This window comes from Barbus barbus, assembly GCF_936440315.1.
Source record: "Barbus barbus genome assembly, chromosome: 17".
Classification (NCBI taxonomy): Eukaryota; Metazoa; Chordata; class Actinopteri; order Cypriniformes; family Cyprinidae; genus Barbus; species Barbus barbus.
In genome coordinates, this window is record NC_136745.1 from 24,000,140 (window position 1) to 24,122,035 (window position 121,896).

Below are 121,896 nucleotides of genomic sequence, written 5' to 3' on the forward strand. Positions count from 1 at the left end.
TTCGAGCCCCATTCTAAAAGATAAATTCTTGCAAACTTGCAAGCGCTAAACTACAGTAAGTACAGCACAACAGCTGGCCCTGTCATTTCCATAAGAATACAAACCACCGCAGCTGCTCTCACCAGCATCTGCTGAGCTGTTTATGAAAATAAACAGTGCCAATCCCCATAAACATCCTCGTAAAGTCATCAACTATCTCCGAATTTACAGCACTGAAAAATGCATTAGGCCCTGCCTTGATTTGATAGTACTAAATTTCTCGGCTCATAAATATATTTATATAGCCTATTCACAGAGCGCACCAATTACAAGGGAAATTGTCAAACAATGTTTCGACATGTTTAATAACATTGGGGTATGATTTGTCAAGCCAGTGCACCAAACATAGCCTCTAATGAGTAGCAATGGAACTCAGAGGCTGCCTGGCCGAATCACGGGGCCTTGGAGGACTATTCAACCATTGTCAACAATTTCACTCTCAGTCTGCACGCAAAGCGACAGAGACGACCGTTAGTGGATAGCACTTAGCTAATGGCTCCCTTTTGGCAGCCGTAATTACACAATGATTAGCTTTACCCACTTCACCTTGTGTTCCTATAGTCTGCAGTGAGCAGGTCTGGGAACAGCTATGCAGACCGGCCAGAGCCAGACTTGTTCAAAACGGCACCTTCACGTTGTGGATTCTACGTGTGGAGATATATTTAGTTAGTGCTAATCCAATTGAATCCAATGCTTCCTGTCAGGCAAGGTGCTGGCAGACCACATAAACATATTAGTGGACAATGAAACCTCCACTACTGTAATCTAGACTTTATTGAGGTCCAGACAAAGTGAAAGGTTAACATGCTCTATTGGAGTGATATTGAGGTTTGTCATACACACAAATGCTTGGAGGTAAGCAATATTTTTAGACTACTGAACTGAAAAATAAATTGGTAAATTTCAAATACAGTCAAAACAAGTCTAAGAAACAACGAAGTCTGAGCATCGAAACATACGCAACTAAGATTATTCAATAAACTCTGCTCCTTTAATATCATTATCAACAATCATAAAACATTTGCATGTATTCAACATATCTTGAAGGAAGTTCAACAGCAATTAATTAATACATTAATTTTTGTCTATATAAATTTAATAAAAATATTTTAAAATGATTAATTTTTAAACACTATTTAAATAAATAAATTACATAAATGATACTTGATATGATACATGATACTTTACATACACTTACAGTACATAAAAAGAATATTTAAATGCATATAAATATGTATTTATACACAAAAATAGTTACAAATGTGGACGTCGTGGGAATCACATGTCAGATCTGCCTAAGTCAGAGTGCTGTTTATATCTTAAATCACTACTCTCCTACTCTCTCACATCAATGGAGGGAAATTGGTGTCGATTTGAATGCCTGATGAGATGCCGCTGGTGGTCTGCCACTGGAAGTTAAACATATGGGAGGGGAGGGCTTACCGGGTGAAGAGGCTCAGACATCTTACTACTTTATAGATAGCCATGCATATGTTGGCAATAACCACAGGGAACGGGTTGTAAAGCATCCTTCCAGTTACAATCAAAATATGATACTCCACCTTTGGGTGCTATAAGCCAAACTAGCTGATACTTGATTCATTGGAAATAATACCTTTTTAAATGCAGGTTCATTTCTTTCTTTTCAAATAAAAAATAGGATGCATGATTTCAAATCACTATGAAAAATTCTGGTTAACATTCTGAACAACTGAAGCACAGCGAGCAATGCAATGCTTTTGTTCCTGGTACAGAGACAAAAATGTAAATGCGAAACATGCTAACAAATGGGAACCCTGATGTCACAGCAAATGAACAGTTTTAGTAACAGCTGATAAAAAAATAATAAAATCAGTAATGGCAAAACAAACATAAGAATTAAACAAAGCTTCTCTATCACTGCATTTGGGTGTTATTTTGCCCGTAACTTCCCAAGCCAAATCAATAAATATCCTCGTGTTGGTTTCCACCAACAATCCTCAGCAGAGCTAAAAGAGGGAAGCACACCTTCCTCTGATCAATATTACAACAGAGAGGCGAAGGGCAGGCACCTGAGACTCCTGCTTTGTAGCCAGATAGGTCTTTATATGTTCTCTAGAGGACTTATTTACCCCAGCCTTCAGCCTAGATGCTCAAGCCCCAGCATTTCTGGCCTATCCACCTTGACGCCCCTCTCTTCGCGCATGAAGCGGCATAAGAATCTGATTCAAGCGATTTCTCTTTTTTCCAGTCAAGTTAAATGGTGCACCGTGTGTTCTACTGGATGGCAGGAATTGAAACATTTAAAAAGCCAACAGCGATAAGCCAAGCACAGACACCCCGCAGACAGACCACCTCGCCTTGGAGACACTTAAGCGTCTGTGGCTTTGACAGCATTTTCATCACACCCCCTACCCCCCTTCACCATCTGTGAATGTGCCCGGCAACATCAAACCGAGTCTGAGAATCGAAAGCCAGGAGACAAACCCATCCAGGGTACTATCTTCAGTGAAAAAAAAAAAAAAACACCATCACTCATAGCAGAAAAAGAGTTGCGAGTTGCTTGGCGTCTGTTAACGTGCATTGTGCAGGTAATGTTTTTATTCTTTTCTCTCATGAGGAGAGGCTAGTGTCGCTGCCATGTGTGCAGTAAGAGGCCGCCCTGGCAGCAAGCGCTGCTTGCACTTGCATCAATTACAGTGGATGGGCCTGACAGCTGTAATTACATACCTCAACACTGATTATGTGCGGTCTGTCATGGAGACCAGCAAGGCACCTATTTTCATGCACTCGTTTAAGCAGTCAGTTGTCAGGGCAAAGTGGCAAAGCAGGAACGGCCCTCTTCGAGAAGGAGGAAGGGAGGGAAAGTGGCAGGGAAGCTTGCGTGGAGTCAAGTAAACCCCCTCCGCATGCTCTCATCCCCGCCGCCTCAGTCTTGGCAAGATCTCCTGCTGCTCAGGGCAGTAATAGCTACTGCATAAAGAGCCCATGTTATTATTGTCACAATAGTGAAGGACTCATAGGAAATTGGGGTAGACCTGCTCATTGATGCTGTTGTCTTCTCTTCGGCACAAAGCAAAGACCTGTGCACAACCAATTTAACAGGAAGTTGTCAATAGGACTAAACCTAGTATTTTAGACAATATTGAGTGTTAAGTGGCCCAATGATACAGATATGGCTACATTAGAGGAGGAAATTAAGGAAAGTAAACCTGGCAGTAAGGGGAAAAAATAACATTGAGCTCACATGCACAGCTGATGCACTGAGCTCACTGAATCTATTCCAAGGGACATGAAATAAGCCATTCATATTTAATTCACTGTCTATGCAAGTTAAATGCACTGGCGATCACATGGTAAAATAGTGAGCATTTTTTGCTCACTAGCTCGATGTAAAATTAAGACTTCCAAAAAATGGAAGCGGCAGCACTCCAACATATATCACAGTTCTGTTTCAGGCAAACTGAGTTTGAGTTTTGGCTCGGGGTCCTTCCTGATCCCATCCCCCCACCTCTCTCTCCTACTTCCTGTCTGCCTTCAGTACTGTATAAATAAAGGGAAAACACCAAAAATAAATGTAAAAAACACGGTCATATATTGGATGCAATTCAGTCACTCTCGTGCACCAGTCTTTTAAGAGAAAAAAAATCTCCCTGTGCCCTAGCCATGCCACCCTCGCCCTTTTCAAACCCCCATCCCAGACACCCATATTCCAACCCCCAATGCTCGCATTAAAAGCCTGGCCAATCCAGCTGTGAGTTCAGGCAAACTGCCAAACTGTCTGGCAAACGAAATTGAAATCTCTGAAACAAATACAGTAGCTATGATTTCACCAAGCATTTGGACTACACAGAGAAATGGTTTCATCTACAGCTGTGATGCTTATGACTCAGTTTTGAATATTGACATCATTTACATAGCTGTCATTGAGTGCGTTTACATCTCTCAGCCATTATGGTTACATGTAAACATCTTAAACAGTGTTCTTTTATGGGCAAAAAGTCATAAACGGTTTAAACAAAACCCAGATTTTTGCCCACAACCCCAATTTCATTATGCAAGTAAACGCCTTTAGCAGCTAACTCAGCATGCACATAATTAGCGTTTTAACATCAAAACTTAACGGCAATTTATAACTAGCTGATTTTTGCCTGCATTTTAAATGCATTCAAATAATTTCATTTTAAAATGAAAAATTACTACATTTTACAATGTAGTAATCATGAAATCAATCAAAACAACCATTCCCAAATGTTTTCACCACGTCATAAGTACAAAAACACACTACCAAAACTTTCCTGCAGAAGAACATTAAGATTGGTTAGGCCTACCTGTCCTCCGATATTAACTTGTTAACTCCCTGGTTACACGACTTCAAAGAGACAACTGGCCCACTAAAAGACAAATAAGAAGAAAACATGTTAGAACAGTGAAGCCAAAGCCAACTGCATAAGTTTGTCATGTCTGAACATTAAAACCAAATCATTTCAGGAGGTCTGGGTGTTTACATGACTTGATTTCAGTGAGGAGATCTTTAGGTAACATTTTGCTCACTAAAGGACAAGTATTTTTGAGTGCTGGTATTTCCTAACAACTGGTTAATATGCATTTTCAATATACTCTATTATGCCATTGCTGAATTTCTGCAAACCATAATAAGCAAATATCTGCGCTTATAAAGCTCTCACTCTTCAGTCAATTCAACAGTGTGAGGTGCGAGTGCTCCCTTTTCAGTGACCTTCAATAACTTATTGATTTCTGTGAATACATAAGTGGCCACTCATACCCCAAACTCTCATGTTCGCAAGTTTCATTGAACTGCAGCCGCTTTCTCCCGTAAAACCTCCAAAGCTGTAATCACGAAAGTAATAAAAAAAAAAGCAGACTGTTTTGCTCCAACAAACAACAAACATAAAAACACCTAAGTGAGAGCGTGCATCGCTATTTGTCCAAACACACTGTGAGGATAATGGCATTTAATCCTCACATCAACCCCCACCCAGACTCGTTCCACACACCCGGCCTTACAAAGACCATCCTCCAATAATAAGCTGCCTAGTCCTTGGCTTCCAGGCCTTTGTCATATTGCCTATCGACATGTTAGATTAAACAAAATTTCACATGTCAATTAAATGAGTGTTGCCCGGGTGATTAGCAGATCCCACTAATTGTCTCTCCCCTCCTCCGCCATAATTTTCCACATGGACGAACAGGAAAGAGGGCTTTGTCCGACAGGGCCCCCATCAAACATGTCGAAGTTGGGTCTTTACGTCCTCCTCCACTTCTTCCCATTCTCCCGGGGAGAAGCCGATGAAGAGAGTGATGAGGTGGGGAGGAGTGGAGATGAGATTGGAAAAGGGAGGGATTGGATTCACTTTTCAGGGCACCCCGTTCAGTTCGGGGCATCCCGCTGACGGGATGCAGTGAGAATGCAAACAGTGGATCCTGGACGCCTGACGCACGGCCCCATTCGCACACTCCCACACGTGCACCCTCACTGATAATTACCCAGCCGGCCCCCAGAGACAAGACGTCCACAAAAACTGGGCCACTAACAGTTTTAGACAAGGGCTAAGGCACTCCCAAGGACTTCCTCTTCCACATACTTCAATTTCTTTCTTCTCTGGCATATGTTTGTTTTCCTTGCCTTAATGAACATGTTTTCTGGATCTACCTCACATTTGGTCCATCACATCAAAGGGGTGATGTTAGAGTGTCTGGTTGGCTTCGGTGGATCTAAGATGATGGAAAGCAGTTTGTTCTTTCTCTAAAATAGTAGCAAATATATAGGATAAGCTATGCACTTCTGCTGCCCAGTTTCACTCCAGCATAAGCTTGTTAATCACAAACAACAAGCACGAACAAGATTGCCGCCTTTAATTCTGATGCTAATATTTTTTCTGCCATCCCATTTATCCCAAGGGATTGTTTAGACAAAAAGTGTGATTATGATCAAGATTTACTCACATCCGTGCTGTTCAAAATCTGTATGTGTCTTCTGCAGAACACAAAAGAAGATCATTTGAAGACTGCTGTGGTCCGAACAACAATTCACAGTAAGGAATAAATGTTTTCAAAATATCTTCTTTTGTTTTCCACAGAATAAAGTCATACAAGTTTGGAACAAAATGAGGGTGATCTACCCTTTTTAATGTGCCTGTGCAACACTGACCCAAAACCAATGCCATCAGTTCGTGGCAGACAGTGGGAGTGCTGTGAATGAAAACCTGTCTGATTATTATATATGGATATGCAAATGCAAAAAAAAAAAACTGCACCTTTAAACAAGTATATTATTTATTTTTTAAGCAGAATTTTGCCCTCTCTAGCACCTTCTGTGTATAAAACATGAAACTGCAAGTTAACGTTTTAATTATTTAGTTTAGTATTATTTAGTCAGTTGTACTTGGTACTACAAAGCATATATCATACAAATATGTTGTCTGAACAAGTGTGCAGTATAGTAAAATGAATTAAACCTGAAATATCATGTCAAATCCTTCACTATTTATGTACAAATATTATCTTCTGTAGTGCAGCTGTCCTTCAGTCATAAAATACAGTTTTAATAACAGTGTTGGGGAAAGTTACTTTTTAAAGTAATGCATTACAATATTGTGTTACTCAAAAAAGGTAACTAATTATGTTACTTTTTATGGAAGGTAATGCATTGTGTTACTTTTTAAATATGGGCATGGCTGGCCCAAAGGTTTGTTTTTTATATAAAAAGTTCTATTTTTGGCAAATTCACACCAAAAGTTAAATAAATAAGCTTCAGGCTGAAGAAAAAGTTAATTCTGTACAGTAGAACATAGGAGAAGAATGTTTAACACACTTCATCAATAAAAAAAAATGGAACACAAATGTTAGTTTATCTCAAGTAATTTTTGCTTATTAGTATGGTTTAATTGGATCATCGAAAGGTCAGCAGCAAAGACACTGGTTAATAAAATGCTATTAAATAGACAAAGGATATTTGTGTTATTTAACATATTTAATTATTGCAGGTTTGCATCCTTCTGAGTTTGCGTTTCCCTGTTTTTATCCATTTCGAGGAATACTAAATCTGCGTTTTTTGTGAGTGATATGAGTAAATGCATGCTCACATTTAGTCTAGAACTACAGTAACATCATGTTTGCACGGCACACACAACACCTCTGCACTTACTCCAGATTTCGCTCAAGACAAGGACAGGAGACTGGGCAGTCAATACATGGGAAAATAAAGTAACTTGCATTACTTATTTGAAAAAGTAACTGATACTTTCTTGTAAATAAAAAATGTGTTACTTTACTAGTTACTTCAAAAAAGTAATCTGATTACGTGACTCACATTACTAGTAATGCGTTACTCCCAACACCTGACTCAAGTTTTCCCAACTTCACTCAAGTGATCACACTCTCTTTGCCTCATTCTCTCCTCAGATTGAATAAGGAGTCTGGTCAAAGAGGACATAGCCCTGTTTGCACTGCACTTTCTCAAGTGTACACAATGGAAATTGTGTCCCATTGAGTCCAAATTTGCTGGAAGTTTAATTTAAAAGGAGTACAAAGAATTGGCTGCATGGTCTACTTTTTGTGCTGAGGCAGCAGACCATAGGACTAATAATAGATGAGGGGAATCTCACATCTGAGTCTACCTCACACACTGAACGTCGGCAGGAGAAACATGACATGCATGAGTGTGGCATTCATCCGTACTCTAAATTCATTCACTCAGAAATCACGCTCACTCGCCCTCCTTCCTTTACACACTGCATTTTCCCAGAGGCCTGTATTATGTATGTGTAAGTGTGTGTGAGTGAGTGAGTGTGTGTGTGTGTGTGTGTGTGTGTGTGTAGGCAGTGAGTGCCAGGCTGTGTCACATGTAAGTGCTCGTGCATGAATGTGTGTGTGTGTATGAGTACAAGAGAAGCAGTCGACACAAACAGTATCTTGAACAAATCTCAGTGGAGAGTTAAAAGACCGTCTCTGAATCTGATTATACCAATGAATTCTCTTCTCCACACATTACTTTCCACATGAACACATAAAATGAAAACGTGACACCCACTACTACATGTCCTAAAAATGCCATAGTAAAGTGTTATTGGTGTTATTAGTGTTATTGTCCTCAAATTATTCAGAACACTGCTTAAAGTATGAAGTGAATTTAATTTATTCTATTAAATGTTTAGTCTGCAATTTTTACTATTCCAACCTGTACAATTTGAAGCATTTTAGTTATTAATCTTTAGTGATTAGTCCTTTGACTTCTTGTAGATGTGATCATCCTGTGATACAAATCAGATCAAATAAAATAAAACTGTCCATTTTATTTTTGATAAACTACTAAAACAAACAAATCAAACAGTCTTAGCCGTTATTTTTAAAGAACTTATTTATTAATTTAGTTAATTAGTCAACACATCTGGTAGAGCTATTATTTGATTATACGTATAATTTCTTGAGAAACTGCTTAAAAACTCAAAAATAAAAGACTAAAATTATGTTAAACTGTTATAAATGACTTATAAATCTACCAATGCCTTGACAAATTGCTAAAATAAATATATGGAATAAAAATTGTCCATGTAATTTTTGATAAACTGATAAAGTAAACAAGCCAAACATTAATTTATAGCAGTTTGAAAGACTTTTACTTCATCTATTTAAAAGGTTTGTCAAGAAATAAGACATATCATTGGTAAAATTAATAAATAGGTTTACCAACTGTCTCGGCTAACAAATAAATAAATAAATAAATAAATTATATATACACACATACATACATATACATACTTGCATATAAATATATATATATTATATATATATATATATATATATATATATATATATCTTAAAAATAAATAATTATATATATATATATGTATATTTATTAATATATTTTATTTTACTTTGTTAGTCAAGACTTCTCAAAGCAGTAAAAACTGAAACTAGAGTCATTAAAGTCTGCAAAGGGCTGTGAACAAGAGGGGGAAGGCGGTAGGCGGGGATTTGAGGGGCGGGTTTGGTTTCTATGGCAACACTGAAGTTCAAGTCCCACCGTGTACTGGAGAACGTAGCAGAGCTCTATAGGGTTCTATCCATACAGCACGGATAGGCCCTTTATTGGGGTAGACTGCATGAGACATGTTTTGCTGGCTCAGGACTGGCCCCGTAATATTAAATAAATCATGGACACAGGTTCCTGAGGGACAGGGCTGTAAAGTGCTCAGGACAGGACCCCTAAGGTCTAGAAGTGGTTGCCCTTAGACTGGCACTAATTTGACACATCGAGTTAATCTGACAAAACTGTGGGGCTTCTCCGTTTTGTCACAATGTGTAAGGGCCCTTGTATTTAAGGATGGCTGCTTTTCACAGTGGAGTTAATTAAGGTACAGTTTAACACAAATTGCTGAGGACAGAACCTAATTGATGGCCTTGAAGGTCAAAGAGCCACCTTAAGCCTTGCAATCTGGGGCCGGTTGCATAAACTGTTAAGACTTTCTTCAAGACTGGTCATAACTTTTTAAATTCAGTTAATTAAAGGTAGATATGTCTTATTTGTATTGGAAAAAGTAAGACTGATTAACCCTTGGCAACTGCTATTTGGTCAAACAAGTTCTTAAGACACAGTCTTAACATGGTGGCTAAATTTATGCAACTGGCCCCTGAACGGCGAGTCTATAAGATGGGCAGACATGGGAAAACTAACTTAAGAGAAGCCATTCAGTCTTCTGCACGATATAAATAACAACAAACTCAGAGAATAGAGAGAAATATCTGTTATGACTAAGAGACTTGAGAATAGATTCCATCAATACAGCAGATCTTACCTCTCTCACAACTCTGACACACTTGATATGTCTTGTGCGGGCAAGTGCAGTGAGTCACACTCAAAAGGTAACATAAAAAGAAAGTCAGCTTTCAACATCTGGCAATGATTGTAAATGATGCGCCTCTTCAACAATAGGAAAAGGCTACTCCCCTTAGAATACCACTCATGAATGGAACAGAATCAAATTCAAAGACAAATACCCCATGCCACCCGTGACAAAGACTATAACAAGGTCAATATTTAATTTTTTTTTTTTTATTATGTTTATCCTTCCAAAGGCAAATATTCTTAAGGCAAACATCAGAGGACTTCCTGAATCAATGGCTTCTCGCCTATATTCAAAGAATAAGGAGCGTGTCCAGGGGCTAAATTAATATTTTGGAGACCCATATAGTATATACATTATAACAAAACATACAGAGTGGACTTAGTTAATATTTTTATACAGTTTTACAATTACATTTTATTTTTGATTGTTAATTATATGTTTGATAATTTTTCTTTTAAAATAAAACAAAATAATATTATATTATATTATAGCAAGGACTTACATAATATTATTATACAGTTTTTACATTTTATTTTATTTGTTTAAATTGATAATTCATATATATTTTCCTTTTTAAAATTAAGCAATTTAAACATATATAATATAAAATATAATATAATATAATATTACATTATATTATATAATACCAAGACATATTTCGTGAGCTTAAGTAATATTTTTTAAAATACAATTATATTATTTAAAAAAAAAAAAAAAAAAAATAATAATAATAATAATAATAATAATAATAATAATAATAATAATAATATATATATATATATATATATATATATATATATATATAAGAATATAATAATATAATATAAGAATAATAAGTATAATATAATATAATACCAAGACATATTTCGTGAGCTTAAGTAATATTTTATATAATTTTTACAGCTGTTATGTATGTAGCCTATGTATGTATTTATTTATTGATTTATTTATTTATTTATTCATTCTTTTTTAATCTATATAATTTACATTTGACCTTTTTTCATAAAATAAAGTAAAAAATATTTTAAAGTATTAAAACGTTTTTAAAATAAATATTGTAAATTGAATATTTAATTAGCGCCATATCCAAATGTTTTGGCCCAATTTAACCCTTGAATGTACCATTAAATAAATATGCTATGCCAAAAGAACCATAAAGGCTACTAAATACATTCATTTCAGAAAACAACATATGTTGGTACAACAGGAATTATAATTTCATTAACATTCATATAAGGAAGGACTTATTAGAAACTCTAAGAAGAGGAAGGTCTTATAAGTGACTGGGCCCCAGTCTAAAATGGTTAGGGGCCCAGTCTTTGCCCTTGTCTTGTCTCTGGGGGCTGATTAGGTAATCAGCACTGAGAGATGTCTTATTAGGAGCTCTCATCACTATTAAACAACCACTGCTTTGTTTGTTTCAACATGAACACAGGTCAGGAGATATCAGGTGTGAATTGTGAGAGGCTAAAAGTTCAGATTGAAAATGAAAGCTGTATTACAGCTGTCAAGGGTCTGCAGCTGGCCTTGTCACTACAGCTCTAAACGACCATACATAATCAGTTTTGGGTCACATGATGACGTACACACAAATAACACTCAAAGCCCATCCAGTCAGAGTCAGCATCCAATGCTGTTAGTCCTCATGATGTGGTGTGCATTACTTGTTAAGCTGTGATTTATAAATGCAATCATAACGCTGCCTGACACAAACAGACATCATAGGCTCCAGTTACACCTGGTATTAACATCAGTTTCGGTTGATCTGGTCACACCAGACAACTGAGAGATATTACTGTTTATGCCAGGTATTTACACTCCCAGGACAAAAAGGTACAAAAACTGTCACTGAGGCGGTCAAAGGATACTAATACCTGTATGTGCTATTTAGATACTAATAATATGTACAATTTAGAGGGATGATTCACCCAAAAATGAAAATTCTGTCATCATTTACTCACCCTCAAGTTATTCCAAATCTGTATGAATTTCTTTATGTTGAACACAAAAGAAGATATTTGAAGTGTGTTGGTAATCAAAGTTTCCGGTAGCCACTGATGTCCATATGGGAAAAAAAATACTATAGAAGTCATTGGCTACCAGCAACTGTTACCAAAATTACCAAGTAGAATCAGAAGAAAGAAATTCATATAGGTTTGGAACAACATAAGGGTGAGCAAATGTTGATGACAGAATTTGCATTTTTGGGTGAACTATCCTTTTAAGTACTATAGGGAACCGGCACAGTGACAGCTTTTTTCCAAGAGTGTACATGTGTCTCATATGTGACCTCTTGCTGGATCATATTTCAAAGGGAGGGTCTCTGAATTTAAAACTACATTAAAGACTTACTACATCACTGTATCATCACGTGAAATTGTATTAAAAAGGATAGTTCATTCCAAAATGAAAATTAAATCAATATTTTCTCACCCACATGTTTTATCAAACAGAAAAAAAGAGGATATTTTAAAAAGAAATGTCTCAGTGCTTCTTTTTCCATGAATGAAAATCAGTATGATTTAATGCTGTTTTGGACATTTAGACTTTTATTACATGAACATAACATTTAAACCATTCCTTAAATTATCTTTGGATTGGTTTGGAATGACATGAAGGTGAGAAATTACAGAATTTTTGGGTGAATTATTCCTATAACGGTACCCTTTATCTAAGGGTTAATTTTCAGTAAGGAGCAGTCTAGAAAGTGAGAAGATTGACTTTGACTGCTGTGATTTAAATAATATGTACAATTTAGAGGGATGATTCACCCAAAAATGAAAATTCTGTCATCATTTACTCACCCTCAAGTTATTCCAAATCTGTATGAATTTCTTTATGTTGAACACAAAAGAAGATATTTGAAGTGTGTTGGTAATCAAAGTTTCCGGTAGCCACTGATGTCCATATGGGAAAAAAAATACTATAGAAGTCATTGGCTACCAGCAACTGTTACCAAAATTACCAAGTAGAATCAGAAGAAAGAAATTCATATAGGTTTGGAACAACATAAGGGTGAGCAAATGTTGATGACAGAATTTGCATTTTTGGGTGAACTATCCTTTTAAGTACTATAGGGAACCGGCACAGTGACAGCTTTTTTCCAAGAGTGTACATGTGTCTCATATGTGACCTCTTGCTGGATCATATTTCAAAGGGAGGGTCTCTGAATTTAAAACTACATTAAAGACTTACTACATCACTGTATCATCACGTGAAATTGTATTAAAAAGGATAGTTCATTCCAAAATGAAAATTAAATCAATATTTTCTCACCCACATGTTTTATCAAACAGAAAAAAAGAGGATATTTTAAAAAGAAATGTCTCAGTGCTTCTTTTTCCATGAATGAAAATCAGTATGATTTAATGCTGTTTTGGACATTTAGACTTTTATTACATGAACATAACATTTAAACCATTCCTTAAATTATCTTTGGATTGGTTTGGAATGACATGAAGGTGAGAAATTACAGAATTTTTGGGTGAATTATTCCTATAACGGTACCCTTTATCTAAGGGTTAATTTTCAGTAAGGAGCAGTCTAGAAAGTGAGAAGATTGACTTTGACTGCTGTGATTTAAAGAGCGTCACAGAAGAGCTTTGTCTTCAGGTGTTTAAGAACACAAGTTTCCAAGTTCATCCTGGTGGATGCGCTAACCTGACTGCCTGTCCTCAAAGTATGAAGCTAGTCCTGATGCAATCAAACTAAGACAGCAAAGCAGCCATTTACATTGCAAATGCACCATAAAAATCCTATTTGAGGATTGGAGAAGAAGAACCAACCGACTTTGTTGGCTTGCAGCTGTAAAGCAATGTCAGACTCAAGTTTCCCTGACCATGAGAAACAGCCCCAAATGCACCCATCCATGGCGTCCCCCCACCACCCCTCACTGCTTGCCACTCCCTGGGGGGGATCACCACCTCCTGACCTCCTCTACTAAAGGGTCAAAGGGAATTTAACACAAGGCTCCCACATTCCTCCAAGGTGATAATTGCTGTTGCTCTCTACAGGGGGCCATCAGGCAGTGGGTAAACAGGAGGAGCTTAAAAAACTCACCTACTCCCCTCCCCTCACACATCAACCCGTGGATGACACACATGAATTATGGCATCAGCCGACAGTGTGTCGACAGCGACACCAGCGTAGCGTATGTTTTTTACAGCCCACGCAAGTGTGCAGCTGTTAGCCTCAATGCAAACAGCAGACCCACTTCACACCTTCAGTCAGATGTCTCCAAGCACCTCCTATGCTAATAAGATTTATTGAAAATTTCAAACTGAGCCCATAATAAAACAAAACATCATGGCGGCTTAATTAGTCCTCTTCATCATCTATACCCCCCACTCTGTTGTCCCTAAAGGAGAAGGCCTTGGAGGGAACTGATGGATGGACCGTGTCAGGGATGAGACCTCCCTCATTAATCCAGGACAGAAGCACTGCTCCTCTCTTGTGGACGTGAGCCGTGATAATGTGCAGCGAAGATCCAAAATTAACTTTCTGCCACACCTGCCAATGGCAGGTGAATTAAGAAACTTTATCCACTGCAGATATTTCTGACTGGCCGTGAAAGTATGTATGGATGCATGTATAGTTATTATTATTAAAATGCACTGTCATCCCTATAAAAATGGGATTAAATAAAGACTTGTAAATTTGTGACAAACAGTGCACAAGATCAAGAGTTACTCAAGATGAGCTCTAAGTAACATTTCAAGGAATATTATAAATATGTTTCCACGACTTCACATTACTCTAAGCACCAAAAAACTGAAAATACGAAAGAAGTGATATTAAAATTCTAGCTGACCATTAAGCAATAACTATTTTAATGACAATTCCTGATATTAAAATTCTTTATTATTTTGTGTAAACTAAAATTAAAACACCAAAATAAAACTTCTAAAATGTTACAAGTGAATTTAGGCAACATCACAATGTTATATTATAGAGTTTGAAATGATAAAATACAGTATAAAAATTGGATGTTCGTTGCAGAAGATTACACTGAACAGTGTCATTTAATTATTGACGTTTTAAACTTTCAGTGAGAGTTAGAGGAGAGCAAATGTAATCTAAATGTAAAAATAATCAAACAAATTAAACATATAATACTGATGATTTTTTTTAAATATCTGTTGTCAGCCAATATCAAACATAGTGACGCTTAACTTGAAAAATTCAACATGTTTCTAACAATGCAACATGATTCCCCATTAAGAAGAAATAACTGTTGCCGCCTGCTGCAATGATTATGATGAACATCCATAGCCAAATACTTCTCTATCCTTGATTAAAAGCCCATTACTCAGACAAGATTCTTTGTTAATTTTATATTTAATTCATTTTACTAATTAAAACACCTGATTCAACTCATCTGCTTGTTAGTGTGTTAAATAGGGAGATATCTAAAACATCCTCAGAAGTGGGTCCCAAGGACAGGAGTTGGGAAGTACTGACTTCAGCATGCATGGAAGATCAGCTTTCAACAAAACCTCAAGTGACACATGAAAACTATATGACATCTAAACTTCCTAGAACCGTTTTAACTGCAAAACTATTATAAATCTTCAACAAAACTTTCTGAAAACCAGTATCCAACAATTCCTCCAGTACAGCATCCAATATCCCATAAACATTATAGACAGCAAAATCTGGTTAAGAACAGCCTGCCTTTGGTGTTTGGTTAAGGCTATTACTTTTAAGGGGAAAGGAAGACATTTTCTTGTCTGCTCGACATTTCCTGGCCTGTGCCCACATGTGGTTTCCCCGAGCCACACAGTGAGGCTTTGGGGGTAATAAAAGCAGAGGTGGTGATTAAGGAGCAGGAATAATGGCCTCCACAAAACCTGGAATGTGTTTAACTGCCACGCCAACCCAGGAATCATTCTGGGCCCAGCTCCATTAATATCTGGGATTATTCAGCTTTTCCAGGGCAGATGCATTTTTGACTTACTAGGTTCTGCAAAAATACGGTCATTAGTTTAGCGGTTGTACAAAACCCTAACAGGGCATAAAAACAAAGAGAAGTGCATAATCTCTGGAACCATGTAGGACGTATCAATGTACTCAACCTAATTGGTTGCAAATTAATATGACTTTAATTTAAAAAAGTAAGCATGAAAGTCCACATCTAACCCTACCAAACCAACCCAACCTTCAATGAAGTGTAAGCAGATCATACAAAAATGTACAAACGAGATTGTATGAATTCATACAAATTCATCAACTCGCCAAACCGTGAAACAGTTATGAATACGAATAAGAGTTTCACTTGATGAACATGTAATATTGTCCATCAAGGCAAGACAAGCCATTCACAGGTTGTCTAGTGCCTACTAATTTTTGTCAGGCTGTGCTTCCGTTATGCTTTGCTAACCTGCCTACTGATTTAACCTTGTTAAATTTTGTGAGTCCTCTATAAATCCTGGATTAGGGAGGACAAATGTCACAGAGAATCTCACTCAAAGACATCCTCCATGTGACTGTGTGCTCAGCACACCCAAACCCCATCACTTTCCTCATTACATGCACTTCATGGCTCCTTAAGACTCCGGGTTTTATCTGGGATTTCACATTTCTCCTCTCGCACTTGATATTCCCGGCCCAGTAACTTGCAATCAGGACCTGGCGCAGGACTCTAGAGCTGCAGAGCAGCACCTTGATTTTTGCAAAGTACCAATGGTAGAGTTAAGCCCTGATAATTACAGGTCAAAAATACACTTCTGGCCTCCACCTACAGAACACACTGACCTGAGCTAATGGTTAGAGTGTGGGAGCAACGAGAGGGGTTTGCATTTTATCTGCTTGTTCAGTTGTTCTACAATGTGCCAGGTTAAGGGGGTCCATGTGTGCTGTGGATGTCTGTAGAGTATGTGTCTAATTGAGAGGTAAGCAAAAAAAGTTTTGTGCCTTCAGAAAGTTTCCAATAAATATCCTGCTCTTAATTTTAAACACCTGCCCATAAACCTCTGAGGAATGCTAAATAAAACTAAAACTTTCAGAGAAAGCCTTCTGTCTGGCTCTCACACCAAGACAGCAGGATTTGTAATGGCTGTAACTAAGATTAAGCAGTTCAGGCTGGACCGACTGTGTAAAAAAATGGTAAATGCACTGGTACACACTTCACAGCAGGGATGTGCACAAGCAATCAACTATTTGACTACTTGTCTGCACTAACGAGTCAACTGGTAAGGCCCTGTCCCAAAATGACACTCTAAGACACTGTGTCCACACTTCGGTGATGCACAAAAATGTTGGCGTAGGGCAGCTTGTGAACACAAAACGCAGGTGCTCAGGAAGGGACACTACGTGGACATATACACATCAGCCATTGCAAGTACATAAGTGTGCACTTTGAAACAATGCCTAAAAGCAATCTTCAAAATGTTTTATGTAAATTAATTTTTTCAGGGCTTTGCCTGTCTTGGACAACCTGTTTGAATCCTGGCTTCCTGTCATCTCTATACTGTTCTGTCTAAGAAAGGGAAAATGCCAAAAATATTTAACTTATTAAATATTAATATGTATGTATGTATGTATATATATATATATATATATATATATATGCATAAACAGTCATGGCCAAAAATATCGGCACCCTTGGTAAATATGATCAAAGGCGGTTGAGAAAATTTATCTGCATTGTTAATCCTTTTGATCTTTTATTTTAAAAATTCACAAAAATCTAACCTTTCATTGGATAATAAGAATTTAAAATGGGGGGAAATATCATTCTGAAATAAATGTTTTTTCAAATACACGTTGGACAAAATTATTGGAACCCCTAGAAATTCTTATGAGTAAAATATCTCTGAAGTATATTCCCATTCATATTCACAATTTTGTGAATATACAAAATTGTATATTTTGTATAAAACAATCTCCAGGGTGATTATGAACATGAAATTATCCAGCCACGGCTTCCTGTTTCCTCCTCGCTCATTCAAAAACAATCTTCAGCATATTCAGACACGACTGGAACTTCAAATGGGACTGGCTTCTATGGTCAGATGAAACTAAAAAATTAGCTTTTTAGCAGCAAACACTCAAGATGGGTTTGGTGAACACAGGGATAAAAAGTACCCCATGTGTACAATAACATATACTGCTGTATTTTTGATGTTGTGGGCCTATATTTCTGCTGGAGGTCCTGGACATCTTGTTTAGACACATGGCATCATGGATTCTATCAAATACCAGATAAAAAAATCAACAAGTGACTGACTCTGTTAGAAATCTTATAATGGGCCATGTTTGGATCTTCCAACCAGACAATAATCCAAACACAAACCTCAAAAACAACATAAAAATGGGCCACTGGGCACAAAACCAAGCTTCTGCTATGGCCATTCTGACCTGAACCTTGTAGAAAATGAGTGAGGTGAACTGAAGAGAAGAAGCACCAACATGGAGCTGTGAATCTGAAGGATCTGGAGTGATTCTGAATGAAGGAATGGTCTCTGATCTCTTGTCAGGTGTTCTGTAACCTCATCAGGCATTACAGGAGAAAATTTAGAGCAGTTAAACTGGCAAATGGAGGTTTCAAAAAGTATTGAATAAAAGGCAGCGGCTATTTGCATTAAGTGTAAATAGCGATAGACGCTATTTACACTAAGTGCAAATAGCGATGGATTCTATTTACACCAAGTGCAAATAGCATATTTTTTTGGCAGCGGCTATTTACACTAAGTGCAAATATCATATTTTTTTAGTGACAGATGCTATTTACACTGTTAAAATAGCAAGATTTTCTGCTATTTATACTACTTATTGCAAATAGTGGCAATTACCTGCACCTCAGTATTGTAGTACATTATAAAACAGTACGCAATAATAACGTACTGAGTGTAAATTATAATTTTAATTAAAATGTATTAAATGGATGCCACCTTATTGGGACAATAAAGCCCTCCCTACACTTACCCTAACCCTACCAGATACTTTATTTTCAACTTTTTGATTATTTCCTTCATTTTTATTGAAAATAAATGCCTTTCTGATGCGATATGAGATTTTAAAAAGGAGAAAAAAATGTTTGGCAAAAGGTGGGCTCGAACTTGCGTCGATCGCATCAAAAAGCATGGGCCTTACCATCTACGCCACTGAAACTGATGTTGAACCAACTTCTTTTTTTATTGTTGACTAACCCAATCACACGTTAGTGGGCGGAGTTAGTGTAAATAGCCTTTGCCAACAAGATGGGCTATTTGCACTTAGTGTAAATAGACACTCCGTTGAATAAAAGGGTGCAGTTAATTGTGGCCAATGTGTATTAGAGAAAAACATTTATTTCATAATGATATTTCCCCCCCCATTTAAAATTCTTATTATCCAATGAAAGCTTAGATTTTTGGGATTTTTTAAAATAAAAGATGCAGATTAATTTTCACAGCCTTCTTTGATCATAATTACCAAGGGTGCCAATATTTTTGGCTATGACTGTATATAAATAAATGGATATGCATTATAAACAAGTTAATATATGCACATGATGGCGCAGTGGATAAGACACATGCCTTTGGTGTGAGAGACCCGGGTTCGAATCCACTGTGAGACACCAATGTGTCCCTGAGCAAGACACTTAACCCCTAGTTGCTCCAGAGGCGTGCGACCTCTGACATATATAGCAATTGTAAGTCGCTTTGGATAAAAGCGTCAGCTAAATGAATAAATGTAAATGTACATTATATATTGCATTCGTGATTAGTATATAAAGTAAAGTCGTGACGTATTGTCAAGTATGGTGACCCATACTCGAAATTGGTGCTCTGCGTTTAACCCATCCAAGTGCACACACACAGCAGTGAGTAGTGAACAAATGCACACACACACACACACACACACACACACACACACACCGTGAACACACACCCGGAGCAGTGGGCAGCCATTTATGCTCCGGCGCCCGGGGAGCAATTGGGGGTTCGGTTGCTCAAGGGCACCTCAGTCGTGGTATTGAGGGTGGAGAGAGCGCTGGACATTCACTCCCCCCACCTACAATCCCTGCCGGCCCGAGACTCGAACCCGCAACCTTTGGATTACGAGTCCGACTCTCTAACCATTAGGCCACGACTCCACGACTTTAACATAACACATAAATAAAAAAACTTAAGTAATAAACTTAATTATTTTTAAATTAATAATTTTAAAAATAATTAAATAAGATGTATTTAACGTATGTATGGTGTTGTTTTTTCACAAGAAAAATCTATAAAAAAATAATAGTAAATAAATAAAAAAATGTAAATTGCAAGTATATATATATATATATATATATATATATATATATATATATATATATGTATGTATGTATGTATGTATGTATGTATGTATGTATGTATGTATGTATGTATGTATGTATGTATGTATGTATATATATATATATATATATATATATATATATATATATATATACACATACATACACACATACATACATATACACACACACATATTGTAAAGCATCTAAATGTGTAAACAACACATATGCATACACACACAAAAATAAAAAAGACAAAAAAAACAATTCATGTACACATGTTGTTAGGACCTAAACAAGAGCAAAAAATAAGATAACAGCATCAATCATGCTTCCTTTGTGTCCACCCTCCACATTCAATCACAAAACACACAGCAGACCTTGTGCACAGCAAAATAGGGCAGGAAAAGGGTCCTGAACTTGCTTTCAATTTTGACCCCCAGGAGGGGGGTGAGGGGTAACCTAGGGGCTGGAGACAGTTCTACTAGACTGCAGCTCTGGTTTCGATTGCCCAAACTCCTGACGCCTTCCGCTGCTGCACCTGTCAGCCGTCAATAGACCCCCTGCCCGCACCCTTTCAGCATGGTGAATATATGGCCATGCTGAATGCCCCCACCCAGCTCATTACTGAGACCTCAAAGGCCTGGATCTGCTGCACGCACCACTACGACACCAAACCAGCCTGCTCTGACCTATGCATCTTATATACACCCTCTCACACACACACACATGCGCGCGCGTGAATGCACTTACACATGTGGGTCGCTCGTGAGGAGCACGGCTGATGGAAGCACTATTGCGTGGCAAGAGATTAACAGAGCTGTCTACACGCAAGCATGAATAATACAGTTATCACTCAAGACAGACAGGTAACACAGACGGCAGGTTTAAACTGCAGCTCTGCGCTGTAGCCCTGGCAGGACACTGCATCTAAATACACACTCTCTGCAAGAGATGATGTGCATGAAGCATCTGTAAAAAATAAATCAAGATTAGGGGAGACTGGGGCTAGTTGTCACATGCCTATGTCTCAGTGAATATGGTGTACCGAGTCAAAAGTCTCATTACACAAATGTGTTTTCTTTAGCAGTAGTTTTAGATGTTGGATTCAATACCCAATTCTTTTTTCCTTTTCTTTCTTTTTTTTTGGTGAATTGGATTCTCCAATCAAAAATTTCAATATCATATTTTTGCAATTCTTCTTGTGTGAAACCATTAAGCACAACATAATCACACTAAGACACTTTAAGGCTAGAGTCAAATCTTTAATAATAAAGTCATGTTGAAACAGAACAAATTCTTCTGTATTTTGACATACAGCATAATGTAATGGCTTAATGAAAAATAAATGTAGGGTGGGGACTTGGTTCTATCCATCGGTTGTTTGGATTTTGAGATGTGGGCTTCACATTCAAAAGTGGAGGTTGACGAATCAGAGCTTGCAGGCACAAGGTTTAAGCCGACTAAATGATTAGTCCAGCACACGTCACCAGAAAGAAGTCTGTCATTTTCACTATAAGATCAAGTTTTGATCACATTCTGATTTGCAATTATGAAGGCAAATATGAAACAAAATAAAAGAGATTAACTGATCACAATATATCTATAACATGAATTTGGAAAACAGACATGGCGATTTTTTTTTAAACGTTTAAATAACTGGGTCATGTTGTCACGATTGTGTAAATTAAAAATATATAGTTTATTATTCTAGTATGTAACCTTTATGTTTTTTTATTATTATTTTGCAAACAGGTTTGCGTTTCACAATTGTTTCACTGTTTATATTTTTTGGAAAACACTGTATTAGATTTTAATGTCAGATTGTTATTTTTTACGCAAACTTACCTCATATATTGTGACAACGTGCCTCTCTACAGGGACAAAAGGTGTGCAAATTATGGGAATTATATACAAGTATGTGCTTGTACAAAAAATTATCCTGAGTAAAATTTACTCCATAGCCCCAGGCTCCTCTATATTGATCCTAATACCTGCCATTAAAGTCTTAACTATTATATTAACTGAAATTAAGTTTACATAAAGAAACGTGGTGCCAATGCGCGCGTAATGCAAAATATGTAGCGCAAAATTTAGCCAATAATCCCCAAAAACGCAATCATGCATGAAGCATGATTTAGAAATGTGTACACCAGCGGGACAAAATTGTCAAAGGCACGTTCCAAACCGACGTGTAATCCCAACAACAACAAAAAACACATGACCACATACGCCTTGGCACCTGATTCGCTGTCGTCACAGTGATGCAAGGAGCTCAAACATGGATGCGCCTAATTAACACTTCACAGCGCGAATCGTTGCAGGTGTATCCTCGCATTATCTCGCTACATAAAGTGGGCTCACAATAAAATGTGCTGTACACAATCATACCCACATCAACTGTCAACTCCAGCATTCACTGTCTGTGGTGTTTGTCTCCTCTCTCTACCCGACAGCAGATGCACCTGCGACAGCCCACCGGCTCTGTTCTAAAGCAAATCCCCAACATGAACGCATATATTTAGTTGAAGACAATGTTACAAGTCTACATATGCCCAGACTACAGAGTGCGACATGTTATCTGTGCAAACTGGCATTGCTGCGTACCGGCGTCACAGAGAAAGTGTGTCGTCTGCGCTGAACTTGCAGAGGATGAAAGTGATGGTTGAGAAGCGCTCACTCAGCTCAGGTCCTCAGCATCCACCTCCCAAAACTATAGAAACCTGTCTCGAAGCCTCCAGTACAGAGCAGGTTCAGGGCGTCCCACAATCACCGTCCGCCCTGCGACATATTTTTAGTTTTGACCCGTTGATGTCATTTCCTGTATGAGTGCCACATACCTTGAGTCGATTCAAAACAATCGCTTGACCGCGCTTGTCTATCGGGTCAAGCGAGCGGTTATTACAAAGAAATTCATAAACAAATCTGTCGGGTTTAGTGTTTTGAGAAATTTTAAGTGATATTCAACATCCTGCTTCGCGCGTCCGCCGACTGTGGCGCATTTACTTTTATATAATCGCAGAATGATTCAGTCGCACTTTATCGAGTCAAATGCATTTACAGGAAATGTTTTATGTTAGTGACCTTTATCAAACTGCCTTAAGGCCTTTCTCAAATGTTCTTCTAGAAAGTTTGTTGACAAAAAACATGGTGGATGTTGGAAACATGATGGAAACAAGTGCAAATAGCATGTTTTTTTTTTAGCGATAGATGCTATTTACACCAAGTGCAAATAGCATGTTTTTTTAAGATATGCTATTTACACGAAGTGCAAATAGCTATGGATTCTATTTACACTGTTAAAATAGCAAGATTTTCTGCTACAACATATTGCAAATACTGGCAATTATCTGCACCTCAGTATTGTAGTACATCATAAAACAGTACGCAATAATAACGTATTGAGTGTAAATTATAGTTTTAATTCAAATTATTAAATAGATGCCACCTCATTGGGACAATAAAGCCCTCCCTACACTTACCCTAACCCTACCAGATACTTTATTGTCAACTTTTTGATTATTTCCTTCAGTTTTATATAAAATAAATGCCTTTCTGATGCAATATGAGATTTGAAAAGGGAGAAAAAAAGTTCGGCAAAAGGCGGGATCGAACTCGGGTCGATCGCATCAAAAGCGATTAAAAAAATGTATACTGTCAACTTCTACTGTACAGTTAGGTGGCAGGTGGTATGATTTTGTTAAAATGATGGAGGGAGTTGCAAATTCCTGATCTCCTTTACATACATTTAGTGTTGATCCATTGCCATTATAGCCATAGTATTTGATCAGACTACAGTGTTTATTACGGTCATGTGTTGATCAGGCATTTTGATTTTGTAGGAGTGTTTGTAGCTGACATTGGTGTTGCCTATGTTTGTAGTTGGCCTATAGTCGTCTTGCCTACACAGTACCTCTTCTGAGTTAAGAAAAGAAATACTAAAGATTTTCTATCCCTGACCAATGCCCCCTCCACTGCTGGATGAGTGAAAGAGGGGCCCAGTTTTTTTTTTTTTTTTCTTTAAGGTGAAAGGACTCTAGGAGTTTAAAACTGGACCCCTCCAAGGCGCTCTATTCTTGCCTTTTTACCTCTTAACCTGTAGACTCGGCAGCCTATCTCTGATCTATGGAGTTGCACTCCTTGAGCCAACATGTCATGATAGATGGTCATTGGCCTGCACATACAGCCCAATATTTCAATTTTCTGCCTAGGCAGAGGCATTTCAGAGTTTGAATAGAGTTCATAGGCACAGTGTGGTTCCTGCCGATGCCCCTGACACCCGCAGCGAAGACCCCCAGACCCAAACATAGCACCGAGCACATTCCAAAGGCTCAGTAAAAGCAACCTGGCTCTCAATGGTAATGGAGTGGGTTGCTGCTACACCTAATACTGTTCAAAGAAACCTGCACTGCTAGTCAAAAGTGTTGGAAATATACTTATGTATTTTTTATTATTGCTATTTTCCACGATTTTGAATAGTAGTAAAGTTTTTAAAACTACGGTGAAAGGATTGTATGCGTTTAAAACTGGACCCCCAAATGATTTTATCTCTTATTTTAATTCTAATTTAATTCACCTCACATTTTACATTGTCTCAGCTTACGCTTAAATAAATAAATGTATTTATTCATTCATTCATTCATTCACTTTAATTTATAACTTATATGGTTCTCATGCATAAACTTGTGGGCTCCTTTTCTGGTTAAACTCTTAATTTAAAAAAAAGAAAAGAAAATAATAAATGATTTATTTATTTTAGTTTTATAAAGAAATGTATGCACAATTTATATTTGTCTAACAAAGTAATTTTAATCTTAAGATTAAAAGGTTTTCAAGATCATGAGGGAAAAAAATGTCATATGTGTCCAAAGTTTGTTCCGAACATTAGTATATGTGGTAAAACTTTACAATAAGGTGTCATTTGTTAACATTAGTTAATGCATTAACTAACCTGAACTAACAATGAACAATACATTAATTACACTATTTATTAATCTTTATTAATGTTAGTTAATAAAAATTCAGCCTTTCATTGTTTGTTCATGTTAGTTCACAGTGCATTAACTAATGTTAACAAACACAACTTGTGATTTTAATAATGCATTAGTAAATGCTGAAATTAAAATTAACTAAGATTAATAAATGCTGTAGAAGTATTGTTCATTCTTAGTTCATGTTTACTAATGTTAACTAAAGAACCTTATTGTAAAGTGTTACCGTATATGTTTACTGTGTAAAAAAAGCAGAGATACCTGCCATTTTATTCTATTTGGGATGTTATTATTTTGCATACAAGATTTTGCCTCAAAATATGCCACCTAATATTATCTAAATCAGTTTATATTCTTTTTAGCTGCATTCACTCGGTATAAAGATGGATTAGGAATTTTAAAAGCTGTTTATAGTTTAAAATCAGTCACTCAGTATATTCGATAATACACCAATTCTAATACATATGTTACATGCCATTTTTTTAATGCTTATAAAACAATTTTATGCTCATATAAAGCGTATTTAGCAGAATATCTATGTTTGATATTTTAAGTCACCGTTTATGATGATGCACCTTTCTATTTTGTCATTAATCTATAGGATTAGGTTACAGAGTATTTGATCACACAATTTTGATTAAAGTGATAATGCAGTAAGCAGTCTGGCAGTAGAACAAACATGCTAACTCAACAAAAACTGCAAAAGATCAAAGGACGTTTTTACACGTGAGTGAGAGAGTGACACATTAGGCAACAAAGTTGAAAGAGAATCCCCTGCACAAAAGAAAGATACGCAGCGTTGCTTTTCAAGGAAGCAATGCTTCACTTTGGAATCTTTTCCCTTCAGCATAGCGCTCTCTCCCAAATCACATATGGCAAACATTCAGAGAGAGAGAGAAAGAGCAAAGAGAAAGACAAAAATACATGCAAGAATGAAGGCATAGCTCACACTGTGATATGCATCTCATTTTGACATTGCTATCTGGGTCTGTTATATTTATGAGTATCATGGTGTTTTAGGGAAACGTGATTATGTATATGTTCATTTTAGGTGACAAAGGAAAGCTGATATCCGTTTTCTGCGTGCATGGGGTGGGGGTGCATGTTTGCATGAAGAGAAATTCTGTACATCCTAGAAAGTGACTGGATGTGTATGACTGCACATGTTCTATCCCTCTAACTATGGATTTGTAATGGAGCGCTCTGATTGGACGTGGCTCATAGCAAGCAGTGCACTCTAGTGGCATGAGAGGACAGGAACCCACAAACACAGCAGCTTATTCAGTATACAGTATCACTGTAAAGCATCAATAAATGTTGTAAAATAAAAGTTGTAGACCTAAGATTGTGCATGTACAATTGAGGTACAATGTCTTAATCCTTATGATTACAATCGCTCTACACATTCACACAATGACTTGCTGCAGGCTAGTGCACATTCATTTCATTATTCCAGCACCGATATGGTGTATAATTGTGCTGTAATCTCATGTCTAAAAATATCATGTATCCTCATGTGCCCCCCATATATGGGGCATAATGCCTCTGTGATCAAAACAGAGGGTTTGTGAGCCCTCTAACCTTCAGATAACCCCGCCCCCATCCCCTCATCCAAACCAAATGGCACTAACAGCGACTTCAAAGTCAATAGGCTCCCGGCTATCAGTTCAGCTTCAACAATAACAAAAAAATGGGTAGAAAGCTGTATGGGTAGATGCTGGTTCTTTATTGGCATTGGTGGTTCCATAAAGAACCTTTAACATCCATGGAAACTTTGCATTCCACAAAAGGTACTATATAGAAGAAAATGGTAATTAAAAATGTACTTCAGCCTTAGAAAAAATATATATATTTTAAGAACTGTTCAGTGATAGATTCTTTGGGGAACCAAAAATGGTTCTTCAATAGCATCACTGCAAAAAAAAACCTTTCGGAACCTTTACTTTCTGGAAAAAGGTTTTTCAGATTATTACAATGTGCTTCACACACTCTTAAAATATAGAATATAGAAATAGAAGAACAATTTTGGGTTCCCTAAATAACCTTTCAAAGAGCAGTTCCTAAAAGAGCCATTTTTCTTAGTGTGAAAAACATTTAATAATCTAATCAACCTTTTTTTCACTGTAAAGAACCTTTTAGGCACTGAAAAGTTTCCATGAATGTTAAAGGTTCTTTATGGAACCATAGATAATAAAGAGCCTTTATTTTAAAGAGCGCACTAAGAAAAAAGTGGTTCTTTTGAGAACTGTTCACTGAAAGGTTTTTGGGCAACCCAAAATTGTTCTTATACGGCATTGCAGTAAAAACCCTCTTTTGAAATCTTTTATTTTTAAGACCGTCACCCCCTCCTCGGCCAGATCAGCCAGCTGTCTCCCAAACAACCATTACCTGTGCCCATCAAAAGCTACTTAAATATTACTAGATGAGCAACAGATTGAAGAACAAGAGAAAGACGGGTGGAATGAGTGCGATGGGATGAGGATGGGGTTTAGCTGGACGATGAGGGTAGTGAAAAGAGGGGGGGTTGTTTGGACTGCAGCGCGCCAGACCCCCTAAAGCAGGGTTTAGCCGAGGCCTACAGGCCCAGGCAGACTCCTCTTAGCTCGCAAAGTAGATTAATAATGAATTAAGGCATAAACCCTCCCCCCACCCCAACATACGCATGCTAATGCATTCATTATTTATAATGTGTGTGCACGACTGGGGCAGGATGGCCACATCTGAGCCTGTGAGTGACAGAGAGTGCGAGAGAGAGATGAAGGGAGCACGATCACCCCCGGATGAGACTCCGAGGCTGGCGAGGAGACATCCGCCCATTGTGCAGCATCTCTGGGCTTCCCTGGGTTGGGTTTGGGGGGGGGTGGGGATAAAGTGGGCAGCCGAGTTATCGGGGGGAGGGGGGATTAAACAAATAAATACATGATAAGAAATGATCATGCTGGGGTAGGAGAGCTAAATGGAGACAAAGAGGCTAAAGGAACAAGCAGGGGGTCAGAGAGGGTTAGACTGACCCAGATTTACTGTCGGGACTACAGACCTAGTCATGGCATGTTGGTTTTTTATATAATTGAAGATCACGTTTGCTAACTGCTACATTTTATTCAAGTGTACATGTTAGAAAAACCCATTCGTGTGATATATAAAGTTTGTTGATAGCTGTAGAGAGAACATAAAGGAGACTGGCTCTTATAGCAGCTATGCTCCCATGCAGAGTATGATAAGGTGATAAGATAAAAGCAGTGCCCAGACTTCCCAGAAGCCTTTTGCCATCAATATTTGCATAGATATGGAGAGATCAGGCCTGCAGACTGCCATCATCTCCATAGATACCTGTGGGTCAGCCGGAGACAGCCGGTTTAATCTGACAAAGTGACTTGAAAAATCAGGAGAATCTCCTAGAAGATAAGCGTTAAAAAGATGGGTGTTTGGAAAAATAATGACTGGTGACTTGTCTTCCTGTCAAATAGATTAATTTGACACCATCTAATTACTTTTTGCAATTAATATTTTGACATTAGTCGCTTATTGGATTGTAATGCACATAATATTTTGTTACATGATACATATCCTAAAGTTATGTTATAAATTAACTGTTTAAAGTGTTTGCTCATTAACTGAATCAGTATTTCAGAATGATTAAACAGCAAAGTGGCTTGGAAAGAAAGCATTTATGACAGGTACAAGAAAAACCACAGTCAGCTTTTAAGTTACAGTATCTTAATAATGCACTTCTCCGAAGTTACCACCTGAGGCCAGACCTCACAAGAGGACACCGGCGTTGTGCAAACATTGCAACATTTGTTTCACACAAGGTGTGCCACTAAAATCTTTTATAACCAATTTTACCTCACAGGAAAATCCATAAAATTTGGAAGTGTGTCAAAATAACACAAGAGATTGGATTTTCCACTGTTCGAAGACAAACCTGGTCCTCACTTTTTTTTTTACAAATACAACAACATCCTTATTATGTGTGTGACTACCACAGTCTGCACCATCTTGTTAGCTTATAAACGCTAAGCCTATCTGAAAGTGTGAGAGAGGTGTTTTGTAATCTTCCCTCTCTGCTTAGACTGCTGGACCTCTAATCAAGACCAGAACACGCTGCTCCTCTTTCACACATGTAGCAACAGTGTTTACAAAAGTGCCAGAAACTCTGTGAAAAATGATACTCAGTATGTTTTTAGTTTTTCTTGCTTCTTTTTTTCGTTCTTGTATCTTTTTATTTTTCAATGGATTAATAAACTGTAGAAGCCATTTTCCACCTTTCAGTAAAAAATAAAAAAAATTGTGTGATGAATATTTACAGTGGCATTTTAAGATATAAAGTCACATTGTGAGTCTCATCTACAAACCTCAAAGCCACATTTGCAGGATATAAAGTAACACTGTGAGATATAAAAAGTCATAATTGAAATTGAATACATAATGAAACTTAAAGTTGCAATTATGAGAAATAAAGTCAGACCTGTGAGATATAAAGCATTTATGAGGAACAGGATATAAGTCACACTGTGACAAATAAACTCATAATTGTAAGATATAAAATTGCAATTATGAGAAACAAAGTTAGAATTGTGAGCTATAAAGTCGCATTCAGGTGAAAGAAAGTCACATTTGCAGGATATAGTCATTCTTTGAGGTATAAAGTCAAAATTGTGATATAAAACGCAATTGTGAGAATTAAAGTCAGAATCGTCAGTTATAAAGTAGCACTTATGAGAAACAAAGCAAAGTTTGAAGGTTACAAAGTCAGTTATGAGATTAAAAACCACGATTATGAGAAATATAGTTAGAATTGTGAATAATAAAGTTACATTTAGGAGAAACAAAGTCACGTTTGCAGGACATAATGTCATAATTGTGAGGGGGAAAATACATTTATAAAGAAATACAGTCAGAATTGTGAGTTATAAAGTCACATTTGCAGGATATGAAGTCTGAGATATAAAGGTGCAGTAGTGAGAAATAAAGTCAGTATTGTGAGTTACGAAGTCGCCATTGCTGTTGTTTTACTCTGAGGCTTCCATAATAAAACTCAACACAACAGTGATAATTTATGATGTGTACAGACATGACAGATCGATCAGTCTTGCAGATTTGGTTAGGGTGAGCGTTAAGCACTGGTCTCGTGGCCTGCTCACATGAAGACCAGTACGGACCCCACAGCTGCAGAAGGTCCAAGCGGCCATGTCTGTGACCTACCACAGGGAGTCTGAACAAAACAGTCCGAGTGTCCTAGTGACGCAGGACCGCCAACCTCCTTCTCCAGAGGCTTTCATTAGGTTTCAAAGGCTTCCCGGTTTTAGATTACTGCGAAAACACGCGACCGCGCTGACCACACACTACAGGGCACCGTGAAGCCGGGCCGGCTGAAGACACAAGCGCACAACCCCGCTGTGAGTCAGGAGGATCCCATTTACGCCGCTATTTGAACAGAAACGCCACACAAAGACAGGTGTGATTTTCATTACGCAACCTCTGCTTGGAGCGAAACCTTCATGTTCAGGAGACCAAAGGGGAAGCTATCGAATGCTACGGTGCCACACAACGTCAGTCGCCAACTTGCCCGACCTGTCCACCTTTTCAGTGGCACCTTGTCAGTCAAATAACCCACAGCATCAAACAAGATGGTAGTTGAGTAGGCCCAAAATTGACCCTTCTATCCAATTACACCAAAACACCATTGTCCTGACAGAAGTGTCTTCTAAGACATGTTAAGAGAAAAAGGCCTGCTGCTTCTCTCTGAAATGAGATGTCCATTCTCGGCGGCCTTTAGCATGAGAAAGGCGCCTCACTGCATGCATAGTTCTGCTGAGTCATTGTAATGGCCTTTCTACTGGCCGCTGACAAAAAGCACCAGCACGGGGGCTATTGTCATGGACGCATTCATCTGCATCCAGGCCATTAGAGGATATTTGCACTTCCTCAGAGCTGCAGGCCCAGTGGGGTTTTGACATGCGACAGAAGGAACCGGGCTTTGCCCACCAGCTCTTCAGGTGCAGATTGGAGTAGAGTGAGGGGCAGCGCTCCTGTCAACCTCTTTGACGGACGCATGAGGAGAAGCAGGAGTGTGGGGGTGATTGATGTGTGAGGGATCCCGAACGCTCAGTGTGGGATCTGCTCTCCTGTCTTTGTGTTTCTGAATGTTGGAGGGAGTTTCTACTTGTTGAAGTCTGTGTATGCGGTGAAATGAATTGGCGAGTCGAAAGAGCACAAGAAAGGCAAAGCATCCCACACACAACAGACATACATGCAGCCAGACTGACAGATGGGAGAAGTGTGTTCTCACCAGAGACCGACCACATGAGTCTCCAATTCATACAGTACTTGCATATGAATATAGAGTATTGATGAATATAAGATGGAAGACCGGTGTAGAATTAGCCAACATCCAAAGACTGAGTAAAAACCTATAGTGAATGGGTCAGTGATGTACTATAAGGAAATGGGAAAATCTAGTTTAAAACATGATTCAATTCTTAGAAATGTTGGTTTTATAAGGTTTAAAATAGACTTTTAAACAATAAAAAAAAATCATATGGTGTAACTATAATTTATGTATTATATAATATATACAACATATCAATATATATCAAATTATCTTTATTTTACAGTTTTACCATTTTATTTTACATTTTACATTTTAGAGTTAAAATTACAATATTTTTACATTTACATTCAGTCATTTAGCAGATGCTTTTATCCAAAGCGACTTGATTTTTCTTTACAGTGTTGTCATAAAAAGGTCGAAACATCTATTTTTAGAGGCCTATTGACTTCAAAACAAAGCTACGAGTGCCTGCAAGGGTCCTCTCAATTTGTTTTTAAGAAATAATGATAAAACAATTATACCAAATGTCTTACATTTAAATTCTAAATTCTAAAATTGAAGAATTTCATTATTTTAATAAAAAAAAAAAATATCCGTTTTATTAAGAAAAGTATCACTCTTACATGAATACTTTATGCTCCAGGAAAAAAAAATCATACCTGATATCATACAGCCATTTGAATTCAGAAATCAAAAAGATGCAAAAGATGTGTATTCTAGTCATTATATGCATAAATTGCATTTATATTGCATAATGTATTTTTAAATAAATTAATACATAGGACAAAAAAGTGGCACGTCATTGACTCAAATGCAGCTTTGAGATGCAAGCACATATGAAAATGTGATAGCCCCACTCATGAGTCCCATGAAATTTTTTGCTTGCACACTCGTTAAATTGTGATCCCATGTGCAAATACTGTCTGTCAATCCACAACTCGCTGCATGTAACTTATATCCCTATTGTTGTTTTTTCCACTTTTGGAATGCTGGCAGCTGGAGATAAGAATCTTGATTGAATTAAGCGCTGCTCGAGAAGCTCGGTGCTGCATTGTGCCAGTACGTGTGCGAGTGTGTGTGTGTGTGTGTGTGTGTGGTGATGCCAGCGGGCAGGGGGTACCTGTGGGCCGGCTCCTACTGGGACTCATTTGGAGCAGACAGCTCTCAATGTGTTTATTAGGACTGTGATTGGGCCTCACTCCTGTGGGGAGGACCAGCCTACCCAACGCTGAATAGTCCTGATTGTGCTCAGCATAAATTGCCATCTGTTTCAGCAGAGAAGAGGGAGAGAGAGAGAAAAGACAGGCAAAAAGAAGGAGAGGGGAGAATAGAAGTAGAGGGAGTAAGGGTACATTTCTTATTTGATTGAATTTTTAGCAGTTTGTTCAATTTAGGAAATCATGTTGTTGAAAATTGCATTTAATAATTAAAAAAAAAATATATATATATATATATATCATTCTCACTCTGTTGAACCAAACATGTACGCTGTTTTTCAGCTTTTAAGAAAACAAATACATTCTTATTTACAAGTTGGTAACACTTTATTTTAAGGTGTCCTTGTTACACGTCACGTGTACTTACTTTTATAATAACGATTAATTATACATAATTACATGCAACTAACCCTAAGCCAAACCCTAATATCCTAACCCTAAGCATATAGTAAGTACATGTAGTTAATTAATATTACTCAGAACTTAAATGTATAAGTACACTGTAACAAGGACACCTTAAAATAAAGTGTAACCCAAAAGCTTTGAGTTGATGATCTTACTCGCCGCCAAAAAGTAATTCCAAATAATGATTCAAAATGACAGACTGCGAAATTTAGAATTCAAGAATTGCTTCCCTTTCAGTATTCAGAATTCAACTGGCTAAGCCCTACAGTTAAACTAGAATTCTGAATTGGAATGACAGGAAGAGAAATTAGGCTAGATTTGTTTTATACAGATAGCTATCACATGACTTCATGGAATAAAGCACACAAGTCATACTTGTTTTGAAGCTTGAAAGCCATGGTCACTATGAAGCGTCTTGGAAAACTGTATGAATATTCTTCGAAAAGTCTCCTTTTGTGCTCCATGAAAAATGCAGCAATGTGATGGTGAATAAAAAAATACATGCAACAGAATTGAACTCTTACTTTAATATGAAAATCGTGAGTCCATCTTATTTTCCTTTCTCTTTCCTGACAGTCTGAAATGTATAGATAATTTACTGTTTGAACATATGCTTACAAAATACTGACAACAATAAACTGCATGTCTGTGTGCCGAACAAAAGCAGTCCACTCCCCTAAGCATGTATGCATAAGTACACCAGCACATTCACAAAGACAAAATGTGCTTTCCAAAGTAGACTATAATTAATCACATGGTGCCTGTGATAGCACGCAATGTCACTCTGTCTTTGGATGAGACCCCCTGAGAGAGGGTATGACAGGCCAGGGCAGATTGATTGGGTAGAAAGTTACTGTAAAATAGAGGTTTGCTCTCTGTCCCACCAATCGATCCTGCTAGAGCAGTGTAGCGTAGGGTTCACTGACTCTATGAGCCCAGAATACAGGTTAGCCAAAGGGCAGCCCATTAACCATTCACCCTGCTTTAGAGGCTGCCATGTTTTCCCATTTCCCTACTTTTCAATTAAAAACACACACATTTGTTTTTTCTATCATGGTGGTGACTTTCCAGTGGCTTATCGTCAATCCTTTAACCCTAAACCAGATCCTCACTTTTATATTTTAGGACATTAGTATGAATATTAAATAAAAGGAATATTAAATAAATAAATATTAATTTTATTAAAATAATATTCCAGGTTTAACCTCAATTAAGCTCAATTCCCTGTAATAATGTTGAAAGAAATCGACTCATCCCTATATTTCTTATTTAAATAAAAAAATCACACTGTGGTAAGCCACGTACAAACACAGTTAAAAAAGCAGAAATGTGAAGTTTATGATTTTATGGCAGTCCTTGCATTAATTCTTTATTTAAAACCTGTGTATAATTTGAGCTGTACAGCTGTTTAAATAATTGTTACATTTGTTTTAAGGTTCATGGTCATTTTACGTCATTACGTTAATGTTGAGATGTACAACTTGCGATATACATCAAAGTTTAACAGATTATCATAAAATAATAAATTAGCGCAGACATTTGGTTCTATCCATCAGTAGCTGATAGATTTTGAGATGTGGGCGTTGCTTGCAGTCGATTGGGGGCGGAGTTTAAGATGACTAAAGTCTAGCAGTCATCACAAGAGAGAAGTCTGTCATTTCACTGGAAGATCAAGTAAAAATGAGTTAAGAAATTAAACATGCACAGATCAATTGTTCGCAATAAGATCAATAAGATGCATTTAGAAAATAGATACAGAGTTTTTATTTCACACAGACTTTAAATTTAAAGTAAAACTCAAAATCAGAGAGTTTTTCACATTTACTGCCACTGTAAGTGCCTCAATGCTTTTATTTAAAGAAAAGGAAGGATTAAATTAATTGTATTCTGAACAACACATGCCACAAGTGTTGTCAGTTGATCTTGAGTCGTATTGGAGCCGAAATATTCCTGGTTTTCCTCATGAGGACCACCAACTGGCCAATATAGGTGATTTCAGGAAATTTGATCCCTGTTAACACACACACACATCTGCTCTCATGAATACACACATGTGCATCAGAATTCCCATGCTATCCCATTTTACTACAATTCAGCTCCATTTGCATTCAGATACATGGTCAATATATGAAGGCCAAAATTTTAATCCATCTCTTTCTTTCTTTCTTTCTTTCTTTCTTTCTTTCTTTTTCTCTCTGGCACTGCAGGGTCTTGGGAAGAAAGAAAGAGAGGGAGAAAAAGAGGGCCATGGCTCCTCACGGCTCGACTTTTTGAAGCGTCTTTATCGGGCCTAGCAGCGGCGTCCTGCGTGTCCAAGCCTTGCCTCGCTTTTTATCCTTTGTGCCGGCCAAGGTGTGTCAAATGCACTGAGCTTTTGTGCGGCGGGCAAAGACGACACATCGCATTCTGTCTTCTGTCTCCAATGGGTGGGAAGGGGGGAGGTTGAAAGGGGGATACGAGGGAGACAAAAAGCCAACTTACAGAGGGCCCAGGCGCTTCAAAGCATGGTCGCACAAAGGCTTATGAAGCGTTACTTCATGCAGAGTTGTGCCAGATGTAATTGCGGGGTTCCCAAAGATAGAGAATCACACCCAACACCGTGCCCCACCCCTCAATATCTTAAAAGAGCCGCTGCTAAAAGGCGGCGATTCCAGAGAGCGTGAAAGTTTGCTGCACTTTGATTAACCATAAACAACTGAGTAAATAAGCTATCCTCTGGGGCTCCGTTACAAATTTGCCCACTTGCTGACTCCAAAAGGTGATTTCACGCATTGAGCTTGATAGACGCAGAGTGAATGGAGGCCTCCGCCGGATTTCATAAAGGGGCGAAGCTCCGCAAAGTGTCAAACTATTTCATAACTGCTTCACACGTTTATAGTATCAGCAGGATCGGAGTCTCTGGCAGCCTCTTTCAAGTTTAAATTGAACTTTTGACAGGCAATGATGTTGATTCATCGTTGATAAGCAGGCTCTTTGCTCGCTGACTGTGTGTGTCGTGCGGGGACATGTAGGCTCCACTGTTCGAGATAAGCCTTACTCGTCTTGATGTGTTTCACGGTGGCCTCCCGCTGAGACGTAAGCGCATGTAGCGTGCATGTCTAAATATGTTTCTGGGCACAAACAACCAAGAGGGGGCAGGTAACTTGGAGGCACTGCACCTTGTTGTGCCTGAATGCCGCGTAATTGGAGATGACCTAATGATTGGCTGAGGAGACGGGGAGGGTCTAAAAGCTTCCAGATGAAGCTCTCCAGGGAACGAGGTGTTCCTGTGCTAGTGGCAGCAGAGCTTCCAGGTCCTAGAATATGGTGATTTCTCTGAATGCCTCCATCCGGCTCACCGTAGGGGGGCTCACAAACACTTAGGGCATGTCAGGTTGTTGGCACCAGGTGTGCTGTGGCTCCATTATGCCAAAAGAATAGATATGAATGAGAAGTGAAGAAAGGTAAAATGAAGAACTTTTGAAGTGCCGACTTTTTGACTTTTCGCAGAGTGGACCACTTTGAATTGTGAATCGAATAATCAAATCCCATTTCACTTTGAGAATGCATTATGCATCGTATTAGCGGTCCTTTGGGACGCCAACCAGTCTGCATATCGCTAATAAATTGAGTAATTCTTCTTGTGTTTAAAAGTGGTTCATTAGATTTGTTAATATACAATGCAATTCCCCCGCAATCACTGAAGCTGTTTGGCGAAACATGCCCTAAACGTGTTGCAAGTGAGCAGCTTAATTACTTTTTGTCTGTGCGGGAGAGAAATCTTCCCGATTTAAGTGGTTATGAAGAAGTCCTTGTACATCCAAGCATACCTGGCAGAGTGGGGAAGGCCTAGCTCTCCTTTGCATATTAATGACGAGGCTGCTATGAAAGAGAATAATTCATTCTCCTCTATGGCGGCACATACGTAATAGAGCGAGAGCACAATAAGTGTACTGCTGCATCTCGAGTCTATGCTCACAAAATGGCATACACAACAAAGGGCAACACTGTACGAAGGGGACGAAACCAACTTTTTGGAGCTTTGACAAAGTCCTGACATTAAAGTCAAAGTGTGCAATGCATTCACAGAAAGTGTAGAGTAGACAAAGCATATGTGACTGATTAATTGTTTTGTTGGCATTCTTCTGCTGCCAGTAACAGCTGGACATAGTGTGCCATGAACAGTGGGGGGGGGGGGGGGGGGGGGGTTGCTTACCACGCTAAAAATGAATTTATTGATGAGCAGCTCAACCAGTTTTGCAGAGTGAGCATATTTTAAATGCATTTTCCTCTTTTGGGAAGGTGTGATGACCAGAATGTTTTGAAGGGCATTTTATCCAGGGAAATCGTTCAGAAAGTGAGCTCTGAAAGAAGTTCATGCCTACTAGGGATGCTCAAAATTCAGAATTGAAGAATCGGCTCCCTTTCAGTTAATAAGTTGATTTGGACAAAGAAATATCACATAATGCATGTCTGTCTGTCTGTTTATCTATCTATCCATTGATCTGTCTCCATCGTTCTGTCGTTCAGTCTATCTATAGTCTGTAATGGATACAAACCTTCAAGGCTTTAAACTTATTTGTAAAGTCAAAATTCACTTTGACTTAAAAAACATTTCTTAAAAATTCCAAGTTCAATTCAGTTTATATTTTCATACATTCAAATTTAAATTGCAAATCTGTATCAAAGATCAGCTACTTAATTCAAATTCAGGAATTCACTTGGAATTTAAATGGCATTCACAATTCAGTACTGAATAGTGCACAACACAGATTCCTACAAACCAGAGTGCTCGGAAAACTACACCAAGCACTATGGTGCTCGAGTGACCTGTCTGATCTAGGACAAGAACCATGCTTTAAAGCTACCTTATCCCAGAAGGTCAGGTCTTTTTCTGAGACAACCCCTAACAGACAGCCTGCTGATGAGAGACTATAAATAATAGAAACATATTGGAAATAATAAGACCCAGCTGCTTATCTCAGACAGAGTTCTCCACCAGAATTCATAAAGAGAGAAGCTCCACAATCTGTCAAACTATTTCGAACTACACTTCAAGTTTCAGAGGGATTGGAGTCTCTGGCAGCCTCTTTCAAGTTTAAATTGAACTTTTGACGGGTAATGATGCCACAACTCAGCAAACACTGAAAACAACCAAGGTTTAGGCCTTGATATGACAACAAAAAGCAGTTTAGTCTAGTAAATCATCTTCTGTTTGATATAGCCTACTCGGTTCTCCCTGCACATTACGATGCTCTGAGCTTCATCGGGCCTTCATAAATGGCACTCTTTCACAAATTTATGACATAACCACGAATGGATAAATGTTCACGTCCTCAACCCCCGCAGTTCGAAGGTTAAAATAACAAAACCTTAATATTACATGGATTATTGAGACTGGCAATCGAGAACTCGAGTCCAACCCGAACACATTAACAGCAGAAAATTAAAATGTCTTCAGTGTGGAACATATGCATACATAACATGTTGGGGCTGCAGCCTCCTGCTGGGAGCAGGCACGACAAAGCCTCTCTAAAAGGAATACCTCTGGGATCGCTAATGATTAATTAGCTTGTGTCATTAAGTGAAGCAAATGTCACCCAAACTTCCTAGGGAAGCTGTCACACCACGTGCGCTCGCTAAAACTCCCCAAGGGGCTGCGAGCTGACGCGCCTCTGCGGCGAGCGAACCCTGACATCCAGTGGTCACATGTAGAACTGCAGAGTTATTGACAGGCGTCGTTGTCGATCAAATACGTTGATGTTTAATTGATTTGACGTTTAGTAGATGACCAAAAGAGTAGCTTTAACTCTTCTTTTTCTAACTGCTAAAATGTTAATTTTGTGTGCCAATGCCTCAAACACAGATTTAATCATAGAGTATCATTGGATCAATGTCTGAAAACCGCAAGAGGAGCTTTGGTGTAACTCAGAAACCTATATGTTTAATTTGTACATGACAGGACAGTGAAACAGTGAAGCAAACAGACACTTACCCACTTCTTCATCCAGCTTACATCCAACAAGGTCGAGGCCTGAGGCCTAAACTCCTTTAGTGCTTACTATAGTGTGGTCACTATTCACCCTTTCCTGCTTTCTGTCACGTTAGGCTCTCGTTCTTGCTCTCACTCCATTTTTTCCTCCTTCTCTGCTCATTCTCTGACCTGTCTGTGTGGCTGAATGGTGACTAGTGCTGCCTGTCTGACTCATTAGAAGAGGTCTAGCCAACTGTGCAAGAGAGCCTTTCTCTTTTCAACCAGATCCTGAGGGGATGGCGGAAGTAGACAGGAGGAGGAGAGGCAACAAAAAAATCATTGGCGATAAACACGTTACCAGCAGACACAGGACTCCCCTGGAACGTTTTTAACGCTCACACACCCTTACTCGTACAATGGCACACCTGTCAGAGCATTTCCACTCAGTAAGCACGAGCAAAGCGCCCAGGCCCTCCCTCTGGTGCACTCTCTACGTGGTGCTGAGTGTCTTCAAGAAGACTCTATTCAGTCGCCTTGCTTTCTCAGCTACGACCGTGAGATAATGGCGTAATTTCACCTCAATGTGCACACACATGCGTTCTTGGTCGCCTCTGAGGTGCTCCCTCCTTTCTCTCGCTCTCAAACAGACACTATGACTATTGTCCGAAATGGTGGTGTGTGGATTTATTGTGTGTGTGGGGTGTGTGCCGTGTTTTCTTTGAGGCCAGGGTGGTCGTGCACACCCTCCAGGAGGTAGAGATGGACACGGCGAATGGGGCTTTGATGATTTCTGAGTGCCGGCACAAAGCTCTCCATAGTCTTTATGTGTAAAGGGGAGAAGGGTGACCTGCGTTAATCCTGCTGATCAACCCTTTGGTGTTCTTCTTCTGGTGCTCTCAACTACAACATCATTATCACCGGCTTTTCAAAGAGTATTTATGGAAATAGCTAAATTTCCATAAATAGGTGGACTGGTTGGTTTTGATGTTATGTAGCCAGAAATTTCGTAATTCCTTTCAGGTTGTCCTTCGTTTTCATCTTGTGGGACTCGTGAGTCAGTGTAAATCTTCTGTAACGCCGCTCTGTCTCCGTCTTTGTGCTTGGTCGGTCGTACATGTTTGGGGCCCAGACAGACAGCAAGTCAGACACCTCCTGCTAGACGGGCCATGTGATGTGTATGTTTCAGGGACGCCTGTCAGATAGGGAGATTTAATTAAAGTCTACTTTGTTCCTTTATGCCGTCTTTCCTTACAAGACCACTCCTCTGAAATTAATTAGACCGGCGGTATTTGCTATCCTCAATGGCGGAATCACCTTCCCCTGAAAGGAAGCTTACATCTAAGAAGACACTTTATTTTTACACACTTGAGGTTTGTTGTTTTTTGTGGTCATTACCCTATTCAGTCTTGGCTTTCATGCAGCTGTGGCCTTGGCTAAAAAATAAAGGCCTTTGTAGTGGCTTCATGAATACAAGCAATGGGTCCATGGCAGGTAGCCCTCATAGTAAGTTAATCTCCTGAAAGAGCCCCATACAAGTAGTTTTAATGTCTTCCTTTGGCCCACTGAGGACTGTCATCAATCGAGCACTTCGCTCTTTTGTGCCGGTGGTCCGGTTGCATGAATGGGAAGCACCAGACTGTGACAATGGCTGCCAAGAGTGGCAAAGTAATCACCTTCCAGGGAAAACATAAGTAATCACGTCTAAACTGTTTGAGCGTCCATACAAACAGCATTTTGTGATCTGGGAATGTGAATGGGAGCTTTTCTAAAGTGCTAGTACTTGTAGGGCTTCTGTTTGTTTATATGTGAGGACCAGAATCTTTCTGTCACCACTCGCTCGCCGCTGGAGAAGAAAGTGGCCATCACATTTAGTTTAGGATGGTGGTAAAGGGTATGACAAAGTGGTGAGTTAAAAAAAAAAGAAGCAACTGTATATGTAACAAAAACATCTTTCGAAATGAATTAAATGTAGTATCACACAAATTGAACATAATCAATATTTATGATTGCTCTCAATATATTCTTCTCTGTTAAATAAAACCTTCTTCTGGAGCTGTCTTCCTATTTTTTTTATTAACAATTCCTATCTGACGTTTCCTTAGTGAAATTACCATCATTATCAAACAGAGAGGATTCTGAGTTGAGATGTTTCTGTAATCCAGCCTGATCACCAGAGCCACTAGGTGGCCTCTTCTAGTACAATGCAGCATAACAAGCAGTCATCAATTATTATTCACAATGTGGATTCTTACACAACCCTGCAATGTGTAATAAAATCCTCTTTGCATTATTCAGTAAATAAATCTCACTGAGAAGAGCAAAGAAGGATTTAGAGGAAATGAGAAATGGGATTTAAATTTAATTGCCATATTATGGCTAGGTCATTCAATTTTACATAAAAGGAATTATGAAAAGGTAACTTGTATCTCAGGGACGTGGAAAGATAGCAATGCCAATTATCCATGCTAGACGATGGAAATTATAGTTGATATTTTCATGAGAGTTACGTAAATAAGATGGAACAGGCTTGGTTTAATGATGATGGCATGATAGACCAACTACGTCCGCAAAAACTTCAGTTGTAATTTGTCTCTTAATACACTAGATGGTGCTAAACACCAAAAGCACATTGATATGAGTTTGCCTTCAGACGACCATCGTCTTGATCTAAATGAAAGCATTAGGCTACCAGTGCCCCGATCAGAACCTCGTAAAAAAAATAATAATAATAGGGAGGGAAATCAACGTTGTGTGTATCAGTAGAGTACACTAAAATGTAAACCAGTTATATTTGGGGCCCTTTAGAACAATGTGTAAAACACATTAGGCCTGTGATTTTTGCAATCTGTTTGTTTGGGCTGCCTGACTAAGTGCGACACAACATTGGCTTAATCAGTGGTGTGAGTTTGAATAAACAATGGAAGATGAATGGAAGTTTGATACTTTGTCACTGAAAACAGTCATTACTTTTGCACAACTAGAATGTTTTACAAATGTAATAGCCTATCCATCCAACTAGTATGGAATACATTTCAAGTGCCTCTATTATAGGTTATGAAAGGTTCATATTTTGGTTTTGGGAGTCCCCACCAACAGGTTGACATATGCATGCAAGGTCAAAAAACACTTTCATTGTCTTATAATATGCATTTATTTTTTACCTTACTTCTGGCCTGTAGTGCTGCTGTGCACAGCGTTACCGGGGAAAGCGCTATTTTTACCCATCCAGAGAAGCTGCACCTAGTGGCAAAGAATGAATTTGCTTTTTCATTCAGACCAACAGGAAAAGACCAACATTTGGGGGTGCAATATGCTAATGTGAATGTTGACATCAACATGAAAATGTTTTTTTTAGTAAATATTAAATATTTTTTAGATTTTAGTCTCAGTTTGTTCTGTCTCATCATGTCATTCCAGACAGACTGGATGATGAAAAATCAGATCTCTATGTGGAGCACTGGATGTTGTCACACTTCTTGTGCAAACACAAATCTCACTGGATTATAACAATTAATGTCAAAATGAATGAATGAATTTTTGCCTTTAACCACACTCATTGTTGATTGTATACCCATTGGATGTGATCTGCACGATTATTTATTTTGGTAGGTTTGTGTTTAAGTGCGTTACAGTGCTAATGAGCAGAACGGTGTGGTGCTGATGATATGTAACCGCTGTGACACTGCTGTATGTGCACCACTGCATGTTCATTAGCAGGTTATAGAAACCCACGGCGGTTTATTAATACAATATCTGCTCTGACACCATCGGCGAGAGCTTGATTGATGCCTCTCCATCTCTGAATGAAGTCCTGCTCACACAGAGCCGAGCAGAGGCGAGAGGACGCGCCTGCCATTGATGACACTGAGGAGACTAAAATGGGAGAACATCACTGGAGCCCTGTCAGTGAAAAGACAGACACAAAGGCGACTGACAACCGACAGCCATTCGAAAAGAGCCGAACGGATGCTTCGTTTTCAATGATCGTCACACGGTAAATGTCTTCCATTCATTGGAATTATTTGCACCGTAGAGAAACCAGCGCCACTTTTAGTTCGCGGTTAACAATGGAATTATGACAGCGGTGATTTCCAGCTGTTCACTGTTCGCATAAAAGGTAGATGCATATAATTTGGTCCGTGCTTACCGACAGTGAATCAAGAAAAGGTAAGATACGATGCACACAGCGTCTAAATCATTAAAAATGGATTAATATGGTCTCTGTATACAGATACACTGTTTATCTTAAGTATAAATTATGCACTGCTTACGTATAAATGTGCATACTGATTTGTACATACATACAGTAAATACTATACTATGGAGTATGCACGGTGATATAGCAGGCACTAGAACCTTTGTATATAGCTATACATAAAATGCATGTACTGTATGCATTGTAGCCTGTAGTGAGCACTATGTAGCTAGTAGGCTATCCAAGAGGGTTTATTATAGTATGTACTATAAATTATAATATATATATAGCATTAGGGATGCAACAATATCAAAATTCTAGTCGATGCAATTAGGCAAAATTAGTTTGTTATTGTTTTTAGTTGTATTCATATCTGAAGTTATGGCTGGTAACTGATAAATATTATAAATATATAATTATTTAATATTACCCATATTCAAATTACTATTTTAAGTCAATAAAAAAAATAACATAAAAAACTTTAAATTCATTTTATTTAAATGATATATACTAAAGATTTACATATGTTTTTTTTATTTTTAGTAAGTGTAGATAACAAAGATAATCTAAATGTATATATAAAAAAACTAGCACAATTAATAATAAATTATTAGTTAGTATTGGCAGATTAAAAGATCTCTAATATTGTTCAATAACAGATATGGTACTGATATATACTGAGGTTATTATATATTTATATATACATCATGCATCCTTAAAAAGCCTCTGCTAATGACTAAAAATAAATATGTAAAATGTACGTGTAGGTTGGACACAATAGTTCTTTCAGATGTCTGTTTCACTATGACTCAAATATCAATACAGAACTGACAAGTGTGAACATTCATCTAAGAGGGATCGAAATGTGCTGAACATTTCTTCTTGTGTTACGTCTTCTTTCAAGGTGTGAAGAGTGACAATACAGTTGTCAGACCTTCAGGCTGGTGTTGGTGATATCCGAAAGGCTCCTAATGTTTTATCTCCCACCTTGTCTCTGTCACCATGCCCACCTTTCCACCTCTGGGCAGTAACTCCAGCACAGTGCCCTGGGACCCCGGCGCACCTTCTCTGGTGAACAGCGCAGTGAAGATGGTGCTCATATCGGCGATCGTATGCACGTCGCTTTTTGGAAACGTTGTGGTGCTGCTGGTATTCCAGCGCAAGCCGCAACTTCTCCATGTTGCCAACCGTTTCGTGCTTAACCTGCTCCTGGCTGACCTACTGCAGACGGTGCTGGTCATGCCCTTCGCCATCGCCGCCACTGTGCCTGAGGTCTGGCCGCTGGACTCCCGACTCTGCCAGGCCCTTGTGGTGCTCATGCACCTGTTTGCATTTGCTGGTGTCAACACCATCATTGTGGTATCCGTAGATCGCTATTTGGCCATCATCCACCCGCTGTCCTACCCCACACGAATGACACCTCACCTGGGTACCAACCTGATCGCTCTCACATGGCTTCTTAGTGTATTTCAGAGCACTCCGCCGCTTTATGGATGGGGAACCATCGAATTTGACCGGCGCCACAATGCCTGCACTGTTGTGTGGTCCTCAAGCTACTCGTATTCAGCCTTGGTGTCCGCGCTTTCATTCTGGCTGCCTGTGGTAATCATGCTTTGCTGTTATTGGATGGTATTCAGGGCAGCGAGGCGGCAGAACGCCCTCGTTCACCCCGTCCAATCCAACCGCCCTCCAGATTCCCAAGCATCCTGTTCCAGCCCCCAAAGGCATCCCCAATCAGAAGGCCCCTTTTCGGCCTCTTATCCCATCAGGACACGCCATAGACGCTTCCACTATCACTGTAAGGCGGCGCGGGTTGTGTTCGTCATCATGGCGTCCTACGTGCTCAGCATGGGCCCATACAGCATACTAAGCACGATATCTATTTACTCTAGTGCAGCGGTGCCGCCCTGGTTGGCCTCGATGGCGCTTATTCTCTTCTTCCTGCAGTGCTGCTTACACCCCTACATCTACGGCTACATGCACCGCAGCGTACGCAAGGAGTTCCTGGCACTGCTCTGCGGGCCGCTGTGTGGGCAGGGCCGGATCAGTCAGGGCTCCGCCGTGGACAGTTGCTTCACGGTGACGGATGGACGCCTGGCACACACCCATCTCTCAAGCCAGGTTGCCCGAGTGTGTCCTCTCCAAACCTGGGAGGAAGTCACTACGTCGTCTTCTCCTACAGAAAGGAGGTCCAAAGACAGCCGTAAGGAAACCACCTCCATCAGTCTGAGCTCAGAGAAGGAGCTCACTGTACACAGCAACACCAACAAGCAACCTGAGGAAACACCCACAGGCAAATTCTGAATATATTTCTGTCAGTGTTGGGGTATATACATCTCTTTTGGTTTCCATTTAGGGCACAATTTGGTACTTTTGAATCAAATGCTGTGCCTTTAAACACAAGCTCACTGAATACACTGTAACCACACTCTCAGACAAAAAGGTACAAAAACTGTCACTGGGGCAGTATCCTTTTAAAAGGTACTAATATGTGCCATTTAGTTACTAATATGTACATGGTAATATGTATCTTTAAGATACAAATATGTGATCTGGCCTGGACCATAAGGGTCAATTTTTTAATATTGAGATTTGAAATCTGAAATCTTTTGATATTGAATAAATAAGCTTTCCATTGATGTATGGTTTGTTAGGATAGGACAATATTTGGCTGAGATAAAACTATTTGAAAATCTGGAATCTGAGGGTGCAAAAAAACAAAAAACAAATCTAAATATTGAGGAAAATTGCATTTAAAGTTGTCCAAATTAAGTTCTTAGCAATGCATATTTCTAATAAAAAATTAAGTTTTCATATATTTACGGTAGGAAATTTACAAAATATCTTCATGGAACATGATCTTTACTTAATATCCTAATGATTTTTGGCATAAAAGAAAAATCGTTAATTTTGACCCATACAATGTATTTTTGGCTATTGCTACAAATATACCCGTGCTACTTATGAGTGGTTATGTAGCCTTTAGGGGTAAAAATGGTCCAAAATGTCCCTTCTTAAAAGGTACCACCCCAGTGGCAGCTTATGTACCTTTTTTTTTTTTTTTTGAGAATGCATATTTGTTCTACTATATGTAACCATATGTGTTCCTAGTTATGCTATGGACATACTTTATGGTTAGTATTTACAAAATTAACATTGACAACAACAACAGAAATGCCTAGTAAACATAGTTTCTTGGCTGCATAATAGACTGTTTAAAGTATCTCTTAGTCAAGAGTTACATTTATTCATTTTTAACATGTTCATCATTAATATTTAAAATATGTTCAACAAAATTAATACTTGTATTCAGTAAAGATGCATTCAATTGCATTAAAATGCATTGAAATCATGATGTTCCCAAAAATATTAAGCAGCATAATTGTTTTCAATATTGATATTAAGACGTGTTTCTTAAGCATCAAATCAGCATTTGAATAATTTCTGCAGGATCATGTGACACTGGACGAATGACTGCTAAAAATTCAGCTTTGCCATCACATTATAAATATAATTTTAAAATATATTAAAATAGAGAAGAGGTATTTAAATTGTAATGTTTCATAATATTACTGTTGCTGTATTGTTGATCAAATAAATGCAACCACGATGAGCATAAGAGACTTGAAAAACAATATCAACCTTAAAATTGTGAATGGTAGTGTTTACTCTGTGAATGGGAAAGTGGCTGAAAATCAGTTGCAGTATTTGTCTTGGTTATTTAAACAGACTAGAAATAAGGTCTGAATAATCATTTAATACACAAAGCTTGACATCTAATATCTTTTTATGTGTGGTTTAAAATATAAAATATTGGAGACATAGTATAAAGTGCTCCATCAAATACAGAATATTGATTTTCTTTTCGTGTTTTAATATAATACTTACAATATTAGGGAGTAAAATGTTGGAAAAATATTTTTTGAGACAGCATAGTAGTGTATAATATGAATGTTCTTTGTATACATCCATGTCAAATGTATTGCTACTTTACAATTTAAAGACAGAGTATTCCTTATGTTGTTTTAAATGAATTTAGAATACGTGGAGAGATTTTGGTCTATTTTTCTAAGCATACATATCAACTTTGTTATACAACTGAATCATTGTCACTGGAATCAAAGTTCTCTTACAGAAATATAAGAGTAATTTCAAGCAAAAGGAAGCTAAATTGAAAAAAAAAAACATTCTATTTATTTATTGGTCATGCACCAATAATACTTAAGCGATGAATCACATCAGCATTAGGGTAGGGGGTCACTGTATTTCTGTTTGTATTTAAAAGATGTGGAATGTGGAGGGGTTTCAGTGTTTTGAAGAGGGTGAGTCACATAAAAACGAGATCATGTCTGTTTATATTTCACCCCAAAATGAGAGAAAAAAGAAAAGAAAATTAAGCCTTCTTTTCAGACCATTAATGTTAATGCATTGTTCCCACCCATTCAAATATTTATCATTACCTTAGTGTAAAAAAAAGAGAAAAAAAGTCCATTTTAAGTATTTATATTTCATGGTAGTATTTGTTGAACTACCATTTTGTTTATTTAGATATTTATTTATTGATGGATTGTGTGTGAGATGTGACCTGGACATGCTTTCGTGAGATTCACCCAAGAGCAGCTAATGAGCTCAGGATCTCAGGGTATTTATGATGTACCTCTTGAGCGGTGTGGAGAGTCCGCTCTCTTTAAGAGTGCCTCCCTAGATGAATTGTACATCATCTCTGTGTCATATGAGATGTTTAATCCCCTCACACTGCCAAACTGATATGATGACATGATCAAACAAGCAGGCTTCGAGACTGCTGAAGCACTTTATGTTATGGAGTTCAACCACTGCATTAAGGCAGGAATGTTAACCGCTCTTGAGCATTTAGCTTGACCCTGTACAAAATAGGATTGCTAGTACTTCAATATTAATTTCTGGCTGAGGTGTTTAGAAGTCAGCTGAATCAATCATGAGTCAAACCTGCAATTTCCTCTGCTACAGCAAGTAATGAAACAAGTGAGTGCAGCAATACATATCACAGATAATATCAACTGTATACCAGTTTCCAGCAATGTTTGCAGCACTTACAAAACTGTCACAAAAAAAAAACAGCAGAGTCAGCTGAAACTTGTCCTCATGTTTACTTCAACTGTCACAACTGACTGTTTTATATATTTTTTAAAAAGCTTAGTATTACACATTTTTGTACTGTACTTTGTGATTTATTTTTCTTTCATTATAACATTGTTAAGAATGTTTATGTATACTTCATAAGACTTGAAGCTCGGTACATTCTGTGGCTTTTAAATTAAAATGATTGGAAAACGATGTGCAAGCATGTAATTTTCTTATTGTAATTACATTTAAATAATTTACAAAGTATAAAAACCACTAAATAGCTCCCATTATTTAGATAGTATTACTTGTATAAAAGAGTCCTGTCGCAAAAAAATGTGTTTCTTAACCATTCAATTTCCTTCACTCCATAAAAACAATTCATCAGCTAGATAAACTATAAAAACATAAAGAAAAGTAGTTTTATGATACTAACAACAAAGCAAAAATATTACTGATATTCCCCAATAGGTGACAGAGGTTACTGTGGTGTGGTTTTACATGCCTTGAGGTGCGGTCACTAACGAAATTTAGGTGAAATTTCATGGGCAAAAAAACTTTCTTTGTATATTGTCATTAGCGAGATGCATAAAGCAGAGTTCACGCAGAAGTCACTTTAAAACTAAGCAAATCCATGAAAAAAGATGTCTAGAACCCGTAGCAAAATCTTTCACCCTAACGTGAAATTCCTGATTGTATCTAAATGACCGGATTTCGTTCACAAAAAATTCCTTACAAGAGCAAAATCAACTAAATTTCACGGGCAAAGAAAAATCCCCATAGTTAATAGTGTAGCGATGCATGAAGCACCACTCACAATGAAGTCACTTCCAAACCAATTTTCTGTTCTCAACATGTCAAGTTCATGTGACCAACTTGACACAACAAAATCTGTATGTGGGGGAAACGTTTTAGCCTTCAAGCAAAACTCCCAAACATGTGGATTCCAATCAAAAATGACTGTATTTCGCTGTGAAATTCCACCAAATAATGGTGCGTAACATTAGTGAAACTTATTATGTAGTGATGCTACACCTCTTACTCAGAGGTCACTTCCAAACTAAGCAGCTTTATATTGATCAATGTGAAGGAATTTGTGCTCTCAAAATGAACAAACTTGAATCCCATGAGAAATCTGCGTTTGGAATGTTTTCCCGTGTCACTCACTCAAAATTCCAGATTGCGATGACTGCTTTTAGCCCACGGAATTTCACTGTAAAGGTAAATGTGACAGCACCCGAAACTGTGTCCCATCTGATCTTTCAAAAATGTACAAAGGCTAAAACATTGAGAGAAATAACTTTACAGATGATGAAATAAAACATACGATGTAAAACAGGGATGGAGAACATTGCTCCTGGTGGGCCTGCAGAGTTTAGCTCCAACCCTAATCAAACACACCTGAAGCAGCTAATCAAGGTCTTCAGGGTGCAGTTAGGTATTTTTTTTCCAGGGTTGGAGCTAAACTCTGCAGGAGAGTGGCCCTCCAGGATTAACGTTCCCCACCCCTGATGTAAAACATACATTTGGATCAGTACAAAAGCATAATAAGACAATATTATACATAAGATATGGGCTTCTACTCTCAGCATGGTAGGTTTAGCTGGAATGAAGTCAGGCAACGCGAGAAAAGAAAAGCATTTAAAAAAGGGTCTTTGGAGTTCACACACACACACACACATACACAGACACATGTTGGTTTTTGTGGTTTATGGGGACTCTCCATAGGCGTAATGGTTTTTATACTGAACAAACTGTGTGTGCTATTGCCCTACACCAACCCTACACCTAAACTTAGCCCTCACAGGAGACTTTGTGCATTTTTAGATTTCCAAAAAACACCATTTAGTATGTTTTTTAAGCCTTTTGAATTACGGGGACATAGGCAGTATCCTCATAAACCACCTTCATATTGTAATACCTCTGTCATACCCATGTCATTATACAAATTTGTGTCCTTATAAACCACATAAACACACACACACACACACACACACACACACACGCCTACTGCAGGTCAGTGAATTACAGTTGAGCCAAACACACTCTTTTAACCTTCATTTAAATGTCTATTCAGACTTCCACATGAAAGCTGAGCTGTAAAAAGATGATGTCAAATGTCCCTCCCTTAGTCCACCTTCAGCACGCTGTAGATTTTATTTACAAACCAGAAGCAGGCAAAGAAGCCTATAGTACCTGCAAGGAAGAAGAAATGTGTGAGAATTAATATTAGAAATAAAACAAACATAAAAGAAGTCACAAAATGTGCCAGACTAACTAATAATGTACACATTATGAAACCGTGCTTCTATTAAAACCACATTTAGAGTCATTCGGGTGGCATTTTATCAGATAACCATCTATTAATAGTGCCATTTCAATGCAGCAAATTGTCTGATAGAGCCAAACTGAGCTGAGTGTAATGAAGCACAGGATTAAATCTAATCATCGCTGGGGCGGCAGTGACAGCCAATCAACAATAGGTCTGATTGAAATCTTTAGCTCGGAATCTATTTTCAGATGCGTTTATATACACACACGATTCTAAGTCCTTCCCCTCACCTTCCACACACGCTCTCGCTTCTTCACTTGGCTCTCGGGATCTAAAAAGTCATGCTAGTCGTGGCTAAAAGAAGCCATTTCTTGGAACCGTTGCTTTAAGATGTGGGACTGAGAGCGTAATGGCGATCCAGTAAGCCTCGTTTCAGTCGTGCCTTACATTTTCAGCCCTCAAGTGTGCATGGAAGTTGCCATAACAGCCGTAGCCAGGGATCATAAAGCATCTAGTAGAATCCATGGCAACAAATAGATTGTGGCTAATATCTGCTCAGAAAACAGATGACGGTGGTTTCCCATCACTCAAAGCAAAGCCAAATGAGAACTGCTGCCATTACACTGGTAATCTGGAGGGTTTTTGTAAATTTTCAATATGAAATGTCACTGAGGAGCTTGGGCTATTTTACCCAGTCGATCAGTCGCAGTTGTACAGCTGTAAAATCGTTGTACTTCATGCTGGGTGAGTAAAACACTTGCTGCAAAGCTAAAAAAAAAAAAAAGACATTTACAGGTACATCTCAAAAAACTGCATTTTTTTTGTAACTTATTTCAAAAAGTGAAACTTTCATATATATTTTAGATTCATTACATGTAATTAAGACATTTCAAAAGTTTTTGTTTCAATTTTGATGATTAGAGCTTACAGCTCATGAAAGTCAAAATCCAGTATCTCAATATATTAGAATATTTCCTAAAATCAATAAAAAAAGCATTTGCAAAGCAGAAAAGTTCAAGTTCTTTAAAGTATGTTCATTTATGCACTCAATACTTGGTCAGGGTTCCTTTAGCACAAACTCCAACATCAGTGAGGAATGGCATGGAAGCGATCAGCCTGTGGCTCTGCTAAGCCACTTCTCGAGCCTTCAGCTCATCTGTATTGTTGGATCGACTGTTTCTCATCTTTCTCTTGAAAATATACCATAGATTCCATATGGAGTTCAGGTCAGGCATGTTGGCTTCAATCCACTCCTTGTGAAATTCTCCAAGGTGTTTGAATCAGCTTGACAGTATTCTCAAGCTTGCGGTCATCCCTTTTGTTTGTGCACCTTTTCCTACCCAATTTCTTCCTTCCAGTCAACTTTGCATTTAATATGCTTTGATACAGCACTCTGTGAACAGCCACACCTTTCAGTATTGACCTTCTGTGACTTACCCTCTTTGTGGAGGGTGTCAATCGTCTTCTGGATCATTGCCAAGTCAGCAGCCTTCCCCATTATTGTGGTTTCAAAGAACAAGAGCTACCCTGAATTTATACTGTAGAGAGATGGACGTTTAATGAAACTCAAATATAAATATTCTAATATATTGAGATACTGGATTTTGACTTTCATGAGCTGTAAGCTCTAATCAAAATTAAAACAAAAAAAACTTTTGAAATGTCTTGCTTTACATGTTATGAATGTAAAATATATATGAAAGTTTCACTTTTTGAAATAAGTTACAAAAAAATGCAGTTTTTCACGATATTCAAATTTTTTGAGATGCACCTGTACATGCCATTTGTAGATGTGTAGTTGTTATCAGCCAACAGCTGTTTACGGCTGGCAGACAGCTGGCCATCTCTCACAACCTCCGCCTCAGCATATCAATGAGGGGAAGCGACAGAGATCTGATTAAGGCCGGAGGGAGCGCTGCTGTCTTTCAACAACAACAATAAAAGATGAGGAATATTTATAGGTGTCCCAATTACCCTCAGCCTAAACACAGCATGACCTATTGGGCAGGAACAAAACAACTAGGACTGGTCACCCGCCAAACCAAAGGACCAGAAGGGAGACACTGCAGCACCAAATCCATGATGAAGACAAAACAACAGAAAGACTACAACTGAATAGAAAGACTGAATTCAAATTCAGACTGCAAGCTAAATCTAAAAGTATTATTTATTTTGCCGTTTTCTGTAGTTTCTTTCTGTCTTTATAAAACAGTGCAGGAAGCACTGTATAGCTCTATTCATCTGTGATAAAAGAATAAAATGTAACTTCAACCTGGTTTTCTCAAGTAGGTCATGACACAAATCTATTCTCTAATTTAGGGTTTCACAAACTGGGGGCTGCAAATTACATCATAAAAATATATTAGATTATATATATATATATATATATATATATATATATATATATATATATATATATATATATATATATATATATATATAGGTCCTTCTCAGAAAATTAGCATATTGTGATAAAGTTCATTATTTTCTGTAATGTACTGATAAACATTAGACTTTCATATATTTTAGATTCATTACAACACAACTGAAGTAGTTCAAGCCTTTTATTGTTTTAATATTGATGATTTTGGCATACAGCTCATGAAAACCCAAAACTTCCATCTCAAAAAAATTTGCATATTTCATCCGACCAATAAAAGAAAAGTGTTTTTAATACAAAAAAAGTCAACCTTCAAATAATTATGTTCAGTTATGCGCTCAATACTTGGTCGGGAATCCTTTTGCAGAAATGACTGCTTCAATGCGGCGTGGCATGGAGGCAATCAGCCTGTGGCACTGCTGAGGTGTTATGGAGGCCCAGGATGCTTCGATAGCGGCCTTAAGCTCATCCAGAGTGTTGGGTCTTGCGTCTCTCAACTTTCTCTTCACAATATCCCACAGATTCTCTATGGGGTTCAGGTCAGGAGGGTTGGCAGGCCAATTGAGCACAGTAATACCATGGTCAGTAAACCATTTACCAGTGGTTTTGGCACTGTGAGCAGGTGCCAGGTCGTGCTGAAAAATGAAATCTTCATCTCCATAAAGCTTTTCAGCAGATGGAAGCATGAAGTGCTCCAAAATCTCCTGATAGCTAGCTGCATTGACCCTGCCCTTGATAAAACACAGTGGACCAACACCAGCATCACTGACTGTGGGTACTTGACACTGGACTTCAGGCATTTTGGCATTTCCCTCTCCCCAGTCTTCCTCCAGACTCTGGCACCTTGATTTCCGAATGACATGCAAAATTTGCTTTCATCCGAAAAAAGTACTTTGGACCACTGAGCAACAGTCCAGTGCTGCTTCTCTGTAGCCCAGGTCAGGCGCTTCTGCCGCTGTTTCTGGTTCAAAAGTGGCTTGACCTGGGGAATGCGGCACCTGTAGCCCATTTCCTGCACACGCCTGTACACGGTGGCTCTGGATGTTTCTACTCCAGACTCAGTCCACTGCTTCCGCAGGTCCCCCAAGGTCTGGAATCGGTCCTTCTCCACAATCTTCCTCAGGGTCCGGTCACCTCTTCTCGTTGTACTGCGTTTTCTGCCACACTTTTTCCTTCCCACAGACTTCCCACTGAGGTGCCTTGATACAGCACTCTGGGAACAGCCTATTCGTTCAGAAATTTCTTTCTGTGTCTTACCCTCTTGCTTGAGGGTGTCAATGATGGCCTTCTGGACAGCAGTCAGGTCGGCAGTCTTACCCATGATTGCGGTTTTGAGTAATGAACCAGGCTGGGAGTTTTTAAAAGCCTCAGGAATCTTTTGCAGGTGTTTAGAGTTAATTAGTTGATTCAGATGATTAGGTTAATAGCTCGTTTAGAGAACCTTTTCATGATATGCTAATTTTTTGAGATAGGAATTTTGGGTTTTCATGAGCTATATGCCAAAATCATCAATATTAAAACAATAAAAGGCTTGAACTACTTCAGTTGTGTTGTAATGAATCTAAAATATATGAAAGTCTAATGTTTATCAGTACATTACAGAAAATAATGAACTTTATCACAATATGCTATTTTTTTGAGAAGGACCTGTATATATCTATGTATAATCTCAGGGGGTAATTCAAGTAAATATTTTCATCAAATGAATCTGGTTGACAAAAAAGTTTGGGAATCCCTACTCCAATCACAAGGTGTATATGAACGAAAATATTTTTTAAAGCTAAATCAAATCAGGCCATCTTTTACCTACCTGTAAAAATGAAGAAAATGAGCACCATGATGAAGGTGTAGCCAAAGTAGAGGATGGTGCTCGCAGCCCCTATGATTTGTAGTTTTGAGAAAAAGTAATGTACTGCGTAGACAAACAGATATACTGCTGTGAAACCGCTGGTCAGAAATGATCGCCACCACCAGTGATAATCCTGTCAAACACAAATAAGAAGGCTTTAAATAAAAGTTAATAACACAATAAATAATAATAGCACTTTTGACAAATATTTAAAATGATGTAGACTCATATGAAATAAAGCCTCATTCAAATCAGTGGCCAAGAAAAAACTCTGCTAGACCACACCACTAGATGTCAGTATATTATCATATTAGTTGTTTTTGAACATAAGAACCAGCAAACATAAAAAATGTCAAATGTTACATTGAAAATGTCAAATGTTACATTTTGTTACAGTTTTGTTAAATCTCACCTCTGCACATAAATGGAAGTAGCAGAGCAGAACAGTTGCCTCCGAGCAGGTAATGACCAAAATGATGAAGACCAGGAAAAGGAAGCCAAACATGTAATACATCTGATGAGACCTGCAGAGAAACATTTGCATGCACCGTTAGGACCAAAACATCAATCCTCAAATCAACTCATTTCAGCATGATATGATTTCAAATCAAACCAAATGCTGTTGAGGATGAAGAAGAGTTGGATGAAGATGCAGCCGAAGGGCAGGATGCCGCCCATGATGATGCCCGGCACGGGTTTGGTGAAGAAGGACTGCTGAGGAATTTGGCGTGGGATCTGGTTTGTTCGCACTGGTGGCTCGATGCACTGTTAAAACAGGAAAACATAAACACACCCACATTCATGAAATCACGCATGACAGCGTGCCAAAAGAAAAGCTCACACAGATGGGAAACGCAATAACAGCTGATTCAAAGAGATACTCAGAAATACAAAAATAGGAATGCGAAAGAGTATCAAAATCTGGGAGCTGATTATTAAAATTTATTTCTTTGGATCCACAAGTGTGGAATCAGCACCTGTCACAATGCCAGGAATTAAAAATGTAAAGTGAAAAATGATCACTTTCCTAAGTGATCAATTAAAAATGATCACTTAGGAAATTGGTCTGTAGAAGAAGGCATACTCACTGGTTTTTTAAAACCGAAGTATGCACCCACAAATGTGAGAGGAACAGAGATGCCAAACCACAGTGCCAGGATGGCCACCAGTGTACCAAAGGGAACAGCAGCGGAGGAGCCCTCTACCCACAGGATCAGATTCGTCAAGAAGAAATCCACAAACACAATCCTGCAAAAACATAGCATACTGAAACTGCATACTGGCATTAGGGATGGGCGATACGGCCAAAAAAATTATCACAATATTTTTTTTTTCATATCAGTCGATATCGATAATTATCACAATAAACGTCATATCTTTATTTCTTTCAAGTTTAAAGCCAGATTTTTGCTCCAAAGTGAAAGTTGTAGAAACCAGACCATTACGCAAATTTGTGTCACTACATCAAGTCTCAGCAAAAAATATTTTATGTGTTAATTTAGATTTGTTTGTAAAATAATATAACATAATATTAAAATAGAACTATTTTTAAATACAACATTAAATTATTAAACAATTTTGAACAATTACAATGTAATTTTTTTTTATTAGCTATTAAACTAGTAAAACTACACATTCTGAACAATTGTGGTTTTAAGCAGTGTATTAGTAGTTAGTTAGTGTGCTACACTCTAAGAAAAGTCTGTAAAAATGGGGCACAATCTACTATGAAAAAGGAAGGAAAAGGAAAATATGAACATATGATATATGTTAATATGAAGGAATTTTCTGTATTGATTTTTCACCAGTTTTTTACCTGGATTTTAAATTAAGCATTGTATTTTGTGTTTTCGGGTTACAGGGTTACAATGGATAATGAATAACAGATAATGTCCTGGAAAATTACTAGTACCTTTTCCATATTTTTCTTACAGAGTACTAACTGATCAACAATCGCAGGTACAAGCTACTAACAAGGTGTTAATTCACATAATGTGCATACTGCTAGGCATCTTTGATTTCCTCTTGTGTAATTTGGACGGAAAATGTGTACCTTTTTATTGTTTAAGTCACTTATAAAAAGTTGCTAAAAGTTGCCAAATAATAATAAAAATAAAAAAAATTGCTAAATTTGTTGCTAGGTGCTTTTTCAACAGAAGTACTGTAGTGAGTGAGTTTGTGCCACGTGGCAGTTTGTACTGTGATCCGAGCGGATAAGTGCTCCGTGTTGCGTGATTCAATTGAGCTGCGCCGTTTCGTTCCGCTTTTGGCACATAAACATTATATCGAACTCTTCATATCGTTTTATCGAGGAAAGTTACATTGCGATAATTATCGTTATCGAATTATCGTCCAGGCCTAACTGGCATACATCATTTCACTCCTGTTGTTGGGAAATGTATTACTGTTTGCACTAAAGACAGTATCCAACTTACCCAGGACACAAAAAGGCGTTGAGAAGAACATTGGTTTTCCAGTTTTCACCTCCGAAAGCTGATGAAACGAGGAAATTGAGGAAGCAATTAATATTAAACCTTCCAACAGGGTTTCTCAAAACTGTACATCTGTAAATAACATATCTGTACCTTCACAATTCTCTATATTGTGAATTTTCTATATTTTTAATCACTGTATTGATTTGTATTGTGTTTACATTTTATTTCCTGTTTTTTATCATTGTGTTAGATTCTGTTTTATTGCCTTTATACTCAGCACCGGAAACTCCTTTCAGTGAGATTCCTTGTTTGTATACGCTTCCTTTGCAATAAAATTCATTCTGATTAATCTTTAACAAATTTAAGGTGTACTGTATTTTTCCCACATTAAAATGCAGGAAATTAACAGAAGAAAAAAATGAACAGCTCTTGAAATGAAAAATTACAATGCTTTCACAATGATTCCAGAAGAAAATAAGGTAAAGAAAGTGCTCCATATTGCAATATTTCCTTACTCTTATAGAGTCGGGCAGACACGTATCCAGCAGGTGTGCCAAGCAGAACCCACAACACCACTGCACAGGTCATCAGAGCCCCTCTGTTGGCTGGAGACAGGAAGCCCAGACAGGCCAAGACTAAAGAGGAAAGCAGGATCGTCACTTTTGTTCATTTAATGCTATTGGTAACACTTTATATAGGGACCAGTTCTTTCTATTAACTAGTTGCTTATTAGCATGCCCGCACCTACAATCCCTGCTGGACCTGAGACTCGAACCCACAACCTTCGGGTTACAAGTCCAACTCTCTATCCATTAGGCCATGACTACACCAATTGCACAGATTTACAGCTCTGAGTGATTTAATACTCTATAGTTAAGCAGGTCTATGGCCACAATGATCGAGTGTTAATGAATCTAAATTCATCCCGTACACAGAATTGAACACGCACACACAATGAGGGTGTGGATACATGAATAACTGGATTTTTAATATCTGATGTTACGTGGACACTTATTTAGCCTACTATAATATAGGCTCAAATATTTTATTAAGATATAAACAAGGAGACATTGAGCTTACCATGAAAACATTTTATTAGCACTTTATAACCTACAAGTTTGCGACGCATTGAGCAATGTAGCTATAACTCATCTCTTTAAACAACAACAAAAATCAGTTGTGCTTTAAAACGTAAAAGCAGCCACTTATGTTTGTCCATTTCTAAAATACATCTAAATTATTCTAAATTATCGTCATTAGCGTATAAAATCCCAACTTAGTGCTGATCCGTGGCCTGCCGATCCTCAAGGAAATGTGAATGAAGCGCTATTCAGCCTGAAGAACCAGGAAGTGCTGTCATCAAGAGTTTATTTGTAACCAATGACTTCATCTGACTAAAATTACCATGGTTACTAATCAGATAATAATTAAGATAGGCCTATGATACTAGTTAGCACATAATATTTCTGTAATTTGGCCAAATCAATTACAAAATCGTACACAAAGGAATGCGCATGCTCGGGTCTACACCAATAAGATTTGCCGTGTTATAAACCAATGGAATTGGGTGTCGCCCCGCCCCAATCGTCCAGACTGCACTCTGGAGTACTTGCGCCCACTTGGTCTTTTCGCATTGGTCTGATTGAAAATCTAAAAATTCTTTGCCACTAGGTGTCGCTTTTGGAGCAGTAAAATAGAGGTTTCCCCGGTAACGCTGTACACAAAGCAGCACTGCGCTCACAAAAGCTGCTTTATGAGGCATTACGGGCGAGATGAAATGAAAATTACGCAAAAGGAGGGGTTTGGAAAAATTAATCGTTTGGGAGTCGTTGAGCTAGTAAGGTAAAATAAATGCATATTATAAAACAATGAAAGTGTTTTTTGACCTTGCATGCAGGTCAATCTGTTGTTGGGGACTCCCAAAACCAAAATATGAACCTTTCATTACCCATAATACAATTACCCAAATAAAACTCTTGAATCTTGAATAGGGGCACTTTAAAGTTTTCTCAAAATACTAGAGAATTAATCCTTTATGTTTAGTTTGTACAATACAAAATCTGCAGTATTTTTAATTCATTTTTGTTCCGAATGCACTTACAAAGGGTGATGAAGGTCATGATGAAGATCTGAGTGCCCTGTCCAAGGAAGACGGACAGAAGCATGCCCATCTTGGGCGGCCTGAACACGTCACCATGTACCTGCTTCCAGCCAGACTCCTCCTGGGCTTCCTCCTGCAGGAGATATAACAATAAATCTCAATATGACCTCACATGACATCTGGTAAAATCATTATGGACAGTCATCAAACTCGTTTATTGAAAATGTGAAGGAAAAGCAGATAGTATACATCACACATGCTTTATCAGTTTTATCTATTTATTGCAAAACAGCTTCCTTCATTCCTTTACCTTGATTGGTGAGCATGGTATTGTATATTTACACTCGTTTTACCAAATTCCCGAAGCCAAAAAATCATCATATCATAATCACCAGTGACAACATAAGCTAATAAGCTTACATAGGTAACGTTTGCAGCTGGAGGGATCTTAACCCAGTCTGCCTGTGAATGTCACAACAGAGGATTCAGTGACTGGAGATATTCTTATGGTTATTAAAATGAGAAAAATAAGACCACACTGAAACTAAGAGGAAAAACTATTGGTCTGTCAGTGCTTGAGCATTAGGATTTACATAACCCAAGAGGCAAACACAATATATTAACTGGAAATTTGCTGTAACAGTTTGTGTGTATGTGGGAGTGTCAGCTCTGTTGACACAAGATTCTCTGCTAACATTACAGAGTCATTCATTTATTCTGTTATCTAGATTAAAGTTGGAATGAGAACAAATTAAATTCAAGGTACCTGGTCTATCTGGTTGTACCGGGCAATATCCTTGTGCAGTGTTCTAAGCATGATCATGGCCACCATTCCAGACAGGAAGAGCACAATGACTAAAGAGTTCATGATGCTGAAAAAATAAAATGAAGATGGGCCATTAGATGGAGATGTATGGAGATATGGAAAAAAAGAGCTTTCTTATTCTTGACTGTATGATATTTACAACCAGCTTGTGCTCACCTGAACCACTGGATGTTGGTGTGAGGCATGGAAACCAAAATGTAATCCCATCGAGAAGCCCACCTAATTTCATCATTTTGCTAGAAAATTAGAAAAATAAAAATCTGTTACACATAGTTGTTTCCAACCATCTCATTACACTGACTCTATAAACAAACATACCTTAAATGTAACTGAATAAGTGTAGGTGACTTTGAGATTACTCTTGAAATCTGCTGGTATGTCCATGGGAGTTCCTTCACACGTTGGTTTTTCGTCATTATGATGCTTTATGCTGTCCAACAGACAACATACGTATTACTCTTATGTAACAAACTACGCTACAGATGAGACAATTGTAATGTTATAACCTAATCGTTACCGTAAATATTTACTCGGTTTTCTTACTGAAGTGTGCTTGCAAACAGATGTCACTATGCCTAACTTTCAATTCTAGTTAAATATAAAATCTGAAACGGATCATACAGGCCCACAACATTTAAAGTCAAAAAAGTTGCAAAATCATACCTCCGAGGTTCCAGTGTTGCTGCCACAAGTCGAGCATGCATCCCATTCGTTTCATCTCCACTGTGGTAAAATATAGTGATGTCCACATGGTTGAAAACATAAAAAGTGTTCTTCTTGTTGAAATCAGCCTAAGAGAGTGGATAAAAATCATGTCAGAAGCTAGTCAGAATCAAAAAAGCGCATCTCCTCTTGATGTTTTGGTTACTAATATAGACTTATTTTGAAAACAACCAGTCAGTAAACCAATATAGAATTCAATAACCAAAACAGTTAGTTAATTTTTAGTCCATTCCACAAATAATGTACATCTCATGACTTTCGGTGTATTACATGTTTAAGACACAAACTTAAAGGGGTCATATGATGCTATTTTAAAGATCATTATTTTGTGTATTTAGTGTAACAGAATATGTTGACATGCTTTAATGTTCAAAAAACACATTATTTTTCAATACTGTACATTATTGTAGTTCCTCTATGCCCCGCCTCTCTCAAACGCTTAGTTTTCTACAAAGCCCTTCAAACAAGTGCAGTCTGCTCTGATTGGCCAACTGACCCAGTGCATTGTGATTGGCCGAACACCACAAGCACGCGTCGGAAATGTAACGACCCTTTCCATAATTGCGAGCTTCAGCTTTCAAGTTAGTTTTATCAGTTCAAGCCCAAGAGGGGAACAGAGTCATGTGACAGACACAGTGATGATGCTTGTATCTATTTGAAGTACACAAGCCGCGGTTAAGACGATTTCTGATGGGCTGTACACTCAGCTGTGATGTGACCCTGTTCCCCTCACACACACACACACACAAAACTCCGCATTTGAACAGTCAATAGCAAAACATACTTAAAATTGCTGATTCTTGAATTATGTTTGTACATTTTGGGAAATGTTTTTGTAATATTGTTTATTTTGTATTGTTTAACTTAGTGAAAAGTGTCGTCCATTCAGTTAATTATGCATAAAGGGTAGGCATAATAAGCAAGGCTTCGGCCTACACCTTTTTCGGTAACTATGTTTTTTTATTTATTTTGTTAAAAGTTGTCTGTGAGGACCGGAATAAAATTATTATTGATTATTGATTTGAAGCGCCAGATTGTCATTGCAAAGTCGGAATTGTTTTTTTTTTTTGAAATAGCCTTCACAGCCAGCCTTGTGCTCTACTAGGTTCACGAAACTGTTGTCCATAAAATGCGTTGCACAAATTCGAACATTTGGGTTGTGCTGTTCTGTTGTAAACAAATCTTAACCAATAATTCCTAATTGCATCTACTTTCGGAAGGCCAAATAAAGTGCTGTCCGTCTCACATTTATCACACAGGCATCCTTTGGCTTTCCTTCTTGGTTCACTAGACATCCAGTGGGAAATCCTGGGTTGCAGACTTTCTGATTGTCCTCCACAATGTAACACCACGTCACTGGCATGTTGTCAACAATCCTGCAAAACAAGTTTAAGGAAAACCAAATCCACTTATTTTTTATGGGCAAAAATCATGTAAAGATCATGTAAAGAATTCCATGCGAAACCCTCCGGTGACAAACTGATATTGTGTCTTTACAACTGCTAAAGCAAGATGACAACTTTTATTTTGTTATTGCTACCACACCTACCGTAGGCATTACATCTAGACTTACCAGTGGTGCTGGTAATTCAGCTCCATTCCTTTCTTTAGAAAGTCCAACTTTAACTGGTCTTCTCTTGAACCTGTATCATACGATTTGGTGCAGACCCTCACACAAGCCTTGTCAGCCTTAAATGAAAACTAAGGAAAATTTCGAAAATCAGAATATGAAGGATCCATCCATTATGTGAGAAGCACTGGAGTTATTTATAACACATTAATGCAGAATAGTAACAACTAGGAATACACTGCCTAAATACCATCAACTTTATTATACAAAAATATATGATTATATAATGACATTAAAAAAACAAATCACACAAAAGAAAGAAGTGTCTGTGCCTGTCCACTGCAACTAAAACAAGTAAAACTTGACAAACGAGATGCCAGCTCTCAATGAACAAGGTGTGTATCTTCTAAATGTCACTGCCACAATTATATTAAATTACAATGATTAAAAAAACGGAAAATAAAAACATTAATTTCTTACCTTGTAAGGTGACGTCTCTATTCTTTCTCCAAATAACACCTGCCCAAGGTTCTCTGAGGGCCTTCTTTCATTCGTATCTTTGCAAAAATCAAACCTAAAGCAAAAAGTATTCCCTCGCTGATCAGTCCTTGTATAGAAATGCATGCAGATATAATAAAGCTTATATAGTAAAGGTCAAGAATACTTACGCATCATATTCATAAGGCAGGATTGATTCCACTGAGTCTAGTCTATTCACAAACAGCTCTATGTCAGTCTGTGGGATTGACAGCAGGGGAGTGGGGTCAAGGGGACAGCTGACTATAAGTCATATCTCAGAGATGAACACTTAAGTCTGGTTTTATTTTGAACATGAATTTGCAATGCAGAGAATCCAGAATTTGCTTGTTAACTCAATATCTAAAACATTTATTTTAATTGCTATGTCTGAACTGTCGGTACACGGCAGTATAATAAGTACAGGACAGGGAAAGCTCACCTGGCATTCCTTCGCATCTCCTTCCGACTTTTGCTCGCAAAAACTGACTGGTGCTAAACCCGGAAGGTAGAATCCAAAGCTTGAGCTGACTACTGTTAAACTCAGCAAAAATATAAAACGCGGATTTAAAGGCTTCATTTTTTCAAAGCAGCGTCCTGCGAGGATTCCGGTTTACTGTGCTGGAGCAAACCATAAAACTAACCTGTGACAGTTCACACAAGAAATCACCAACACAACGAGCTCGCATCTGCTACTGACTCAAGAAAGATTTGTATCAGAGTCACTTCCTGACTGTGCTCGTAACTCCGCCCACCGCTGGCCCCGCCTCCAATTCATCTACGTGACTGATGCACAAAACACATCTGGATTAATGACAGCGTTTTGCTCTCTTAAAAGACTTAAGAATGATATTAACACTAACTGTTCTTTCAATGAAACAATGAAAATTATTTGCATTTATTCTGGAATTGCTCTTACACAACATCATTTTGGTGTTACATTCTTGACTTTATCAAATATTATGTGAATCCTAATTTTGAGTTTACTTATAGAAATGTCATTTTTGGCTTTCATGAATGTGAAAAAAAGTGATGATTATTTTATAAACCTTAATTTCCTTTTAGCTAAATATCATATTCATAAATGTAAATTTTCTAAATGTAAACCTTTTTTTTTTACGATTCAAACTGGAAATGAAAAATTATTTTGAATCTATTGAATTCTCTACAAACGTGAAAGACTTTGTGGAAGGACTTGGACCTCCACAAGGACCTCCTTTGAACTGAAAGACTGGGTGTCCCCGAGCGGTTGTTGTGTTTTGACGATGACAATTGTTGTTGTTTTTGTTGTTGTTTTTTAGGCATTCAAAAAAAAAATAATAAATAAATAAAAATTTTAAGCGTTTCATATTCAATTTATTTTTAATTGACTTTATTTCTTATTTTTATCCTTTTTGTGTATATGTATGTATTTTCCAAATTACTGCTGCATGTGAAACTTTCTATTGATGCTATTTAACGTTCTTGAATGTGTTTGTATCATTTCTGTTACTTTAATAAAAAGTTTAATTTTGTGATTAATATATTTATACAATTAATATATTTAAATTAAATCATGTTTATTAGTTTTATTTAATTATAAATATTGTATTATATTTAGGCTGTATATACTTAATTTTTTGCTTTAGTCTATAGGCTATTTCCACTTTTTTGTAGTTTGTCATAATGCTCAACAACCACCAGTCCCACGGGTGAAGAGAAACTTTCTTTTCTTTTTTATTTTTAATAATAATAATAATAATGGCAGACTTGACTTGATATGGAAACACTCGGCTCAGTAGGCCTAACTTAAAGTAATATGATGATATGTCAATAGTAATATATTTAATGGCCAAGGGATAGTAAAAATACAATTATAGTAGAAAAAAAATATTATATTATTAGGGAAGTCCCAAATATATAATATATATATTTGAATTTTTGATTGTTTGGTCATTATAATGCCTGAGGCGACCTGCTTCATGTAAACATTTATTTAGCTACAGATATGACTGGAATCTTAATCCAGTACACAATACATATTTAAAACTCTATTAATTTATTTTGTGTACTATTAATTATTAAAGGATGCAGCTGTGATTTGGCTGGCTTTCGATACAGGACTAAAATGAGTACAGTTTGCAAACATGGCAATAGGGGGCGCTAGAGACCTTTAAACCGTCAAGTTCCTCCTTCTGGCTGTAGAGTAAAGACTGGGCGGGTCAACACATTAGACACATATAAACCAGCAGCCGCTTTTGTTTCTGTCTGTTGATCCTGAGGTGAGTAAATGGATAATTGAAATAGATTCGTCTAATGTAATCATGGTTTTTGGTTAGCAGATGGACGTTTCATCTGTCAATACCTTAGCTTAGCTCCTAGCCATGTATATTTAGCAGCTGTGATGATAACTGAAAATGGCCTCGTGCACGACAAGATGTTTTTCTAAATGCACGTTTTAATCGCCATTTTGAATTTGCATGTGGCGTTATTCGCTTATGTACTTTAATCTAAGTAGTGTTAAATGTGTTTATCGTGCATTTATGAGGTTCTTAATCAAACATATGCTGTAAGTTAGCTACACGGCCGGAAGAGGTCTCAAGCGGCTGCATCTAGTTACCTGTAGCTTTATGACTTTAAGCGTCCGCCATTTTGTGAACCATGCTTTAAAATGCACATGTAAAGGTCATGCAAACTGGTAAACCGAAATATTTAGTGCCTTTTGTAACCATATTAGTGAAGGTTTGTAAGTTAGCCTTCGCACGTGTTCAACAACTGCAGCTAGCCAGGCAGGGCCTATCAGCTAATGGTGGCAGAGTTAACCATCTACTCCAGAGAATGATGAATTTAAACGTGTTTCTGTAACCAAATAGCTTTTCTAACTTACTTAAGCGTGCAACAACATGTACTGGCATTTTGCATTGCTGTAACATGTAATGTTGTTAAAATTGTCTCGCGCTCTGGTCTCCCAACATGGTTAGGTTGGTCTGTTTGCTGGTTTTAGGCACTCTTTTTTTTTTTTTTGTTAGACCGGGTGATAGACCAGCTTATGCTGGTTTAAGATTTTAATTTGATTTAAAATGCACTGGATTATTCTCATGCATAAATGTCCCTCCCCTGCAGTGGTAATAGTGGAAAGCATGGCTGAGGCAGACCGACCAGGGAAGCTCTTCATCGGTGGCCTGAACACTGAAACTAGTGAGAAGGTCCTTGAAGCATATTTCAGCAAATTTGGCAGAATATCAGAAGGTAATTGTAGTTTTTCTATTATTTAAATTACTTATACATCTGTCTTTCTAATGTGAGAGAAATGCATTGTAACTTGTTTTAGGCAAGAGCTAAAGTGTTATTGAAGCATTTGGTGTAACCACATGTTTTACTCCAACTTGTCTTTTGTAGTTCTGTTGATGAAGGATCGTGAAACGAATAAATCTAGAGGCTTTGCATTTGTTACTTATGAAATTCCCGCTGACGCAAAAGATGCAGCGAGAGAAATGAATGGAAAGGTGAGTAGTAATGGTGTGAACTTCAGGTTTGTGAGCTGTGATGAAGAATTGTGGCTGTGATCTGTTTGAACTGATATAGCCCACGATTGTCCTCTAAGAAGTTCTGAGCTTACATAATGAATGCACATTTTGCTTGCATCTATTTGTCTGTCTAATTTAAGAGCAATTTCCTAAACGGTGTTTTGTGTGTTAAAGCCCCTTGATGGCAAGCCTATTAAAGTGGAACAGGCCACAAAACCTCAGTTTGAGTCTTCAGGACGCCGTGGTCCACCACCATCACGGAGTCGTGGCCCTGCTAGAGGTCCGCGAGGATCCAGGGGACCACCAAGCAGAGGTGTATATTTATATATAAATTGTGTATATTAATATGTAAATTGTGCCATGATGACACTATTTTGATGATCTGTTTGAACTGATTGTCCTCTAAGAAGTTCTGAGCCTATGCTTAATATGCATGCTTGCTGCCAAAATATTACCAAGATAACGTAGGTATTGTAGAACCCTTCTTTAAAGGCATGTCATCCAGAGGGCCACCACCACTGAAAAGAGGCCCCCCAGTTCGGAATGGAGGACCCCCACCCAAGAGATCTGCACACTCTGGGCCAATGGGCAGATGTGAGTTTTGAGAACATGCAGATTTATAGTGTTAATCATCTGAACCATAAAATCATTATTTTCTCAATGCGTTTAACAGCACCAATGTCCAGAGACCGGGACCCATACGGCCCTCCTCGCAGAGATTCTCTGTCACGACGGGATGATGGTCCTCCGCCTCGTGATGACCACTACAGTAAAGAGAGGTGGGATGATTAAAAAGCATGCATAATTCAGAAATGAAGATGGGGAAACTTTAAATATCAGGTTGAAAAAACATGGAAGTGTTGCCTTAACTGAAATATTTACAAAAATGAAAGGGTTATTAGTTTAACCGAAAATGACTCCATGATTTACTGACCCTCAAGCCATCCTAGGTGTACATGTCTGTCTGTCTTCCAGGTGAATACAATTGGCATTATATATTAAATTTTCTAGCTCTTCCAAGCTTTATAATGGCAGTGAATGGGTGTTGAGATTTTGAAGTCCAATTAAGTTAATCCATCCATCATAAAAGGGCTCCATAAAGGCCTTCTGAAGTGAAGCAATGTGTTTGTGTAAGAAAATATCCATATTTAAAACTTTATAAACCGTTCTCAAGCTTCCAATACCTGTGTACACGTTCATGAGTGGCATTCCAGCAGGTTACGTAGGCTCTGGTGAGAATCTACTAGTCTCGTGAGTACCAAGTTTTCTTTACAAAAGGAAAACAAATCTCCATTTTGTACGTTTTAATTCGTGCACGCAGAAGATGGAGATTACAGTTACAGTAAAATTTAATTTTTTTCACATTAACGCGTCACTTTGAGCACTTTTTATGATGGCTGGACACATTTTATTGGACTTCAAAATCTCAGCAGTTATTAAAGCTTGGAAGAGCCAGGACGTTTTTTTTTTTTATATATAAACCAAATGTATTCATCTGAAAGAAGAAACCCAGATACACCTAGGATGGCATGAGGATGAATTAGTGTTTTCATTTTTGGGTAAATTATCCCTTTAAAGCTGAAATATCAAACTAATTAAAATTACTAAAACTCAGTTAAAATGAAAATTATAAATGCTAACTCAAAGTAATAAACTATGCTGGTGATTTAACACTAGACTAATAATCGTGCAGTATTCAGTGACACTCACAAGCTGTTGTTTTACAGCTACTCCAGCCGTGACTACATGAGTTCACGGGACAGTCGAGACTATGCCCCGCCACCACGTGATTACCCATACCGGGAGTATTCGGGCCATTCCAGTTCTAGAGATGACTATGGGTCAGGATCCAGAGGTTACAGGTGTGTGAACATCCTAAAACGTGTGATGGCAGTTTAAGAATTCAGCCTAACATCTGTTTCTTAGTGATCGTGATGGCTATGGTGGAGGGCGAGAGCCCAGGGGTTACATGGATCGGCCCAGTTCAGGCTCCTATAGAGACCCTTACGACAGTTACGGTAAGATTAAACCTTTAGTTTGGTGATAGGGGTTAAGGGGTCTCCACTCGAACTGCCTGTTTCGTGCCTGGAAAGGGCTGCCTCGTGTCATTGCCAAAAAGTGGAAACCTCAAATGCGGCGTCTTTTCATCCTGAGTGTTCCATTCCCCCCCCCAAAAAAAAACCCTGCACCAAGGAATCTCTTTCAAGCTGTTTTTTGCCCCCCCAAAATGTTCCAGTAGCTCTGTCCGAACAACCAACAGAGATCCAGTATCCAAACTACAATCTAAACGGAATTCAATCGAAACCAAGGAAAGTGCACTTACTCAACAGTGGCGTGCCAAAGGGCTCTGAGTGTCAACACTGCAGTTGGGTAGTCCAGGTATCTTAGGTTTAAATGGTCCCACACGTAACTTAAAATCCAAATTTGTTCTGTCCTCATTTGGAAAGTTTCTAACATTTGAGCTAGTCGTGACACAATTTTCGGGAAATGGGCACTTGACAACGCAGTATCATGCAAAGAATGTTGAAGTTAATTTTGCCAATTACATGACCCATTGACCCTGCAGGTAACTCACGCAGCGCCCCACCCTCAAGGGGTCCCCCTCCATCCTACAGTGGGAGTGGCGGAAGCAGTCGTTATGACGACTATGGCAGCAGTTCCCGGGATGGATATGGCAGTCGAGACAGTTATTCCAGCAGTCGGAGTGACCCATACTCCGGACGTTCACCACGACTAGCGGGTAGGCAGGAGCGAGGGCCACCCCCTCTTGAGAGAGGCTATCCTCGTGAATACAGCAGCTCAAGCCGTGGAGTGCCTCGGGGTGGTGGCCGAGGCGGCGGTCGGGCAGATAGAGGAATGGCCCGGAACAGATACTGAGATGGACTCTGGGGAGGAAAAAAATAAAGGAGAAATTGTAGCTTCTCGTTGAAGCGTTCAAGACTTTAAGATTCACAAAAAAAAAGCGTCCTTTTAAACTCTGGACTTCGAGCTTCAGTTTCAAGCTGTACTCAAATTTGTGAAGGTTTTTATTTTTATTATTATTTTTTTTCTTTTTTTTAAATTCAGATTTTCTTTTCTCTTGCCCACTTCCCATTTAATGGTACCGTTGCAAATCTTAAGTGTTCTTTTTGTATACTAGTGAATTGTTAAACCTGCAATGCCCTAACATATGGCTTTCATTTACCAATAAAGTGTTTTTAATCAAAGAACTTGAGCAACAACACTCTATTCAAGAGAATTAGAAATGATTATGCATAAATATTAATTTACCTCTTCAGTTTTCTATGGTGAGCAACCCCAAATTCCACTTATTATAGAAGCAATGCAGAATATTCATGTAGGCATGATTGTTCACATTGTTGGGGACTGGGCAAATGTCACCTTTTTCCAAACTCTATGGGTGTAGTTTTCCTCAGTGCAAATGGATCCTTCATCACAAAGCCTAAACATTGACGCCTTGCATCGACCAATCCAAAGACAACCAAATTGCAAGAAACAAATCAGCACCACAGATAAAACCTGTCAACAGCTGGTAAGCAAAGCAAACCCTTTTGTTCTGGTATAAGTCAAGTCTCGGTGTTATTTTGCAGCTTAGTGTAATTGTCAAACATCGACTTGGTTGCCCTGGCTTTTTCAAATCCAATCTGAAACAATATAATTTCCAACATTAACAAAACCTCACTTCTGCCTTCAAAGGAGTCTGTGATCCCTCTCCCCAACCACTGGATCACTTCAGTTTAGGAGGTCTTAGTCTCAAATTTCAGCCAGTTCTACTGTTGCCCTAACGGAGAAAATGTCTGGATTTTTATTTTTTTTTCTGCCCCTTTCAAATGAGAAATGGCCTTTTTTTTTTGTTATTTTTTTTAAAAAAAAGGATGTTAATGAGTCTCCTCAATGGATCTATATCTACAGCCAAATGTAAACCTCATAGCTGCAAAACCTCTTGAAACCTCCCAGTGGAACCCTTTTGAAAATGTAGTAAATTCACTTAGTATTAACAAAAAGCCAGAATGCTCTCAGTCATGCCATTTCTAACAAAGGAGACCACATGGAGAAAGACAGCACCCTATCAACAAACCTGGAAAACCAATCAGTTTGGGTCATTTGAGTTTTTGTGAAATTACGTTAAAAAATATTTGTCCCTTATGCTGAGCTACAACAGTTTGCTGATGGAGACTCTCATTGCAGGCTGAATGGAGGAAAAGGAGTTTGATGGTAATACCTCATTGCTGATCAGCCCGTTGCCATTTGGTGATGCATGATGGTCTCAAGTAAGATGCAGGTATGTGTAAGTCCTTAAATCTTTTAAAACTTGTATTTGGTGTTTTTCTACAATTATATTTTTTTTTCATCCAGATCCGAGCTATTCAGGTTCTTTGGAGGCTGCTGTTCATTGAGGCACGTGATGTTTAGATGGAGTCCTGGAGTGCTACAGATGAATTGCTCATTTATTTATTTTTTTGGCTTTTCAATAAACTATCATTTGAACTGAAATGAACATTGTCGGTGTATCTTATTTAATTGCTACTGTAATAGTGCTGTATTTGTATGGTCAAGTCTGTTCACTCTGAAAGGCTAATTTCATCTAAAAACGCAGTTGATCCATATGGAAAATTCTTGGGGCATTTTAAAGCAATCACAGTTCCTTTTGTGTCACTGAAATGTCAAAGAGCCTTTGTGTTGGTTATATGGCAGACGTCCACTGAAGAACTAAGTTGCCGGGCTGAATGGTCGTTGTAACATCAGTGAAAAAGCAGAAGCGCGACGGATGTGGGTAGCATCTCAACACATAGTGAGAGCTGGCGCACCAAGGGTGCAGCTAAATCTGAAAGGCCCATTGAGCCTAAAACTATGAACCCCGAGGAGCAGACTGTTACGTGGCTAATAACATTAGGCGTGCTTAATTCACCCAAAAAGAATATCGCTGATCCGGAGGAATTTCTGAAAACATCTCTCCGAGATGGGGTCGTCCTGTGTAAGCTTATGGAGCGCGTGCTACCTGGAGCCGTCTTAAAGGTAATCGATAATATGCATCATGCATGTTTCCTTGATTAAATAGTCGTAGTCTAGTGAATTGAATATTTTCAGAAATGCAAAAGTATCAGATACAGCCATGCGGAATTAACGGTGCACGATGCGTAATGCCGGATTACTCGCTGTTACAAGTAACACTTTGAGATGCATAGCATTTAGTAAAAGATACATTACATTTTGAAACCATTTTCAGCAAAGAAAGCGTGTTTGTTTATTCACGGCACAATTTAATCGAGATTAAATATGACTTCCTGTTACATGATAAATTGTTCCGCATTCTCACATTTTCAAAAAACAAAAGAAAAAGTTGTCGATCTTCACTTTAGTATAAAATACCAAGAGCATTTGTAAAGCAATGTTCTCTGGTTTGCAAAAGCTGTTTAACTCAGTCAGATCTCAGATTAATGTGTCTGTCTGCTAACCAATCCAGCTCCCTCTTGGCACATAAACTCGTTATTAATAACTAAGGTTTGCATTTTGGTTTTCCTCGGAATAAAATTATTTAAAAATTATTTTAATTTAAACTCTCTAAATCCGTGCTTTGATCAAGGGGTGAAAATATCGAGCTCATTGAAAAGTATAACGAATGTGCTGATCAATTCAACAACTTGTAAAGTTTCTCTGTTTTATAAAGGGCTCATTATAAGTTTTCTTGGTTCATGTCTTCCTCCCTTCATTTTTTAAAAGTTTAAATGTTTCATACCGCTTTACTGATTTTAACACGTCGCTATATGAAAGTATTTACATTATATTAGTGAACGAATCATTCTTTTGAGTCGGATCTTTTTAATGAATTGGATTAGTCGGTTCGCGAAATGGGGCTGAACAAATCGTGTGTGGGGGGGGGGGGGGGGGGAGGGGGAGGGGGTGGGGGTCAGCCAATAGGTGTAAATTAATTAATGTAAATTATATTTAAGATCTAAATGACTTTTATTACGAGCTGAAGTTTTGCTGCAAACAGACACGTGGAATAAAGTGCACAACGTTTTTGGGGGTCTTAAAAACGTAATAATCAACATTATGCGTCTATAGCTTTATTTGAACGTTTTATTTATGCCATATGATATACCACGCCTGGATGTCCCGTCACGGACGTCAATGCGCAAAAGAATGAGTCGGTTCTTTTGAACGGAACTGTTCGAAAGTTCGAAGGAAATGAATCGGACTTGCCAACACTAGTAAACAACGAGTAGAATCTTGCTGTGCAAACATCGTCACTTCCTCCAAAATATGTTTTCCTGGTGCGAAAGGGCCCAATGAGATCTAGCATAGATACTGGCTGTGTGTCTGTGTAACAGGACGAAGCTGGCGCAAAGAAACAGTTACTTTGTAAACATTTAGCATGCGATCCTGGACAGCTGTGGCAGGGTACAATGTGGCTCATAGGCTAGGTTGACATTTACTTCAAAAAAGGAGATCTTGTTGATCTCAGGTGGTCCTGTGTGTTGCAGTGAGCTCGAAGCAAAGTTGAGATTATTTACATCGCCATTCTTCCGTTGGTTTTCAGTATTCAACTGAACCCAGATGCGAAGCGGACTGCATTGGAAACATTCGAGAGTTTCTGAAAGGATGCCAGTCTCTAAAGGTTGAGGTAAGATCATTTTTCTATACATTTCTGTGCATGAGTGAGCTGGGATCACACAAATGCAACGATATGCTAATGAAGGGTCATGCCTTTGAGAGAAACAGCTGAGTGTGTATTAATATTTGGCCCGTAGGCTGAAGATACATCACTCTTTTAGGCAGAAGTGCACCACAAATAATAACCTAAATGTGTTCTAGTGTATATGCATTAAAATACATTTCAGATTAAAGCTGTATTTATAAACATTGATTTTATGATTTGCATAACATAGTGTTAATTTATGTGAAATACTGTATTTAATCATTTATATTAAGTATTCGTGCAGAGTACTTCTTCCTTCTATTTTAGTTTAGCTCTCCCTGAGGACAGGCAAATAAATAGCAGGGTTTTGTTTTGGTTTTGCACATGTGCACAAATTTGCACAATATGCCAGTAAACAAGATTGCACATAATACTAGCTCTTCCGCTTGTGCATTTCATTTATTATGGTCATTATGGTCCTGACCTGCAGCAGCATTACAGACCTCTCAAGAAGATGATCGGGAATTATAACTATCACAGTAAACATTTTCAGTCTGCAAGCTCTACACACAGACAAATTATGATGCCACACCCTCTGCAATGACAGTATTCTTGGACTGAAACTATGATCAAAATCTTGTTACAGAGTGATAAACTGTTCATATATGGTGAACATGACTCATTAGTGCCCTGTTACTTTTTTAAAGGTAATGTTTGGCTTTGACTTAATAACAGAAAGCTTGCTAATGGAATTGTGGTTTTGTTTGACCTTCATTGAAATAGCTTCAGTTTTTATGGTCGAAACTCATTTGTAAGAGTATACATTTAACATCTTGCCTCTGATCTATTCAGAAGGCCAGCGGTAGACTAGTTTTTTCTAATAGTCGACAGAAAAGCGCTGATGCAGGTAAATGAGAGCATATAAGATGCACAGAAATTTCAGCATAAGCAAACATTTTACACAGCGTTTGCTCAAAATTTAAAAAACAGAAAATGTGGGCTATGCATGGACAATGCTCTTTGAATTTTTGCGACTGACACCAGGCAGAGTGACCATGATGGTGAGAGTAGCTGGGAATAGGTGGCGATATACTGTGATGCTGAATTTATGCCACGGCATAAACTCATGTTTACCTGGGCTGCGTTTCCCAAAAGCATCGTAAGCTTAAGTTGATTGTAGCTCCATTGGTTTCAATTGGTCTACGATGTACTTAAGCTTGCGATGCTTTTGGAAAACGCAGCCCCGATTTGTAAATGTAATTCTGGAACATGATTAGATAAAAGAATGCACATGTTTTTGAGTTGTCCTGTCTTCGAGAACTGCACAAAAAAAACTAAATCTCCCTGTGCCGGTGTAGTCCAACATATGACTCATTTGAACAACTTTCATTTCATTTTTACTCAGCAAGTTTTATTTTATTTTATTTTTTGTCTGGCATTTAAATATTTATTTACTGGTTTTATTAGGTCTACCATTACTTTGGAAATGACCAAAGGTAAAAAATATTCTGTAAAAATATGTATATATATCATAAATGTTATATTTATTATCAACTAAAATATTAACAATACAATCATAGAAATGTATTTTTAAGAAAGCTCCTGTCTCATTCTCTTTGAAAAGCCCAATGGGCAAATGGTTGATGCAAGTCGTGTGACTAGACAGAGAAGCAAGTCGCATAACTTTCACTTCTGCTTTTAAATGAGCTGAAAACGAGAAGTATTGTAACACAAGCTAAAGCTTGATATGAGCCTTGTTACATTATTGATGAGAGAGAAATGCAAACAACAAATAACCCAAAGAAAATAGTGAATATAATCTTAAAACTGCACTGATTATTCGTCTAGTTGCATCCTCCATAGCGAAAGATGCTTCTTGCATTGCTGTGTAAACACTATTATGTTTTATTTAAAACATGAAACCGTATCCTAAGCAAGAAAGGGGATAGCTGTCTGTACCCAGCGTCTGACAGGGCCTGCAGACCAAACGCCAAACCAGCATCTCAAAATGTGGGTCACACTGAAGTTTATTTTCCTAACCAGTGAAATGTTTTACCAAGGTTCTTTATAGGGGTTGTCATGATAAATTGATATGGATCATTGCATCGATCAAATGAGATGTTATATATCAATGGAGCATGCAAAAATCCATTAATCTTTTATGATTCATTTTCTATACTGTTTAAAAATGAAAGTGTGTTTCAGGGAGTTCAATTAAATGTTCTTTCATATTTTGTTTGCATTTTTAATAAAAATGTAACTGGTTGTGTAAAATATGCACTTTATATCATGATATCAATATATTGAAACCTTATTGTGAATATCCTGTTCCAAATATCATATTGCTGGATAAGAGATTCTATGTCAGATCGTAACGTGAGGAAAATCCAATATATACCTTTTTTATCTATAGATAAAACCTGACTCTCCTCTGATTTCTGACCTACTTCTGCAGCTTCTGCTTCTGTCTGTGGACAGTTTTTTTGTGTGTTTGACTTGTGTCTGTTTCTTAGGGCTTTGATCCAGAAAGCTTATATACTGGGGAGAACTTCAGCAAGGTTGTGTCGACACTCTTAGCAGTAAACATCGCCACTCAAGGTAATTCATAATGTTACGGTCATGTGTTCTTCACTTATATTCCATGTCTTTTCTTTCCTTGAGTACTGTAGGCATCAGCTTTGTTTTTATTGCGCTTTATACAAGAGAAAGTTTCAAAGCAGCTTCACAGTATTAAACAGAATCATTAATGCAAACATCAAAAATGAGGCAAATCCAAATTCTGCCATGAAGTCGATAGTGATTATTCAGCTCCAGACAGTTCAGTGTGTGTTCAGTTCAATTCATTAATAGTGTGAAGTTGATTCATTATAAAACAAGTCCAGTTCAGCAATAAGCAGCTCTGTTGAAGACAGTAGTGTTGTTATTCTGCTTGAGTCAGTTCAGTGTTGATTCAGTTCAGTTCAATAACAGTTTCGATGTTGCAAAATCCATCAAGTATTTATAAATTGGATTTAGCTGTAAAGCAGAAGAAAATAAAACAGAAGACAAAACCTAAGGAGAAACCAGACTGAGTCTGGGGACCGGTTTTCCTCTGTCCCATATAGCCTAAATGTGTGAACACATTTCTTCAGTCGAAAAGAAATTAAGGTTTTTGATGAAAACATTTCTCCATATAATGGACTTCAGTGGGACCCAAACGGTTCAAGGTCCAAATGACAGTTTCAGTGCAGCTTCAAAGGGCTTTAAACGATACCAGACGATAAATAAGGGTCTTATCTAGCGAAACGATCGGTCATTTAAAAAATAAATAAAAAAGTTTAAGTTTTATAAGCACAAATGCTCGCCTTGCTCTGTTCTGTGATGCACGTTCGTGACGTCACGTAATACGCAATTACGTGGAAAAGGTCACGGTTGACTTAGGCAGAAGTACCGAGTCAGTGTTTACAAATGTGCGGAAGGAGGACCATGTACACATATTCAAATGTCTTTGTGTCAGTTTATCGTTTAAAATGCCCATTTCGTGTGCGTATCTTGGGTGTTTTAATATTAAAAAGCCTAAAAGAAAATTTTGGATTTCACGTCAACCATGACCTTTTCAACGTAATTGCGTATTACGTGACGTCACGAACGTGCATCACAGAACAGAGCAAGGCGAGCATTTGTGCTTATAAAACTTAAACGTTTTTATTTATTTTTGAAATGACCGATCGTTTCACTAGATAAGACCCTTATTCATCGTCTGGTATCGTTTAAAGCCCTTTGAAGCTGCACTGAAACTGTCATTTGGACCTTGAACCGTTTGGGTCCCACTGAAGTCCATTATATGGAGAAATGTTTTCATCAAAAACCTTAATTTCTTTTCGACTGAAGAAAGAAAGACATGGACATCTTGGATGACATGGGGGTGAGTAAATTATCAGCAAAAGTTTTTTTTAAAAGTGAACTAATCCTTTAACACAGACAGTCTTAACACATGCTGTAGTGTGCAGGACATTTTTAGAAAATTAGCTCCTGATGGTCACTTATGAGCTGCAAAGAATGTCTCTGTTTACAAGCAGGATGGTAGGCACTCAATAATCACTCAGTGTTATGGTTTTGGTGGAAATGAGCCATATCTTTCCTGTTGGATGTTCCCTTGGGACCTGTTGGAACAACTGTCTTCATTCATCCTGTTAGCATCAACGAGTTTTGTTTTTCTAAGTAGTAGGTGTAATGATTCAATTCCAAAGTGGTTCAGTAAATGTATTTTAATTCCATTACCAGTTGAAGTTCATTTTTAGAAGCCTGCGAATATGGATGGGATGGATATCACATGGCCATGCAAGTTTATCTCAGGCAAATGCACAGTAGGCCTTTTAATGCGCAGTAAACATGAGATAAAAATCACATTTTTCTCAGGATGAGGATGACTGACCTCTTGTATTTGCTCTGTGAACGTCAAGAGGTGATTTGTCTGGGGTCGTACCCGCATCTGTGTCTTTCAGCTGCAGCTGCTCTCTACTACTGGAGGCAACAGACAGTTGCTTTTTGTAGGGCCTGTTCAGGCGGCTGACTGCATCTGCATAAGCATGCGGAATCCATGAGGCATGTAGTTATTCTCAGGTTTTGCTTCCTTGTCATGTTTCCCACAGCTCCTTGCGGCTGCTGCTTTTAGAGGAGAGTGTGTCCTCCTTGTTACTGCACAAGTCTTTCTCAAGTTCCACAGGATTGCTTTACAACAGTTTTTCCACATTAGCAATATTTATATCTCTATAAATAGGCATATAAATAAAAAAGTACACAGGCTGCTTTTATTGGATCGAAATAGTTAAAACAGTTGTTTTTATTTTATTTTATTGCAATTAAAAAAAATGCTATGTTTTCTATTTCAGTGTCAGATGATCCTTCAGAATTCATTCTAATATACTGATTTGGTTCTCAAGAATTCTTATTATCAGTGTTGAAAACAGTCGAGCTGCTCAATATTTTTGCGGAAACCATGATACATTTTTAAAAATAGCATTAAATTGAAATATAAATATTTTAACCTTATAAATGTCTTTACTGGCACTTGTGATTAATACATTCTTACATAAATGTATCAAAATATTATAAATGATAGTTTGTATGCATTTAAAAGTCACGCAGTGTTTTGTTATCTATTATTAATATATTTCTTATCTTTAAGACGGCATTTCTTATTATTCAGGTATTCTTAAAAAAAAAATGACTTTGTATGACACTAAAAGTCATTAATTGGATCAATGTTATGGTGAAGAATTTCCATTTTTGAGTAAGTAACTCTTCAACAAGGATTGCTTGTCATTCTGAACAACGCTCCTCTCTTATTTATTAATAAATTATTAATATGGAATCTTGTTTACTCTTGATCCAACTTTAAATGTTTGCAAATAGCTTTGCAAACTCTTTATTAAAGTAAGATTAAAATGATGTGTTAGTTCTTAAGAATGACTCCCTAATAAGTGCAGATTAAGCGGGGGCAGATAGATTTGACTGGATTTGTGTTAAAACGATCTCTATGATGAAACAGTGAGGTTTTCGCTCTGAAGTGCGCTTAAGGCATAGAGAAGACGTTCCCTCGCCTGGCCTTATCTGGGTTCTCTGTTGTGTTGGCTGAGGAACGTTTGGAGCAGGTTCACACACACTGTTTGTACACCGTGGGTGTTCGGAAAGAGCCTGCCGTGAAATCCAGCAGACATGCTGAGCTTTTATTGTGTAGATGGAGTGACGTGTGAGTCAGTGAAGAGCCCCAGAGGCCCCTGCAGCGCTGGAGATCTGTCAGGACCCAGAGTGCAGCAAATGGGGCACCTGACTGTTTTCTTCTATAATATACTCCATGCCTCCTCATACCTTATCTCCCTCTATTTATGAACAACAGATTGCTCTTAGCAAATTAATATGAGCTAATCATGGTATGCTAAGATTTGATAAGAATATGCAATGTTGTTTTTGTGAATTTTTGTGACTAAATACTAAGTTTTAGGGTTTCAGGCCTTGCTTTGGTTAGACTCGAGCACACTTTGTCTGTAGTAGACTGACTTCTCTTTGATGCTTGTCGTCATACATTGGAGAGAGTATGTGTCTGGCTGCTTTCAGCAGTTGTTTGTTGTAACCCATATGCTAGTGCATTGAGCTGTGGACTATTGGTGGTTTAACTTCACAGACACGGCAGAATTACGAATGGGTGAGTGAGTGAGTGCTCTAGTTTGGGTGTTTAAAGATAACCGAGTGACCTGGCTTCACACTGTACTACATTTAACGGGTCTAATAGACCATTTTACATGTCCTGGGTGTAATCCATACATAGTAAAAAGAACAGTTTTAATACACATGCTCAAGAAATATTTGTATTATACGTTTTTATTAAACAGTTGGTGCTGCTTAATATTTTTGTGGAAAAGTGTTTTTTTTTTTTTTTTATGAATATAAATTCCAAAAGAAAAGTATTTATTTGAAATATAAATCTTTTGTAACATTATAAATGACTTTACTGTCACTTTTTTTTTTTTTTTTTAATCAATTTAGTGCATCCTTGCTGAAGAAAAATATAAAACTGACCCTAAACTTTTAAGCAGTAGTGTATGTTTATTAATATAGTAATTCTTATGACCCTAATGTTAGATGTGTTTAAACAAATTTGGACACCTCATGATGTGAAATATGATGTGACAATAAATCATACAGCATAATACGGAGTGAGTAATTTGAATGTCACACTGTATGAAAAATAAAAGAGAGCAACATTTGCTAACGCTACTTCATATTTTTATGCATGTCATTCGTCTGTTTCTCAAGTGTAACAGGCCATGAAGAGTACACAGGTACAGAATCAACTGTAGAAACTTTGTTCAGGGCTTTCTGTATATCCATATAAGTAAACCTATAATCATATACAAATGTATATGCTCTCAGTAAGTGAGAAATGCTATCAGTTGTACGCTTTATTTTCTATATTTTTAAAACTTTTCTTTTATTTTCTCCTTGTATTCAGATACCCCTAATAGATCATGTCCACAGCCCAGTGCCTCTGCTCCTAGCCTGTCAGCCCCATCACAAGCTGTCCCCAACTTAAAGTCCAGCAGGTCTTTACGGAGGCAGTCAAAAGCTGTGGTAAGAAATATGAACACTGCTGTAAATCCTGATAACAGTTGTATTAAAACAACAAAACATTTGTAAAGTTCTTTAAAAGTAATTTACATTTTTCAGCTAATTTCAAAACATAAATGACAGATTACTCTTAAACTTAATACCCAGTTTATTAGAAGGCTTTTTAGAAAAGTTTGTAAGATTTGGATGGGCTTAATAGTGTCACTTCCGCTATATTGTAAAGACGTATATCAAACTATTAAGGAACATGAGTATGCAAATAACCCCAGCAGTGTATTCTGCATTATGTATTTCGGCAGTCATTTTAATTATTTGTTCAGAATGACTGCTCTATTATAACAATATTGCTATAACCTCAGAACATGTACACGTTTTTGTAGTTACAAATAATCAACCCTAATGTTGAAATATGTAATCATGAACATTTTCTTGTTGAATTTCTAAATTATTGTGGTATTTTAAATATTTGATATTTTAAATAATTGTTTAATGGAATTATACAAATTCATCATTACAGTGTATAATTGAAAGCCAGCCTAAACTGCAAATTATCAAATGTTTTTATTTATCATTTCATGCAATTACAGAACATTATAAATATTATAACAGCTTTTAAGTGAATTTAAAACAATATTCACGTAAACCCATTATAATAAATGTGACATTTAATTGTGTATTTATATTTCTGTCTCTGTATTTTAAATGAGAGCTGAGACAGTTAATTTTGCACATTAATTTTCACTATAAATGAATAAATAATAAAATCACTTGATGCTGTGAAAATTGTTAAACAGCAAATGTTAATATAAAAAATGAACACATTATGTTTCTCAGCCCTAATAATTTAATGCTACAACTAGCTTCCCATAGACTTCTTATTGTCATTATTAGGGACTTGTCCAGGATTTTAGTATTTTCTCATGACAGGAATTATTTCCCTCTTGATGTGAATAGATGACAATTTTTGTTGTAGATATTTGGCATGCAGAAATTAGAGTGTTTTTGTGATCACCATTAAAATGATCAAGAATACTGCCTACTGAGGTTTTTCATCTGTTGCTGTTGTGTCCAGGAAATGTCGGAAAATGGAGGTGGCGGGCAGCTGGTGGTCAAGGCACGCTTCAATTTCAAGCAGAACAATGAGGACGAGCTGTCTTTCAACAAGGGCGAGCTCATCCATGTCACACGCCAGGAGGAAGGTGGATGGTGGGAGGGAAACCTTAATGGCAAAACCGGCTGGTTCCCTAGCAATTACGTCCGAGAGATCAAGCCATGTGGTGAGTGGGCAATCCAAGATATTGTCTTACATGTTTGCATTGTTTGAAACCTAATAAAACAGGTTTCCCCTTCTTTTTTTTTTTCTCCAGATAAACCGATTTCTCCGAAAGCGGTAAAAGGACTTGACGTTCCTCAGTTGACTAAAAATTATTACAATGTGGTAAGTTCTTTTAAACGTGTGAACAGATTCCAAAAAGGACATGTAAAGAAATGTTAACTTCTTATGTGAATGCATTATTTGTTTCTCAGGTGGTGCAAGACATTTTGGAGCATGAGAGAGAGTTTATCAAAGAACTGCAGACGGTACTCGTCGGCTACCTGCGCCCTCTACAGGCCAGCGACAAGTAAGAGGACAACTCAGACATTACCATGGCATCAGGGATCCTTTGATATCAAAGCTTATTGATATTTTGGGGAACTGGGCTGGTCAATAAAAACCCATGTGCATAATGACTCTTCTGTCGGCTCTCTCTGCAGGCTGTCTAGTGCGGACTGCTCCAGTCTGAATGGGAATTTAGAGGACATCCTTTCTTTCCAACAGGGACTGTGTCTTGCCTTAGAGGAGTGCTCCAAGTAAGAGCTGCATTTCAGTGTCTGTATTTCAGTCTTCATATACTCAAATGACTACTTGATTCTCTTTTTGGTGAAAGTCTTACCCTTTGATATTACAGCGCCATCTGGTAAAATGGAAAATACAATTTTTTGCACCCTCAGATTCCAGATTTTCAAATAGTTGTATCTCAACCAAATGTTGTCCAATCCTAACAAACCATACATCAATTGAAAGCTTCTCAATTTCAAAAAATGTACCCTTATGACTGGTTTTGTGGGCCAGGGTCACATTTGATTGCTGCTTGATTACTTTTCTAAATTTCTAACAAATGTTTTCAACTGTTAATCATTTCCAAACATCTAAACCAGACAGGGTTAACCTTACAGTAGTACTCGACACTGATTACTGTCAGAATTTCAAAATAGTTCATCACTTGAATTATGATTATAATATTTTAATTTTAAACCACAGTCACCACAAAATCAGACTTTGGCACCTCTTTTTACTTTGAGATCATTCTGAGGTTAAATAAAGATTTAAAATCATAACAAGAAATAGTTTAATATCTATGATACTGTTCAAATAGCTATGACAGGAAACACTGGCATCTAACAATGCCTTGGGGAAAACAAATAGTTAATCTTAAAAAATAAAGCATATACATCAACCCAAATTGGAAATAAAGCAGTTATCGAATAAGTATGTGTCCTAAACTCCTGGTGCATTTGTGTCAATGCATGAGCATGTGTGTGTGTGAAAATATTCAGATGTAATCCCCTTTGAAATCATTAACATTTTTATAAGTAACTAATATAATTACACATTTTCTCTAACAGATTACAGTTACATTTATTTTGTAATTGAATTATGTAACACCTTTACATGTAACTAGTTACTCCCCAAAACTGGTTATTTGGCATAAAAAAAATAATAATTAAAAGTCAGATAAAGTATCAGGGCTGATCTGTGTGTTTTTGGCTTACAGGATGCCAGAGGGCCAGCAGCGGATTGGCGGCTGTTACCTGAACCTGATGTGTCAGATCAGAACACTGTACTTGTCCTACTGCTCCAGCCATCCTTCTGCAGTCTGTGTGCTGACTGATCACAGGTCAGTGTTCACAAAATTGTCATTGACATGTTGTTGGCTTTTGTTAATCTTCCAGAACACAAATTAAGATATTTTTCATGAAACCCTCCATCAAAAGCTCATTCCACAAAAACTTACAAAAAGTACACTGTAAAAGTGATCCAAATGTATCAAGCGGTTTAATTCAAGTCTTATGAAGACTGCAGATCTCCACTGTTCCGGGTGTGTGTTCACGGTGTGTGTGTGTGTTCACGGTGTGTGTGTGCACGTTGGATGGGTTAAATGTAGAGCACAAATTCCGAGTATGGGTCACCATACTTGGCAGTATGTCACTTCACTTCAGATAACTTACATATAAATGTTGATCAACGCACATCAAATAGAGCACATAAAATATGGTAAACAGATGCTCAAGCATGTCATGCAAGTACTGTTGAGCTTCCATTTTATGTATGTAACATATTTTATGTGCTTTATGTACAGGTATGTGTATTGATTAAATATTAAATAATTTATTTAATGTTTTATTTGTTAGGGACAGATACAATAAACATAGATGAAACTGAAATAACAGTCATCCCATGCATACGGGTACATCTAAAAAAATTAGAATATCGTGAAAAAGTTAATTTTTTCTTGTAAGTTATTTCAAAAAGTGAAACTTTCATATATTTTAGATGCATTACATGTAAAGTAAAACATTTCAAAAGTTTTTTTTGTTTTAATTTTGATGATTAGAGCTCACAGCTCATGAAAGTCAAAAATCAGTATCTCAAAATATTAGAATATTTACATTTGAGTTTCAATTAATGATCATCCCTACAGTATAAATTCCGGGTATCTCTTGTTCTTTGAAACCACAATAATGAGGAAGACTGCTGACTTGGCAATGATCCAGAAGACAAACATTGACGCCCTCCACAAAGAGCGTAAGTCACAGAGGGTCATTACTGAAAGGTGTGGCCATTTACAGAGTGCTGTATCAAAGCATATTAAATCCAGAGTTGACTGGAAGGACGAAATTGGGTAGGAAAAGGTGCACAAGCAACAGGGATGACCACAAGCTTGAGAATACTGTCAAGCAAAGCCGATTCAAACACTTGGGAGAGCTTCACAAGGAGTGGACTGAAGCTGGAGTCAGTGCATCAAGAGTCACCACGCTCAGACCACGACTTTAGGAAAAGGGCTACCAAGCCACTTCTGAACCAGAGACAACGTCAGAAGTGTCTTACCTGGGCTGTGGAGAAAAATAACTGGACTGTTGCTCAGTGGTCCAAAGTCCTCTTTTTAGATGAAAGTAAATTTTGCATTTCATTTGGAAATCAAGGTCCCAGAGTCTGGAGGAAGAGTGGAGAGGCACAGAATCCATGTTGCTTGAAGTCCAGTGTGAAGTTTCCACAGTCAGTGATGATTTGGGCTGCCATATCATCTGCTGGTGTTGGTCCACTGTGTTTCTGAAGTCCACAGCCAACGCAGCCATCTACCAGGAAATTTTAGAGCACTTCATGCTTCCTTCTGCTGCCAAGCTTTATGAAGATGTTGATTTCATTTTCCAGCAGGACTTGGCACCTGCTCACACTGCCAAAGGTACCAAAAGCTGGTTCAATGACCATGGTGTTACTGTGCTTGATTGGCCAGCAAACTCGCCTGACCTGAACCCCATAGAGAATCTATGGGGTATTGTCAAGAGGAAGATGAGAGACACCAGACACAACAATGCAGATGACCTGAAGGCCGCTATCAAAGCAACCTGGGCTTCCATTACACCTGAGCAGTGCCACAGGCTGATTGCCTCCATGCCACGCCGCATTGATGCAGTAATTCATGCAAAAGGAGGCCCAACCAAGTATTAAGCGCATAGAAATGAACATACTTTTCAGAAGCCTGACATTTGTTTAAAATATTTTTTATTGATCTTATCTAATATTCAAATTTTCTGAGACACTGAATTTTGGGTTTTCATTATCTGTAAGCCATAATCATCAAAATTTCAAGAAATAAAGGCTTGAAATATTTCACTCTGTGTAATGAATCTATATAATAATGGGTTTCACTTTCTGAAATGAATGATAAAAAATATTCACCTTTTTCACGATATTCTAATTTTTTTAGATGTTCCTGTATACCATAGTGCTTGTAGCCAAAGCTAATTTGCAACACTTGTCCCAAGGAGGGCTTTTATACATTACAGTTATTAAAAACAAGTAGCACAAAAATTTATTATACAAGTACTTTATTATTAAGTAATTTATTATATAAACATGTTTTAAATGATTGTAATATGCACTGAGAGAACACTCTGAGTAAACAATGTTTTAATATTAAAAATTAATATTGGTAGCAATTTACAATAAGTTTCCATTAATTAACATTGGTTAATGCATTAGCTATATATTTGAACAATACATTTGTTACAATATTTTTTCCTTGCTAACATTAGTTAATAAAAATACAGCTGTTCGTTGTTAGTTCATGTTAGCTCAGTTCCCTTAAACAATATTACCAGATATAGCTTTTGAGTTTAATTATGTATTAGCAATAAGTTTAATAAATGCTTTAGAATTATTTTTCATTGTTAGTTTAATTATTACTAATGTACAGTAGTTACCCAATATTAACAAATCGAATCTTATTGTAAAGTGTTACAATAATTTGACACGTTATTTTGAACGTTAAAGTGTTTTTAGTGGTTCATTTTTAAATCCTTATCAAAGGCTGTTAATACTTTAACAATCTGATTAGCTTACAAAACATTTATCTGTTTGTTTGACACTAGTGACAATTTTTTTAGTGTCCTTGCTTTTTTTAAAATATAAAGATGAACCACCAGGTGTCACTACAAAGCTTTCATTCTCTTATGTCTCACTGAGCTGAGTGACTAAACAAGCAAATCTCCCTCTTGCCCTTACATATAACACTGCTGCCCTATTTCCATTTTAAGGTTTTTTTTTTGGTTTGTACTAGTAAACTTCACATGTATGCTGAGCCACATTTCACACACTTCCTGTACAATGAACTACATCAGGGTTTCTGTTAGTTTTCTCCTTCCACCTCAGATTGCTCCACGACAGAAGGAGAGAGTGAAAAGGCATGCCTCATACACGCAGGAAACAGCACTAACCCAACAGGATATCTATAGCTGTGGTTGTGCTGATGGAGGCAGAAGAGACACTTTTGATTGTGTTTGCTCTCTTGCATATCACCCTGCAGAATTGTTGCAGCATTTTTCCATTGTTTGATCGTGTATTCAAGGCATGTTTTCGATGATTCATCTTTAGTCTAACTTTAGTTTATCACATTTCAGCATCTAGTATTCGCTTCACGCCCGTTCTGTCACCTTACCCAAAACACTTGCTATTGTTATGGTTATATGAGAAAGCATTGATGACATGATTGCCTCAGAGTTTTTATCATTGTTATAATTTAAGTATTATAACAAGACATACATTTTAAAGTGCACCTAAAATGTTCAAAATACGTTTTATTGTGCATTTATTTGGGTTGGTAAAGGAAGACTTTTATGCTAACTAAGGCTGAATTTATCTGATCAAAATACATTACAAACATTTATATTGTGAAATATTATTAGAGTTTAAAATAGCTGTTTGCTTTTGTAATATATTTTAAAATGTAATTTATTGCTGTGATGCAAAGCTGAATTTTCAGCATCATTAGTCCAGTCTTCAGTGTCACATGATCCTTCAGAAATCATTCTAATATGATAATTTGCTGCTCAATATATTTTTTTAAATTATTAATACCAGTGTTGAAAAAGGTTAAATAAAGTAGCTTAATATTTTTATGGAAACAGTTACTTTGACGAATAGAAAGTTAAAGAGAACAACATTAAAATGAAAAAAAAAAAAAAAAAGTCTTTACTGTCACTTTTGATCAATTTAATTCAACCTTGGCAAATAAGCTATTTTAAAAAACAAATCTTACTGACCCCAAAATTTTAAATGGTAGTTGTACATTCATATTTGTGGCTCTGGCCCACAAAACCAGTCATAAGGGTAAATTTTTTGAAATTGAGATTTATACATCATCTGAAATCTGAATAAATAAGTTTTCCATTGATTGTATGGTTTGTTAGGACAACATTTGGCCGAGATACAACTATTTGAAAATCTGGAATCTGAGGATGCAAAAAAAAAACTAAATATTGAGAAAATCGCTTTTAAAGTTGTCCAAATTAAGTTCTTAGCAATGCATATTACTAATCAAAAATTACGTTTTGATATATTCACAGTAGGAAATTTACAAAATATCTTCATGCAACATGATCTTTACTTGAATGTCCTAATGATTTTTGTCATAAAAGAAAAATCTATTATTTTGACCCATAAAATGTATTTTTGGCTAGTGCTACAAATATACCCCAGCAACTTAAGACTGATTTTGTGGTACAGGGTCACATTTATATATTTATGTGTAATATGGTTTGATCTATTTTAAACCATTCTTAAAATTAAAACCTATTTTAAAATGAAGGGACTGTTTTCAACACTGATGTGATTTGACTTGAAATGACTAGAAAAGGCACCTAATTGCAATACTTTGCTTTACCTTTAAACAGTGAGGAGCTGGACAAGTATATGGAGAGTCAGGGTGCCAGTGCTCCTGGTATCCTGACCCTCACCACCAGCCTGAGCAGACCCTTCATGAGGCTCGACAAATACCCCACCCTCCTGCAGGAGCTTGAGCGACACGTGGAGGTAACAGTAAGCCATTAGGCCATGAATGCCCATGAGTCTTTTCATGAGTTATAATATTTACCGATTCTTTTTTTTTTATTCTCGTAGGAAGCGCATCCAGACTACAGTGACATTCTCAAAGCGACTGTTGCTTTTAAAAATCTTGTGGTATGTAACGGTTATCCGTCATATTTGCCATTTAATCTTGGTCGTTGTCTGACAACTAAAGCTTTCTATGAAATCATTTTGACCTTGACTTCTCAGTTTTGACCACTGTGAGATGTTTCCTGTCATGTTGCAAAATATTTTGAATCTTTTCTCTCTAATTCCCTTTTACCCTCATCTCTAAACCGCACAACAGGTTCACTGCACTTTACAGGTTGGAGGAGATTTTGCTGTTACATGAAATTTAAAGGTTAAGGTTTTGCAAGAGTGCCTCTATAACATAAAAAAGACTAAGGAAAGATGAGTCATTCCATATATAATGGCTTCTCAGGTCAAATGTCTCTGCTAAGAAATTTTAGTAGTAGGTGATTTCTTTACTCGTTGTGTTCTGTGGAACAGTTTCATTTGTTCTTTCTGTTTTTTTTGACAGGTAAGGGAGAGTCCCATCTTCATAGTTTAGATCTCACTAGTGGAGGTGTCATGTAGACTTGGTCTTCCCGCTTTACCTATGCTTTTTTCAGTTACCTATATTGGTATTTGCTGATGAGATTGTTTGCTCATTTTATTGTAAATCGCTTTGATAAACAAGCATCAGTTAGGAACATGAATGTAATGCCTGGAAATATGGAGAAGTGACCTCACACTCCGAAAGGAGCGTTTCATGTTCCAGGTTATTATGTGTTAGAAAACACATTCAGTTTTTGAATATGCCTATTTTAATGATTTACGATCGTTTGACTTTTGCATTTGGCATTAAACTTCGTAGTCCAAAAAAAAAGTCTAAGAAATGTTTCTTGAGCAGAAAATCGGCATGTTAGAATGATTTCTGAAAGATCAAGTGATGCTGAAGACTGGAGTAATGATGCTGAAAATTCAGCTTTGCATCACAGGAATAAATTACATTTTAAAACATATTAAAATAGGAAAAATTTAATTTTATATTGCAATAAGATTTCATAATTTTTGCTGTATTTTTGATCAAATTAATAAAAGGCTTTCAAAAACATAAAATGATACCAACCTCAAACTTTAAAAAAAAAAAAGTTGTGTGTGCATTCTGAATGTCCAGCAATTAATTCACATAACGGGACATTTTTCAGAGAGTTAAGAACATTTTCTCACAGCTGCTAACCCTTTTTAGACTTGGTATGAATCTTCTGTATGAATCTTAATACTTGACTGTAAAACAATATTGTTTTGAATCCTAATGTGTCATTGGTTTGTCTTTACACTGACTCATACTATGAAATGCATATTAACACATTAATAAATCTAATTCTTGTTTCACTGAATTGATTTGTTCGTGTATTTCAGACACAGTGTCAAGATTTGCGAAAAAGAAAGAACCTGGAGTTGCAGATCTTGTCGGAACCAGTGCGGGGCTGGGAGGGCGACAGCATGAAGTCACTGGGTCAGGTGGTCTACATGTCACAGGTCCACACCCAGAGCAGCTCAAATGAGGTGAGGAGGAGAGTGAGAACCAGGAAGTAACAGTGTGGCAACTAAACTCGACCTGACATGTTGTTTTCACATCTGCGTGGTTATATCACAGTTTTTTGTGCAAAATGCATGTTAGATGTTGACACAGTGTCAAAATAATCTATGAAGTGATTATTTTATCAAGATTAATTGAAATGTTGTGCAAAACAAGGTTGATTGGTGTAAAAGTGCTAATTGGGGCCTTTTAAACATAACGTCCTGAAGCACAGACTCATTTTTTTGTTTTTTGTGACTTGTATTAGCTAACCAATGGAAAATGTTTGTGTCAACAGCTCAAACCCCTCTGCAAAGTTTTGCATCTGTGGTCACTGAATGCGTTTTCATCTCGAACCTCAGCCCCCTTTGAATCTGATGGTCTGGTTAATGGAAACAGTGCTGTGCGAGGGGCTGATAGAGCCACTAATAATATCAGAAGGGGTTAGCTGAAGGAAAAATAGTAGCTTGATGAAAGTATTATGTTGTTAAATTAATTCGGAGTGGTTTCCTGCCATTTCTGTTCAATGTATTCCCTTTCTCTTTCTCTCTTTTGCTTAGCTGAAATTTATCTTGGTTTGCTAGAAATAAGGTATGATATGTGTTGATCATGAGTAATCAGTGTAGCTAAAAATAAAGTTGTGCACCAATCTAAAATCGTGTGTTAGTAGAGACATTTGATGTTTGTGTTTGTAAGGGTGTGCTGTAATGCCATTACGCCATGATTGTTTATGTAGTGGTATTTCATATCATTTGTGCAGAAGTAATGAATTTAATATAATGTGCATATGTGCTTTTTTTCTAGGAAAAGGAAGAGCGATACTTCATGCTGTTTCCCAATGTGGTAGTCATGCTGTCTGCCAGCCCAAGAATGAGTGGTTTCATTTACCTGGTGAGTTCGTTTTTACCTTATGTTCATCTAGTTTATTTATTTATGAAAAGTGTCAATTTCAGTGCTCTCATTTGTATCACACACTCATTTTATAGGGACGTCTTCCATTGACTGGAACCACTGTAACCAAACAGCCAGAGGATGCAGAGACAGGCCATTATGCTTTTGAAATCACAGGTTTGTTTCAGTCCATGTAAACACAGTTTTAATGAGGCATTTTTTTGAGAGATGTACACTTGACTCATTAATGCTGCTTTTTTCAATGCTGCTAGTACCTGAGCTGTTTTTGTATGGCAGCAGACAGCAGAGTACTTTAACCTAACAAGTACAGAGCATGTGTGTGTGATTTATTAAAGGAATAGTTCACTCAAAAATGAAAAATTGTCACCATGTGCTAACTTTCTTTCTCACTGTCATTCATTTACCCTGTGGAACACAAAGCAATGAAGTTTTTCATGCAGATATTTTACATACAGCTCAGGAAGGCCGCATCTGATAAGATCCAGAAAGGACATAATAAAGCACTATAATAGTCATCTGGTTGCAGCAGTTATTGAGTTAACTGAATGAGGGGAATATTATCAGATTCCACTACAGCTCAAACGTTTTTGTGGGGGAGGGGAGTACTTTTTCCGCAAGGATGCATTCAATCGATAAAATGTGACAGTATAATGACATTTATAATGTTACAAAAGATTTCTATTTCAATTAAAAGCTGTTATTTTCAGCTTCATATTTACTGAAGAATCCTGAAAAACGTAACCCGGTTTCCACAGAGGTATTAAGCAGTACAACTGTTGATACATTGATAATAATAATGAAATGTTTCTTGAGCAGCAAATCAGCATATTATGATTTCTGAAGGATCATGTGACACTGAAGACAGGAGTACTGATGCTGAAAATTCAGCTTTGTCATCACAGGAAAAAAAAACTATCCATTTAATTCTGTAGTTTTTTTGTGGTTTTGTTTATTTTACAAATTTCAAAATAAAACGTATCTGATGTTAGGAAGCACATGCATGAACCGTTGCAGTATTGTTGTTGTATCTTCCATTTTGCTGACCATGCTTTGATTGTGTTTTTAGGAGGAACAATAGATCGCACCATGGTGTTCTGCAGTAGTGCACAAGAGCAGCTGGAGTGGTTAGAACATCTTCATGCTTACACCAAGGAAGGAAGTCCAGTCGGAACAATATTGAAGGTAACCCTTTCTCTTTCTTTTTTTTTTTGCACCTTATTTCTGATGACCGTCTACAGGTGAATCATAATTTTCTTGTGTATTTTGCCTACAAAGCCTACAGCCATGGGTGGCACGTCGTCCCACCACTTGCACAGTTTCGGTACTGCTGTGGCTAACCGAGGCCCTCTCGAACCCCCCAAGATCACCAAGCCATGGTCCTTAAGCTGTCTGAGACCAGCGCCTCCCCTCAAGCCCTCCGCTGCACTAGGTTATAAAGAGGTAGGTTTTCTGGAAAACAGTCATAAGAGGTCTTGAGTGGGAGCGTAATTTACCTTCTGTGTATTCTTGGTGGTCCTAACAGGAAACCGATGCACCCAGAGCTACTCTTAACTGTAAAGTTTTTCAGCCAGAAGCCTCCTTCATCGTCTTCACCACAAGTTGCGGTGGAGATGTTGTTATCTCAGATTTAAGTGGAATGTTTTGTGGTCTGTAAGCAGCAGATTAACTAACTCTACCCAAAGCCCACTCGAACATCTTATTAATGTGCATGGCCTCTCTACAAGATTTTGCCAAGGGTGTTAGTGACGATCATGAAATGCATGTGAAATTTTCAGGTTTCTCTGCAACAATTAATGTTCACCTCTCACTGATCTTTCCATCATATTCCTGTCAGGCTGTTCTTTTATTCTTATACACATCTTCATTCTCTCTCCATTTTCTGCTTCTTTAGAGGATGTCTTATATCCTGAAGGTAAGAGTAGATGTGTGTCTGTGTGTTTTGTGTGAGTACGTGTCTGTGTGCTTGGCTAGCACTGGTGTTGCACGCTGGATCCATGCTTATCTGTCTTTTTCTCTTTAATTCTGTGAAGAGCCGCCTATTTCCGGTGTTGTTTGCAGTTTTATCTTCTACTCCCACTGCAGTGATCTTTGCTTAATATGCATTTATTTGTGATCTTTGCTGTTGTATTCATTTATTAATAGGAAGGGAGTTCAAATACAATAGCAAAATGTTGGCAGGCAGTAAACAATGTGTACTGAATCATGTCCTGCTTCTCAACCTTCAAAGCTCATCGTCTTTAATCAATATACCCACAAACCCAACCAACCCTTTTCCTGCATGAAAAAAACTGCTGTGATACTTGCAAAGATGGTGTGATACTTATCCAACCAAAAAACAAGTGTACACATGCATACAGTACATAGAAATGTTGAGCTTCAATTTGATCAAATTCAGTCAAAACTAATAAATTGCATTAAATGTAAGTAATTAATCAAATGAATCACTTGTATAAATATTTGTTGAGAAATCCCCAAATATGTTACGTTAGTGTTGCTAACAAAGCACCGAATAGGCAAAATTGGCTTTAGAAGTCAATATTGCTTGTTTTATTTCCATTACATGCTATTTTTTTGTAATTATTGTTCTAAATAAACATTCTCTAGATATATATGCATCTTTGGTAGTTCCTTATTCTGCTTCCATGCCATTTGAACCACATTTCAAGATTAATTTTAAAAGCTGTAAAAAAGAAATGTGCCTCAAAAGCTCTGGATTGTTTCATTCCTACATTCTGTCCAGCTGTTTCAAAATGCAAGAACGGTCCTTCTGCAAACGGCTCTTACTCATTTCATGCTGCTTTCTCTCGACAAGTGTTGTAGCAGACTCGCAAAAACCTGCTTTCCATTTGGTGGTACTTGATGCTTCAGTTGCTCTGATGGTAGAAAGAGTTTTCATTATGTAAGACAAGTATGATTAGATGCTTTTTTTTAAAAATAATTGTATTAAATTTGCACCCATAAGTGCTACTAATAATAGTGCTTTATAGAAAATGATAAATGTAGCCATCTGTTCAATAATGACAATGTACTAAGTTACTTTTTTACCATAATGTATGATAATGTATCATAGAAAACACATAAGGTGTTTTGAGATGTTGAGAATGTGGCCCTTGTATAAACTATATTATGAGGAAGATATATTTCCCATTTTAGTTTTCTAACTAGATTTGTGATTAAATATAAATCAATTGAAGATATCAAGCATTAGGTAGAGATTTCGTCATATTGGAAAAACACGACAGCAATAATTGGTTCTATATTCGGCAATAGCCTAATAACCTGTGGCAGTGTTCCAGGGATATAAAATAAATAACTGGGATAGTGAATTGTCTTGCAGACTGTCTCGAGAGATTCTGAAGGGATTAAGGCATACGTTAGCTGTTGCCACAGTTACTGACGTGTTAGAAAACATCACTTTTATCATGTCAATCAAAAATGTACCCAAGCGTATAATGATTCCAGCAAATATGGCCATTCTTGAAACACTTTTTCACAGCTGATATCACATCTTAAGATCCAGATAGCACATCTTATATTTGCAGAGTTCAGAGAATAATCTTATACCTGGGCAATGAACCTGTTAAATGTTGTCTACCGGTAAGTTAAATTTAGATGATCAAAAGAATCAGTATCTGCCCAGAAGCTGTTCATAGAAATGGCAAAATGACTCAGTGCCTAGTTAGGGTGAGGTATAAGGGCACTGCTTATGTCACCATAAGGAATATTATTTTCCAATCATGCTGCATGATTCTCTGCTTTATGTCCTGGTATTCTGAGCAACAACTACCGCATAGCATAATGGCAAGTGTTTGTTTAAAAACTAAGGTCTTTCCGCTAGTTTTCACGTCATTTTCCGGGCTAAATGTTTGTCTTAACAAACCTGGAGAATTTTTCGAGAGACCAAGACGTCGTTCATTGTTTTTCATATCTCAGGGCCACAATGTTGCGCTGTAAATCAACGCGCTAATATTTGCCACATTCTCTTTTCGTGTTGATTCAAATGATATTATACAGTAGGACAATAATTTCATGAATGAGCATTTCATTAGTGGTAAACATTTCTGTGAACATGTGCATGCTTAACGTCAGTGTTTTCCACCATTTACTTTCGGTTTGATGTCATGAGTAAAACATAAAAACACCATTTAGAGTGAAGCATGGCAAGTATAAATGTGTGTATTTCATAATAAAGCAATACAGTCTCGGTCAATCAACTTTCAATAACATTTACTCTTTTTATACTAATTCTGCTTCACAGATTCTCACTAAAACTGTGACTGAACTGACTGCTGGTCAGTGACCGAATGTTTTAAACCCTTAAATATCCATCAAGACATTCCTAACTAAAGTGTTTAACTCCTATTTAATAAAGCTGCCCGCATTTACGTCTGCCATGGTTAGTCTGTCGTTTAAACAATTCAATGAAGTTGGTCAAAATAACTTGATTTAAATAAAGCTTTCGTTCTGGAGGAGTCCAATTTAGATGACTCACTCCGCGGTGTCAGCATTCAAGAAAAAAGGTGGCGGCAGCCCTGTGTCACTGCTGTAACAGTCAACAAATGACTCATACTGAAATATTTAGTTCACAAAGAGACAAAGGTCTCTCATCTGCAAATTGTTTTCATTCATGAGTCCCTGATAATTTGCTGTTAAATTATCCTGAATGGCGTCATAACTTATGTAAGGTACCGGTTATTGGCCTAATATCTTAGCATCCTCGCTTGGGATTTGAGCGCAAATTTATGTCCCCTTTTGTGGTTTTATTCAGAGCTCAGCAGATGCTGTTACTTTATTAACACCAGGCTGTTTCCTCAGGACTCTAGTAAAAGCCCCAGACCCAGACCAAAGTTCCTCCCAAAGAGAAAAACAGAGAGAAAACCATCAGATGATGAGTTCCTGCTCAGAAAAAGTAGGTATATTAAAATGATAAATAAAATACATTTAGTTCCCAGAACTAAGATCTTGCAAAAAATTGTCCCCTTTGTGGTAGAATTGAGGGGGTTTGAAAACAAGCAAACATTAGCTTTGCCAACATGTATTTAACGTAAAATCAAAAAGAAATACAGATACATAATAAATTGATGGATCGTCACAAAATGTTATTTCTGTCACATGCAGGCACAGCAGCTCTGGAGGAGGATGCACAGATACTCAAAGTGATTGAGGCCTACTGCACCGGAGCCAGTCTCCACCAGTCCACCACAGGTAGACCTGCCAGTCATATGTACTGTATAACTAAGCTACTGAATTTTTAATAACGGAAATGTATTGTTAATACAGTTTAACAGTGTGATTTCATTAGAAGATTTGATTTGTTTGCACAGCTGTTCGTAAGGAGTGCATCCCCCAGGTCCTGCTTCCAGAAGAAGAGAAGATTATTGTTGAGGAGATCAAGAGCAATGGCCAGACGATCATTGAGGAAAAGTATGTTCAGTTGTCTGATATCAGAATCACTTAGCATCGAGTCAGAGAAAAATTCTTATATTGTAGTTTGTTTTATTAGTAACACAGAAATGATGCAAAATTGTAAATATCTTCCATTTTTTGTTTTGTTTTTTGCATTAGTGACCTAGAAATAGCGCAGAATCATAAATATTTCTTCTTTATTTTATAGTAGTGACCTAGAATTAGTGCAGAATCGTAAATGTTTATTGCAATTTTATTAATTTTTTTTGGATTAGTTACTTAGAAACAGAGTTGCGGAGTAACGGAATACATGTATTGGCGTTCCGTAATCAGAATGCAAAATACTGGTATCTGTAATTCGTTATAGTTGCATAAAAAAACAAGGTAATCAGATTACAGTTACATTTAGTAAAAAACTGGGAATACTATCAGGATTACAAAGGTTTCATGAATGAATAATTGAAGACAGGCCATTGAATTATTAGAAAATAATGGTCCGAGGTTGTGATGTGTCAGACTAAAATGCAGTTATGAGAGAGAGAGTGAGAGATCGATTTAAGAATGTGTGAATTACCCAAGTCTGTCTCTCAACAGTGTTCGGCAGCACTGTTCTCTACTAATAGTTTGGGTTACAAGTCCGTTACAAGTCAGTGTTCGGCAGCAGTGTTCTCTACTAACCTTTGGGTTACAAGTCCGACTCTCTAACCATTAGGCCACGACTTCCCCATGAGAGTCAGACTCGTAATCCAAAGGTTGCGGGTTCGAGTCTCCGGCCGGCAGGGATTGTAGGTGGGGGGAGTGAATGTCCAGCTCTCTCTCCACCCTCGATACCATGACTGAGGTGCCCTTGAGCAAGGCACCGAACCCCCAACTGCTCCCCGGGCGCCGCAACATTAATGGCTGCCCACTGCTCCGGGTGTGTGTTCACGGTGTGTGTGTGTTCACTGCTGTGTGTGTGCACGTTGGATGGGTTAAATGCAGAGCACAAATTCCGAGTACGGGTCACCATACTTGGCTGAATGTCACTTTCACTTCACTTCACTTTACATTTCAGTCAGGACCACTCTGTTCGAGTCAGAATATTGTAGAGGTCCCAAAATGTATATTTGGCGGCAGGCTTCGCTCTGAAGGGTTCAGATTCTGAGCTATCCACAGGCAAACCTCACTGAGGTTTGAACCCCCATGAAGCCTAAGCAACTGACAGATATTTTAATATGCACCGTTATATATAGCAAGTTTAGTAACACCTTACTGTGGATAATAATGATAAATTTGAGCAACATGAGCAGGATAGATGATATATCTCCGTGGGCGAGCATTTTTATTTGGTTTTTGATTAGTGACCTAGAAATAGTGCAGAATCATAAATATTTCTTCATTCTTAATGTTTCTTTTTAAATCCTAAAACGTTTAACCCTAGATTTTTCAATCTTGACCCAGGTCTTGACTTTTGATTCTTACTGTAATTCTACTTAACAGTTGCAGCTTGAAATGTACTGTTTTCCTTTTGAATATTTGAAAGAATGTTTTTATTTTTATTGCTTTGCAGAAGTCTTGTTGATGCTGTTTATGCTCTAAAAGATGAAGTCCATGAATTAAAAAAGGTAAGATTGTACGTTATTGTAACCTTGTGTTGGTCTGAACCATCACAGGCATTATGCTATAATCTTCTGATGCCGTTTGTTTGTGAATGTAGGAGAATAAATGGATGAAGCAATGTCTGGAAGAGGAACAGAAGTCCCGTAAGGAGCTAGAGCGTATAGTCAGAAAGTTGGCCAAGCAAAAGAATGACTGTTCCTGGGATGATGGAGGTCACTAAAGAATACTCTGGACACTCGCCTGTTTCCCTTTGCCAGCCGCATGTATGTGTTTCCGTGTCTGTGTGTCCTCACAAATATGTTTTTATGTTTTTTCCATCACATTACACACTGAACGTTGCTTTTGGAAAGTCACCATGCTGGGGATTTTCAGCCATTTCTCATCAAATGTTTTTTAAGGACAAGATGCAATAAGAAGATCAACTGATTAGTGACTGTGTTTACCTTGCCATACTGAAAAATATCACTGTGCGGTTAGCTTCACGCTCCTGTGATGTGACATTCTGAGAACAAACCAGCAACTGTTCTAGAAGACCAAGTGAACTGCTTAAGTATTTTGTGATTTGGAAAACTTCAGATAACTGTCGGAGTCCTGTTCCTGTTCACTCCACTCCAACAAGAATCATCATAGAAAAGATGGTGGAAACTCGTGTTTTTGAACTGAACAAATATCTGCCTCACTTTATGACTGTTACTGGTCATGAACAAAAGAAATCCGATGACATTCAGCCCATGAACAGCATTCCGACTCAAGCCGCTATTGCACAAGTGAAAATATTCTGTTTATGGCGTAAGAGAAGATACTTGTGGTTGAACATTGCAGGATTCCCCTGTATCCACAAGTATTGCTCTCTTTAGACCTATTTCTGCTTTTATAATGTGAAAACGGTTGCTTTTAGGTCACAAATGAACAAAATTGAGATTTGTGGTTTGCACCTGATTGACATGAGATGCCCTACTTGCCATCTTGAAATGAGTTTGGTTTTTCCTTTTAGTTTGAAGGCTTTGAATTAAATGCCTGTAATGCGTCATTGGACTGTAGGTTTAGATTCATTTTATTCCAAATGTGTGTTACCCGGACAGTCACTCACATCAGCATGGGTACACAGTATTTCTAAAACAGCCATTATAATACTACATAATCATGCTTCTGATAATCATCACTAGTTTAAAGCTATCAGGGATATAGTTGTCAGAAATAGTTAGGTTTATAATACTATACTAATACGATACATCATATAATGTATGTATATCATATATACAGTATAAATATGTATATATTATGGTGAAAGGAACCTTTTTTAACAACAAAAATACAGTAGGAAACTTCATCCTCCTTTTTCAGAGGCTTGAAACTGTCACATGTATCTTAAACCAAAAATCCAGTATGTTTGTGGATATTTGGTACTAGGAGCCCTTTTAGGACTCGACAACCAAGCGTACGTAGAAACACGGTACTTTAGGCACTGATGATTGTTCCTCAAATACCATATCTTGGAGGCTCATATTAGAGTGACATACAAATGTGGTTAGAACCCAATTTTATTTGTATTTTTTTTAAGCAAACTGCTCCCCGTCAGCAATAGACCTTTAAGGCTTGCGCCATATTTAATGTTTGACAGGAATGAAATGGAGGCTTTGATGGACAGAAGTACAGTGCGTTTAGTCGATTGTACTGCAGTTTAATAACATACAGATTGTTCAGCTGACAAAACATCTTTCTGAAGAAACTTAACTTAAGTTTTGAAAGTTATGAGTTTTATAAAATGATGTGATCTAGGAGCTTTATGCAGTGGATGCCATGATAAAGACAGTACGTCTATCCCTCACAGACCTGTTGAATTTAATATGGTATCTAATCTGACTAAAGTCTATTTCAGTGAAGGTGCATTTTCTTACTCGTTTGTTTTCTGCTATAGCTGTGCGTGGTACATATGTTTTTCTTGAACTCTTGCTATTTTAACATTAACTAGTTACATCAAATGATTACACAAATGACACTGTGTCTGGAGTGATAAACCGTTCAACTAATCATTACCGATCATAACCGTGACTAATCTTTTCATTCGCTGTGGATCGGAGATCTTAAGCAGTGAAGAAATGCATGCAAAGAGCTGTAAAGATGAGCAAAACTTGGGTGGGGAGTTTTTTTTTATGTTTTTAAACCCACCAGCGGTCACATCAGGAACGTTGCTGTGGCAATTCAATGCAATATGCAACTGGTTGCTGTGCAAGACCCAGTTTTTCTCTTGGAAGGAGTATACTATATAACAGGGGTCGGCAATTAAGTTTGGCATTGGGCCCAAAAAAAATTGAACATGGATTCATTTAAGAAATTAATTGATGAAAAATGCAACTAGAATTGCCTGTGTCTTTTGTAACTGTGAGCTGTTACTCTGTGTGAAATCCTGACCGTCATTAACAAAATGCCACATTTGTGTGGCGGTGACCGGTGGTGTGAGTGGAGTGGAGCGTCAACAATTTTCCCCTCCGCGCTCCGGGCATTTAATAACTCCACTCCGGGTTCACCATTTCCCACTCCCGCTTCACTCTGCTCTCACTGAAATCAGAAACACCGCTCTGCCTTCGCTCCGCAGCTAAAGTATTTCAGTATCACAGTTCTGTTCATAGGCCTATATTAAAAAATAAAAGATTGTTTCAACGTGGCTTATTGGAACACTAGTGTGCAAACTTTTTTTCCTACCACATGACAAGCTAATTACATGGTTGTCAGCATTAAAAGGCATAATTGCTTAAAACCAGCCGCTATCAAAATAATCTGGGTGCGGGCACGGGCCAGATATTACTGCTGGTGGACCACTTTTGGCTTGTTGCCGACCACTGCTGTATAATATATTCTTCCAAATTAAGCAATAAGATGTGCTCTGAGGTGCACAAATATAATGCTGTTACTGTGGTACTGTGTGTAAATCTGTTTCATGTTTGTGTGCTTGTTTGTTTTTCCAGCAGTTAACCTTGCATGCCATGTGTTACACAGCCTTAAATATTATTTTAAAGTGTTAACCCTGATTGTATTGTTGTTATTATGGAAACTCCTGAAGTTTTAAAACTTTGACGGTCTAAAGATTTTTACATCCGCAGTGGTAAATGTGATATTTCTGATGGTCTGTTTGTGTAATGTTGAAGAGACTGAATTGATCAGTAGGTTATGCTAGTATGTCTACATGCTATTTGCTCTAGGTGGCTACTGATCTCACTGAAAGGAAATTTACTTTGTCATGTCATGAATGTGTCCGGGGAAAAAAATGAATTGCACTTTCTGGAGATCATAAACGAGGGTTGAAGAATGTCCACTTCAGTTTCTTAAAAGTGCCCATGTCTGCAGAACACAAGTTTTATTTTTGCCGAGCTGATCTATGCAATATCAATGCTATATATATATATAATTTGTTTGTTTTTTCCTAGTTTTTGTTCTCATTTCAATAAGGATTTCTTTTAATAAAATAACCTCATGTTTATAAGCTATACGTTTGACTTTATTCGGATCCTACTTACACATACGAGGAAATTCCACCTTGTTGTGAAATACAGAGGTAGTTAAAATGATGTATTTTCAGTATGGTGTGTTAATTTTTTAGTTGCATGAATGGAGTTAATGTACAGGCTAGAGTGAGTGTAGTAGGCTGACAACTTCCTGTAAGCAGAGGCATCCGCGTGGCTCAAACAAGCACGTGTTTGTCACCTAAAACTCACTGTTTCCATGGAGGAGGATGGAATGCTGTAAAATAGGGTTGTATTATCAAATTGAAGTTAAAAACAGAACTGATATGCTTAAGCGCCTTTCTCTTCGACTCGTCCTACACAGTAGTTTCCAAACTTTAAGTTTAGAGCTTCTCACAACCTCAGTCTACTATGTTAGGAAACACTTACATCGTGACCACTTGGAAACATTGGTAATAATATAAAAAAAACTGGAGGACTTAAGGAATAGTATAATAATGAGGGGAAAAAATGTGTTGGCTCTTTTATTCAAAGTTACTTATACTAAAATATAACCCACATAATGTATATTCTATACTAATATTAACATTTAAATATGTATATATACACTCTTCTGTTCTTAGGAAGTACTATAAATAAGAATCGACCATCAATTATAATTGTCAAGCTTATTCCAAAATAAATAACTTTATTATTAAGTCAATAGTTTATGATTATTGTTTATATAAAATGAAGAGCAAACCATAAAAAAGAAAACTGCAGGTGATAATAAATTATTTGATACAAACACCACCAAATACTAATGGTTTGAAAACATTCATGTTGTTCTTATCGAGTTGCATTTTCTATGAGCAATTTAATCGAAAGCATGTTCCGATATTCAGAAGGTTGTTTGAGATGGTGCAGTGTCTTTCCCTTGAGATGTATAACATGACTGTATAATTATCCGTTTAATTAAGTGCCTTGATCCAGTCAATCCCTGAGCGTCTCGTATCATCCATTTCCCCCCTTGACCGCTTCAGTTCCAGAGTGTTCTTTACCGTAATTTGAATAATCCAAAATTGCAGGACTCCCGGTTCACCAAGGATGTGTTTGTTACTGTAACATAGATCTGTTGGTCTTTCTCTAGATGGAACACCCCCGCCACAGAAGCTGTACACAAATTTTGTGGGTTTGGTTTCAAACTGCAAAAAGACTTGAGTAGCTCCTTGCCTTGATGTTTCTTGGGTACTGTGATCTTTATGGATTGCTTTAATGAAGATGAAGGAGAATTTCTGGAGAAGGTGACCTGGGAATAGATGAAATAGATTCCGGGATACTGAATGGTCAACTTGTCCCGTTCGTTGCTGAGCCGTACGTCCTGCACCAGTGAGTGCTCTTCATCCCAAAGAAGACTGTTCGTCTTCAAGAAGGCAGAAGTCTTATCTGGTGGTTTTAAAACAAGGAGAAACCCATTATCACCACGCAATGGCTGGGCTTAAGTTTAATTACATGATTTAATTGAATACTAAATGAATGATTCTAATACATTCTATTACATTCACCTTTATGCTCAGTCAGAGCGATCATGTGTGCAGCTGGTCCAAGAAAGTGTGGCCCTCCAGTTAACTTAGACACTGCAGGAGAAATACACAACAGTAGTAAGGATACAATAAAAAATAAAGGGTTACAGTAAGGTTACAAAAATATATCAATAGTAATAAGATACCACGTTGCTTGCAAAACATTTGAAGCAAAGAAAAAAAAAGGTATTTTTATGCAGGCACTAACATCCTAGCACAGTCAGTATTTAACAATACATTGTGCAATATGTTTTAGATAATTTAGTTAATAAGGTTACCAGATTGGCAATACTTACATTTTTCATTTGCTTGTGAAACCTTTGGGAGGAAGTAAAATAATATTAATGATTGTTGTACACAATGTTTTCATATAGTGTTTATTTTGTACTATTCACACATAGGAGCATCAAAATATTTTTAAGCGTGACTTTAAACGTATGACATAAACATATACCTTAGCTATGACAGCTTTATATTTTTCCATCAGTTTGCCACATTCTGTCATTGAGTCTTCTCCCATACTGCTATCCGCACATTCCTGTAGTCTCTGTAGGCTGACTTCGTCATGATAACTGTCCTGGAGCTGCTGAAGGTGAAGGAAAAGACATTTATTAATATGTGTCCCTTAGAATTTAGACTTTATAGTAAATATCTAGAGAAAAAAAAAATGTGATCACAGAGAACCCACAATGTTAATTATATGACTTTTCATGTATTATACAATGAAAATGTTTTTATAAATGTACACAATGCTCACTTCACACAGTGCTACAAGTACAATTACCTAGATATTATCAATTATTTGTGTGTGTGTATATATATATATATATATATATATATATAAAATACGGGTCCCACTTTATATTAGTTGTCTTTAAACACTATGTACTTAATAATTATAGATGTAACTACAGGAATTAATTACAGGGTGGCATTTTCAAATATAATATATATATGTCTGTCTGTTTGATTCATGGAAATGCATATTACATAATGAAATACATAAACTATACATAATCTATTTTGAAACTGTATATCCATGTTTGCCAAGAGAAGGGCTGTATATATAGATTTAAACATTTTTTGCTGATGTTTAAAACTAAGTTCTTCTCGTTTGGAGTTTTTATTCAATTTGACTCTAATTTGATGCTTTAATTATCAATAATGCTTGCTATGTAGGGATAATCATGCCTAAAATTGTTATTGAGTCAGTCCTTTGTCATATAAATCAAGGAGTGAGATTGCATAATTTGTTGGGTAGTTTGGTTTTAATTTCCTCTTGAGACAGAAAGGCTGGTTTTTGTTGTCTTTGTTTCTTTGATGCGCTGCATGCTGCATGCCTTGCTCATAAACCACACAACCCAGGAAATACACCCATGAGGTTTGGCCTCTCAGTTTTTTAAGTTTAAAAGTTTCTGTATATTCTGAGACAGAATAATCATTGCATAAAATGTTGTTCTCAATTTTAGTGTATATTTGATGTTAAAGTTGTTAACCTCATGAAGGCACCTTTTACATCGCTTCTACAACAAAACCATTATCAATGATTGCCTAGCTACAAAAATGTTAATAATGTCAATAATGCATATTGAAAAAAATCATCATCATAAGCAAAATGACTATAATCTACGTAGCCATAAAATAATCTGCCATCGAAAAGTCTGTTAGTTTATATTAAAATAATAAATGACTTCTATTAAAAAAAGATTTAAAATTGTGCCAACTTAACCTTATATTACACAGAATTTCATTTCAATTGTACTCCCATGAAACCTGCAGTAGATACAAACTTGAGCACCAAGCGCCACTAAGAGAAGAGCCGTCCATACCATGTTGAGTTTCTGGAACAGGTAGAGGAAGCCTCCGAAGGTCAGTATCATTAACAGCAGCAGCATCACTGACAAAAACTTGACTAAAGGTGTGTTGCCCACTAGCCGGGGTTTGCTGTATCCTGCCCGTGGAGGCACCGGCGGAGGATTGTAGCTAGTGTGAAAGGTGTTTATCATGATGAACAGAGCAAGAGTCGATTAGAGAAGAGACGTGTACTCCAGTGGCACCCATGCAGTTCTGAAGAGCTGCTCTCAACGCAAGCAAGCTCATTTGAATACAACTTCCTGAAAGATGTAACCTTTTTGAAGATGGGCTGAGACTTACGGCGTATGTGTTTGTGCGCAATTTGGCGTAAATAAGCATGCATCCTCATACCAGGTACTAGAAAGGCCTGATTCACTTAGGTCACACATTTTTGCACAAAGGTCATTGTCTTTTTTAGAATCAAAATCTGCAATTTGAATGTTCTGTTTTCTGAACAGGTTTTGTGTAGAATTTTTTTTTTTAACTAATATCAAAACTTGCATGAATAACATTGCATTAGATAAAAATAGCAAACCAAATGGCATCTTACAATTTTTATTTGTGCAATTACTAATCTACTGATCCCAAAGTGATTTTTTGTGAGTGTAAGAAGATGTTCACACAGGTGTTCTATTAGAGGAATCATAGTTCATCACATATGAACATGATCCACTGATATTTGACAACCACAAAATGTCCAAATACTTTTTTTGTTTTTATTTAGTCAAATGCAATGATATGCATGAATTTTTAAGAGCGACTTAAGTGTCTAAATACTTTCAGGGCCTCTTTATTTTTGTGCATTAATTATTAGTGACATTATGAGTTGCAATTATAGCAGAGCTTCTGTAAACCACAGGAAATAAGGTCACATGTTTATATTTCTCAAAAAAATCTGACCACAGTGAAGCACATGTGTGGTAAACAAGAGAAAATGGAGATACTTCAGTTGTGGGTATAAACACAGGAGAAACACATTATGAAACCTGTTTTTTTAATGAGCCATAACCATTTTTTTTGATAATCAAGGTTGATAAGTTACTAGCTTACCACATCTATAAAAGATCCTCGAAAATCTATGAAAGACATGTTCTTCATTTTGGCTTTTGGCCTATTTTCAGCTTCCAACTTCTGACCTCATTTTAACCACCAATTGGTACATATTCTCTTAACGCCACTTGATCTTTCTTGACATCTGTTTAAAGAATTGCTGTATTCGTAAATGAGTAAGCATATATATATATATATATATATATATATATATATATATATATAGGTTTGTATGTGTAAAAGTTTGATAAACATTTTATTTTTTTATGGGACCTTCAATACCACCGTATTGTTGGTTATGAACTGTGCATTGCATCAAAACTAAAACATTTTTCATTTAAATGTTGACTGTTGCCAATAGAAACTGCTGATTACCTAGTATCGATCAATTTTTTGCAAAAGAAAAATACACAACAGGTTTCACACGAACTGAAGCATCTAACCTCAGTTCCACCCCCACTGATTTCTTTGTTCAGTCCCTCTGCCAGGGCTCACATTTTCCGAAGTCATCAGTATTATTTCGAACGCATGCTTTGAAATGATCTTCACCCACAAGGCATGAAAGGACACGACTGGGACCTGTCATCAGACCTTTATTAACTGAAACATGAGAAATAATTTACAACGTGCTTTCTGCATGTGAATGGATGTGGGTGGAAGTAAATATATATTTCAGTGTTTTGAATATGCAGTGCTCATGAGTAACTTGAGGTCATTTACAGTGAAAAATATTGTCACTTATCAATAATTGGGTCTACACAAAGCTACACAAAGCATGTTAAAAATTCTTCCTGCAAATTCTAGATCTACTTTTAGGCGTCCCTTAAAAATCAAGGCTTTATTAGTTATTGTACAGTAGTTAGGTAATATACTGATAATCATGATGTTGTTGCTTTATGTAATTTTCAATATTTTTCAATGAGGAAGAAAGCTGTTGTGGTAGACTTCCAATGTGTTAGGCGTTCTGTAAATGACTAGAATAATAACAAATTGCAGTAAATGGTAAAACTAGCAACAAACCAGTGTTTATAATTACAACAGTACAATAATATGATAAGAAATACCAGTTTTCAATATCAAGCAGCATTTTAGCTATTTTTATGACCGTATGTCTGATACTTTGAAACTGACTTATACAGTGTTACATTAGTATTACAGTGAACATTATATGAAAAAAAAAACACATTAAATGCTTAAAAATGATTACAGGGAAAGAATTCAACACATACATAGCAAACCATGTATTCACTGCTTCTTTTTCCAGGGATGGGAAGAATGATTTGTAACGCATATATGACTCACTGCATGTTCTGTGTGTGTTGGTGAAAAAGAGACTGTGAGACTATGGAACTGACTATGAGAATGGCACATTAAAATGTTCACACTTTCTGGAAAATGTGCAAATGATGCAGGATTGAAGTTTGAAAATACTTCAGTTGGAATAATGACGTAATTACATGTCCGTGTTATAACATGACTCACAATTACTCACAAAAAATTATAGTTTATACAGTTTTGTAAAGCTTAATAAAATATGACAACACTTAAGTACATGGAGATATTAAATACTATGCCACAGAGACACTTTCATTAACTAACATGCCACTAACAAAGGCCGGTATATGGATATGGACTAAACTTTGCAGAGTTCTGTTATATGTGATTAAACCTTAGTGCGTCTCACTGCAGTATGAGATGGGCAGTGGCTCCTACTGTTGGCGACAAGTGTAACTACATACAGCATTCACAGACTGACACTAACTGCTTCACAGCACGGTTAGCAATGTGTTCTCTTTATTCAGAAGTTCATTATATAATCAGCATTTGTGTAGTATGTATCTACATATATTTAAAAATACATTCTTTTGTTCTAGAGTATTCATTAAACTGACACTGCACACTAATTTCAAGTCTTAGAGTATTATGAGTTTCAGTTTTGGTCTTGCACAGGGATTCTGATATACTGGCCGTATGAATCTTTGTGGTGTGGTTTAAGATATCGGAACAATCATCACACTGTCAGTTTTCATTATGCTGCATTATAAATGCTGATCTGTAAAGAGCCTGGGCAGTCTTTGAGAGTGTCAGGGGGTATAATGGACTACTAAGGCCAGGGTGTGCTGCTCTTTTTTCTGGGGTCCCTTGATGCCACGATGCCACGAGGGCCTGAGCGCATGAGGATCTTGTTTGCTGCTGTGCTGAGGATTCTGGCTTTGAAAAGATGGATCTCCTCGACACTTCAGAAATGCTAAGAAACACCTGTAGAACTGAAAGGAAAAAGAATGAAACTGCATACTGTATACTTGTCTGTGTTCCACTTTTGTCTCGTGGACAGTGCTCAACATCATTTTTTGTGTTTGCACAGACTTGTGCATAGACAGCCGTTCATATGCGAGCAATCTGAGCACTCAAAAACAAGGGTCCACTAGGTAGCGCAAAGGTGACCTACACATTTGTTTGCACTCATGGGCAATTAAGTATTTTTTTAAAGGTCTGCACACTCAACTTTGCACTGGATGGTGTGGAATGTGGAAAATGAAGTATACCTTAAAGGTATAATTTTTCTGATAGTGTATAGATACATTAATATATTAAAAATATATTTTTGAATATCTCAATATTAGCTCTGACAAATGAATTATGATTAATAAAAAATCTGAAAATTTGTTCATATGTTGATTTGATTTTGCGATTGCTAATTATTTGCCAATTGGCCTTAAATGTACAATTTTCCTGACAATATGCATAAATTAAAATAAAAATATCGAAATACTTGCTCTGACAATTGAATTATGATTATTAATTATGTGATGCAATATTATGAAAAATCTGAACATTTGGTCAGAATTTGGTTAGATTTGAATTATGGTTCGTGTCTGAATATAGTGGGTTTTTACAACTGAAAATAAGTTAACTCTTAGGTTATTCTAAAATAAAAATAAAAATAAATTATAAATAATATATAATTCTAATAATAAAATGCAATAATTTTTATTGTCAATAAACTAGGACACACTGTGTTTCTACACCCCAACTAAAAATTCTAAATTAATTCCATCTGTGGACTAACCTGGTTGTTGAAAAGCACATATATGACTGGGTTGACCACCGTGCTGCTCTTGGCCAGGACTGATGGCACCATGCTGGTTAGGGGAGTGATCAGTCCCCTCCTGCCAAAGGTGGCCAGCAGAGCCACCACCCCGTACGGCATCCAGCACAGCAGATAGCAGGAGACCATGGTGATAACCATGAGAAGGATGTGGTTCTCCCTCCTCTGTGCAGTCAGCAGGTTGATTTTAGTTACCTGAGCCGAAAAAAGAAACACTTCATGCATGTGTATTTTAATCTCCAATGTATACGTACATAAAAAGTTGCATTTTGATGTTGAAAGACCTTTTCAATCATCTAAATCAAACTAAAAGCCTCCAATTTGCTGCAGAGAACATGGACTCTCCTACAGTTCATGAATTAGCTTGCTGTGTGTAAGCTGTCAAAGGAAGACTGGCAGATGGCTCCTTCATGCGTAAAAACATAAGAGTCGTGACTTCTACCCTCTGGAGTCTGTTAACCTTCCTCATCCCCTTCCTATCATGAAGCAATCTCTCTGTATAAAGATCTCCTGCCGGTTGGTAACAGAATGTGAACTTCCAATCAGCAATGGTGGCAAATGAGAGCTGATAAGTGGATCTGAGCTCCCTGCACTGGCTCATGTCGTCATTCACACCTTTTACATGCTCCATTTGTCCTAAACAAGATGATTGTGATTGTATTGACAGCTCCTGCTCGGCTAAGTGTTTTCTCACCTGTGTAATCCTCTGGAAGTGTCCTTCAGCAATTTGTAGGATCAATATGGCACTGACAAAACATATACATTTGAAGCAACATATACAAAACTTCCTTTCAGTACAGTACAATTCTTTCCATTTCCATAATTTAATAACCCTTTTGCCAGGACATCTTTGATTCTGCAAACAATTTAATACACACAAAAGTGTCCTCCATTCATAAACACCCCCAAAAGTGCTTCTTAATTGTATCTGAATACATTTTCATTCAGCTTTCCATTGAGTAGTGTAATGGAAATCGATTTCATACCGCATGTCTGGAGTGACTCTATTCTAGGAATGCAATTACTTTCTCAGCCATGTCACCCCCTGATGTTCCCAGTGCTCTCTTCTTGTAATTCCCCCTTTTGAATCCCATCAGAATTCTATGTTTGTGTTTCTAAGAAAACCCCGAGGGCTGTAGTGACTGGCCCACTCATATGTGAAATGGAAGCAGCTCTTTCCATTTGTCAGATACACAATGTGGCGCCTGCTACTGAACAGATCGAATCCTGGAGGAAATAAGTTTATTACATAACAGTTTGTTACCAATAGTAACAGGCTCTGCGTTCTAAAAATATCTCAGATGGTGATTCATTCATAGAATTGCTCTGGCGACAAGAGGCTCTCTGCCTTACTACCTGCTGGAAACGCTCATTACATATTCCTTCACACAGTGATGTGTTTATGAAATCTGCCTCAGGCATGGATGAGTCACAAAATCCTAAAGCCTGCTTCACCCTGAGCACTGTCTAACCCGATGCCCCAAAGTGCTTTGATCTTATTCCCTTAGCTGGACAAATCAATATCAAATGGATAAATAAAGAATCCAAGAGCGCAGGATCTGTTATCTGTAGCTCGTCGGGGTTGAAATGTTAATTGGGCACTGGCTATGAGACATCATTGCAGATTTCTGGGTACAACGGCTTTATTTCCAAAGAAGGGACATTAACACAGTGAGAGCAGACTGTATGCCATTGGCGTTATACAACAGCACTGGTATCACTCTGCTTGTCGATGTTTGCGCTTTCAGTCTCTGGATTAGTGATGGGAGTTTTACTTTGACTCTTTCTCCAGGTTTTTCGATGTACCAGTAAGCGGCAACAAGTGAATTTACAAGTCACTGAATTGTTAATTTGACCAATCTATTCAAAAACATTGACTCATGAATGAAACAAGTAACTTGCCTAATTCGTATTAGCCTGCATCCGAGTATGCATATGTCCCTACCTATAGTAGGCAAACAACAGTTTGTGAAAAATATTGTATGTTCGAATTCACAGTATTCATGAAACATTCTTTAGTGCACATCCAATGGACACTTCACTCTCACGGAAGAGGATTTGTGAATGGCAGTGAAGCATTGTAACTGACAAACGTAGTACATCTGGGTTACATTAATACAACACACATTCATACTATATAGAACATACTTTTTAACAGTGGCAAAGAAGTACCAGTCGGGGTGCATGCAATTGCATGATATGCAGCCTTACTATTTCTTCCTTAGAAAAATATGGTAAAAATAGTGAAAGCAGTATGCTAGTATTCAACAACTGTCTTTGAGAATGAGTTATTGAATCACTCAATATGACTATATGATAATCGTGCTGAGGAAAAAAAAAATTGTAATATAAAATAAGTTTTGACTTTTTAAACTGAAATATTTTGACTTATAAATAAGAAATTTGTATTATTACTACTTTGTTATGCTTCCTAGAAACTGGCCAAATATCATGAAATCAATAATCACAATTATTTTATTCTACAATCTTAAAAAAATAAAGGTTCCAAAAGGGTGTTTTTACAGCGATGCTATAAAAGAACCCCAAAGAAGCTTCAAGTAAAGTTAAAAGAACCATTTTTCTTAGTGTATAGAACTTTTTAATGATCTAAAGAAACTTTTTCCACTATAAAGAACCTTTTTGTACAATGGAAATGTTTTATGTTTCTCTTCCAGTACTCTAATGATGGTGTAAAAATATATAGTTAATTTAATAAATAATAACAATAATAATGAATAAATCTTCTCTCACTCACCCCTTTAATAATGCACAGGATTTTGCCATAGCAGAAGATCATGAGTATTAGGGGTAGAAGCAGACAGAAGATGAACAGGCACATCACGTAAGACATGCTGTTGGTTGAGCGCTGATGCCACTGCACTGAGCATGTTGTCCCGGGCCCTTCAGGTCCATAGCTACTCCAGCCCAGGAATGGTGGGAGAGTCCACACCAGTGAATAAAGCCAGGATCCAGCCACACAGAGCCAGGCCCTGCGGAAGTTAGACACGTCTGCCTTGGTGGGGCGCAGCAGGGCGGCATAACGCTCATATGAAAGAATGGACAGAGACATCAGAGACACAATTCCTATTTTGGGATAAAGAAAACAGATATGGAAAAATGGCGGTCACATTACAACCAACTTGTGAATATTATAAATGTCTTTTTATTGTAATATATGTTAATATTTGTACTGTCTCTATTGCCGGTCTACACCAAGTGACAATGACAGCAATTTTGACAACTTTCTGTCACGCATGGGAAAACTGACAATAAACCCATGTTTGACAAAGCAATTTACTGTGAACATCCGGGACAGTCCCTAGAGAGAAGTCTGAGGTTAAGTGCAAAGAACAGTTATGCTCTCAGTAATCATGCATCCTGTTCTGTTCCTGGATCAGTCACCCAACCTGCATCTGTTTTATAAAAACTGCCAAAATTATCTGCAGCATTGAGGTAGTCTGTTAATGAGACTGCAATTGCTGTTTATTAAAACTAGACAAAACTATTTATTGATTAAAAACATTTTTATGAACTCTAAAATAATCAATGCACAGTGATTATAAACTAGAAATAACGTATAAAAAATTTTAAAGTAAATTTAGAGATCATTAAATTGTTTCCTCTTACTTTTGTTTATTGAAAAGTTTTGACAAATGCAGAAGAATCAACACACATCTAATACAGTGAGCAGATATACTCTTGACTGTATTAACACAGACACTGCTTCTTTCCTCAAATGAATGCGTATTTTAGATTCAACTGATTCCTAAAACTTAAATAAAGAGCACACTGTAACATTCAAAAATACTGCTGAAACAGACTACAGCTAAACAGAAATGTAGTAAAGTTTCTGTTATGCTGTCTCAAGGAGTTCTTTAAGGTACAGATCGTGTTTTCCAGAGAAGGTAATGTCAAAGTTATAAAGACATATCGTTATTTTAACAACCTGTAAACAATGCAGATAGTGACTTGACACAAGATGATGGAGCTAGAACAAGCTGTTGACAACATATTTATTTCTACTGTCCAATTGTTAAAAATGTTTGGGTAACCACAAAGAAAAACTGCGCTTCCTTCTCCTTCAGTGGGTTTGCACTGCAGGTCCACATGTTCTGCACAAAAGCGCTCTGCACTTGTCCCTGCAGTTCCTCTACACATCACAGGAAGAGAAACAGAGGGTGTCACAACACTCCCACTAGAGTAATTAACGGCCTTAAACAGGCTCTCCATTCAAATGTCAGATCACTGGGGGAAGACTGTGACTTCTGAGACAACCCGCAAAGAAGATCAACTCAGAGTGATTCTGGCTTCTGCCTGTCTTGAGCATTTGTGGAAAATTTTCAACAGACCGAGAAAAAAAAAGAAGCATATGATCTGTGAACTTGACATGATCAAGAACCATACTTTACTAATTAATACTTTACTAATACTAAACATTTACAGCACAACCTAACTGACACAGTAGTCTGCTTTAAGTGCTGTAGTCAAAAATTTGAAGGCACACAGTTTAGTAAGATATGTTGTTATAGTGTACTTAATTAAACACTGAGAACACTGGAATTTTAATCAGCTCAAGCATTCTTTCAGATTTAAATGTTAATTTCTAATGTCAAACTCGGACAATGTTTTCAATATTCACACCTAAATAAATAAAAAGTTAAAATAAATCCCAAATTTCTGTAAAAGACACTATATATTATATTTTTTAATGTATTATTTAGACAGTGACATTTTTGCTTAACAAGGAGAAATGGACAATATTTACACAAAAATGAAATAATATGATTTTACTACAGAACTATTGTTTCTTTGTGATTGTGGTCATGCTACAAAGATTCAGTTGATTTAATTTAGGCTAGAGAAATTTTGCATATGCATATGCATTCTTTTTATATTTTTATTATTGTTGTTTAACTACTTTAACTGCAACATCTTGAAAATGTATTTATTTATAATTTATTATTTTAGTTTGTTGGTGACAATTTCAAATCAAATGCTTGATTAAAATTAGTCAGCAACATATAAAAATGTCCTATCCACATTATTATACATTTTTATAAAATACATGGTGTGTTAAAAGTTTGTACTGTGGCTGAAGAGAGATCCCCATATGATTAAAGCGCTTTGGGTGTACAGCAATACGCAATGGAAGCGCAATAAATGCCTCATTCGTTCATTCATTAATACCTTTAAAAATAAAAAAAATAGTGTTACAAAAATCTAGACCATCTGTCATATATATATATATATATTCCTTAGCCTACAATTGTTTTTCTCTAGCCTGAAACCTGTTACACGAACAACTTTCCTGTTGGATGAACTTCAGTAAAACTTACCAAAAAGTGAATTGGCGAACCCGTACCATTTGCAGCCATGGTATCCCAACAGCCATTTCCCATAGAGACTGGAAGCGAAACTGAAGGGAGTCCCAAACAAACAAACCAGAATGTCACTCACACTGATGTTCAGCAGGATGAGGTTTATGGGTGTCCACAGTGAGCGAAACCTCGCAAAGATGAGCAGGACAAACAGGTTGTTGAGGAATCCAAACACCAGAATGATTCCGAGGCAGACGGCTGTCACCGTGTGGCCGGTCCGGCTCAGGCCAGGTGAGGCATCTAGGGGGTCTCCTGAACTGACATTTGCACTTTGATTGAGCGCAGAAGTGTCTTTGTAGCTAATGTTCAAACTCCAGATGTAGACGACCATAGCAGCCTGACTGCACGGTTAAATAGTGTTGACACTATGACTTTCCTTACGGATGGATTCAGAGTTCTCATCTCCCCCCTCACTGACGCGCAGCCCACCATTAACACCCAGCCTCTGCCTCTGCTTCTGCTGACCTCCGCGCGTCTGAGTGGCGCGTCTTTGAGCACTGGGTGACCAGGGTGCGAATTATGAGGGGTGGGGGGAGGGGGTTGCATATATTTTAGGCTATATATTTTATATTTTATACATTATATATCGTTTTCGTATTGATAAATGCGACAACTGAACTCAGAGCGTGTATTTTCCATATATGTAAAGCTTTCAGCACTCTCCAATGGACTCTATTCTAATGAAATCAAGTTTGCCAGAGGATGTAACCATAGCAACATTGCGCTGCTCACACGTTTCCTTCAGTATGCGGTAGGCTACTTATATTTGATCATATTTATTAGTTACTTGAAATGTTAACGATTAGGGATTACATCCGAATATTTTCACATGCACACATACACAGATCTCACCCCTTTGTAATTATCATAACTGTAATTTAATTACATGTTTCTCAGTAACTGTAACTGATTACAGTTACATTTATTTTGTAATTAAATTACGTAATTCCGTTACATGTAACTAGTAGCCAGTAGCCACTGACAGTGTCATATAATGGCTGAAGTAATTGAATGGGTTCTTTTCATTGCCATTAAATTGAAATAACTGTACATAAACATAGGAACTTAAGAAAAATGCTCATTTTAGAAGGAAATTTCAAACGGCACTTTTGCATCTAAACTCTTTGGAGCGTGTTTTTATAGAACAGTACAAAACATCAAACCATTATGGCAGTACAGTTCTTCAAAAGAAAGGAAGAAAGAAAGAATACACAGATACAAATCCCTTAAGAAAATTAACCATGGTTTTATTGTAGTAAAATGTAGTAAGCTCTTAACTAAATCTTAACTAAATTTTGCAAGATTTTGTCGTGTAACATATTGATATTTACAGTGAATGACTTTTAAACCAAAATTGAGCTGGATAAATTGTGGGGTTTTAAACTTGAGCTCAGAATCACTTTTTGATTCAGATCATCATGCCAGTTCTGCCATTTACCATTTACATGATTGCAAATCAAACTGTAAGCCAGAATTTGTTATTTTTCAAATGTGTTTTTTTTTGTGTGTCACGATGCCATAGAAGAACCTTTTTTGTCTAAATAGTTCCATAAAGAACCTTTAACGTCTGCAGAACCTTTCTGTTTCACAAAAGGTTCTTTGTGGCGAAAGAAGATTCTTCAGATTATAAAAAGGTAAGAAAGAGATGGTTCTTTAAAGAACCTTTGACTGAATGGTTCTCTGTGGAACCAAAAATGGTTCTTCTATGGCATCGCTGTTTTAAATTTGACACTCTTTTTCCAATACTGCTGTAATCATATATCACACATCCAATTTGACATTACCTTCTCTGGCTGCTGGCAGAATCCACCGATACTCGTTGTTCAGTGTTATCAGCTAGCTCACAATAGTTAACAGAAGCTATTTAGTCTCTGCTGTCAGGCAGTATTGTTTTAATGACACATTATCATGAAAATTGGCAAAGCAACTGACAGCAGAGATAATAATACTATTTCATGAAGCCAAAAATTAAACATGTCCTAATTAAAGGTGACACCTCTGTAGGTCAGCACTAATTGAGTTGTGCACTGTGGAGTCTCTGAGGTGTCACTGCAGACTATATTAAAATAACAGATTAAGTGTGAGTAAAGAGGAGAGCGGAGGCTTGAATGGAAAGAGTGCTGATAATAAAGTCAAACCGAAATGCCAGAGGAATTGTAAAATACTTCCAATCTACCCTGTGCACAATAACATTGGGTTTTTTTTCCACAATGTCCTTTCCAAACAAGCGAGATCTTTCTAGTTAAAGCTGGGAAGCACTGCATTAGAAAGATGGTTCAGTCAGACCTTTTTAACTGGTTCAGTAACTTTTGAGCTTTATCCTTTTGCAAACATTATGAAAATATTACTTTTGAATGTTCTCTGAACATTCTAACAATTAGCAACATTTCAGGTGAAATTTCAGGTGAAAGTCCAACTAAAATGTTTCGGGGAAAATAAACATTCTCTGAAAAATGTATTAATGCTTTTGCGCTAATGTTTTGAGAACATTATTGACCAGATAGCTTTGACTTCTATTAATGTTGCTGGAAGATTGAATTTGTTCACAACTTTGAGAGAACCTTGCCAGAACTTCAGAGAATGTTTCCTGTTAGCTTAAGTAAGGAATAATGTAAAAATAGCCTGACTGTTAACCAGCTGATTACACGGTGAGTCAACAAATAAATAAAATGATAAACAAATAATGATCTTGCCTGTATATTACCTTCTGTCAAGTACAATATTCAATTACAGTGTCCAAAAGAACCGGCCAAGCAACAAGACGAACAATGCATCAACATTAGAGTAATAATAAAGCTGAAGTCCTCTGTGGTCTGAGATCACTAATTGATATAACTTAGATAAAAGATGGTGCCAGTTTCATTTTTATGAATGACAGTAGCTGGATCCGAAATCACATTGTCAGAGTAGGTAATAATTTTGATAAATGTGTGTAGTATGAATATAGCAATGTTGTGACTGTTATGTGACCTGTGGAGACCTTGCGGCACTTCCCTGCCATTCACAACTCCTCCTGTGACCTCTTGGGATAGAAAAGTGTCCATTTAATTTTGCCTGCCATTTTCTGAATACTGGGAATTTGGACATATTTCCCGTACTGCTTTTCGGATACTAACAGGGAGGTAGAATCAAGTAATACTGTGTAATAATAAAGCATAAAACAGTCATTCTAAAGTTCTCTGCTCAGTAAAAGAATTTAGTCCTCCACTCCCACTGTAATAAAATGTGGAGTGATCAATTATTGTGCTGAATGTTTCTAGCCAGAGGTGAGTCTGAGTGCAGAGTTTAGCCTTGGCTTTGGTCATTTTTATTTGGAAAGGGACGTGTGTGCCACCAGATGGGTAACAGCTAAATATAGTGCAAGGACATCAATAATCCTCAAGCAGGGGTGTGGAGAGATGGCTGTTCCTCCATCTGCGTCCATGAATTGGATTCATGGTGGGGTAGTGGAGTTTGATACCTACATCATAGTGTGAGATTAAGCTTGGCTCCAAGACATACAGACTTCACATCATGCTGCTATAATTAATGTTTTTTACAGCAAGATGCAATGCAGTGTTGTTGTCGCCCACTAGGGTGCAGTGTTGGTGTTTTCATAAACTATAGGATGCCAAGCACACAAAGCCTGTAATATACAAATTAAATGTATTTGACTAGCATTGAAGAAATGCTGTAATGTGCCATTTATGGAAAACATTACAATAACATTTATATAACACAATACCAAAGTGATTTTCAACTGGTCTTGCAGTTCTGTTCTGATTATCAACGATAGCAGGAAAAACAATGCCTAATAATGCCAATAATAAAATTGTATACTTGTACATATTTAGGGTAGCAAAATAAATAAGTGGTTAATTTTTGAAAGAGAGGAGAAAGATTGATTTTGTTGTTGACATCAAATGCATGTAAATTACAGTATTGTCTGGCACTTAAAGCAATCGAATTTGACAAATGACAGCATAGACAAGTTGCGTGATGCTCTCATCCGAGCATAAATGAAATAAGAATAAATATGGTTTGTGCAAACTACAAATTGAAACATCTGCACTTTACTAAATTATAATAAAGCCCATATAAAACCACTTTATACTTGTAATCAATCATAATCAATGTATTATGTTTGTAGGCTAATCATTTTTCAAATCAGCTATTTACACACAGAGAAGCTTATCTGACAAATTAAATGCTACAAAAATAGCTTTTTTTATATATAGCAAAAAGGGTTTGCTATATATAAAAAAACAACTACAAAAAAACAAATAAACTCCACCTGTCACTCAAAATTTTGTAAAAACACAGATTTAGTGTGTGTTTTTGTATGCGTGTAAAATGTCTTTAACCATAAAGCCTGAGGCCAATCTCTTGTTCAATCTTCTTCTGTGCTGTGGTACATGAAGAGCTTGTTTCTGAACAGGTTGGATGTACAGACGCCTCCAGGTGAAGCATTGCAAGGTCCATTAGTCACTTGCTCAGTTAAACGAAAGCGTGAAAGAATTCTTTGTTCTTCCTTTTCAATCTCAAATAACATTGTTAATACCAAAAAAGATCCTTTTTCTCAATCACCTGTACACCTAAAAGGCAATCACAAGTGACTTAGTAAAAATACTTAAGATTGATCATGTCTAATAAAATGTAAAACGAATGTCAATAATAAGAAATGCTTCTTAGCATACATGAATAAGAAGGATCATGTGACACTGAAAACTAGAGTAATGGCAAATTCAAAAACTTATAACTGTACGATTATGTAGGTGTGATTAGAAAATGATGGCATTTACCAGAGTTAAGATTCATATCAGTCATCTGATTGCCAAATCCAGGATACTTGGTCCATCCAGGTGTAAAGTCTTGTTTGGAGGAGGGTAGCACCACTGTACCCAAGTCAGTGTGATCGTTGTGGAGGAAATTTAACAGAGAATTAGAGTACTGATGTTCTGCCACCATCAAACCATCAGAGGATACAGCTGAGGGGTACATCATTGGGGGCAGAACGACACTCAATCCCTGCCTAGACTCCCCTGACCACAGAATAGCACTGTTTGCAGGGTGATTTGGTGGCATTTGTTGGTTTGATTGAGACTCGCTGCTTGTTCCTTGCCGGAAATGTTCAGAAGGAAACAAGGGCTGAAACCTGGTTTGTGCCTCTGCTTCCCATTGACTTGAAAGTCCATCTAAAAATGAATAAATAAATACAGGAATTCAATGTTTCAATTCAGTTAGAAAGTCACATATTTTGCGTAAAAGCAAAATTTAAGAGTAACAGTTACTTGTTTGAGCAACTTTATGGTTTCTTTTGATTTTGGAGCGTTCCTCCTTCAGTTTATTTGCTTGACTCAGAGCACGGGAGAAATGTTCATCCACCATGCTGTTGATGTCTCCTTGGAAGTAGGTAAGAAGGACACTACCAGACTCCTCTTTAGTCTTCTTAGCCACAGGGTGCCCTAGACTCTCCTCCATCACTGATCTTGGTACTGCAAAAACAAGTGTGCATTGCATCATTTATCAATCTATCCTGCCATGGTGGCAGATTATTGTGTATTTAATTATGTCTTCTAAATCTAATATAAAATTGCAATAGCATTGCATTATTTGCATTCTTTCTATGGTTTTGATGAATGACAGTAAGATATGTCACAGCCCAACTGTTCTGTATTTGCTAAATGGATTTAGATTATTTTAGCGTCAATTACTCAAATATTTAGGTGTTATCTTCTAGAGCTGCAATAAGACATATTATTTAGATCAACATGAGACAGAATAAATTTTTATACATTTTTTGGTTGACGACTTAAAGAACAAAATCTTGCACTTTCCACAGAAATCTTTTTTTTTTTAAGCATTAGACGGACAATTGGTTTTTGTTAGCCTATGAGAAATATTAGATATGTTTAATCAATTAAAAGTGGATGGCATTGAACAAAACATGTCATCATATGTCAAACACATTTTATAATGTTGTTTATTAAATATTGGTGTGTTAAATGCATTGCTGTCTATCTGAACAGAACCACATTTTGGTAACAGGTCTGCAAACTATATTTAAAATAAATGTAAAATAAAACATTAATATATATAGTATTTAGTAATATAATTTAGTTAGACCACCTGAGGTTGATGATCGATATCATCTGAAGGTTTTCGGAATTTTTTAATGTGTATCAAAAGTTGTAATTAAAGACTATATATGCACGAAAATGCAGATAAATATCTGTTAAATATTAAATCTTAATACTGACAGATTATTAAAACAGACTGTCCCCTCTCTTAACAGCCAAATGTGGTTTGACGTGCATAAATCACTATGTTCAGTATAGCACTTGATTGTCTCCAGATTTATAGAATTCAGCATTAACGCTTAACTCTAAAGCTATTTTAAAATGATGAAATATTGCTGTAATGGAAATGGCTCACCGTGCAGCAGTCGTGAAATCTCGGGTGTTTAATCAGGCGCTGCAACCCGATCAATTACACTATTGATGAAGTAAAGGCGAAATATCCGCTGTTGCGCGAGACTTGAACACGCTGCTGTTAAATACGTTTAATCGCTTCCCTTTGCACGTCGACTACAAGAAACTACTTCACTTTTTGCCCTTAAATGTGGGGCGTTAATCTGTGAACTTTAACCAGCTCGAGTAGAATGTGACTGAACGAGTTAGACCATTTAACTGTCACCTGTGAAAAAAAAAGACACTGAGAGAACTAATGTTTTTAGGACATGTTGCTTTACTTCATTTTCCCGTTGACATTGAGGAACATTGATTATTAATAATCGTTTTATTTGTCATTTATTTCATTGTTAATGTCGCAATAATTTATCATAATACATGTATGCAAAGTGTAACACAAACATATATAGTTTAGACATGTTAAAAACCCTGTTACTGTAGCCTATGAGCAAACCTCTGGATTTTGAATGATTTCTTGCTGCAATGTTTTAGACCTGGCATGGGGAAAAGCTGTTAGTCTTTTTTTAATATTGATAGTCTGAAGCAAAAATGATTACTAGTAATTCAGAAAAGTGCTGTCACAGATGTATAGATATCAGTCACTTGAATGAAACAAGTCATAACACATTTAAACAGATGACCTCAGTAATTCATCTCTCTGGAAGAAATGAAAGAATCATTGAAACTATTTCTTTTAATCAATGAAATAATGACAATATAGTTGACAAAAAGAAGGCGGGGGGCAACTTAATGAAGCCTTTCATTAATTTCTGCTGGAGATTTCCAAACATGTCATTTAACACAAAAAAAGGGGGAAAAAAGAAATTGAATACACAGAATTCATATGCCCTCTTTTTATTGTTTTCTGTCCTGTGTCAGGAAAACACCATTATGGCTGGTCCCTGAGTTTGAGGTATCAGAGCTCTTCCTTTCACTGGTAGTCTCTGACTTCATGGACGGTGAGGAGACTTGTAGACCACCTTTCGCTTTGGCCCCCAGTGTCACAGAACGGCTCCAGTCTGGTTAAAATTCAAATGATCTTTTATTCATTTAATTTTTCAAGAAATAAGCTTTTCTCTAATTGATAACTTTTGTGTATTTAAGTGGTGTAGCGTGCTTTATTTGTTAATAAATGTTAATCTACAACCTTCTATTATTATTATTTTTGGTTGGTGTTTGATATGCAGTTTTGTATAATTCAAACATTATACAATATTATTATAATAAAGAATATTTTCTCTTAGGTATAGCTATTTACTATAGTTTAAGCATGAGTTGAACTACATGAGACAAACCTGAGTATTCAGTCTGTCTGAATCTTCCACAGCAGAGATGTATCCTCCACTGCTTCCTTACATTGTCTTTCATCAGACAATAAAACAGGAAGATAAAGAAACCTGAAATACAGCAAAAAGCAAAACACTGCCATGATGACTGCAATCCAAAAAAGATATTATCTGTTGTTAAACAGAATAATGCATCCTTATTTCATTCTGATCATTCTTATCTGTATGATGGACCTATTATAATCATGAGTACCACTGCATGTATTTGTACCGTATGCACAGTGTTACATGTTTTAACTTTCTCTCAC

The 121,896-nt window shown here is 37.3% G+C and overlaps 7 protein-coding genes across 17 annotated transcripts; 3 read left to right on the forward strand and 4 right to left on the reverse strand.

The window, feature by feature from the left end:
- Nucleotides 1-44,245: 44,245 nt before the first annotated feature.
- Nucleotides 44,246-45,547, forward strand: LOC306883620 (putative G-protein coupled receptor 101; the record flags this gene model as incomplete). The annotated part of the gene is made up of 1 exon (XM_079438982.1): nt 44,246-45,547. One exon carries the CDS (start codon nt 44,246-44,248, stop codon nt 45,545-45,547), a length of 1,302 nt encoding a protein of 433 aa, XP_079295108.1.
- A 2,802-nt stretch (nt 45,548-48,349) lies between these two features.
- LOC306883655 (transmembrane 9 superfamily member 2-like) lies at nt 48,350-63,759 on the reverse strand. 3 transcript variants are annotated; one of them, XR_013785370.1, is made up of 18 exons: nt 63,461-63,759; nt 63,171-63,238; nt 62,983-63,076; nt 62,506-62,633; nt 62,179-62,308; nt 60,873-61,000; nt 60,528-60,639; nt 60,366-60,445; nt 60,150-60,255; nt 59,384-59,516; nt 57,798-57,917; nt 57,283-57,340; nt 55,936-56,095; nt 55,461-55,612; nt 55,260-55,371; nt 54,809-54,980; nt 49,951-50,542; nt 48,350-49,725 (listed from the first exon to the last, which is right to left on the reverse strand). XR_013785370.1 is itself a non-coding variant. In XM_079439026.1 (18 exons), exons 1-18 carry the CDS (start codon nt 63,596-63,598, stop codon nt 50,475-50,477), a joined length of 2,001 nt encoding a protein of 666 aa, XP_079295152.1. In that variant the 5' UTR covers nt 63,599-63,759; the 3' UTR covers nt 48,351-50,474. The 3 variants fall into 3 exon arrangements, 2 of the variants coding, with proteins under 2 accessions (XP_079295151.1, XP_079295152.1); XM_079439026.1 differs by adding an exon at nt 59,804-59,845 and having other exon boundaries at nt 48,351-50,542; XM_079439025.1 differs by having other exon boundaries at nt 48,350-50,542.
- Nucleotides 63,760-65,189: 1,430 nt separating this feature from the next.
- On the forward strand, nt 65,190-71,018 carry LOC306883731 (RNA-binding motif protein, X chromosome-like). 5 transcript variants are annotated; one of them, XM_079439157.1, is made up of 11 exons: nt 65,190-65,279; nt 66,121-66,246; nt 66,397-66,503; nt 66,699-66,837; nt 67,002-67,118; nt 67,198-67,303; nt 68,252-68,386; nt 68,451-68,542; nt 69,091-70,056; nt 70,713-70,806; nt 70,881-71,018. In XM_079439157.1, exons 2-9 carry the CDS (start codon nt 66,138-66,140, stop codon nt 69,399-69,401), a joined length of 1,116 nt encoding a protein of 371 aa, XP_079295283.1. In that variant the 5' UTR covers nt 65,190-65,279; nt 66,121-66,137; the 3' UTR covers nt 69,402-70,056; nt 70,713-70,806; nt 70,881-71,018. The 5 variants fall into 5 exon arrangements, with proteins under 5 accessions (XP_079295283.1, XP_079295281.1, XP_079295285.1 ...); XM_079439158.1 differs by having other exon boundaries at nt 65,199-65,279; nt 66,130-66,246; XM_079439155.1 differs by having other exon boundaries at nt 69,091-70,806.
- Nucleotides 71,019-71,277: 259 nt separating this feature from the next.
- On the forward strand, nt 71,278-100,918 carry LOC306883732 (rho guanine nucleotide exchange factor 6-like). 3 transcript variants are annotated; one of them, XM_079439160.1, is made up of 22 exons: nt 71,278-71,540; nt 73,066-73,149; nt 75,678-75,762; nt 80,156-80,274; nt 81,344-81,548; nt 81,639-81,709; nt 81,799-81,893; nt 82,027-82,122; nt 83,088-83,210; nt 87,766-87,904; nt 87,992-88,051; nt 89,363-89,509; nt 90,327-90,413; nt 90,509-90,590; nt 91,501-91,616; nt 91,710-91,874; nt 92,326-92,346; nt 95,250-95,343; nt 95,553-95,639; nt 95,759-95,858; nt 97,390-97,444; nt 97,537-100,918. In XM_079439160.1, the coding sequence occupies exons 1-22, from the start codon at nt 71,376-71,378 to the stop codon at nt 97,657-97,659; spliced, it is 2,319 nt and encodes a 772-aa protein (XP_079295286.1). In that variant the 5' UTR covers nt 71,278-71,375; the 3' UTR covers nt 97,660-100,918. The 3 variants fall into 3 exon arrangements, with proteins under 3 accessions (XP_079295286.1, XP_079295288.1, XP_079295287.1); XM_079439162.1 differs by having other exon boundaries at nt 71,286-71,540; nt 95,759-95,862; nt 97,393-97,444; nt 97,537-97,634; XM_079439161.1 differs by lacking the exon at nt 92,326-92,346 and having other exon boundaries at nt 71,286-71,540.
- Nucleotides 100,919-101,411: 493 nt separating this feature from the next.
- On the reverse strand, nt 101,412-104,568 carry LOC306883733 (CD40 ligand-like). Of its 2 annotated transcripts, none has more exons than XM_079439163.1 (5): nt 104,292-104,568; nt 102,917-103,048; nt 102,759-102,780; nt 102,445-102,516; nt 101,412-102,325 (listed from the first exon to the last, which is right to left on the reverse strand). In XM_079439163.1, the coding sequence occupies exons 1-5, from the start codon at nt 104,466-104,468 to the stop codon at nt 101,937-101,939; spliced, it is 792 nt and encodes a 263-aa protein (XP_079295289.1). In that variant the 5' UTR covers nt 104,469-104,568; the 3' UTR covers nt 101,412-101,936. The 2 variants fall into 2 exon arrangements, with proteins under 2 accessions (XP_079295289.1, XP_079295290.1); XM_079439164.1 differs by having other exon boundaries at nt 102,917-103,045; nt 104,292-104,494.
- Nucleotides 104,569-105,942: 1,374 nt separating this feature from the next.
- On the reverse strand, nt 105,943-114,330 carry LOC306883584 (pinopsin-like). The gene is made up of 4 exons (XM_079438954.1): nt 113,812-114,330; nt 111,231-111,559; nt 108,437-108,670; nt 105,943-107,633 (listed from the first exon to the last, which is right to left on the reverse strand). Exons 1-4 carry the CDS (start codon nt 114,182-114,184, stop codon nt 107,451-107,453), a joined length of 1,119 nt encoding a protein of 372 aa, XP_079295080.1. The 5' UTR covers nt 114,185-114,330; the 3' UTR covers nt 105,943-107,450.
- A 751-nt stretch (nt 114,331-115,081) lies between these two features.
- Nucleotides 115,082-120,447, reverse strand: LOC306883271 (uncharacterized protein). 2 transcript variants are annotated; one of them, XM_079438413.1, is made up of 4 exons: nt 120,268-120,447; nt 119,124-119,327; nt 118,635-119,027; nt 115,082-118,427 (listed from the first exon to the last, which is right to left on the reverse strand). In XM_079438413.1, exons 2-4 carry the CDS (start codon nt 119,311-119,313, stop codon nt 118,387-118,389), a joined length of 624 nt encoding a protein of 207 aa, XP_079294539.1. In that variant the 5' UTR covers nt 119,314-119,327; nt 120,268-120,447; the 3' UTR covers nt 115,082-118,386. The 2 variants fall into 2 exon arrangements, with proteins under 2 accessions (XP_079294539.1, XP_079294540.1); XM_079438414.1 differs by having other exon boundaries at nt 117,484-118,419; nt 120,268-120,446.
- Nucleotides 120,448-121,896: the final 1,449 nt, after the last annotated feature.

Excerpts from the sequence above, each read along its gene's own strand:
- LOC306883655 (XM_079439026.1), bottom strand. The coding sequence starts at position 63,598 with ATGAAGCCTTTAAATCCGCGTTTTATATTTTTGCTGAGTTTAACAGTA. Across the intron at positions 61,001-62,178 it reads AGGATGCCTGTGTGATAAAT|GCTGATTTCAACAAGAAGAA; the intron begins GTGAGACGGACA and ends CCACTCTCTTAG. Across the intron at positions 57,341-57,797 it reads GTCTGCCCGACTCTATAAGA|CTTTCGGAGGTGAAAACTGG; the intron begins GTAAGGAAATAT and ends TCGTTTCATCAG.
- LOC306883731 (XM_079439155.1), top strand. The coding sequence starts at position 66,138 with ATGGCTGAGGCAGACCGACCAGGGAAGCTCTTCATCGGTGGCCTGAAC. Across the intron at positions 66,247-66,396 it reads ATTTGGCAGAATATCAGAAG|TTCTGTTGATGAAGGATCGT; the intron begins GTAATTGTAGTT and ends TGTCTTTTGTAG. Across the intron at positions 66,838-67,001 it reads CAGGGGACCACCAAGCAGAG|AACCCTTCTTTAAAGGCATG; the intron begins GTGTATATTTAT and ends TAGGTATTGTAG.
- LOC306883732 (XM_079439160.1), top strand. The coding sequence starts at position 71,376 with ATGAACCCCGAGGAGCAGACTGTTACGTGGCTAATAACATTAGGCGTG. Across the intron at positions 82,123-83,087 it reads GCCTTAGAGGAGTGCTCCAA|GATGCCAGAGGGCCAGCAGC; the intron begins GTAAGAGCTGCA and ends TTTGGCTTACAG. Across the intron at positions 95,344-95,552 it reads TGAGTTCCTGCTCAGAAAAA|GCACAGCAGCTCTGGAGGAG; the intron begins GTAGGTATATTA and ends TGTCACATGCAG.
- LOC306883733 (XM_079439163.1), bottom strand. The coding sequence starts at position 104,468 with ATGATAAACACCTTTCACACTAGCTACAATCCTCCGCCGGTGCCTCCA. Across the intron at positions 102,517-102,758 it reads TTCACAAGCAAATGAAAAAT|TGTCTAAGTTAACTGGAGGG; the intron begins GTAAGTATTGCC and ends TTTCTCCTGCAG. Across the intron at positions 102,326-102,444 it reads CGCTCTGACTGAGCATAAAG|ATAAGACTTCTGCCTTCTTG; the intron begins GTGAATGTAATA and ends TAAAACCACCAG.
- LOC306883584 (XM_079438954.1), bottom strand. The coding sequence starts at position 114,184 with ATGGTCGTCTACATCTGGAGTTTGAACATTAGCTACAAAGACACTTCT. Across the intron at positions 111,560-113,811 it reads GTTCGCCAATTCACTTTTTG|GAATTGTGTCTCTGATGTCT; the intron begins GTAAGTTTTACT and ends ATCCCAAAATAG. Across the intron at positions 107,634-108,436 it reads ATGTGCTTTTCAACAACCAG|TTCTACAGGTGTTTCTTAGC; the intron begins GTTAGTCCACAG and ends TTTTCCTTTCAG.
- LOC306883271 (XM_079438413.1), bottom strand. The coding sequence starts at position 119,313 with ATGGAGGAGAGTCTAGGGCACCCTGTGGCTAAGAAGACTAAAGAGGAG. Across the intron at positions 119,028-119,123 it reads CCATAAAGTTGCTCAAACAA|ATGGACTTTCAAGTCAATGG; the intron begins GTAACTGTTACT and ends ATTCATTTTTAG. Across the intron at positions 118,428-118,634 it reads TGATATGAATCTTAACTCTG|GTGTACAGGTGATTGAGAAA; the intron begins GTAAATGCCATC and ends ATTGCCTTTTAG.